This window comes from Podarcis raffonei, chromosome 7 (assembly GCF_027172205.1).
Source record: "Podarcis raffonei isolate rPodRaf1 chromosome 7, rPodRaf1.pri, whole genome shotgun sequence".
Lineage (NCBI taxonomy): Eukaryota > Metazoa > Chordata > Lepidosauria > Squamata > Lacertidae > Podarcis > Podarcis raffonei.
This window is the reverse complement of record NC_070608.1, coordinates 83,796,050-83,901,302: the sequence shown is the minus strand read 5'-3', so window position 1 is coordinate 83,901,302 and position 105,253 is coordinate 83,796,050. Positions and strand designations below refer to the sequence as shown.

The 105,253-nt window shown below is 45.5% G+C and overlaps 1 protein-coding gene across 1 annotated transcript; it reads right to left on the bottom strand.

Moving 5' to 3' along the window:
- Positions 1 to 11,728: 11,728 nt before the first annotated feature.
- ADAMTS16 (ADAM metallopeptidase with thrombospondin type 1 motif 16) lies at positions 11,729 to 101,644 on the bottom strand. The gene is made up of 23 exons (XM_053397234.1): positions 101,100 to 101,644; positions 100,710 to 100,806; positions 95,927 to 96,252; positions 86,535 to 86,811; positions 84,788 to 84,987; positions 81,618 to 81,701; positions 78,374 to 78,533; positions 76,546 to 76,651; positions 75,890 to 76,027; positions 65,297 to 65,450; positions 63,770 to 63,865; positions 53,258 to 53,406; positions 49,764 to 49,936; positions 49,065 to 49,195; positions 46,325 to 46,448; positions 44,849 to 45,093; positions 42,278 to 42,416; positions 32,158 to 32,284; positions 23,864 to 24,065; positions 22,026 to 22,220; positions 18,527 to 18,745; positions 14,610 to 14,757; positions 11,729 to 13,564 (listed from the first exon to the last, which is right to left on the bottom strand). The coding sequence occupies exons 1-23, from the start codon at positions 101,157 to 101,159 to the stop codon at positions 13,449 to 13,451; spliced, it is 3,666 nt and encodes a 1,221-aa protein (XP_053253209.1). The 5' UTR covers positions 101,160 to 101,644; the 3' UTR covers positions 11,729 to 13,448.
- Between the last annotated feature and the right edge of the window lie 3,609 nt (positions 101,645 to 105,253).

The window sequence follows — 105,253 nt, the reverse complement described above, 5'->3', positions numbered from 1 at the left end:
ACTTTACTGTGGTAGAAACTTTCATGGATAGCTGCCACTTAATATTTAAAGAGTCGCAAGATTCTTCTTTATATTCCTACTCTCTTTCTTCCCACTGCTTCCACCCTCTTACTGAGCACACTGCAAGCCTAAATGATTAATAAGTGGAAGCAACATCACAGAAGTGATGATTAAGATATCTTGAAAAGGTAATAGATTGGCTTTTAATAACCCACCGTATTTTACTCCTGCTGAGAAGTGGAATGTCTGCAGCTGAATTTATGAGTCTGGATGTATAATAAAATGCCTTGATTGAAACAAATAAATTACAGGACGTTTCAGTTACTGCTGGGCAAAGAATAACAGTTGAGCTCTGTGTTGTAAAGTTTATTCTTTTTGTGGCCAAAGCTCTAAAGTGAAGAGGTGACAGTAGAATTCGCAAAATTCTGCTGAAGCTAAGAGGTGGCTGCTTTTGTTGTTTTTGCAGAATTCCTTGCTGTAATTTTTTTTCCCTTTGGAGCAAAACAGTTTCCTATCCAAGACACATAAAAAGTTGGCAATTGTGCAATTGTGTATGTAAAGTTGCACTAAACCAGTACCCTAACTGATAACACAGTTCTGCGAACTGAAAGCATAACCTTCCTTTTGACAATGAATTTTAGCCAGGCATACAGTTATCAGGGTGGGCCCTAGGTAGCTGTATAGCACCCCTGTGAAGCTTCTCCCTGGTCCTTCAATCTGTTCAGCCTATGGTGGGATCACATTTTGTTACAGCAGGCAGAAAGAAGCGAAGCAGTTGGGCAGATCTTCATCTCTCATTGCACTTAGGGATTTAAAAAATGTAACAGATCTCCGGGTTGCAGTATGACAAAACTGGCCAAACGAGAATGCAGATTTAGAAACACATGGCTAAATTATTGAGGTCAGAAGTGACCAGCAGTGCAGTGCAGATGAGTCTGGATTGTTCTTTCGGCTTCCTAACAACATGGATCACTGCCCCTTACCAAGTGGCCATTTTTGAATCTAAGGTGCATTGCTAGGTCTTTGCTTGCTGCTGTATGGAAACACACATGAATCTGACCTTTGAAGAGTATGGCTCTGCCCTCTTTATATTCACCTTGAGCAGACTGGAGTGAGGCCTGCTCACGCAGGGTCCTCTTGACTGGCCTCGCCTCCACCAAAGCCACTGACTGGATTATTTGAACTGGGGTTTGGCAGGAACCCCCAATGACTGTGACCTACAGGACCCGGGGCCTTGGCATGCAAGGGAGTGTGAATACTGGTGGGAGGGTTTAGAGTTGGATTTGGATATGTATGGGTAGTGGTAGGGTGATAGGATAGGGTTGGCATCATTATTAGTCACTGTTTTGTAGAAACCAAAGTAACAACTAAGCTAGGACGTAACTGAAACCATGTGCTTCCATGTGCTGAGTGCCTTTGGTTACTTCTGTTAATATTTCAAAATTGTCCCAGCCATGCATGCCTACAGTAGAGGTTAGGAATCATTCAGTAACGTGGTATCTGTGGTGGCAGCAGAAATAAGGTTAGTTTTAAACACCAGGCAAAAACCCACCTCAGAGCTGTGTGAAAGTGAAAGAAAAGTGGTGGCACAGGGGAGTTGAGGTAGATAAGAAGAAGAGGAAGAAGAAGAAGAGTTTGGATTTGTTCTCCCGCTTTATCACTGCCCTAAGGAGTCTCAAAGCGGCTAACATTCTCCTTTCCCTTCCTCCCCACAACAAACACTCTGTGAGGTGAGTGGGGCTGAGAGACTTCAAAGAAGTGTGACTAGCCCAAGGTCACCCAGCAGCTGCACGTGGAGGAGCAGAGACCTGAACCCGGTTCACCACATTACGAGTCTATCGCTCTTAACCACTACACCACACTGGCTCTCGGTGTGAGCGTTCATTTCAAGAGACGTGTGGTCTCTTTCTATGCTAAGGGGAATTGGGAAACTTTGGAGGAAACGTAGAAGGGCATAGTTTAAATGTCTGACAGCCTGTATATCCGCGCTTTACTTTGCTGCATATTTTGTGATTTTAAATCTCTGCTGGAGCTCTCTCACCAAAGAATACCTGCCCCAAGCTTGGATTTTGTCATCCAGGGAATTATCCTTCTATTCTTCTTCAACCGAAGTACCAAAAACCTACAGAAAGCTGCAGCAGCCCTTCTACACGGCTGTCAACCTTCAAAGGGACAATTTGCATCTTCTTGCCCCAGCATTTCCCACAATGCATGCCAAATACCCTTCTCATACGGGGGGGGGGCACGAGGTATCTAGAGACTGGCTACTGCATGGGCTGGCAAACTAAGGTCCGCGGGCCGGATCAGGCCCAATTGCCTTCTAGTTTTGGCCCATGGACGGTTTGGGAATCATCACGTGGATCGCCAGTGCATGGATCGCCAACATTTGCATTGTTTCCCTCTCAATCTGTTATGTATTAGGCTTATGTTACAAGGCGCATTCTACCCAATCGTATAAGCGTTGGTAGACGAACGTTCTAATGGCAAGTAAGCGCATGCACTTTCAACTGTCAACTGTCAACGGTCAGTTCATGCTTGGCATTATTATTGTGTTGTCCAGTCAGTTCGGTTCTTGTTTTTCTATGAGTGAGCTGTTGTTAAATATTAAATAAATGTTAAATTAAATGTGTTAAGTTGTGGGTGAACATACCAGACGACACAGCGATTCTTCAAACAGCTCTTGTTTATTCAGAGGCCAGAACAGAACTGAACTGAAGGGTTCAGCCAGCCTGCTTATATAGAGCTCCAGTACAATGTAACTGTAACAATTTTCTAAAACTATCCAATCACTGAACGTCACTTTCGATCCCTTATTTGCATAACTATCTACAGTATCCCCCTGCTGGCCCAGGGTGAGAACTTCAGTACATAACAAAATGTTAAATAAACGTAGTTGAGGAACTTATACTGCCTTGGGATTCTGACTTTTTGCGAACATTTAACACCCTCCCTCTCCCTCACATGGCTGCACTTTTCTCCTCAGAGACGGAGCAATCTTGTCCCACGCCGGGTGTCGCCGATGGCGGAAGTCAGCTTGCCCCCCCCCCGCCTCAGCAGGGTGGCGCTGTGATGGGGCATGTGACGCCAGCTGCCGACTGCTGCTGCATTTTCCTCCTGCTCCTCCTCCCTCTCCCTCAGTCCGTCCTTCCTTCCTTTTCCTCATCCCTTTTCTGCGCCACTTCCTCGCGCACTTTCTTCGCCACCGCCTGCCTCCCTCCCTCCTTCATTCCTCCCATGGCGTTCAGGTGGGTTGTTGCAGTGGCCACTGTCTTCTTCTCTGCGGTGTCTCTCAGGAAGCAGCAGAAGCAGGTGGTGGGTAAAACTCCTGCAACTGCCCGGTTCCCCTACCTCTGTCCGCAGCTCCTTCGCCACGGCTACTGGTTCTGTCTTTGCCAGTCAATGCAGCCTCCTACCCTGTCACGGCACCTGGCTGGCTGGAGAAGCCCAACTGCAGCTATTGGGACGACAACTGGGACAGGTAAAGTGAAGCACCTTTGGGCCTCTTTGTGGGCAGACGAAAATTGTTCACCCCCCCATATAGTCCAGCCCCCCACAAGGTCTGAGGGACAGTGGACCGGCTGAAAGAGTTTGCCGACCCCTGGATCAGAATCCAGATTCAGCAGTACAGTGGTACCTCGGGTTAAGTACTTAATTCGTACCAGAGGTCCATTCTTAACCTGAAACTGTTCTTAACCTGAAGCACCACTTTAGCTAATGGGGCCTCCCGCTCCCACTGGGCTGCAGCCACGCGATTTCTGTTCTCATCCTGAAGTAAAGTTCTTAACCTGAGGTATTATTTCTGGCTTAGTGGAGTCTGTAACCTGAAGCGACTGTAACCCGTGGTACCACTGTATTAGAGTTTGCTGGTGGGAATGGGGGAAGGCTGCCCTGTTGCTTGCCTCTTGGCTGGAGGGAGGGGTGGCTCACAGAGCTAGGAGGAGGAGAATGCCCCAGATAAAACAGTGAGTAGTAACTCTGAGAGGGATCAGGCTTGCAGGTCAGAACAGTTTCTAGTTGCTACTAAAGACCTGAGTGCTTCACATTGGCCAGAGGCAACTTTGAGAGCTATTAGACCTCCCAAACATATGTCAATGGGTTTGGGGGCTTCCTAGGAACGGGTAGCTTTTTTACAGGAACTTGATGGGACCCTTCTATGACTTGGAGATTGCACTGTATCAGTGTCATGGAGCAGGGGTCCTCATTGCACCTGCAGATATTTCCCAGAACAAAACAGGATAGCACCTGACTACAGGCGGAGTTCAGACATTAGGTAAAATCAAGCTGATGGCATGTGGGGTGATTCTTGTGCCAGCCTGCTATTTGTGTTGGCTTTTTACGGAGTTGGATTTGATTAATTCCACGATTTTCTCCAACCCCCAAGTTCTTTGAAATGAGGTCTACCGTTTCATATGACGTGTCTTTGTAACCTGACAAGGGCCCAATGGCAATATAAAATATATATCTAGGAGGATGAAGAGTGAGGGATTAGAAGCAATTTAATGGAAACACAAACCTGTTTGTCAGATAGAAGACAGCTTATTATTGTTCAAAATCTGGAATTTAAGCCGCCTGACTGTCAGGAGCTGGAAGAAAATGCTGTTCCTACAGAGAATAGCACCAGGCCTGTTCTCCTTCATGTGTCAGCTTTTACCACCTGGAATGATCTAAAGCAATCACTATTCACAAAGCAAAGAAACAGGTGTGGGGCTAGGGAGAAAAAACAGAGAAAGAACACTTCGAATCCTCTAGGTATAAGTAACCAGCTATAATTCCAACAATGAGTGTCACTCATCTCTTATTTTATCAGTGACATGGTATTGCAGAGCAGTCCTAGACCTATATTAGGCCAGAACTAGACCATAAAGAAGGCTCATCGCTGAAGAATTGATGCTTTTGAATTATGGTGTTGGAGGAGACTCTTGAGAGTCCCATGGACTGCAAGAAGATCAAACAGATCCATTCTGAAGGAAATCAGCCCTGAGTGCTCACTGGAAGGACAGATCCTGAAGCTGAGGCTCCAATACTTTGGCCACCTCATGAGAAGAGAAGACTCCCTGGAAAAGACCCTGATGTTGGGAAAGATGGAGGGCACAAGGAGAAGGGGACAACAGAGGACGAGATGGTTGGACAGTGTTCTTGAAGCTACCAGCATGAGTTTGACCAAACTGCGGGAGGCAGTGGAAGACAGGAGCGTCTGGCGTGCTCTGGTCCATGGGGTCACGAAGAGTCGGACACGACTAAACGACTAAACAACAACAACAACAGATACATTGCTGCCATGCTGGTGGAACATCATATGCAATGTGTGCTCAGCCGGTGTGTGGTGTGGTGGGAGAGAAAACACACAATTGGATTATACAAAAACTGCAGGAAAATGATAGATAATGCCCATCCCCATTTATAAGAAGTGGATGGAAAAGGAGCAGGGAGGAAGAATAAAAGAAACTGACAGGGACGGGGAAGGTACAAGTACAGTGTGAAAGGAGAAGTGGAGAAGAAATGTCAGGAGATGAGTAAAAATACTTTGAGAAGCACAAGGAAGGAAAATTTGCAGTAAAAAACCCTTTGAGCAAATTGTGCCTAGAATTGTGCTGACCTTTAAAGCCCTAAACAGCCTTGGTCCTATATACCTGAAGGAGTGTCTTCACCCCCATCATTCTGCCCGGACACTGAGGTCCAGCGCTGAGGGCCTTCTGGCGGTTCCCTTGCTGCGAGAAGCCAAGTTACAGGGAACCAGCCAGAGGGCCTTCTCAGTAGGGGCACCCGCCCTGTGGAACACCTTCCTTCAGATGTCAAAGAGAAGAACAATTACCAGACTTTTAGAAGACATCTGAAATTAGCCCTGTTTAGGGAAGCTTATAATGTTTAACAGACCACTGAATTTTAATATTTTGTTGGAAGCCGCCCAGAGTGGCTGGGGAAACCCAGCCAGATGGGCGTATAAATAAATTATTATTATTATTATAGAATGAGGACACCAAGGACCCAGCTATACAGCTGCAAATATAACATTTTAAGTGCATTATATTATTAAAGTGCATTATATTAAGTGCAATACTCCAACTAATCAGAATCCTACTGTTTATTAATTTCTAGGGTTTGGGGTGTGTGTGTTCCCCAAATCTATAACAATACTGACCTTCCTAAAGATCTGTTGTAATGATTCATGAGTATGTGAAGTGCTTTGAACCTGTATAGAAGTTTACAACCTACGGTATATAAGATATATCATCAGCTTCATATTTATTCTACCTCAGTGGGTTAATGAAATGCAAGATTCTCTGTGTGTGTATGTGTGTTGAAGGAATCTGAGGAAAGCAATGCATGTGGTGGAAATCAGACTTTCTCTTCCGAAGCAGAATTTACCTTGACTGCAAAAGAGTGAATGTTTCCAGGCTGACTCACGCTTAATATTTGCTTCTGCATTAAAGATAGTACTAAATGGACTGTGAACAAAATGACAGGGCATAATTTCTGTCTGGCTGTGGCCTGGAATTAAATTATAGCTTGGAGCAGTTGGGGGCGGAGAGAGAGAGAGACTGTGATGGCATTCATGGCTATCATATAGTTACAACTGGAGTCAGAGTCACGGCTGGATGTTTCTCAGACAGAGAGTAGTATGTGCCCCCAGGCTCACCAAGTGTGTGTGTGTGTGTGTGTGTGTGTAATGCTATATATCTTGAATGGTGTGGAAGATGACCAAGAGGGTCCGTCTGAATGTCTTCCAAGACGAAAGAAGATCTTCCCGTAGCTCAAGTCTGACAGAAGTCATGTGGTCTGTCTCACGTAACCGTCTGGGAGAGGAAAAAAAGAAAGTGAGATGGCTAGGGTTTCTACTGCAAAATAGGCCAAACCTACACTAATAATGGGACGTGGGTGGTACTGTGGTCTAAACCGCAGAGCCTAGGGCTTGCCGATCAGAAGGTCAGTGGTTCGAATCCCCACCATGGGTGAGCTCCGTTGTTCAGTCCCTGCTCCTGCCAACCTAGCAGTTCAAAAGCACGTCAAAGTGCAAGTAGATAAATAGGTACCACTCTGGCGGGAAGGTAAACGGCGTTTCCGTGCACTGCTCTGGTTCACCAGAAGCAGCTTAGTCATGCTGGCCACATGACCCGGAAGCTGTTTGCGGACAAATGCTGGCTCCCTCAGCAAGTAAAGCGAGATGAGTGTGCAACCCCAGAGTCGTCTGCGACTGGACTTAACGGTCAGGGGTCCCTTTACCTTTACCTTACACTATATATATATATATATATATATATATATATGTATGTATATATATATATATATATAATGTATAACCTTGCTCTAATGAAGCAGCATAACTCACGGCCCTCACTCCTGAATTTTATAGACTAGACAGACGAGGAGCTATTTTCATAGCTGAGCTATTCACCACAGGGATCATCCTGACCACCAGCTTAATGGAAGGCAACTCAGGAGTCAGGGTCATCACTCTCCGCGATTCCCTGTTCCCACTAGCAGACAGCATTGACATCCGTTGTGGATGGGGAACCTTGCCCAATGGAATGACCACAACTCATGTGGCACATTGGGCTTGATGCTACAATCTGAGAATTAGGAACAGCCCCACTTGGAGTAGGGATGCGGGTGGCGCTGTGGGTTAAACCACTGAGCTTAGGGCTTGCCGATTGGAAGGTTGGCGGTTCGAATCCCCACGATGGGGTGAGCTCCCGTTGCTCAGTCCCTGCTCCTGCCAACCTAGCAGTTTGAAAGCACCTCAAAGTGCAAGTAGATAAATAGGTACCGCTCCAGCGGGAAGGTAAATGGTGTTTCCGTGAGCTGCTCTGGTTCGCCAGAAGCGGCTTAGTCATGCTGGCCACATGACCCGGAAGCTGTACGCCGGCTCCCTCGGCCAGTAAAGCGAGATGAGCGCCGCAACCCCAGAGTCAGTCATGACTGGACCTAATGGTCAGGGGTCCCTTTACCTTTACCTTTACCCTGATGCTTAAAATGTTGAGGCACCGTATTTTTCGCCCCATAAGATGCATCTGACCATAAGACGCACCTAGTTTTCAGAGGAGGAAAACAGGGGAAAAAATATTCTGAATCAAATGTTGTACTAAACTATTTAATAAACTACTGGCATACCGAGAGGGACAGGAGCTGTATGTTTGTTTAGTGTGTATGCTCCAGGAGCCAGCAGATCAGCTGAGACACTGGGGGATTTGCGTAATTTTTTCTCTCCCTCATCCCATACCCTCCCTTCCACAGCAGCCTTCCTATTTTACTTACTGGTTTTCACTGCACTCATGGCTCAGAGCTCGAGGTTGTGGGTTTTTTTTTTGCTGCTGGTTGCTTAAATTTTATCCTTCCTGATAAAATTTCTTCATTGTTTTATCTTTTTGTAAACAGCTTTGAGGCAGTTTTCGCTCCCCTCCCCCAATCAAGCAGTGTATAAAAGTTTTATTAGTATCAACATTCCCACTTCAGATAAATTCATGAGTGTAGGTACCGTATTTTTCGCTGTATAAGACGCACCAGACCACAAGATGCACCTAGTTTTTGGAGGAGGAAAACAAGAAAAAAAATATTCTGAATCTCAGAAGCCAGAACAGCAAGAGGGACCGCTGTGCAGTGAAAGCAGCAATCCCTTTTGCTGTTCTGGCTTCTGGGATAGCTGCGCAGCCTGCATTCGCTCCATAAGACGCACACACATTTCCCCTTACTTTTTAGGAGGGAAAAAGTGAGTCTTATAGAGGGGAAAAAACACAGTAATTTTTCCAGAGGAAAAGGTGAGACTAGCTGCAATCTGCCTCTTTCAGTGGCCCAAGGTCAGAGTATGCCAGCCTCATAATCCTGCCAGATTTGGCTATCAGTCAATGAAGAAAACATTCAAACATTTGGAAAATTGAGCCACCCTCATGATAGGTCTGTAAGATAGATCTGGCCTGCCTTCAAATGTTTCTTCATGGTCTCTTTAAATCAACACCAGACCCCATGTGCATCCTGACTACAGCAAAATATTTTTATTCTTTGATTGCAAAGAAACTAGATTCATGGAAATGGGTAATGTTTTGTCTCTGTCTTTGGAAACAAGTGGAAATATTTGTTCAGTACAGACAATGGGACGAGTAAGTTGATGCTTTCTTCTTTTCCCTCTGAACCCAGCCATCACCAGCATGGCTATTACGCAATGGCAACATTTCCAAAAGTTAATAATTTGGGACGGGACCTGAAGTGACCACAAAACGATGAGAACAGCAGAATTCTTCAGCTGCGGAAAGGTCGACGCTGCCAAGCCCTGACACTTGGAGTGGATGAGTCAGAGGTTTACATAGGAACAAATTCAGAATCTTGCTTCCAATAAATTACCTGTGACTGTGTCTGGATTAGCTGGGACTAAGTCCGAGTCTTTACCGTTAAGTCAATTTGAATGTCACAACACCTGCTGCTGCAGTAGTACCCAAAGACTTTCCCAAAGATGTCCAGCAGGCAGCATTCAAAATACACACTGGGGCATACAAGCCCTGTTAAGCTTGGCTTGGCTTGCAGATCAACAGACAGAAGAATGGCGTTGAAAGAATTATTTGTTAAATATAAAGCAGAGGAAGCTGGAAAAGCAGAAATGACTTCTACTTAAAGATGTATGTTCCCTATCAGTTCTTTGGCTGGATTTTACCCTCCCCACAATAACTGTGGAAACATTTCATTGACATGGTTGAACCAGCATAAAAAACAGGTATTATATGTAGTTTTTAGCATGTCCATGTGGCAAAATAAATACATGGGACTTCTATGATATGGACTTTAACTCCCCCTACACCATAAAGTGGGATGAGTTTGATCAGAGCAGCTGCTTTAGAGAGAGGTCCATGGTAAGCTAAATTCTGCATTGAGGTTTGCTGGATTCTGCTACTGATATGCATTATGCCTGGACCATATAACACCAGTCCTAAAGGATCTTCACTGGCTCTCAGTACGTTTCCAAGCACAATCCAAAGTGTTGGTGATGACCTTTAAAGCCCCAAAAGGCATCAGGCCAGTATACCCGAAGGAGCGTCTCCACCTCCATCGTTCAGCCCGGACACTGAGGTCCTCCTTCGAGGGTCTTCTGCTGGTTCCCTCACTGCGAGAAGCGAAGTTACAGGGAAACGAGGCAGAAGGCCTTCTCGGTAGTGGTGCCCTCCCTGTGGAACGCCTTCCTTCAGATGTCAAGGAGATAAAGAATTACACAACTTTTAGAAGACATCTGAATGCAGCCCTGTATCGGGAAGTTGTTAATGCTTGATGTTTTAAGACATGCTGTAAGCTGGCCAGAGTGACTGGGGAAACCCAGGCAGTTGGGCAGGGTATAAATAAAGTAGCAGCAATAGTAGTAGTAGTTCTTCTTCTTCTTGTTTTGCATGATTTATTTTGGGGTTTTCTCTGTAAGATTTATTCTGTTTCTGTTGGTTATGGGGCAGGGCAAGTGTTGAAGTTCTGCTTTCTGGAAATTCTATTCAGTAACTCTTCCTAACACTGCCCATTTACTTTCTAGAATTATATTTGCAACCATTAGGCCTTAGAGACCTGCTCTTCTTCTTATTTAATCCAGTTTGAGATCCTTGAAAAGTTACCGTATTTTTCGCTCTATAGGACGCACCAGATGACAGGAAGCACCTAGTTTGGGGGGGAGGAAATAAGGGGGAAAAAATCTGAATCTCAGAAGCCAGAACAGAAAGAGGGATCTGGCTTCTGGGATAGCTGGTCTAGCTTTCCGCGAAGCCTCCACGGGGCATGGAGAGCCTTCATCCCCCATTCTGGAACAGCCCGTGAAGCCTCCGCAGGGTAGCGGGATGAAGGCACCCCGCTGCCCTGCGGAGGCTTTGCGCCGCTAACCCCGAAGCTAGAACAGCGAGATGGAGCGCTGCACAGCGCTCCGTCTTGCTGTTCTGGTTTCTGGGGCAGCCCGTGAAGCCTCCGGAGGGCAGCGGGGTGCCTTCATCCCGCTACCCTCTGGAGGCTTTGCACAGCAAAGCCCGAAGCTAGAACAGCGAGACAGAGCGCTGCAAGGCACTCCCTCTCCCTGTTTTGCCTTCTGGCGCAGCCTGCATTCACTCCATAAGACGCGCACACATTTCCCCTTACTTTTTAGAAGGGAAAAAGTGTGTCTTATAGAGCGAAAAATACGGTAAATCCTGCAGCCAGTAACACAGGCTATAGTTATTTCCCATTCAGTAGGAGGAGAAAAGCATAGGAAAGGATCACTAAGCCTTCCTATTCAAAAGGAAGAACTTCTGTAATACGGATAATATGAGAGACGTCCAACCAGTCTGAAGCAAAGTCATTCAGACACTCTCTAAATAATGTTGAGGTTTGATGTAACATGTGGTCAGACTTGGAAGATTTATCTTGTTTTTGTTGTTGTTTTAATAAAGGAGATTTTCACATCCATTCTTGAAATGTTTGGCAAACTTAGTCATATATAATGCTCACCACAATCTGTGCATTGGTCCAACGGGAGCTGACAAGAGATCTCTATAAAATGTCATTGTCAGCCCATCATCTCAGTAAATGCTTCTTAAAGCATATGCATGTCTTTTTGCTGAGTCTGAAAACAGGTTTGAAAAACTCATGCCCAAATTTTCTTTTCTTTAAAAAACGTATTGGCCGTGGGACTGCTAGCTGCTAACTGATTTAATAAATGCAGCAAGAAATGGATACAATAAAAGTTTACAATGGACTGGACATCGGAAGCAGGATCTGAAATTACTTTTGAGACGAGACATTAAAGAAACAAATAATTTTTTTATTAAACTTCAGATAACATAAATATTCAGATTTCCATTTGGAGTGACAGCACCAGAAAATCTTGAGGAAGCAACAATGCTGTAATTGCAGTTTGCATTTTGCTCAGGGCTGCGCACACTCTGCATTTCCAACAGTGAAAAATTCAGCACCAAAAAAGTCAAATTCTGTGTTCTCCATCAATTTTGCAAACTATACAAACATTTTGCAAAATTTATTCTGCTTTTGCAACTGAAGCCCTATCACAAAAGCAGAAATGTTGTCGAGCAATTGTTCTGAAATCTGACGCTTTGGCAAGCATTGCCCTCACACATTTAAGGGTGCAAACTTATATAAACTTACCTGGGCATAAGCCTCATTGGGCTCATTAGAATTTGCTTTCAAGTAGACATACAAATGATTGCACTGCAATGTATCTTGGCAGCCATGAGAGCTAAAAACTTGTTTAATGAAATCCAAGATACTCTGGAATTGGCATTCCATCCTCAGTAACATATATATATGCATTTCTGATCTGTGGAATTGCAGAATATACACAGCTCTGATGTCAGCATTCCGTGCAGCTTCTAAACTTGCAAAACATGTTCCAGTTGCCCTGAATAGTATTACATTGCAAAAAAGAAAAAAAAGAAAAACAATTTCCTAGGCTTAATATGTTACTATGGTGCTGGAATCTAACATGGTAGTAGTACCTTATGTTTAAATGCAAACATAGTTTTGGTATAATCAGCCATTTAAGTAACACTGATGGCAGAACACTCTTTTTACACTTAGCAGTACAGCATAAAACAAGGACATTTAAATAAGATCGCTCATTTGAAAACAACAAATATAAAGGATCTTATTATCTGGCAAATGTCGAGGGAAAGGGCACCCCCTGAGGCTTGTCCTTGCCTGCCCTCCCCCTCAGACTCTATCATCCATTAAAAGCTACAGATCTAACTAAAGCAGTTCAGGTTTATTTATTGGCCAAAGAGCCTCAAGTATGTTTCAACTGCTGTAATCAGTTACAGTCTTCATTTAAATAGGGCGTTTATAGATTCAGCCACTAGGGCATGAGGCACAAAGCTGCAGGTGAACAGCGACACTCAGCTGGGAGTTCTCCTACACAAGGTCCCGTGGAGTTGGCCGGGAGCTGTGCAAGAACACTGGTAAAATGCAATAAATATCTTGGACGCAATCCAGTGCAAAGCTGTCCCCTCACAATAAGCCCCGTGGAAATGCTTCTGGGCTCTTTGCACAGCCGCACAGAGGGGTGGTAAAAAGAACCAAAGTCCTCCCTCAGGCCGGACTTCTCTCTCTGTTGCCGGCTTCAGATGTCCATGCTCCAGGCAACTCTTCGGTGTCGCCTCAAAAGAAGATGCCAGCTTCTGAAGGACCAATTCAAATGCAGAAAACGTCCCTGTTGATTAAAACCCCTTCCCTCCATTCATCTTAAGAACAGGATGCTTATCCCAAAACAGTAGTGGGGTGGGGGGTCACTTCAGAATACAGTACTGAAAAATATTTGAGACACCTCACTCATCCAGGTAGCTATTGACTACATTTTGTGTCCAGGCTCATTGAATAATTAAAGGCTTCAGAGCAAATTGAAGTCACTCTTGAGAAACAATGTGTTCGACAATCACAGTTCAGGGTTTGAAGGCGCAGCAAGGTTTGCGCTCAAAAGCTACGCTTTTTGCCTGAGGAGCAAGTCTCCCTTACAAATTTGAGTTTACACAAGACCTGCAGCATTGCTTCCCGTAGAAACTATGGTTGCAAACGCCGTGCTGGGGAACCAAGTGGCACCAGTTAAAGTAATCCTTACAGAAGGTATCTGAAACGAGAAGTGTCAAGAGAGAGAGAGAAGACTTTAGACAATACGCCACTACTAGTGGTTGAAAGAAACAGGGTGAACCCAGACATGTACAGTGGCACCTTGGGTTACATACGCTTCAGGTTACATATGCTTCAGGTTACAGAAATATTACCTCAGGTTAAGAACTTTGCCTCAGGATGAGAACAGAAATCGTGTGTGGGGGGGCCACTAGGGGCGCATTGGAAGATGGCCGACAATACCATCTCTCTGGCTCACACGAGGTAATTGAGAGGCTGATATGGGAGTATGCAGCCTCCCTTGTTACCCCAAGGGAATGGGGAACACTGCCTTGCCTGCTGTGGCCATAAATCACCCCTGGATTCGAAAGAAGGGGGTGAGGGCACTAGGCACAAAGCCCTTGTGTGGGTCCGGCTCTCGCTGATGCTGTCTCTGATCGCACACCAGTTGCAGGAGCTCAAAATAAACAATTAGAAAGAAGCAAATGCACATACTTTGAGTGAAGATCGGGAGTAAGGACTGCTAATTAAAGGGATCTCTGGGAAGTGGAGCGACGGACTGGACTCAACAATAAATCAAGAAGAAGACTCATCAAAGGATCGGTATGTCGGAGCGAGACTGAAAAGGGGGGGGGAAATGGCATGACCTCCGGTGACATCAGGGGAGAGCTTATAGTTGTATTTGCATCAACAGGCTCCCCCGACTGGTGGTTAACCCCTCTTCAGACTCACCCCTCTCCGAGTGGGTGGAGTCTATTGTCAGTGGTCCAATGCCTAAGCCAATACCTTCTCACATGCTGTAATCAATAAAGTTGTGGCCTTTTTTTGCCCATTAACCTAATATACTGTGTCCTTGTGTCTTCATTCCCCAAGCGGGGATCGGGTCCTCGAACCACAAGACTTGGCTGCAGGATGCAGGAAAGGTGTGGATTTGTCAGTCCCTTACCTCACAACCCCTTAACCTCAGGTGGTCTGTTCAGTGAGTCCAAACCTTAAATGCAAAAGTGGAAGTTGGGAAAAACAGCAACGAAAGAAACAGAATTTACCTTTCTTTTCAGGAAGAGGGCAGAAGTTGGTGTTACAGGCCTGCGAGGTGACCGGCTTCTGGTGCAGCAGACATCCACTGGCTGACCTTCCATTGGCTAGACACTGAACTGACCTGACTTGCATGCCTCCTCCACAGGTTGTTGTGCACTGTAAGGGAAAGCGGAGCCCAGCCGCAAGTTTAATAGAATGCAAACCTTTTGAAAATGTAAACAGAGTAGTAAAGACAAGAGCGTAATCGCTGCAAATTTTAGCAATGCTGCTCCAGTAAGAGATCTCTGCAGTATTCCAGCTACCTGTTTACTTTGGATTATTACTATCAGATATGCAGTTAGGCCCTTTCACATGCTGCCCAACCCTATACCTGTTAATATAGACATAAAGCAAAGGGCATAGGATCGAACGTTCAGCTGCTTTATCTGGTCCCTTGTGATGTATGTCCTTGTTGGGCTACAGTTCCAACCATCCCTGAACCTGGAGGGCCAGAGCTACATTTTGGAAATCACAGGGAACTCTGGGAAGGAGGGTTGACTGTCAAATCGTTCTGGGAATAGTATCTCTGGGAGGGGAACAGGGGTCTCCTAACAACTGTCAGCCCCCGTAGCAAATTACAGCTCCCAGATTTTTTTGAGGGGGAAGCCATGCCTGTTTAAAGTGGTATAAAGGTAAAGGGACCCCTGACCATTAGGTCCAGCCGTGACCGACTCTGGGGTTGCGACGCTCATCTCGCTTTACTGGCCGAGGGAGTCGGCATACAGCTTCCGGGTCATGTGGCGAACCAGAGCCGTTTACCTTCTCGCCGGAGCGGTACATATTTATCTACTTGCACTTTGACGTGCTTTTGAACTGCTAGGTTGGCAGGAGCAGGGACCGAGCAACAGGAGCTCACCCCGTCGTGGGGAGTCAAACTGCCGACCTTCTGATCGGCAAGTCCTAGGCTCTGCGTCCCTTAAAGTGGTATAAGAGTGCTTTAAATTATGCAAGGAATGTGTTGCCAAATCAAATGAAGATTCCCTGTTTTCAAGAAAACTATTAAAAAAACAAAAAGGGTTTTTAATTGATTTGTCTAACCAACCAATGATCCCCAAAACACTTATTTGGGTGTAGATCAATGAGCTCAGTGGGGCTTAGGTTAAGATGAATAGGGTTTCAAGATGTACAATAGTTCATAATGCAAATTTCCAGACAGAACTTGGAAATTCATTCATCGGCCTCAAAAACCGGTAGTGCAAGTTTCCCAGGAACCTACATGCTTTCCCTTCTATTTTCTCAGGAACGCTATGGGCTTATCCACACCTCTGTTTGCCCCACTGCTTTCCCCCAGGGAAACCTGCTCTTTAGCACTGAATCGGAACAAACTGCATTTGGGTTTTCTGTGGTTTGCTGTTTGTTCTGATTTAGTGCTAAAGAGTGGGTTTTCCGGAGGAAAGTGGCAGGGAAAAGGCAAAACCGCTCAGATGGTTTCAGCAAGTTACTTGCGGTTTCCAATCTTAAGTCTGGATCACTCTATTTTTGAATCAGTTTGTGATTCCCCCCTCCCCCCAAAAAAAAGTATGTATGAAAAAATTGAACATAGCTATGTGTACATAATCCTCAATACAGTGGTGCCCCGCAAGACGAAAATAATCCGTTCTGCGGGAGCCTTCGTCTTGCAGGGATTTTCGTCTTGCGGAGCTCCGCTATTAGCAGATCAGCTGATAAGCGGTAAAACAGCTGATAAACGGCTTAGCGGCTTTTAGTGCTTAGCGGATTAGCGGATAAGCGGCAATTTAGAGATAAGGAGCTTAGCGCCTTTCAGAAAAGGCAAAAAAAAAGGGAGACCACGGAAAAAAATTCGTTTTGCGAGTAAGCCCCATAGAAAAAAAGTCTTGCGAAGCAGAAAAAATGTCGGAAAGCCCTTTTGTCTTGCGGGTTTTTCGTTTAGCGGGGCATTCGTCTAGCGGGGTACCACTGTATATGCATTTTTATATGCAATTTTGTCTAATGTGTGCATTTTTCCAATTTTATTTAACACATGTCATTTTCATTCATGTGCAATTTTTTTGTGCTGTTTCCCCTTAAAACTTTGTCTGAGGGGTATGGTCTGAAAGGACATGAGGCTACCGCCTTCCTGATGGTGGTCAGTGCCTGGGTGGATGACTGCCTGGGAATTAGATATATACTACCTTAAGTTCCATGAAAGAAAAAAGGCAGGATATAAATGTAATAAAACAACAACAACAACAGGAAGCTTCTTTAGTCAACTATTTGGACAGCAACCTGCAAAATGTTTAAGGCTAGCTGCATTTCAGTTTGCATATTGGTTCAAGAAGTGTGAATGAGGTCAATCTGCATTAAAACGTGAACGGGGTTATTTCCGTTCTCTTCCACTGCTTGTTTTGCTCCAGAGAGCTAAGTGGAAGTCCACAAATCTATGTGCCGGTTCCTATACAACGCCCCTGCTGGACTTCATTTCATGGTCATTCCAGAATGCAACAAAGAGACAGAACCCAGGAGCAAAATATGATATATGTTACTGTTGCTACTGTTTGCAATGTTATAGTCATTTCCTCCAAACCAAATGTTTGTTTTTTTTAGTACCATCCTTCCCATGAAATGTAACTTCCATAAACTTAAACTGCCAGCTCAAAAACGGATGTCCAAATGGAACAGCCAATCCAAGAATAAACCTCCATGGGCATCAAGCCATTGTATCTTTACAGTCCTCTCAAGTGCTTAGCATGGCTTATGGTGTGAAAATGCTTACAAGCAACTGAGCACCAGCAAGCCATTAATAGGTAACCTAAAACTGTGCTAAGTGCAGGGGACTTGCTGGTTTCTATGTCATAAACACATAGACGCTTCCCTGATAATTGCTAGGTATAATGATCTGCAACAATATGCTACTTATTTCTACAGGACATGGACTCACCCAAACTTTTAGCTTTGTATAATGGTGGTCCCACTTCAATGTTCTTTTCTGAATATGTCACTAAAATAATTGGACACCTTAATAAGCGGCTGGTATGAGACAGCCCAAAGTGCTTCGTAAAGCAAATAAAATGCATTCTCTTCCATAATTTCCTGATGAATATCTCTTCCCTTCAGAATTACGGTTTTCATGTTTACTGTCCACATATCTTAGATGTCTGCTAAAACATTTTTGTTTTGGTGAGCCTTTTTGGACAAGTGAACAAGGGATACATACAGATTTTAAACTTTGCAGATTTTATTTGTATATTGATAATTTGTTTTAAATTGTTCGGGTGGCACTGTGGGTTAAACCACAGAGCCTAGGACTTGCCTATCAGAAGGTCGGCGGTTCGAATCCCCGCAACGGGGTGAGCTCCCATTGCTCGGTCCCTGCTCCTGCCAACCTAGTAGTTCGAAAGCATGTCAAAGTGCAAGTAGATAAATAGATACCACTCCAGCGGGAAGGTAAACAGCGTTTCCGTGCATTGCTCTGGTTCGCCAGAAGCAGCTTAGTCTTGCTGGCCACATGACCCGGAAGCTGTACGCTGGCTCCCTTGGCCAATCAAGCGAGATGAGCGCCGCAACCCCAGAGTCGGCCACGACTGGACCTAATGGTCAGGGGTCCCTTTACCTTTACCTTACTCTATATAGCTTCTAAATAAATAAGGGGTACAGAATATTCACATATTAGAATGAACAATATTTATATTGCACTTGAGGGAGGGGTTCAAAGCCCTTTTGCTATATGCCCTTTCTTTCATCTGCCTTGACTGCCAATCAATCAATTTCCCGCACATTTGTAGTCTTTATACTACACAAGCCAGCTCTCTCCATAGACCAGACCTGGAAGTAAGAGACCATGCCAGCAGCATAAACACAGGGCAAAAGAGACACTGTTTGAAAGAAACATGATGGATGAGGTCTAATGTGAAATATAAAACGGGTTCAAAGTTAGTGGCATCCTTACCTGAGACCAAGAAGAGGAAAACCAGCTGCCTTGACTTACTGGTGAATAAGCAGAGTGCCTGGGACATGGGTTTAGGATGCAGGCTTTTTCCAGGTCTATGTTGGGTTTCTGAAGGTGGGAACACTTCTTAGGCGCAAGTTCTCTGTATTTTCCAGAAACGTATTTTTCTGCACAGTTCAGTGTCCTCCTCTGCACTCCCTTTCCACATGTCACAGAGCACTAGAAAAGGAGGTGCAGGGAAGAGAATACAGTGACAACGCATTAGTATTTAAATTTTCGGTCCCCTATCTCTCTTACAGGGATGCAGGTGGCACTGTGGGTTAAACCACAGAGCCTAGGACTTGCTGATCAGAAGGTCGGCGATTCAAATCCCCGCGACAGGGTGAGCTCCCGTTGTTCGGTCCCTGCTCCTGCCAACCTAGCAGTTTGAAAGCACGTCAAAGTGCAAGTAGATAAATAGGTACCGCTCCGGCGGGAAGGTAAACGGCGTTTCCATGTGCTGCTCTGGTTCACCAGAAGCGGCTTAGTCATGCTGGCCACATGACCCGGAAGCTGTACGCCGGCTCCCTCGGCCAATAAAGTGAGATGAGCGCCGCAACCCCAGAGTCGGTCACGACTGGACCTAATGGTCAGGGGTCCCTTTACCCTTTACATTATCTCTCTTACACCTTCGCCAGAACACTATAAATATGGCTTAACTGTGCTTTTGTTCTGATCAGCACCTCTGCAGTCAGCACAAGAATATTTCCACATTGGTTGCTCAATAATTATTAATGCTTCTGATCAGCATTCAAGCAAGTTAGCTTCTATTCCTCCCCCTCCCCAGTTTTTTTTTAATTTTTATTTTCAAACTGACACTCCACATTCTATGGCATAATCAGGGGCGGCCAAGACATTGGCACCTGGCAGGGCGGTGGGGATCTGCAAGGATTCCTCCTTAAGGAGAAAGATTCCTTAAGGAGTCTTTGCAAAGACTCACTACCCCTCTGGGGTGAAACACTGTGCATTGGAATGGCTCACTGTCGCCAAGATTCATTCAATCATTTGTACGCCACTTTTACACACACACCCCAAACTCAAAGTGACTTACAGCAAAGAAGCAGGGATGCATTTCAAACACACATTACAAAAACCATTTTGTGATATTATATACCGTATTTTCCCGTGTATAAGACCATGTTGTTGTTTTTTTAACCAAAAAATAGGTTTGAAATTGGGGCTCGTCTTATACATGGGTAGTGCTGAGGGGTGTTTTCTTAATTTGGAGGCCCCAAAATAGGGGGTGTCTTATACATGGGGCATAGCTGTCAACTTTTCCCTTTTCTTGTGAGGAATCCTATTTGGAATAAGGGGATTTCCCTTAAAAAAAGGGAAACGTTGACAGCTGTGACATGGGGGCATCTTATACATGGAAAAATACGGTCATATTTCTTAATAAGATAGCAAAACAAAAATAACAGCACAACACAACAGCATGCCAAAACCCACTTTTCAATACAGTGGTACCTCGGGTTAAGAACTTAATTCGTTCTGGAGGTCCGTTCTTAACCTGAAACTGTTCTTAACCTGAAGCAACACTTTAGCTAATGGGGCCTCCTGCTGCCGCTGTGCCGCCAGAGCACGATTTCTGTTCTTATCCTGAAGCAAAGTTCTTAACCCGAGGTACTATTTCTGGATTAGCAGAGTCTGTAACCTGAAGTGTATGTAACTTGAAGCGTATGTAACCCAAGGTACCACTGTAGTATAAACCTACAAGATTACTTAAACAACATGCAGTACCCAATAGCAAAAGACTGACAGGGGAGCTTCATAGTTTCACCTTAGTCCTAGAGACGCCCCTCGCAAGATGCTGATCCCAGTCCTCCTACAGCAGCTTCTTATCAGACTTCTCATAAGATTCAGGGAGAAGGGGGGAATTCCATAGGCTTTGGTGCAGATCTCTCTTTGCCCCAGGGGTGGGGGAGAGCAGCAAGCAGTGCTGCATCACTCTGCCACCTCCCTTACCTGGTTTGCTTCTCTGGCAGGGGTGGAATCAGCGGGGTGGACAGGGGCACCGCCTCTTGCGCTTCTGCTGCCTGAGGCGGTTGCTTCACCCCACCTCATGGGTGGGCCGGCTCTGGGCATAATTAACTGCCTTGCACTCACCACTTTTGGTCACTGCTGGAGGGAGTTGCAATGTACAGTGCACTGCTGCCGCTACATGGATTATAATGACGCATTTATTTATATCCCGCCTTTTCCCCTGAAAGGGACTCAAGGCAACTTTCAGATAAAACAGTAATTTGCCTTTGCAACTTGCTTCTGGTTGGCTAATGGACCTTGGGTCTGATCCAGGTTCACATTGTTTACATAGTAATCCTGTTGGTCGCAGGCATGTGAATGGCAGGAGAGCCAGTGTGGTGTAGTGGTTAAGAGCGGTAGTCTCGTAATCTGGTGAACTGGGTTTGTGTCTCCGCTTCTCCACATGCAGCTGCTGGGTGACCTTGGGCCAGTCACACTTCTTTGAAGTCTCTCAGCCCCACTCACCTCACAGAGTGTTTGTTGTGGGGGAGGAAGGGAAAGGAGATTGTTAGCCGCTTTGAGACTCCTGAAGGGGAGTGCAGGCGGGATATCAAGTCCAAACTCTTCTTCTTCTATATCCTTAAACATGTGTCTACATGTGTCTTATTAAAGCTCCCTGCCTGACGCACACTAACCAGTTTGTGGAAGGGCATGCACTTGCCATGCACAATTTGGGCATTTGCTGAAGGAGACAAACGATTAATACCGCAAGCACATCTGCGCCATGCGGAACCGCTACTCGATGAACAGTCAAAGCTTGGCTCTTCCACAGTGTTATGAGGGACAAGGTATTGTTTTTATTTCTAGTAGCAGTTTCTCCTTGGATAAGATCTGCGGAAATCCCATTGCGAACCCCTGACGAGATAGCATTTTTAAAAAATCGCTTGTTTTCCGCATAAGTTATAATTGTGTGTGTGTGTGAGAAATGTGCTTACCCGTGTGCTCTATAGAGCACATACTGTATTTTTCGCCCTATAGGGCGCACCGGCTCATAGGGCGCACCTAGTTTTTTTCGGGGGCAAAATAAAGAAATTTTTTTTATTTCCCCCCCAGGTGCGGGGCTGGGGCGGGGGCAGCCCAGAACAGGCTGCTATCCGCAAGCCTTGGGAGTCCGGCGGGAACTCCCGCCGGTCTCCCCAGGCTTGCAGATAGCTGCCCGAAGCCCGGGGCACGCTGCTCTGTGCTCCCCAGGCTTCGGGATGCAGGCTGCCATCCGTAAGCCTAGGAAGCACGGCGGGAACTCTTGCTCTCCAGGCTTCAGCGAAAGCCTGCATTCGCCCCATAGGACGCACACACATTTCCCCTTCATTTTTGGAGGGGAAAAAGTGCGTCCTATAGGGCGAAAAATATGGTATTTAGAAATAAATTCTGCGCAGGTTTGAAATTCCGTTTAAGGTAGAAGTTGTAATGAATAGAAATGCATTCTCCATTTGCTCACCTCGGTCCACGTGGACACAAACCACTGGATCTTCTTGTGTTTGTGGCATCGCTTCAGGAGGCAGGCTTCCTGCATCTTTGGTTTCAGTTCTGAGGTACAGGCAGCATCAGACAGAACCTGAGCCCAGGGAGTAGAACTGGAGCTTTTGCACAAAACCATTCTTTTCCTCCAGCCTTTCCCACAAGTTCGAGAGCACTGAGAAAGTGGAACGGAATACAAGCATTTAGGGGTTGATGTTTTCCAGAAGTTGCAGGTGGGTGGGAGGAAATCAAGACATAATGAATGATGCTAGTAGGATAATTTTTTTAAAAAATCAGTTCAATAAAAAAACAACCCACTGCTAAATTTACTGCATGTTAGAAAAATATTTTAAGAAAAAATATTCTTACAAATGTGTCAGATTTAGAACATTAGGACCACCATGTGAATGAAGTCAAAGGTCTACAAGCAAATCATCAGGGCAGCTGCCATTCTACACACTCCACCCTGATTAATTTATACTTGGAGGCATATTACTGGACTGCAAGGGACGCGGGTGGTGCTGTGGTCTAAACCACTGAGCCTCTTGGGCTTGCCGATCGGAAGGTCGGTGGTTCGAATCCCTGTGATAGGGTGAACTCCCATTGCTCTGTCTCAGCTCTTGCCAACCTAGCAGTTCGAAAGCACACTAGTGCAAGTAGATAAATAGGTACCGATGTGGTGGGAAGGTAAACAGCATTTCCTTGTGCTCTGGCTTCTGTCACAGTGTTCTGTTGTGCCAGAAGCAGTTTAGTCATGCTGGCCACATGACCCAGAAAGCTGTCTGTGGACAAACACCACCTCCCTCAGCCTGAAAGCGAGATGAGCACCGCAACCTCATAGTCGCCTTTGACTGGACTTAACTGTCCAGGGATCCTTTACCTTACCTATCAGACTGCACATGGAGACAGGAAGTCTGGAGCACATGAGTGAATAGTGGGAGCTCTTTGTGCTGGGGCTCAGCCAGGGCACCTTAAATATCCTGGGAGTGTATGTATATTTCACATTGATTAGCCCAACAAACCAGGTGAAATCATGTGGGTTTTTGTTTTTTTTTTAGGTCTTGAATTTGAATGTTTATTCTTCTCATGTATTTTCCCACTTCACAGAACTATTTGCGAGTTGCATTCCAGGAAGTAAACAGTGGCTGTACAGGGAAAACCTTGCTCATGAGACCACAGAAGATGTGTGTCGGCTTTGTGCTGAGAAGTTTAAAGTGGATATATTAAAGCGTAATATTGTTTACTTTAACTCACCTGTGGAAACAACTCAGAGGCTATTAAAGAAAGAAGGATAATAACAAGAAGATTGAAAGATGGGACTGGTGAATACTAAAAGCAGCAGAAATGTGAGATGATTGGACCCTACTGAACTCCAAGCATGGGAACCCCCAACAAAAAATTTATAATTTGGCAAAATATTTGGACTTTATGATATGTATTTGTATAATTTGGAATAATTAATGTGATTTGATTGGATTGTTAAAATGGAAAACTTAATAAAAATTATTATATATATAAAAAAATATCCTGGGAGTGGACCTGCCCCTTCAAGCCCACCCAACTAGGAGAGTCCTGCCTCCAAACCTGCCTGCCATTGGTCAGTTTGTAGGCAGGCTTGGATCCAAACACCCAGCTGGTAAAGGGGAGCTCTAAGCTTGTTCCAGCCGGTAAAGGGGAGCCTCCATCATCTGTAGCCCCCACGCCGGATCCCGTGATACAAGGCATTGCCGGCCCGCAACGCCGCTGTACCTAAAAGGGTAAGTGGACTTGTCGGAGCAGCTCCAATATTTGACGGAAACTCCTGTGAATTTTGTTTACCTCAGACCAGGACCCAGCACTCCAGGTCGGTGGGCAGTTTTGTTTGTTGCAGAGTTCCCTGTTGGCTGGGGCCGGGAATTGACAAAGAGAATCCGTAACCCATTCTGGCTTGTAGTGAACTCTCTGCATGCAACGAACGTAGCGGTACCTCTCGCCTGCTCCACACGTCAAGCTGCACTCGCTCCAGTTGCCGACAGACCAGCTAGACGAGGAGGAAGAAGGAAAGATTCAAAGAAAGGCATTTAGCATTGGGGGACGATACCAGGGGCAAGGATTCTATTTGCACCCATGTTCCCGCATGGGCAAACTTTTGAGACACGCGCCAAGTGGTGTTGGAAAAATGGGTGGCACTCTTATATTTGGAAAGCACAAGGCAGCCACCCAAAAGTCAGGCAGTTCCACACACACACACACTCATCTTTCGATCCTCAAATCCAGGCATCGCCACAGTTCAAAGGTACAATGTAGACAGGCAAATGAGCTCAAGATGGATGTGGAGCAGCAGCAGCGCAGCTCAGGGAGCACCCTGAGGGCCAGAGAGAGAACTGGAGGTCCACATTCAGTACCCAGGCCTGAGATTCTCCACCCTTGGCCTAAGCCAATGTGAATGGCATTCGACTCATTTCTATGCACTGTATTCCCATTCAGGATCTCCTCCAAAGATCTCAAAGCTATTTAATGTTATCCTCATCATAGGAGGATAAGAAGAAGAAGAGTTTGGATTTGATATCCCACTTTATCACTACTCGAAGGAGTCTCAAAGCGGCCAAGATTCTCCTTTCCCTTCCTCCCCCACAACAAACACTCTGTGAGGTGAGTGGGGCTGAGAGACTTCAGAGAAGTGTGACTGGCCCAAGGTCACCCAGCAGCTGCATGTGGAGGAGCAGGGAAGCGAACCTGGTTCCCCAGATTACGAGTCTATCACTCTTAACCACTACACCACACTGGCTCAGAACTCAGACAAGAGTCACCTAGGAAATTCAGTGGGTAGAGGAAATTTTTGGAGCATCAGGTACAGCCATAGATTCTGTTTCGAATTTGCTTGTATAATACTTACACCAGATATATTTAGGGATGGGGTGGGGAGGGGTGCAGTAAGCAATCTGGGAGGGTGGGAACACAGTCCCAAAATTGTTCTGCACTATCAATCAAGCCTCAATACTGAAAAATATTGTTTCCCACACCTGTTATTCTGACAATCTTAACTACTGAAGTGTGGGTTGTAAATTAAAAATTCTTTCCAGTTCTTGAGTTAATTGACCTCTCAGAAAAGTGGGATACAAATATTTTAATAAAACAACCACATTAAAAATAGTGGGAGTGCTATCTTTTATAGTGACCTTACGATCAAGGGAGACATACCAATTGAGGAAGGTCCGGTTTGAGAGAGAAATGGTATGTACAGTTAAGAGTATAAGCTGTGAGCCAAGGCATTCCTGCTTCAGTCTCACTTTAAGTAACCAAACAAATAAACCCCTGTGTTGCAAATAATTATCAGTAGTATCCAAGGCAACACCAAGTACAACAATGCGATGTCAATATAAACTCTTTATATAATCTATACAGAACATTGAACAGTATTAAATATGCACTCTCTGCAAAACCAAATAAACAGAAATCTTATAAATCTCTGAAAATCACAAAATATGCACTCTTGATGGATTCTCTTGAAAACATAGAACCAAATAAACGTAAGTCTTATAAGTCTCTGAAAGTCTTTGTAGACTATGCGAGTCTCTGAAAGAAGCAATGGGTCAGATTCTTATCTGGTGAAAACAAGCCATAAATCTTTGTTTTATGACGTCCAACGTTGTCGAAGTGGTCCGCAAACAGACCTAGTGAACAGTGATTCCGGATATACACTGCCATGAAATTTTTCTTCAGCACAGCAGAAGGATGCAGAAATACTTCACAAACTGCAAATGAATCATTGAAACGATGACCTGCATATGCATGGTAACTGACAATAACTCAAATTATTATAAACAGTATGCATGAATAATTTGAGTTATTGTCAAATGTTGTTCATTTGCAGTTTACGAAGCATTTCTGCATCAGTCTCACTTTAGTCATGAATTTGCTGGATGGCTCTTTGCAAATCAGTAGCAAGAAAGAGTAACACTTCCTCCTTCCTGCCTGATTCATGATATGCTTTGGGGAAAAAACCTGTCAAATGTTTTGTTTTTTATTGCACATTTCAAAATACAACATTCTAGAAGAAAGGTGCAGATTACATCATGCACCCTCCCGCATCTCAGCGCTGCTGTGAGAGAAATAATTCAGTGTGATGGGGACTCCCCCTCAATCCATCATCGCATATTGGTAAGTGTTAAATGTTCGGAAGAAGTCAAAAGCCCAAGGCAGTATAAGTTCCTCAACTACGTTTATTTAACATTTGTCAGTGACAACAGCTCACTCATAGGAAAACAAGAACCGAACTGACTAGACAACACAATAATAATGCCGAAAAAGAAATGACCATTGACAGTTGACAGTTGAAAGTGCATGCGCTTACTTGCCATTAGAACGCTCGTCTACCAATGCTTATACGATTGGGTAGAATGCGCCTTGTAACATAAAGGTAAAGGTAAAGGGACACCTGACCATTAGGTCCAGTCGTGGCTGACTCTGGGGTTGCGGCACTCATCTCGCTTTCTTCGCTGAGGGAGCTGGCGTACAGCTTCCGGGTCATGTGGCCAGCATGACTAAGCCGCTTCTGGCGAACCAGAGCAGCGCACAGAAACTCTGTTTACCTTCCCGCTGGAGCGGTACCTATTTATCTACTTGCACTTTGACGTGCTTTCAAACTGTTAGGTTGGCAGGAGCAGGGACGGAGGAACGGGAGCTCACCCCGTCGTGGGGATTCGAACCACCAACCTGATCGGCAAGTCCTAGGCTCTGTGGTTTAACCCACAGCGCCACCCGCGTCCCTGCCTTGTAACATAAAATGTGTTAAACCCAATATATAACAGTAAGCACAGCTTGTTTAGACTCCTCCAGCCTTGTTTTCTGCTGTTTTTAACAGCCACATACATGTTCCGCTTCTGCCACTGTATCTAGGAACCAGTAATGAAATGCAGACAGAAATCATAGGACACTCTGCGCTCACAATTTCCCTTGTTCTGCTGTTTGAACAGATGTTCTAGTCATTGACCTCAGGAGCGGACTTCAGGCAGCCTCGGAAATCTGCCCATGAGTTTCTCTCTTCCCCCAAGATTACTGCCCGATATCAGAACTTGGCATGGAAAAGGCCGGCAGATGATGACAGCTGATTGGCAAAGAGTGCGGAAAGAGAGAAACCTGGAGCAGTAACCCAAGTCCTCTGCAAGTGACCTAAAACATTCCCGTCAACACTTCTGGGATGTTCTACTTCACAGCTATCTCTTCCTCTCTGTCCCCGCTTTCTCTTCAAAACTTGTTGCCTAAACCAAGAATGCACAACACTTGACTCCAAGGTGAAACTGTGTGTGTACAGTGGTACCTCAGGTTAAGTACTTAATTCGTTCCGGAGGTTTGTACTTAACCTGAAACTGTTCTTAACCTGAAGCACCACTTTAGCTAATGGGGCCTCCTGCTGCCGCCGTGTCACCGGAGCACAATTTCTGTTCTCATCCTCAAGCAAAGTTCTTAACCTGAAGCACTATTTCTGGGTTAGTGGAGTCTGTAACTTGAGGCGTATGTAACCTGAAGCGTATGTAACCTGAGGTACCACTGTACTATGCTTGTGAATGTTTTGTGCTGGGCAACCCAGTCAGGTGGGCGGGGAACAAATAAGAATATTTATTATTATTATTATTATTATTATTATTATTATTATTATCTGTAAACACATATTATTCCATGAAACATGTAACACCAAACTGTTACTGGACACAAATCCTGAACTAGGACTTAGTTTCAGGGCTGCTAATTTCACCAAGTCAAAGTCAAGAGATCTTTTTTCTCTGTCTTCATCATTTATGAAAACAGCAGCAAGAAATCAAATGAAAGGGGGCTGAGCACAGAAATCGCTTTTACAGCTATCTCAGTAGCCTCCTCCCTATGTCTATGAGAAAATTCAGTTTTTCTATATGGGGGCACCTTCAAAACTGTGACCCCCAACTACCTACAGCTTCATTGGTGTAGCCTATAAACTCTGCAACCACTTGGTTCTACTTGGAGTGTTGTCCAGTCCCTTCTTTGCACTGTGCAAACCACCGCAGCTTTGCTCCTTCCTGTACCGCTCAGAGAACATTGCGTATGTTGGCGGTTCCCTCCCTGTAAGAAGTGAGGTTGCAGGGAACCAGGCAGAGGGCCTTCTTGGTGGTGGCACCCACCCTGTGGAACGTCCTCCCATCAGATGTCAAGGAAATAAACAACTACAGTCATACCTTGGGTTACGAACGCGTTTTCGGGTTGCGGATCGCGCCGATCCCAGAAGTACCAGAATGGGTTACTTCCGGGCTTTGGTGCTTGCACATGCGCAGAAACACAAAATGATGTCACTCGCATGTGCAGAAGCGCCGAATCACGTCACGCGCATGTGCAGAAGTGCCGAATCATGGCACTTCAGGCTGCGAACATGCCTCCTGCACGGATCACATTTGCAACCAGAGGTATGACTGTACCTGACTTTTAGAAGACATCTGAAGGCAGCCCTGTTTAGGGAAGTTTTTAATATTTGATGTTTTCTCGTGTTTTTAATATTCTGTTGGGAGCTGCCCAGAGTGGCTGGGGAAACCCAGCCAGATGGGCAGGGTATTTATTATTATTATTATTATTATTATTATTATTATTATTATTATTATTACTATTACTACTACTACTACTACTACTACTACTACCAGGGGAGAATGCAGTCCTTGAGCTGGTAAAGATCCCTGGCCCTGCTGTACGCACTTACTTGCAAGTAAGTCCCACGGACTCAGTGGAACTTGCTTATTAATAAGCATGCATAGGATGACTTGACCTGCAGTTTCCACAATGGGCAACAGCAGCTTGGAGAGCAGTTGCAGGATGAGCTCCTTCTATATGGTGCAGTGTGTTCTTTCTTTCTTTTTTTAAAGATTACTTTTGTTGCATGGGAAAGTACCATGCTATAAAGGGCTCTCATGCCGAAAAGGTCACATGAGAAAGGGTCCCTGTCAATCCTTTCCTGTTAAAAATTCCCTCTCATTCACTGCTATCAACTATGCCAGCTCAGGCCTAATTAATGGTCATGTCAGGGGGGACGATGGGGCCATCTCTGTCACACACCCACAGAACACCTTTGTACCTAACATTGCTGTTAGTGGCCTAGTTTGAATATCACTGTAAGGGCTTATCCACAGGTACCTTTAAGCACAGGTTGGGGCTTAAAAGCTCTCTGTCGAGGCATTTATTTTTTATTGTTTACTCCAAGCTTTCCTCATCAAAACCTGCTCTTTAGCGCTCAGTTGAAGCAAATGTCCATTCAGCTTTTTCACGGATTGTCATTTGCTCCAGTTAAACTTTAAAGAACAGGTTTTCACAGGGAAACCTACCAGGCAGAAAAAGAAAGAAGGAAGGAAGGAAGAAAAGGTAATTGGACACGGGGTTTTAACATGTGGACTGTGCTTAGAAGGAGCAGAGGAAAGCTAAGTGTGGATAAGCCCATGGTCAAATGATAGCTTACTGGTACTGTGTAAATTGCTCAGCCCCCAAACCTGGGGTTAGCCACTCCCTGCTCTACAGCTTGCCATCACTTCCTGTTAGACCAAATAAAGTGAGTGCGTTTCCTTAGAGCTGAGAAATCAAATCAATAAATAATAATGATAAATAAGGATTAAACTGGAATTAACTGGAACTGTATCATCATCTTCTATTACCCATGAGAAGAACGCTACATAAATGTTTTACGCTGCACAAGTTTTGATTATGCTCAGCAATTTAACAACCAGCTTAAGCTTTGCTCTGGTGTAAGCCTAATATTTATAGACTTCATGAGCTAGCTCAGCTGGCTTAAATGCTCAAATCTGGGACTGCAGCCAAACCCCTTCAGGGCTTGCAGCCATGAATTCTAAAATATCCCATGTAGAACCCAGAAATGATGTCTGGAAGGTTCAGACGGCAATGCGATGTCTCTTTTAACTCGAGAGAGTGCACATAAATGATGTAAGGCACTATATGTGCACGCAGAGCCATGATATAACTGCTTGCCCATTTTAACATGTGCTGTGATTAAATAACTATTTCACTACGGTGATTCAGGATCAATGAAATTAGAAGTGTCCTCAAAGTGCTGGAGTGCCTAAAAATTAAAAACAGTACGCTTCTTTCTGAAACTGCATATCTAGGTATGCACTTTTTTCCTGCAGGATATTTTATTCTGGACTGTATTACTTTTTCTTGCAGGATCCCAAATGAGAGTTTGGTTATTATATTTAATAAGAGGCATGCAAACCTGAATGTGATATCTATCTATCTCCATTATTCAACGTTTCCCCCCTCCTTCAAACTCTAACACAACTAAGATCCTGACGAGAAGTCATATTTGTCATGTGAAAAATGACCCCTGAGCATCGAAAGACACAGAGAGCAGAAAGCACAGCCCCTTGGTGATTGCTCTCTGTCAAACGTCTAGCCAGCATGGTGCTCCCCAGATATTATAGTCTACAACTCCCATGATGCCCCATGTTTCCCGGGGCTGATGGTACCTAAAGTCGGCAACACCTGGAGGGCTTATTTTATTGCTCCATAGCAGGTAATTGCATGCCTGCAAGTGTCCCGATTTAACTGGGACATCCTGCATGGACAGAAGTCACCCCAGCTTCTGATCCCATCCCGGATGTCCCATTTTAGCTCCTGTGCTCTGGCGCTTTTTTTTTTTGGTTCTGTGCTGTGGCTTGAGTCAGCTCGCTCACACCAGAGCACAGGGTCAAAAAATGGAAGGAAACTTACCTGGACCCTGCACATCACTACTCCTCTTCCTCCTCCCACCGCAGAACTTCTGGAAATATGTCTACAGTGTCGGAGGAGGCAGAGGCTGGTTTTGTGATGCTGTGTAGGCCAGTCTGCCTGTACAGCAACCTTCCCCAGGCCAGTCTGGTCTGTACAGCATCTCTTGATGCTGAAGAGCAGGAGGCAGAAGAGAGCAGACAAAGGTATTACTATTAACAAATAATAGTAATAATATTCAGCATTTCACTCTTCAATATATCGAGTCTTCGTAACTTACGAACCATCAAGCCAGGCATGGCTGACGATCCAAATTTTCAGTTTAAACGGTTTTGAGAACAGGTAAGGTAGTTTACTGTGGGACGCGGGTGGGGCTGTGGTCTAAACCACAGAGCCTAGGGCTTGGTGATCAGACGGTTGGCGGTTCGAATCCCCGCGACGGGGTGAGCTCCTGTTGCTCGGTCCCTGCTCCTGCAGTTCCTGCTCCTGCAGTTTGAACCTAGCAGTTCAAAAGCACATCCAAGTACAAGTAGATAAGTAGGTACCGCTCCGGCAGGAAGGTAAATGGCATTTCCGTGCGCTGCTCTAGTTCACCAGAAGCGGCTTGGTCATGCTGGCCACATGACCCGGAAGCTGTACACCAGCTCCCTTGGCCGGTAAAGCGAGATGAGCGCCGCAACCCCAGAGTTGTCCGCGACTGGACCTAACAGTCAGGGGTCCCTTTACCTTTACCTTTAAGGTAGTTTACTACTACAGTGGTACCTCGGTTTTTGAACTTAATCAATTCTGGAAGTTTGTTCTTAAACCGAAGCTGTTCTTAAACAAGGTGCGCTTTCCCTAATGAGGCCTCCTGCTGCCAGTGCCCTTCCACCATTCAGATTCCATTCTTAGACCAAGGTAAAGTTCTCAAACCAGAACACTACTTCCGGTTTTGCGGAGTTTGTAAACTGAAGCTTTCTTAAACCAGACTGTTCTTAAACCGAGGTACCACTGTATTATTTCCATATTGCAGGTGGTGGGTTAGGACAAGGAGAAAGAAAAAGGAGAGGAATTGGAGGCTAATAAAGGAATTCATGGCTGAAGTGATTTAAAACTGGGGACAGGGCAGCCGTACACAGGGCCAACATTTTCTGGTCCTAGCCTGGGCTGTTCCCGACAGACGGAGAAGGCAACCCTTCAAATCCCTTGGTCTCGGAACAGGTTAGGGCTTTATAATCAGTGACTAGAAACTCGGATTTTTATCCAGAAACAAACTGGAAGCCAGTGCAGATTGAACAAAACCTCAATAACATTCCCTGGAAATGCCTCGGAAACTTTTCCTCAAAAAGTTGTCTTGCAAACATTTTAAAATAAATGCATGCACCAAGAGGAAACACACAATTTGCGATGGGTTTTGTTACCTGGGAGGGCAAGCTGCCATTTTGCAAGGAACAATTCCAGGAGCTGGTTGAGTCTTGGGGTTACAGAAAGAAGGATCCACCTGTACCTGCCCGTCTTTGTAGCAACTTGCTTTTGTGACCATTTGACCTGCATACAAAAGAACACAGGTGGCTAGTACCAAGTTGCAAACAGCTGCATGCATCCGAAACCCAATCTCTTGGTTATCTCAAATCCACCCTGTACGTCTTACATAACCCAATGTAAACAGCAACCTCCTTTTTCTGATTGCCTCCTGTGGTTCGGGTGCCCAGCTCAAATAAAGAAGTCTGGTGTTTTCCTTAGGTATTTGCTAATTACATGACTGATTATTTCAGAGCAGCTCTGGTAGTCATATATAAGATTTCCCTCTAATGCTTATTCCACAGTTGTTCTCTTCCCCTTCTGCAGTCCCTTTTTCTTTCTTTCCCTCTTGTTCCCACCCATGGCTCTTCTCTTACGGATATAACCTGGATCTAAACCTAAACGGTGGTTATTTTAGTGAGGAGGTTAAGAGATTTTGTGACGTATAGCTGCATAAAACTAAGCTTTTGGGGAGAGGGTTCCAGAACACCTGGCTTCCTTTCCATTCACAGGGATGTACGTGAGCAAATTTCAATGACCAGATCAGGGAAATGCTTCGGATTTTTGCAGAAGAGAACAAGTGTTCTCTTAGAGTAGTATATTTAGGAATATTTACAAAATTCTCCTTATCCAAACTTGTCTCTGGATTTGGGGGTTCTGAAGTGGCTAATCATGCAGCAAGATTGTTTTCTTCTGCTATGGAGGGTAGGACCTGAATCAATGGTTTCAAGTTACAAGAAAGGAGATTTCTGATGGTAAGAGCTGTTCAAGAGTGGAACAGACTCCCTAAGAAGGTGGTGAACTCTCCATCATTGGAGCTTTTTAAGGAAAGACTGGATGGCCACCTGTCACTGATGCTTTAGTTGAGATTGCAGGGAGTTGGGCTAGACGACCCTAGAGAATCGTTCCAAATCTATAGTTCTATGATTCAGTCCACCAATCTTTCTTTAAAATTTTCAGACCATGTAAGCGGTTTGCTGAAGATCAGGAGTTCATATGGGCATTGATTAAATCACATGACAACAACAAATCTTCATGTAATTGCACGATCACATCAACAATACTTTTTGCACAGAGTTTTAAAATCAATGCACATATGTGCGCTGTCAACAGAATGTCAACAGAAAACTGTAGCAAAGTAAGCATGCACCAATTCCTAGATGAATTTTAAAAATTATCCAAGTTGAACCAGAAGGTAGCAGAGTGCAACAAGAGGCAAAATCAATCCACACAGAGGGACAACAGAACAGGACAGGCATCTGCTCACACTTTAGTCTTATTTGCCTACGCAGAAATGGAGCTACAGAGATCAAGAGTGCTGGGATGGTGCCTTTATAATGGGAAGGTTCTAGTTCGCACAAATAGCTGTGTGGAGGCTGCTTAGATTGCAAGTGTGTTCCACACAGTGTGTTTGATAGTCACTGCGTGCCTTTTGTGTTATGGCATCATTCCCAGAAGGTTTACTTCAGACAAAGATCTAAGTGTGCAGAGAGGCCTTCCTTAACCTTGATGCAGTAGGACTACAATCCCCATCATGGCCAGCCCACATGGCCAGCGGTCAGGGATGATGGGGTTTGTAGTCCAACATTGTATGGAGGTCAGGTTTGAGGAAGGGGCGTGTGGTCATGTATGATGGCAGAGCAGCACTGCACCCAAGCCTTCCAACGGGTACAGCTGTCCATCTCAAAGCTCAACAGTCTTACATGTGGTGGATGCAACAGGACCCATGGAAGCAATGCCTTACATTCACAGGGCTACACAGTGCAGTCATGGACATATAGTATCTGCAAAAGGAACATGCAGTTTGGCCCTGTGTGCACTGGACTTAAACATTTGCTCCATCCCCCCAATTGTTCTTCATAAGGAGGCCTTGCCCTACATCAATAGCAGCATTTCAGGCCACTATAGAGGGTGCGAAGAACACCCTGCTAACCTATGGTTGATGCTTTCCCCAATAACTCCCTTTGGCCTTGCACCTTCTTTCTCCCCTGCTGTCACGGACACTTATCTGTGGGGGGTTGGCAAGGTGGCAGTGCCTCTCAAGCATAAGCTTCCAAGCGTCCCTTATTTGGCGGGACAGTCCCTTATCCCAGTGCCATGTCCCACTGGTGTCCCTTATTGATGATATCCCTTAAATAAGCTACTGAAGGTAATGGGGCCCTTTCTATGTCCAGCTGTCCTTTGTCAACAACAAATTGTTGCTGTTTTTTTGTGTTGAATATATGCTATATGGTAATTTATGGACCTAATAGGTATCTAAAGCCATTTGCATGCAACAAAATATGCATTTTATCAAATTAATTGTTGATCCCTTATTTTGGCTGCTGATCCCTTATTTTCGAGGCTGCTGCTCCCTTATTTTCAAATCTGTAAGTTGACAGCTATGCTCTCAAGGTTTATTTAATAACTCAAGAACACGCCACACGTTGCTTGCTCAGACACACAATGGGGAATCCTCTACGAAAGGCAAAGTCCCATGAACACAGCGAAGGAAATGTTTCAAAGAGTCACCTGTAGACAAGCAGAGATCAACTCCTTTCCTACTGTATCTTTCCCCCACTTCCCCTCACAGATCTGCTTGCCAGAATACTTTTGTTACCTCACAGCACTTTGCATGAACTTGCTTTCTCCCGACACAAAGAAAACAGAACGTAAATTCCTTTCAAAATGACCAATCAAAGGCGGCGTGTGAGGCGACTTAACCCTTCACCCAGTGTTGGAAGGATTCTATCCCACAATTTATTCCCCTTCTATTATCAGGCCTCCCTGCCTCCGCAGTCTGCCTCATGTGCTGAGCTCGGCTATTTTTGTTTGTTACACAATGTGTGGCTTGCTGCGCCTCCAGACAAACTGGTCATGCATTTTATAGACTTGCCCGTCACATGCTGTCTGCACAATTAATGAGCAAGAAGTTCAGAGGCTTAAATGATAACAGTGACAGAACAGGATAGTTCCAGCGAGAGAGAATTACTCCAAATTGTTTTGAGAAACAAGCGTTGGGAGGGAAGGCAACCACAGCCTTTTCATCTGCACAGATAAAACAGATGCCTGTCTTCCCGACATTTCCTTACTCGTTAATTCTCATGTTTTATGCGATCTTTCACATGATGTACAATCCACTTCTTGAAATTTAGTGGCACCTAGCAGAAACTTACAACTCATTTCCATGTTGTTTCCAGGAAAAAGAAAACCCATTTGCAACTCAGTTGACTTAGAAAATCACAGGAATTTTGCATTTTCATTTGTCATGACCATGCCACCACTGTCCACTTTATGGAATTTGGGGTGGAATTTCTCCTCTATTTTTTTTTTATAATCTTTTTATTGAATTCTTGAAAACAACATCAAAGAGCACAAAGACATTAAAAAAGTAATAGATAAAAGAGAAAAAATAGTGTCAACAGAGAAGAAAAACTGAAGTAACACATATAGACATAAAACAAACAAACCTACAAACATCACTCAATTGACTTCCTTCCATCTCAGTTTAGGCTAGGTAAACTCGTAACCTTTCTGCAGTTGTATTATATCAGCTCTATACATCGCAGGTTTTAAATTCCGCCCACTGTGATTTTAGTAATACCCAAATTAACTTCAATGTAACTTAAAAATTTATTCCAATCATTCATGAGCTTTACATTTTTTTGATGCCTGATCTTTTGTGTCATTCTCGCTAATTCTATATACTCGAATAGTTTCATTTGCCATTCTCTGACGGTGGGGATGTTAGAGGTTTTCCAGTTTTGCGCTAATAAAATCCTGGCGGCCACCATTGCGTATTGAAAGAATGTTTGGTCTTCATTTTTGATTTCCTCTCCGATCATACATAAAAGGAACGCTTCAGGTTTTTTGGGGAAGGTATATTTCAGTATTTTTTTTTAATTCATCATAAATTTGTCCCCAAAATCTTTTCACTTCGTCACAGGTCCACCACATGTGGAAGAAATTACCCTCTTTAATTTTACATTTCCAGCGTGTGCTGTCTCTGGTCTTGTACATCTTCCCCAGTTTTGCCGGGGTGATGTACCAACGATACATCATTTTCTCCATATTTTCTCGGAGAGCAGCACACGCTGTGAACTTCATACCTTTCTTCCAAAGTTTTACCCATCTGTCATACTCCAGGTTATATCCAAGGTCTCTGGCCCATTTGACCATGACTCCTTTCACCTCTTCGTCTTTAGTTTCCCAGTCTAACAGTTGGTTATACATTTTGGATAGAAGTTTAGTATTACTTTCTAAGATTTCCACCTGGTACCTGGACTTTTTTTCACTCATCCCTGTTTTTTTATGATCGTACCATAACGCATTAATTTGGTGAAATTGTATCCATCCAGTTAATTTGTCCTTTAACTCTTCATACGGTCTAATTTTGGGGTGGAATTTCTCCTCTAAAACACTTCAGAACACCAGCTTCAAGCATCAGCATATAAACATTTATACATGGCATTTCTCTCCAAATTGCCAGACATGTTTTTTTGGCCTCTTTGTATTGCTATTATGGCCCCATCCTCTTAGCTCAGGGGTCAGCAAACTTGTTCAGCAGGGGGCCGGTCCACTGTCCCTCAGACCTTGTGGGGGGCTGGACTAAACAGTCATACCTTGGGTTACAGACGCTTCAGGTTGCGCGTTTTCAGGTTGCGCACCACGCTGAACCCGGAAGTACCGGAATGCGTTACTTCCGGGATTTGGGGTGTGTGCATGCGCAGAAGCGCTAAATCACGCTTTGTGCATGTGCAGAAGTGCCAAATCGCGACCCACGCATGCGCAGACACAGCGCTGCAGGTTGCGAACGTGCCTCCCACATGGATCACGTTCGCAACCCGAGTGTCCACTGTATTTTGATTTTAAAAAAATTAACGAATTCCTATGCCCCACAAATAACCCAGAGATGCATTTTAAATAAAAGGACACATTCTACTTATGTAAAAACACCAGGCAGGCCCCACAAATAACCCAGAGATGCATTTTAAATAAAAGGACACATTCTACTCATGTAAAAACATGCTGATTCCTGGACCCTCTGTGGGCCAGATTGAGAAGGCGATTGGGCCGGATCCTGCCCCTGGGTCTTAGTTTGCCTACCCATGTCTTAGCTCTTCCTGTCTAGCTGGCACGGGAACAGTTAGCATTTCAGAGAAAGTTACCTTGAAGGTCCTGGGTAACCTCCTACGTAGCAACCTAAATTTAGTTTCCAGGGCCACACAACTACATTTCCTCAGGCCACAGATGCCAGCATGTTCCAAGATGACCATGGACTCCTCTCCATTCTTATTTAGATTATTTGTGTGACATCCACAAACTTTGCACCAGGCAGGCGAATCACCAGGAGGTAATCCACGCACCCTTCACAAACCCAGTGGTTTATGCCCATATAATGATCACACCCTTGCACTACGAGGATCCCTCTTGCTGCTGGGGGATACTCCACAGAAGATATCAGGTTTCTCCCACAAGGAATGGGTCTCTTCTAAAATATTGTTTCCCTTTTCCTCAGAGTGGCCCTGACCTACTCCAAGATCCTCATTTTATAGGACAGCAGGGAAGCTGTCGCCTTGGGAGTGGGACGCTGCTAGCGTATTTCAAAAGGCCTTGCCAACTGACCTCACTGGCTCTCATCTTCTCCAAAGCAGCTACCTTGGCCTCAGGAGATTGGGTTTGTTCCCTGAGGGCTAGCAGCTCATTGCACCAAGATGGTCTGAGAGGAGTTTTGCAAACTGAAACTGACACCCCTTGCAACACGCCCCCCGAAGCAGAAGAAATACAGTGGTACCTCAGCTTACATATGCTTCAGGTTGCAGACTCCACTAACCCAGAAATAGTGCTTCAGGTTAAGAACTTTGCTTCAGGATGAGAACAGAAATTGTGCTCCGGCGGTGCAGCCGCAGCAGGAGGCCCCATTAGCTAAAGTGGTGCTTCAGGTTAAGAACAGTTTCAGGTTAAGAACGGACCTCTGGAACGAATTAAGTACTTAACCTGAGGTACCACTGTACAGTGGTACCTCTGGATGCGAATGGGATCCGTTCCGGAGCCCTGTCCATATCCTGAGCAGAACGCAACCCGTGTCTGCACGTCTGCGCGTGCGTGGGTCGCAATTCGCCACTTCTCTGCATGCGTGTGATGTCATTTTGAGCGTCTGCGCATGAGCGAGCGGCGAAACCCGGAAGTAACCCATTCCGTTACTTCCGGGTCGCCGCGGAATGCAACCTGAAAATGCTCAACCTGAAGCATATTTAACCCAAGGTATGACTGTAAACCTTCAATCGCTGCTGTCAACAACAAAGTGACCCATGGGAAATTAGACAACAGCTAAATATCTGGCAACCTATACATGTCCCACCGTGGATGTGTGCACTGGCGGAGGAATGGGGGGGGCGGGGAGAATGCACCGTCGGGGAGGGGGGTACCATCGCGGCCATCCCCCAAGACACATGCCACGCACCCCCAATCATACCAGGCACTATGCCCCCAGGACGCGGGCCACACCCCTGCGGGGATGGCAAGTCATGCCCCCAGGAAGTGCGCCATGCCCCCTGGGACGCAGGCCAGCCATGCCCCCGCCTGCTTTCTGCTCCCCGGTGCTGGAGCATGCTGCTCAGCCAGTGGATGTGTGTACAGTGCAGTGAATGTCTGTGTGCTTAATGGTTTCCACTCCTTTCCCTCTGCAACCTCCCACTCCAGCTGCCTTTCTGTTCTGGATTATTTTGGCTTTTAACATTCAGAGCTCCAGCGATGAGAATAGTGGTGAATGGGCAAAGGCTTAAGCGGCTTTCTTGGCTTCTCCCCTGAAAATCCCCCTTCCTTTTCTAGCAGAGAAGCCTGGCTGTTTACTTCTGAAAACACGCAGGCTGCCGAGCGTTTAGTTCCAGTTTTAGCCATGTGAAATTCAGTAATGTATCAGTAACTAATCCTAACGATCCAGGAGATTGTAACACATATACTGTAAATGAAAAGTCGAAAAGATGAAAGGAAGGGGTTTTTTTCTTCCTGGGGAACAAACTGATCACTTAAAAATACTGTTACAGTTTGACAAGCATAGCAGCCTTAGGTCAAAGGCAAAAGTATTTGCATTAGAGTTGCTGAAACAAGGACCAGCTTCAGCTTCTGATGGATCACAGTCACTTTGACCTTTACCTTCTTGATGACATCAGCTCTTCTTTTCCCAGTGTTTTGGTCTTTTGAACCAGGTGGCAGATGTTCACAGAGAACAAGCAACAGGATTATCACCCCATATGGAGGCTGCTCAAACTCTGGCATCTTACAATTTACTCTTTGTCTGAAATCGAGCCTTGGTGTCCGGGTATCTTCTCAGATTACAAGGTAGTGTAGCTGAGAGCATCCACATCTGAGGGCAAGTGTGTATGTCTCTGTGTGTTTGCTACACATTCACACACAAAAAATGCTCATGGGGTCAACTTAGAGATAGGCAACTGGAAGCCCAAGATCCATCAGTTTTGACCCCCCCAGTTTCACCATCCAGTCCTCAGGCCTGATCCTGTTTATATATAATATAATAATAATTTATTATTTATACCCCGCCCATCTGGCTGAGTTTCCCCAGCCACTCTGGGCGGCTTCCAATACAGCATTAAATATTAAAAACTTCCCTAAACAGGGCTGCCTTCAGATGTCTTTTAAAAAGAAGATAGCTGCTTATTTCCTTCACATCTGAAGGGAGGGCGTTCCACAGGGCGGGCGCCACTACCGAGAAGGCCCTCTGCCTGGTTCCCTGTAACCTCACTTCTCGCAATGAGGGAACCGCCAGAAGGCCCTCGGCGCTGGATTTCAATGTCCGGGCTGAACGATGGGGGTGGAGACGCTCCTTCAGGTATACAGGACCGAGGCCGTTTAGGGCTTTAAAGGTCAGCACCAACACTTTGAATTGTTCTCGGAAACATACTGGGAGCCAATGCAGATCTCTGAGGACCAGGGTTATGTGGTCCCTGTGGCCACTCCCAGTCACCAGTCTAGCTGCCGCATTCTGGATTAATTGCAGTTTCCGGGTCACCTTCAAAGGTAGCCCCACGTAGAGCGCATTGCAGTAGTCCAAGCGGGAGATAACTAGAGCATGTACCACTCTGGCGAGACAGTCCACAGGCAGGTAGGGTCTCAACCTGCGTACCAGATGGAGCTGGTAGACAGCCACCCTGGACACAGAATTAACCTGCGCCTCCATGGACATCTGTGAGTCCAAAATGACTCCCAGGCTGCGCACCTGGTCCTTCAGGGGCACAGTTACCCCATTCAGGACCAGGGAGTCCCCCACCCCCACCCATCCCCTGTCCCCCAGAAACAGTACTTCAGTCTTGTCAGGATTCAACCTCAATCTGTTAGCCGCCATCCATCCTCCAACCGCGTCCAGGCACTCACACAGGACCTTCACCACCTTCACTGGTTCTGATTTAAAAGAGAGGTAGAGCTGTTTGCCTCTACCACCAACTTTTTATGAAGCATTGCCAGGAAACAAGGAACCCCTCCTTCTTTACAGAGCAATCCAAAGCCCCAGTCTACTCTGATGGAGATGCTTCGAATGGAGCAGAGGGACCTCTTTGCTCAGCTCTGCCAGCAGGGAAGCCCCAACATTGGCATGGAAGCAAGGAGGAGCTAGGAAGCAGAAGCAGAGAATGGTGGAAGCAAAGCCACTTCTGCCCTTCGGAGGAGGTGGAGTTGTGGGCTTCACAGCCCTAGCCCCTGGCAATTGGGGGGATTCTCGGCCATGTCACCTCCTGGCCAGCCAACCGGCTGGCTCTGGGGATGTGGCCTGCCTTATTTAAAGCAGGACATGGCCAGGGATTTCCCTCTTTGCTGCCTGCCAGCTGTTCCTGCTTTTCCCACCCTCCCGCCCTATAAGGTTTTCATTCCTGGACCTTGCTATGGACCTCGGTTGGTCGCCGTTGAGGGGCCTGGGAGGAATTTTTCCACTGGGCAAATTGGCACCAGCCACTTGGTTTTCACCTACCTTGTAGCAATATCGTCACAACTTTCTTGGTATTGGTGGTTAGGCATTGGTGGTTAGGCATTGGAAGAGGGGCAGTAGCGCCATCACCTGCCCCACATATTGAAGGGTAGTCCAATAAAGGATTTCGGGGGGCGTGGCCCTATCTGAAGCCTGGGGAGGTGAGGGCCTAAGGCACGCCCCCTATTGGTGACCCCGGGGAGTTCCTAGTTGATGTGCATCAGAAGGACTTCGCCTACTGGTGGTTAACCCTTCCCGGACTTCAAGCGGTCGGGCTGAAGTCGGATATAGTCGGTTAGGACCAATGCCTAAGCCAATACCGCTCATCACCTGTAACCAATAAAGTTGTGGCCTTATTTAGCCCATTAACCTTAATAATTGTGTCACGTGTCATTATTTCCACTGGGGGGGGGGGACGACTCGCCACGCAACACTGATATCTGCAGTGGAGGAGTAGGGAGGAAGGGACAGAGGAAAAGGGTCAGAGGTCTCCAGGATGGATAAATGGTAGAATGATGTTTGCTAAAGAGAAGGTTTTTGTGGGGAAAGCTCAGGGCAAAAGCAAAACAAAAAACCAACACAGGGACAAGGGAGTGTTAAAGCACAGACCTCTTGCCTGGGCCAGAAGTGCTACCATCCCACTAAAGCAGAAACAGTGGCTCTGAATTTCCAGAAAAGGAAGTCCTCTCTTTAATTGGTTGTTGCTGCTGCTCCTTCTACTTCCTGGTGTCCAGCTAATAATGTTCTTCAGAGTGACATGTGGAAATACTTGAAGTCTTAGAAGTATGATTGGTTGGTAGTGCTTCTTCTAGTGTCATGTTAAGGCAATACTTTCCTTCGCAGAGCGAAGATCAGCGTAACAAAGTATTGGGCGCCCCCCATCGCCATATTTAACATAACACGTAGGAGCCAACCTAATTATATAGCCCATAAATGAGCTTTCTATTCCTACAGGTTACATTTTCGAGGAGCCTGGAAGTGGCTAGTGAGGGCTATTCCTGGACAGGAAAGAGTCTGTGGTCTGCAATAAAACTGTATTTTTGAACATTTCAGAGATTCATTACCTCCTCCACACGAGACGGAGCATTCGGAATGGGTGACGGCCCATGTATAGTTAGGCTTCAGTGCTGTCATTTTTTCACTTTCTGCCTTGGGAAGGGAATATTCCCAGCCAATTCCTAGGTTTTTGCCTTGAGAGAGAAGCTAAGAAACAAAACAAAAGAGGGAAAGATAGCAGCATAGGCTTAGCATTTGCTGAAATTTCGAATGTGGAGTTAGCAAGAGAGTTTCCCTGAATGAGGAATCTCTGAAAAGAAAGTATGCCTTCTCATGCTTTACTATTTATTTATATACTTACTGTTAAGCTATTATTTATATATTGCTTAATATAAAAAGCAAACTCTAAAGGTTTACTACAGGGGTCGGCAACGTGCAGGCCATGGGCCAGATGCGGCCCACGAAGACTGTTTTACCGACCCCCGAGCCTCGCCCAAACTGAGCCGCCCGCTCGATGAGTCCCCCGCATGCTGTGCTAAACTGGCGCAGCGCAGCACGGGGACTCGCTGAGCAGCACCGGAAATCACACCTGTGCATGTCCAGATGCCGAAAATCGCTTCTGCGCAGGCACAATTTTCAGCGTCTGGGCGCAAAAGCGAATTCCGGTGCCGCGGACATGCACAGACACGATTTCCGGTGTCGCGCTGCGCCGGCCTGGCCCACAGACAATCTTCATGGGAGTGATCTGGCCCATGGCCGGTAAACCTTCCCGACCCCTGGTTTACTACAACAGCAACAATGGGTGGTGCTCAACTAATACATAACACTGATGGAACATGTTGATTGGATATTACCCAGTAATAGTAACTGAATTTGTCTTCATTTATTACATCTATATGCCACCTGGGACATGGGTGGCGCTGTGGGTTAAACCACAGAGCCTAGGACTTGCCGATCAGAAGGTCGGCGGTTCGAATCCCAGCGATGGGGTGAGCTCCCGTTGCTCAGCGAGATGAGTGTCGCAACCCCAGAGTCGGTCACAACTGGACCTAATGGTCAGTGGTCCCTTTACCTTTACTATATGCCACCTGGTCCTCCAAGGAGCTGAAGATGGTGTACCTAGTTCTGTCCCCCCCCCCAAGTTATCCTCACAACAACCGATTAATGTAGGTTAGGCAGAGAGCGAATGATTCAACAGTAACATGCTCTAATGTCAGGGACTGGCAGGGCAGAGGTGGGGGACCACTGGAATGACCCAAGAGAGGGGACTAGTTGTTTATGGGGTGTCATGCCACCTGCAAGTCAGGAGTCAAGGGAGGAGGGGGAGTCAGGGCAGTCTGAGGTGGAGGAAGGTGGAAAAGAGGTAGTTGAGATGAGGGACGGGTCAGTAGATTCCCCGTCTTCCCCAGCTCCACAGTCTCCTAGAAGTAGGAGGGGCTTGAAAAGAAGTAGGAGCAGCCATGACGTCCGTGCTGGAGAAGTCTCAGGTTAGGTATGAGAGGCTACCATATGTGGTGGCAATGTAAAATTATTAAGAAAGCCTGGGAAGTGATACATAAAGATTTGAAGAATATGTTGAAAATGACCTTTGTTAAAAAAAATTGAAGCTATTATTTTGGAAGGTACAGGACTTAATGGATTTATCATGCAAAAGACTTTGTCCCTACATCGGAGAACGGACACCAGGCCAAGACCAGCCCGCCTCTATAGGAGGAAGAAGCCACCGTCAAAGGAGATTGGTGAAACAAATGAATGAACTATGGTGGACACACTAGACAATTTGAAACCCTAGAAAGAAAAAGGACATTATTCTTTTTTATTTTCTCTTTAAAAAGGGAGAAATGTTCAGGCATAATTAGTAAGCTTTGTGTATTGGCTTCTACGTTAGTTGAACTTTTAAAGGTCAAATGTAATAATATGCACAAGGTTTTAAAATCAGATAGTTAAGAGTATAAGACTCAATGGACGTGTATAAAGTAAAGGTAAAGGGACCCCTGACCATTAGGTCCAGTCGTGACCGACTCTGGGGTTGCGGCGCTCAATTTGCTTTATTGGCCGCGGGAGCCGGCATACAGCTTCCGGGTCATGTGGCCAGCATGACTAACCCGCTTCTGGTGAACCAGAGCAGCGCACGGAAACGCCGTTTACCTTCCTGCCGGAGCGGTACCTATTTATCTACTTGCACTTTGACGTGCTTTCGAACTGCAAGGTTGGCAGGAGCAGGGACCGAGCAATGGGAGCTCACCCCGTTGCGGGGATTTGAACTGCCGACCTTCTGATCGGCAAGCCCTAGGCTCTGTGGTTTAGCCCACAGCACCACCCGCGTCCCTAATGAACGTGTATAAATAAGTACAAAAAATGGAACCTGGAGGGGGAGTTGGAGGGAAGTCAATTAATTAAGAAATATGATTTTGATGTTTTTGTTTTGTTTTGTTTTAGCTGTTTTTTGTTATCATAAAATTAATAAACTGTATATATAAAAAAGATAAGTCTTGGGTTGTGGGCACACAACCTGTCAGAAGAGGGCCTATAACCATCAGACGCATGCCTTCCTTATCTGGGACAGGCCATGTCATGTAACTGCACAATGTTCTCTCTACTTTTGGACCATGGAACTTAAGTATCACAACGTAACGTACCTCTATTACCACACTTTCATTTGTCGGCCCAGGAGTAGTTAATGTCTCTGGCTGGTTAGGTGGCCTTCGGTAGTCAAAAACAGACCCAGCAAACGTGTATCTCCCTGGCCAGTCAACGGTCCAGTAGCCATTGAGGTGGTATTTTTTACTGGAACTCCGAACAGCAATGTAGGAGCTGGAGGTGTTCATTTCATACACACGGATGCTTCGTGCTCCAGCAGGGATAGTAACTAAGTTGTAGTACTCTAGACAAAGGAGGAAGAGAGACTGAGTTCAGTATCCTACCCAGGACCACATGAAGGTGGGGAGCCAGAAGGGAATTATTCACTCATCAAGTTCTTGTTTAATTTTAAGGCTCTGTTGCTGCTGAGACTTCACTTGGAATCCTCATGGTGTGTAACATTAGCTTCTGTGACTGGCCGCCAGTATAAAGGTCCTGTATTAAATATTAGGAACCTCGTCTTCCGCCCCCTCACTGGTCACTCCAGCTCCTGATTTTGCAGACCTTGGGCAGGAGAGAACACACTTCAGGTAGGGATGTAGAGTATGGTGGTCCATGGATCTTGCCTGAATTGTTTTCACGTTACCCAAGTGGCGTGGTTATCACTCCTGCTACCCCCTTCCTCTATCCTCTCCTATTTGGGTTAAAAACAGGGTTTTCAAAGAGAGTTTTGGAATCTACCCAGCTCTGTTTTAACATGTGTTGGTGGTGGGTGAATGTGATGGTGAACCTGTATTATTAGGGGACAAGGGGAATTAATATACAAGGGGCAGCGTCGGAGCTAGCCGCTTGGGCACCCGGAGTGGTGTGCACCTGGGGGCGGGGTGGTCCGCCCAAAGTGGTGGGGTGATCTGCCCACAGGGGCAGGGTAACCTGCCCATGGAAGCAATCATCACGGTGGCACAATCCGCATGGGCGTCCGATGGCGGTGCAATTCTCCTGGCAGGGGTCTGATCGTGGCGCAATCCTCCTGGCAGGGGGCTGATTGCGGCGCAGCGGGGCAATTTGCTCAGGGGGGATTTTGTCACCCCCCTCTGGGATGGCACCCGGGGCAGACCGCACCCCTCTCTTCCTATGCCAAGGGGCACATCCACGCTTAACTTTGGCTGCACACTTTCTAGGCACAAGCCAGTGCTTTCCTGGTCCATGTCTGAGAACCGAAAACCCACTCCTTAACACTGATAAGGAACATACAGCAATTCAGAACAGATTCCGTTCAACTTCAAGGTACTACTGTATTTTGGGAAATTGCTTGACTATTCCATATGCATCTGGGCACCTCTTAAAGTTATAACCAAATTTTGCATAGTGGTTCCTGAGATCAGGGAGCAGGTTTTAATCTGTCTTTGGATACATTTTAGCGCCAGTTTGAATCGAGATAGCAGACTGAACCTTTCAAAACAGATTTCTTTGAACTCTTGAGCAATGCCAGCTACGAGTCTGAAGTTACTCATGCTGTTTCAACGCACACTTACGGTTCGTAGGGTGGTATTTTGTGTACTGCCCCTTATATATTATACAGCTTGAATTGTCTCCTTTGCACACTCCACAAGCATCTTCCACAGAACTGGAGCCTAGGACGTGATCACAGCCAACCACCTGCAAGGCAAGGACCACACGATCATCTGCAACGTCTGCATTTAGATCACAGTGATAAGTCAGTTGCAAAAGTTAGACTGAAACCATCAGACTTTAAAATTTTTATTTCCTAGGCATGTTTCATTTCTCCAGACAAAAAGGCTGAGTAAGCAGACATTTGGGGAAAGAAAGCCTCATTCACCTTGGGTAATTGCCAGGGTATTATTGCTCATAATATGAAACTATGTTGACATGAGGAATCTCTCTTCCTCCTCCCCTGCATTCTGTAACTCTCCACAATAGGCCCAATGGCCTCTTCATGCCCTCTGGGTGGAGCGGCAGAATAAAAGTGGAACAATAAAAAATGAGAAGGGGTCAACACCTTACTGACAATTTAAAGCAGGGACAGCCAATTTCTGCTGCTTCTTTTTTTACTAGCTCACGCCAGGGCTTCCCCAATCCATAGCTTCTCTTCTCAGCCCTGTTCCAACACTGAAAGTGGCTGGAGGAAAAGGGAAAAAAAACACAAATTCTTTGAGGGAAAACTGTCGCTGAAGTTTTTGCTGGACCTGTCTGTGGCTCACTGTAATTGTTTTCTTGTCCTGCACCATTTCTGATGTTATGCTGTATATCTTTTGAAAGCCAGCTGCAGTGCAGTCTTAACTCCGTCTACTCAGAAGTGAGTCCTACCAAATTCAGTGGGGCATTATTCCAGGTAAGTGGGGTTGGGGTTGCAGACTTTTATTATTTCAATGGAAACAGAGTATCATTGCATTCTCAAAAAGGAACAAAGAATGAGCAACTACGTTCATCTTCAAGGCCATCTTTAATTCATTTTTAGAAGGAGAGGCCATGTTTAATATTGTAACGAGAGCAGGGTTAGATCTGAATGGGTTTTTGTGGTTTCCTTCCAATCCTGTGCTTTTACAGATGTAAGTCTGGATTCTGTACAGACAGGGACTGCTAAAATGGCCAGACCAGTTTCTTTGTTAAGTAGATAGCCAGGTTTGTTAAATATCTGTTTTGTAATGTAAGCTGGGGATTAAACCACAGAGCCTAGGACTTGCCGATCAGAAGGTCGGCGGTTCGATCCCCGCGACGGGGTGAGCTCCCGTTGTTCGGTCCCTGCTCCTGCCAACCTAGCAGTTCGAAAGCACGTCAAAGTGCAAGTAGATAAATAGATACCACTCCGGCAGGAAGGTAAACGGCGTTTCCGTGCGCTGCTCTGGTTCGCCAGAAGCGGCTTAGTCATGCTGGCCACATGACCCGGAAGCTGTACGCCGGATCCCTCGGCCAATAAAGTGAGATGAGCTCTGCAACCCCAGAGTCGGCCACGACTGGACCTAATGGTCAGGGGTCCCTTTACCTAAATGTAAGCTAGGGCAATGAATCGTCACGGAAACCTGTAGTTGGAGACCCTTTTGAAAGGTGAACAGGCCTCCCCCCCCTCCCCTGGCTAATGATGATGACAGCAAGGTGTTTATGTCTGAAAGAGAACAAAGGGCTGTCAGTTTGGGGACTTGAGCTGAAACTGAGAGAGGCCTGACTCGTTCCTTGCACAGAACCAAGTGGTATGGGGTTGACCACTCCCCCACCGCCAAACCTAATGCGAGAGCAGGATCTGTGGGAGCATTAACATTATGAACTTTTCATCTTATGCTCAATTTATGAGCATAAATAAATCTCTCATACAAAATGCCAGCAACTTCTAGTAACTGTCAAGCCACGGAAACCAAACCCAAGCGATGCGCTGGGAACCCTGAAATCTCTTACTGCTCGGAGATTAAGATGCACCTAGCAATATTGCAATTCTATACTACATCAATACACTTGAACCAAAATAGCTTCAAAAGACAAAAAAAAAAAGCATGCCTGTATCAAAATTAGGCCTAATCAACTAAAGCCAGGCCCTATGCCTGTTTACTTGGAAGCAAGCCCCACTGGTTTCACCATAAAGCAGGTTTTAGAGAGCTAATCTTTGGTCTGGTCTTTACACCAAAACTGGAACACAAGTGAGGGTGTAAAACCTTTCTCCTCTTCTACCTCACTTCCCCATATCTCGTTTCTTGTTCTAAAAATTAGAGCAACACGCCATCCCTGGCTATACATGATCAGGGCAGAACACCATATGGTGCTACCTTACCATCTAGTCTGACCCTAAATGCACACAGGATTAAACAGTCATAGTCGAATGATCTATTGATTAGGACAACTGAAGCTTCCAAGCCATATTCCATTTCCTGAGACCGGAACCAGTAGTTTTGGGAAAAACACAACTGTCACCAAAACAGCGACCCTGACTTGCCTTTTCCTTTCTCTCCAGATAGCATTTCGCAATACAACATGTATACTGTGTTGTCATTCACCCTCTTACACTTCGCTTTGCTGCCTGCATCCTTTTGTATTGCTAGATGTTGACCGGAGGGTAGAAGAGAGGAAGACGAGACTGCTGGCGATGTTTTTGGCATCAGCCACATGCAACTCCTGCAATGTCTAATTCCAGCCTGACATTTTACCCCTCCCTCTTGAACAACATAAAATGAAAGGTAATCAGAGATCACACTTTGCCTTCATTGCTTATTACGGATAAGGAATGTTGAGTTAATGGCAAAATAGAGTACCTTATTTCATTATTACCTCACAAATCCCATCTATACAGACATTAGGGCTATCTTCCAAGCAGGGTGTCCCGTCTTTTACTTTGTTCGACAGAGAAAAGAAGAAATCAAAGCCTTCTGCAATACAGTACAGCTTGCACAAGTCTTGATCTGAAATGTAAACACAACCACGAACATACGTTTATTTTTGTCCATTGGACTGTTGCTTGGGATGGGGGTTGGGCACAGAGAGATTAGGGTAAAATTACCCTCATGTTATCTTAAAACAAGGTATCTGATGAAGCAGAGGTCATGTTTGCATGATTTATGAGAAAGGATCATCCACACTTCCATTTGCACCGCAATTTCTTCCGTCAATCTGCACAAAACCCGATTGACGTTTGTTCCAATTCAGTAGTAAGCAGTGGGTTTTCCTGGGGAAAGCTGCGGAACAAAAATGCAACCTCTCCGACCCGTACCTAGAAATCGTGGGACAAAGGGAAGTGTGGATGAGCCCAAAGAGAAAATAATATGTAGTCTAAAAGCCCAGCTGAATTGGCCCTGCAGATACTGTGATCCTGGACGTGAGTGGAAACCACCAAAGTCACATACGGAAGCCCCACATGTTCCTTCCATTGCACGAAATGTCCAGGCACCTTCCATTGTGTACCTGCTTTGGGTGGGGAATCATGCCCATATCTTTAAACAGCAGAATCTTAAATCACAGATTTAAATTCACCTGCTACTTGAGTGTAAGGCTTCCACTTGTAGTTCCATCCTCTGAACCGCTTGCTGTTGAATTCTGCACACTGGGCTGCTCTGAAGCCAATGCTGTTCTTTGGGCACTTCTGACTGTTGCAGAGTTTCAACATCCGAGAGGAACCCTCGCAGAACTTTCCTCCATGCGACGGTCTGCAATGTTGAGGTGGGGGAGGAAGATTACTTCAAATCAGCTGCTAACCATTTTAACAACATGTATTTGAATAAACCAACACAAAGCAGAGGATAGAGTAGCCATTTGCATAGCGACATTTTGATTCCAGCTTAGTTGAATCCATCAGCCTCAGTGCATTCAGTACAGGCTTCCTTGCAGTACAGTGGTACCTCGGGTTAAGTACTTAATTCATTCCGGAGGTCCGTTCTTCACCTGAAACTGTTCTTAACCTGAAGCACCACTTTAGCTAATGGGGCCTCCTGCTGTCGCCGCACTGCCGGAGCACGATTTCTGTTCTCATCCTGAAGCAAAGTTCTTAACCTGAAGGACTATTTCTGGGTTAGTAGAATCTGTAACCTGAAGCGTATGTAACCTGAGGTACCACTGTACTCTCAAGATGAGGTGCATTTGAGCTAACAACAGAGGCCAAACTGCACCAATAAGAACAGGATGCCCCCCTCTTCGCATTGCTATATGCTTGGGTCTCACTGGACCCTTCTTCCAGTTAAGCTAAAACCACACTAGCTCCTAACTTGCAGAAAGCTTTTGTTCCCAGGTTCATTCCCACTGTCCCCTTCAGTTGCTGAAGGCATTCTGGAAAAGCAGACTGTTTACAAGATCAAACCCTAAACAAATTAACATTTAAAAAGTCATCTGTGTCAAGGTCTGAGGTCAATGTGGAAATCCCCCATAACTATTTTAATAAAGTTGAAGGATGTGTACATTCCAAAGCTAAATATGCTCTGTGGCTTGATGGAGACTGAACTAAGGCGCTTAGAATATTCTTCTTTGTGCCAAGAGAAGGTCAAATGATAAGCCCAGGGAACTGCAATTATGCATATCATATTATATCCTAAGTTTACCCCCTAGTGAGAAGACATCCTCCAGCTACCAGGCAAATGTCTGGTAGCATATTTCTGCCACGATTACCAAGCATCTAGTTGGCACCAACAATACATTGCGTAGGTGGAACAGGTCAAGTGACACTGAGAAAGTTCCTATTCCAATCGAATACAGACGTTAGTTGGAGGAGGCAGACAAGGGCTTCTAGTTTCAGTACAGATATTCTTGAGCACTAGATCACCCTTTTTGAATCCATCTCTTCAACTTTGTCTAAGACCTGGTCTACACATTTAGCACACCGACGTGGCAGAATAGACTCTACTACATGAGGTGTACTTGACTAAGTGAATACCGGGCTCCATAAAAACAAAACAAACTTGCAGCAAATACAAAATTAGCCTACACAGAGCAGTCTGGACCACAAACTTCACCTCTGACATCCTATTTTCTTTTCATTTGTAGGGTATGTTTTAAATCAGAGAGCAGTAAAAAGAAAATACGGCACCTCCCCTCATCTGAAGTTGGGAGGAGCACAGTCAGTTCCACCATACCAGGCTTCTACTGCATTTAATTTTACACAATATAATATCCATATCTTACATCCTTAAAATTCAAGCAGACTGCAGTTTCAATATGGCCTTATATACCTTTATGTGCTCAATAACAAACATCTGTGCTTATTTTGATTGGTTAGCCAAAACTGGCCACAGTGTTTCCCTCTGCATTTTCTGAAGGTGCCTGGAACCTCTGTTACATTTTTTGGAAATCAGCCTGAACATGACCATGCCAGTTTTGCAGATACTGTGCAATGGAAATGCACTCTCAGCATCTGAATGCTAAAGGAAATTGTTAAGAAGTTGGTTTTGATCAAAGATAAGCCAAGAAAGCATCCTGAAAACATCTGGTTAAACTTTTGTGGAGCAGAAACAAATAACTACCTCCAGCATGAAGTACTGGTTATGGCTGAACATAGGCCTAGGGAGACCCAGGCTCAAATTGCTGTGGTGCCACAAAGCCCAATGCTTTGCCTTGGGCAAGTTACTGTCCCTCAGTTTAACCTGTCCCTTAGTTTAACCTGTGAAGATGAAGTAGGAGGCTATGCATAGCTCCCCAGAGAAAGGGTGTGCTTTAAAACATTTCCTTAGCTGTTTAAATGTATTTGCTGAGATTCCATGTTATGGGAAACACCCTCCCCTCAAACGTTTTTTAAACAATTGATTATTTTTATGTCTCCATAGTGCTCTTCCTCCAGGGAGTACAGCAGCAAGTCCCACTGAATTTTGCTCCTTTCAAGGAGCATGTGACACTGTCAGTGAGGTACATTAGCGGTCAGACCTTACAAATGCATGCTCTTGCTAGTTAGCGTGAGAAGTGGCTAGGTTCACAGAGCTGTACTGTTGGTAGGCAGATACTTAAACCATAGAAATACAATTGGTAGAGAGGACTCTGTGTTATGTCATTTCCCTTCCTCTCCTGGAAAGGAAGGAGCATATAATACTTCCTGTTCATCTCCCTCTCTTCCTTTGACCAACTTTGGATGCAGACATGCCTCTGCTCGCTGCATGTCTGAACCTGGTTAAACTGTAAATATAAGTATTTTGCCTGCATACTTTTTTCTGGCTACTGTTGTTGTGAACTAATGAATGATTATAAAGTAAGTAAATCTTATTTTTAAACTTGCTTTACTAGCTGTTGCCTGATTCTTTATTAAGCAGGGTAAGAAGGGACAGTCAGCTCAGAACAAAGTTTGGAAGCCTAATTCCTATGCTTTTGTTGCCAAGGATGGGATTTTGAAACTCTTCAACCCACATATGAGATAAATTATCCATTAAAACCCATCCCACAGTCAGATCACTGGTCTACTTGGCACAGAGATGTCTGATTCAACTAGCAGTAGTTCTTCATGCTCTCAGGCAGATGCCTTTCCCAACCCTGTTAAACAAGATCCTTTTAACTGAAGATCCTGGAGGCTGAAACTTAGGATCTTATGAATGCAAATTGTGTGCTGTGCTACTGAACTATGGAAAGCTGTATCACAACACGTCTCAAATGTAGGTAAACAGAAGGCTCATCCATACTTCCATTTGCCCCGCTGCTTCCCCCCAGGAAAACCCGTGGTTTGGTGCTAAATCGGAACAAATCCTAGTCAGGTTCCCCGTGGATTGTTCTGGTTTAGCGGTAAAGAGTGGGTTTTCCCGGAAGAGTGGTGGGACAAAGGTAAAACCACTTAGACCTGTGCTTTCTGGGCACAGGAGAAGCAGAAGTGTGGACAAGGCCCAGTCTTGTGTTTTGCAATGTTTGCTATAAACAAGGAGAGGCACCCAGTGAATGACATTGGTGAAGCACACTATTGTGCCCTTGCACCTTAGCTGCTGGTGCAAAGCCATGGTTATGGCTTTGCAACATCTGGCTTATTCCACCACATTTAGACTTGAAGAAAAGAAACTCGCAGTCACCTTGGATTCGTACAATTTCGCTCTCGGTGAGATATGCCTCCTCCGCAGGTTCTGGAACACGATGACCACCGGGACCACTCTGACCACTGTCCGTGAGTTGGCATGGGCCCTTCATCACCATACTTGACACACTGCCCTCCACGGCACCACTGCAACATATAACGTGTTTGCGGAGGTTTGCTCATTGCTCCATACTTTCAAGTGCAAATGATTTTGCATCAGGAGTTTGCAACACCGCATGTCTCACCAACAAAGAAGCCACCTCACTTATATCATCTATCCCACCCAACCACATAGTTTTAAACTTTGTTTAATACTTTCTGATTTCTCGAGACTGCTTTTTAGAAGCTCCCTCCTGCTTCAGTTATGGACTGAGGAATCCTGACTCAATGAACTGGAGGGAAGGGGTTAGTACTGAGTGGAGTTGTCACCCTGTTTGTAGACAAAAGCTCCACCAGAGGCGGAAAGGGACCATTTTCCAGAGAGGCTCCTGCTACACTGTGCTAAACTCTACAAGCATAGATCTACCCCCAGCAATGTGCTGAGTACATGTAGGGCAGCAGAATCCATGCACACCCTACCACCATTATATATTTTCATTGGCAATATTCATTGGTATGCAACAGACACACACAAGTTGGGAGGTGGAGCCTAGTGCCACAATGTGTCCCCACTTTGTGCATTAATTGAAACGACACAGGAGCCCCCAAAGAGGACATATGTGCAAATACAAGAGACCACCAGATAGGAACACAAATCTTAGCTGCTGAACCGCAGCCCCGATATGCAAGATTTATACATGGGTTGTATAAATTGTGAGCATTTCTTAGCTTTCAGAAGTCCTGCTAAGACTGAGATACAAGTTAAACCACAAGAATTTGGGTGTTTTGGTGAACTCCCTTGAAGATTTATGTTTTCCTTTGAGACACCTGGACAATGTAATAAAGTACTGTATGTCCAAGGTCACACTGCTTTTCCAGGAGACAAAACAACCAAGTGTGTGTTTCATTTCAGTGTCTCCTAGCCTTCACTTGGGAAGTTAACACACTTTTTGGTGTTTGACGATTTTGATGAGGAAAGTAAGCAAACCACAAGGCACCAAACTATTTATCCAGGATAAATAATGGCATTCGTTTGTTTTTTTCCTTCAACAAATGGGATGTATATACACCAGCAATCTGTGGGTAGGGATGGGGGGTAGAAATTAGATTTAAGTTCATATTCAAAGGTGGATCGACCCAATCCACACTTTCTGAAATAATCTGAGAACTGAAACTTTGCCATCCTTTAAAAGTCACATGAGAAAGGACGCGGGTGGCACTATAGTCTAAACCACAGAGCCTAGGGCTTGCCGATCAGAAGGTCGGTGGTTCAAGGCCCCATGATGGGGTGAGCTTCCATTGTTCGGTCCCAGCTCCTGCCCACCTAGCAGTTCGAAAGCACATCAAAGTGCAAGTAGATAAATAGGTTGGGAAGGTAAACGGCATTTCTGTGCACAGCTCTGGTTCACCAGAAGTGGCTTAGTCATGCTAGCCACATGACCCAGAAGCTGTCTGCGGACAAACGCTGGCTTCCTTGGCCTATAGAGTGAGATGAGCACGCAACCCCAGAGTTGTCTGTGACTGGACCTAACGGTCAGGGGTACCTTTAAAAGTCACATATCCCTGAATTTTGCAATGCAGTTCTCCAGGCAACTAATACGCCCAAAAATGCATATACTAGGATAGGTACAAGTAAAGGGATACTGGGATAAAGTGTCCACAAAAACACATAGTGAAAACAGTGTACAAAAATATATTATAATAGGGAGAATTGATCTGCAGAAATGCATAGATTAGGAAAAACTGCATATAAAGATGTGAATGTTCAGAGGTATTCACGCTAAAATGCTGATGAATTTTTTTGAGGGCTTAAGAAAGAAAATCAGAAGTTCATTTAGAAGTGAGGAGAACTGGGAAAATGAGAAATGAAATTGACACCCTGCCTAGGTTTTCGGGAGGATGTGTGTGGCTGCTCCTGCTCCTTACACATCACTCAGGTAATGTTTTGTAAAGAAATGTGGGGTGAGATGTGGTATCGCCACATTCAGCACTTTAGAATATCTGCCTGGTGGCCCAAGCAGAAGTTCTTCTTCTCATGTGATTAGAATCAGTGGAGATACACTAGAAAGGTCCACCACCTCTGCCACATGCCTTGGTGCTCAGGTTTCCTATTCTCCATGCATTGAAGGTAGAAGTCTGCATTGAAAAGCCCACGGAACTCATTGCACGATTTAGAACTCAGATTACGCACAGTTCTGAAGTGTACAGTGAGATTCCCTCATTGCATGGAGAAAAGAGATTCTGTTTTCCCTGAGTTAGGAACTGTGCAACAAGGTTATTACTGACATTTTCTTTTTCTTTCTTTCTTTCTTTCTTTCTTTCTTTCTTTCTTTCTTTCTTTCTTTCTTTCTTTCCTAAAGCCAATACATGCATCCTGCCATTTTTCAATGTAAAGAATTAGAAAGATCTACAAATGCACACTTGTTTCCCTTTGGTGTTCTGTGTCCTTGTTAACCACCAATCAAGCTGAATATTCAAGTTACTCCTGCTAAAGTATTTCTGGCTTCAGATCATGGTCTTAAAAAGGGGCTTTGCTGTCACTGTCTTGCTTCGTTGACATCTCTAATTTACGACCCTTTTTAAAAAAAGCTTAGTCAGCAATGAATCAGAGTTCAAAAGGAAAGCTAAATCTTGGAAAGGGGGTGGGCTGTCTGCAGCATTCGACTAGACCATCCTGCTCAAATTCCAGGAATAAAATAGAAGGCAACACAGTGACTGCTGATCTGAAAAAGCTCCAGAATTTGGGTGCCCTTGTCCCACTGCTCTTCAGGTCCTTTTGCCCAGCTGCAAGTTTCTCTGTTGAGTTCTCTGGCCTCATTCATCTGTTACCTGGAGTGGTGTGGCTGCTGCCATCTTTTGATTGCTCTCATGCTGCTCTTGGTAACTTCCAGTCCAGTGTGATAAGGGTGAATTGTGAGGTTTTGAATCATGCTAGCAACCTGGGCTTTTGAATTATGGTGCTGGAGAAGACTCTTGAGAGTCCCATGGACCTCAAGAAGATCAAACCTCTCCATTCTTAATGAAATCAGCCCTGAGTGCTCACTGGAAGGACAGATTGTGAAGCTGAGGCTCCAGTACTTTGGCCACCTCATGAGAAGAGAAGACTCCCTGGAGAAGACACTGATGCTGGGAAAGATGGAGGGCACAAGGAGAAGGGGGCGACAGAGGACGAGATGGTTGGATAGTGTTTTCGAGGTTACCAGCATGAGTTTGACCAAACTGCGGGAGGTAGTGGAGGACAGAGGTGCCTGGCGTGCTCTGGTCCATGGGGTCACGAAGAGTCGGACACGACTAAACGACTAAACAACAACAACAAAAGCAACCTGGGCGGGGCGCGGCTGGCGCTGTGGTTTAAACCACTGTGCCGCTTGGACTTGCCGATCGGAAGGTTGGCGGTTCGAGGCCCCATGACGGGGTGAGCTCCCATTGTTCAGTCCCAGCTCCTGCCTACCTAGCAGTTCAAAAGCACGCAGTGCAAGAAGATAAATAGGTACCGCTCCGGCGGGAAAGTAAACAGCGTTTCCGTGCGCTACTCTGGCTTCGCCAGAAGCGGCTTAGTCATGCTGGCCACATGACCCGGAAAAACTGTGGAAGCGGACAAATGCCAGCTTCCTTGGCCTGTAAAGTGAGATGAGCGCCGCAACCCTGGAGTCGTTCGTGACTGGACTTAACTGTCAGGGGTCTCTTTACCTTTACCTAGCAACCTGGGCATTGCAGGCTAGGACACAACAATGGGATTCCCCACAAACCACAAGGGTAGAGGTTATCAGGAGTAATGTAGGCACAATCCTGCCTTGGCAGATAGTCATGTCTCTCCAGGAAATGCAGAAATGAGGTCTGATTATCAGTAAACTTCCGTATAGTTCCGTATAGTAAAGGTCTGTATAGTTAAAGCTATGGTTTTCCCAGTAGTGATGTATGGAAGTGAGAGCTGGACCATAAAGAAGGCTGATCGCCGAAGAATTGATGCTTTTGAATTATGGTGCTGGAGGAGACTCTTGAGCGTCCCATGGACTGCAAGAAGATCAAACCTCTCCATTCTTAAAGAAATCAGCCCTGAGTGCTCACTGGAAGGACAGATCCTGAAGCTGAGGCTCCAATACTTTGGCCACCTCATGAGAAGAGAAGACTCCCTGGAAAAGACTCTGATGTTGGGAAAGATGGAGGGCACAAGGAGAAGGGGACGACAGAGGACGAGATGGTTGGATGGTGTTCTCGAAGCTACCAGCATGACTGGTGTTACTGTGACACAGTGTTACTGTGAAAGGTGCAAAGCATGAGTTTGACCAAACTGCGGGAGGCAGTGGAGGACAGGAGTGCCTGGCGTGCTCTGGTCCATGGGGTCACAAAGAGTCGGACACGACTAAACGACTAAACAACAACAACAACCCTAAGAGAACATCTAGCAGAGGTGCACCAGGCTATAATCTGGTTCTGGGCCTAAGGCAGAAAGAGAGAATCTGTCGCTCTCCAGATGTGGTTGACTCCTCAGCCCTAGGCAGCATGACCAATGGCCAAGGATTATGGGAGCTGTAGTCCAGTAACATTTAGAGGGCCACAGGTTCCCCATGATTGACTTTGGAAATCCCCAGAAGGGAAGCTGCCCTCACAAGCTGCTATCCAATAAGGTTTACTTCTCTTTAAAATAGTTCTGGTAGATCCAAACTTAGGCCTCACCTCAACTTCCTTCGGCACTGTGCTTTCCAGGAACAGATATGCACTTTAAAGTTCCCTGTTTTTGTCATTTGTCCCAGAGCCTTCCCTGGGAAAACTCGCTCTTTAGTGCTGAACTGGAGCAAGTGTCAGAATACTGAAAACCTGTTTGCTCTGATTCGGTGGTAAAATGTGAGTTTTCCTGGAGGAAGCGCCAGGAAACAAACACAAAAGAAAGTCTGGATGAACCCTCCATCATGCTTAGAAAAGATTCATTATAAGCAATAGGAAATAAGTTATTTGTGATCATCTGTGTAGTATTATAATATAAAATAAAAATATTTATGAGGGGAAATATCCAAGATTATTTAACATACTGCCATCACTATCTAAAAGAAGAAAGCAATAATTCTATACTATCTAACACTGCCCAAGATAGTATGGATTTAATTCACTTAGATAGAAAGCTGCTATTGATTAGCCGGCTGACTCCAATTCTCACAATTTTTAATCATTCACTTAACCTGATTATTTCCCAACATCCCAGAATCCACTCATCAATCAGTGGTAGAACTGGAGATTTCTGTATCTTTGCCATTTCAGTTGCTAATGTTGGAGAAACTACTTCCATATGTGATGTCCTTAGAATATGATAAGGATAACTAAAAAAAGTAATCCTAAAGAAATCCATTGGCAGTTGATAAAGCCACAATTTTTTAAATTATCTGAATAGTTTGGTTCCAGAACTCCTATGCAATTGCACAACGCTAGGAGCAGCAAATCAAAGTCCAGGGACGTTTGCCTCCAATTGCCTCTCCCTTCAGAAATACAATGAAAGCTATTTGCAATCCACTGCATGGAGGTTCCCTCACTCATCCACAAAACTAAGGTCCTGGCACGTGAAATCAAAAATACCCTTCCTTTCAAAGCCACAATAGGGAACTCTCTATATTGACAAACCAGTCTGCTACATTCCACACGGGAAGGCTAATGTGTTTCCACCAGAACTGAACTATTTGTCCCGGGGATAAATGTGGCTCTCCAGATATTGTCAGACTATCCCTCATTATTGGCTATGCTGGCTGGGGTTGGTGGGAGCTGGAGTCTGGCAACATCTGAAGGGCCACAGGTCCCTCATCCCTGGCACAAAATGTACATGTCTGAGGCAAAGTGGGTGACACCAAGACACAACAAGGAGATAGGTCCAGGGCAAGTTGCTTCACTTCCAGACATGGTTTGCCTTTGTTCATCAGTCATAATGTGTAACTCATGCATACACCCATACAATCCTGTATGAAGATGTAGGCCTCTCACACCACCACTTTGACTTAGCCAAAATAGGAGTGAGGAATTCAGGAGATTTTGCATCAGTCAATGTTCAGTAGTGATACTGAATGTTCAGCCTGGACACTGAGGTCCAGCTCTGAGGGCCTTCTGGTGGTTTCCTCACTGTGAGGTTACAGGGAACCAAACAGAGGGCCTTCTTGGCAGTGGCGCTTGCCCTGTGAAATGCCCTCCTTTCAGATGTCAAGGAAACAAACAACTACAGTGGTACCTCCAGTTGTGGACGGGATCTGTTCCGGAGCTCCAGTCAGATCCTGAGGTTTCTGCAACTGTAGGGACTGCTTCTGCGCATGTGCGTGCAGCGGCAGACCGCTTCTGCACATGCCCGTGGTGTGGTAAAGCACTTCTGCACATGTGCGTGAGGCAAAACACTTCTGGGTTTGCCGCTTTCGCAACCCGAAGTTTATGTTACCCAAGGGTAACATAAGCCAAGGTGCTACTGTATCTGACTTTTAGAAGACACCTGATGGCAACCCTGTTTAGGGAAGTTTTTAATGTTTGATGTTTTATCATGCTTTTAATATTCTGTTGGGAGCTGCCCAGAGTGGCTGGGCAAACCCAGGCAGAAGGGTGGGGTATAAATAATAAAATTATATCATCATCATCATCATCATTGGCCTGGTAGAGAGAGCAGGGGGAGGCGAGCCATGAATGGGAAAATGAAATCCATTGGTTTTACTCACTGTATCCAACATGCAAAACGACCTTTCTAAATTTCAGCAGGACTCACACACGTAACTGACTCTGTACTCTTCATATGTAAAATATAAGATGAAGAAAGACTGAGAAAGCTTGCTAATATAATTCTGCCGTGAATGCCTTCTGTGTAGCACATGCGCCCTGATCCAGAGATAGTAATCCATGTGCGGAAGCAGGATTCTGTGCATGGATCAGAGATGGTGAGCATGTTTCAGGTGCACAGCTGTATACAGGCATTTTCCATTATGGCCAATCTGTGCATTCCGGTTAGAGAAGTACATTAGAATGTTCATCCGTTTGAAAGTACTACGGTTCTGATATGTAACTTCTGTATTTGAATGAATGCACAAGCCTGCTTCTGTCTGTGAATTACCCTTACTGGACCAGGCACTGGTATTTAAAATCTTACATTTCAAAGCAACTATCCACAGTCACCTCATTAGATTTCTCTGTTATTGTTATGGATTAATCTCAGGCATGACCCCCTTTTGCTTTGAGAATGAGTTACGATTTACGGCAAGTGAAACTTTAGAAACTGAAAATAGGAGAATGCAGCAAGGGAAGCAAATGGACTGTACATAGTGTATCATCTGATTTATAGGTGAAGTAATCTATTGGAGATTAATTGTCCCTGCCTGTTATTCTTGGACAAAAATAAAATAAAAACTACACCCACCACTTCTCTTGGGACTGTCAGTCAGGATTACACCCAATTTAACCTAAAAGCACATGTTCACTTTGATGTGAAGATCTTAAACTGTGTCTGTCTGCATTCATCTTGACAAGCGCTTTGTGTATGATATCCTTAAAATCTAGTCTGGAGTCAAATGACTCAACAGTTCAGTTTGGAAAAAGAGACTGATATGATATTTCTTCTTCTAGGAACTGGAGCTATCCCTCCTTCGAGTCATCGCTAAAGAGATCAACTACGTTAATCTGTTTGGATTAGTGGATTATCTGGAGCCCTTTCTCACCTCTTTATGGAAACATGTAAGCCACACAAAGCCCATCAAAAATGTGAAGAGGGGAGACAAAAAAATCCCTGCATCACCAGGTCCGCATTGCTCTTCCTCTCCATAGGGGAGTGTGGCAAGAGGTGGTGGCAGTTTTGCAGCTGGGCCAAATTAAATATGGCACCATTTGTGCAATTAACACTGGCATGAATTTACACTAAAATTAGCAACTCTATGAATAGTGGCAAACCTAGACAGCATCTTAAAAAGCAGAGACATCACCTTGCCAACAAAGGTCCGTATAGTAAAAGCTATGGTTTTCCCAGTAGTGGTGCATGGAAGTGAGAGCTGGACCATAAAGAAGGCTGATTGCCAAAGAATTGATGCTTTTGAATTATGGTGCTGGAGGAGACTCTTGAGAGCCCCATGGACTGCAAGAAGGTCAAACCTATTCATTCTGAAGGAAATCAGCCCTGAGTGCTCACTGGAAGGACAGATCGTGAAGCTGAGGCTCCAATACTTTGGCCACCTCATGAGAAGAGAAGACTCCCTGGAGAAGACCCTGATGTTGGGAAAGATGGAGGGCACAAGGAGAAGGGGATGACAGAGGACGAGATGGTTGGACAGTATTCTCGAAGCTACCAGCATGAGTTTGACCAAACTGCGGGAGGCAGTGGAAGACAGGAGTGCCTGGCGTGCTCTGGTCCATGGGGTCACGAAAAGTCGGACACGACTAAACAACTAAACAACAACAAATGAATAGTGGGGTTTTTTTTAAGTGTTGAGATTATGGTGAGGGAGGGAGGTGACCTTCAACCCTTTGCTCCCTGCTCTAGACCTAGGCTGAATCGGGTCTCCCAGATTTCCTTGAATAAGAGTACAAATAGGGCACCCTTCCAGTGTAAACAGTAGTGTTTAAGCCCCCTTCCCTTCTCCATCAGGGTGCCAACCTGTATTTCACATTAACACTTAAAAAGCACAACACAATTGCTAATTAATACAGAATGAATGGGTGGGAGGCTGGTTAATTTGGAAAGAAAAACACACCCTCGGAGTTAACAGCATGGCCACCTTGTGTTACTAAAATGTAAAAGTGGCCCTCACATAATTTGAAGCTTCGACCCCTAGTGACTAAATGGTGTTACTAAATGAATAGCTTGTTAGATCATACTCTCAGGAGATTGGGAGGGTAGAGAAGAAATGAGGAGGCAGAAACAGTATAGGGTATGGAAGAGAGTTTTCCTTGTGGTGTGGCTGCCATCAAAATGGTGGCTGAATGGCTGAAGCTCCACCTGGGGTCAGGGGGATGGTCAAATGTTCCCCCCCCCAAGTGAACCCATGCAATTATATGGGAGGTACCCACACTAATGCATTATCTTTAGGACACAGTGATGCTAATGTGCTCCCCACCCCCCAGTAATCTATTGGATCCTTTTCAGAAGATAAAACATTTTCACAGTTGTGGGGAATCCTGATTTTTAATGGCAGCAACATGGCAACAATGGATATTTTAATTGGGCCTTGAAATATTAGAATTACTATTAAGTTCAAACTTGCTTTTGATATGTTGCATGGAATATGAAATGTATAGGAATATGAACCAGCTCTGCAAGAAAAGCAAGGATACCTTTGGTTTACATATGTGAAAACGGATAACCTTCTCGCTAAGATTAGTATTTCTACAGAGGAAATGGGGGTTTCCTAGTAAATTGTGAATGGAAGTTTACTCATTTAATGTACTGCAACTTGTGATGAAAAGGTATCAAAGGGCCCTTTATTTTTCTTTATTGTTACAAGTTTTGTTTTTTTAACAGGTGTATTTTGCAACATGTTATTGATGCAATAATAACATGTATATAATAATAATTGAGGGATGCGGGTGGCGCTGTGGGTAAAACCTCAGCACCTAGGGCTTGCCGATCGCATGGTGAGCTCCCGTCGTTCGGTCCCAGCTCCTGCCCACCTAGCAGTTCGAAAGCACTCTTAAGTGCAAGTAGATAAATAGGTACCGCTTTATAGCGGGAAGGTAAACGGCGTTTCCGTGTGCTGCGCTGGTGCTGGCTCGCCAGAGCAGCTTCGTCACGCTGGCCACGTGACCCGGAAGTGTCTCCGGACAGTGCTGGCTCCCGGCCTCTTAAGTGAGATGGGCGCACAACCCTAGAGTCGGACACGACTGGCCCGTACGGGCAGGGGTACCTTTACCTTTACTATTGATGCAATAACAGCGCATTCGTGTTGGATGTATACTTGACCACCCACCCGTCATTCCCCTTTACTAGCTGCTATGTGATGCTTTTGACCTAGAGGGGCACTCCTGCACTTCAACACAGCAAAAGCAAGGCAATAAAATAAACCAGTGCATTTCAGATATAAAATGTTACAGGATTTCAGCAGGCAATTACCTGCACTGACTGGAAATGAAGCAGCACGTCTTGCCTGAAACAGAATACTGTTTTCTGGCAACAACGGTGCTGACAGCGGGATTGAGGAATCCATCCCTGATACCACCATGAGCACAAATCATTAGGAGCACACTATAAAAGGGATGTCCTGAGAGGCCCACAGAGAGAACCCCCTTTACTCCAGGGATGAGAGTCTGCGACCCTCCACCATCCCCAAGTAGCATGGCCAATGGTCAGCGAGGATGGAGGTCACCTGATTTTCCATTCCTGTTCTACTCCCACAATCCCGTTCTCTTCTGTCACCATCCCCATTTCCACACCAAACCATTGCCAAACTAAAAACAAACAAAGCTTCCTTACCATGTCATATCCACACGTTGTACCTTCTGCAGCGGGCATGAATTTGGTTTCACATTTTCTGCCGATCCGATGGCACCACAATGCTTTGCAAATATCCTAAATGGGGAAAAATGGCAACAAATTGAAGTCGGCATTTAATTTCTGAATGCATCCACTGTTGCGACTAAAAATGGCTAAAGCAGAGCAAACTCATGCTGTTGATCATGCCCAATGGTCAGGTGACTCACTATATAATTTTCAGTGGGTAACACCTCCATGTGGAGGTACATTTGACCAAAATTAGGGGCTTCTGTCCAGATAATGTCACATCAAAATATCAATCTACTAGACGGCTGAAGCTTGTGCAGTGTAATGGCTAAAGTGCTGCACAATGGTCCGACAGACCAGGGTTCAAACCCCAACTAAACCATGAAGCTCACAAGGTGACCTTGGGATAGTCATTGTTGCTCAGCCCACCCTACTCACAAGGTTGTTTTGAGGATTATATCGGGAGGAGAGAACCATGTACATTACCATTTGAGCTCCTTAGAAGAAGAGTTTGGACTTGATATCCCAATTTATCACTACCCTGAGGAGTCTCAAAGCGGCTAACAATCTCCTTTCCCTTCCTCCCCTACAACAAACACTCTGTGAGATGAGTGAGGCTGAAAGACTTCAGAGAAGTGTGACTGGCCCAAGGTCACCCAGCAGCAGCATGTGGAGGAGCAGGGAAGCGAACCCGGTTCACCAGATTACGAGTCCACTGCTCTTAACCGCTACACCACACTGGCTCTTAGAGGAAAAGGTGGCAGATAAATGTAGGACATAAACAACACAGGGCAAACCATGAACCTCCTCGAGTTCCTCTGCCATTTGAGATCCAGTGGGTGGTTACTTGGGTGAGGACCTTTTCAGTTACGGCACTCCATAGCACAGGCACATTGTCCTGAGCTCCTTGGATTAAGGGTGGGATAAATTCTGCTTCTTGGGAGAAAAGCAATGACAAACCTAGACAGCATCTTAAAAAGTAGAGACATCACCTTGCCAACAAAGGTCCATATAGTTAAAGCCATGGTTTTCCCAGTAGTGATGTATGGAAGTGAGAGCTGGACCATAAAGAAGGCTGATCACCGAAGAATGGATGCTTTTGAATTATGGTGCTGGAGGAGACTCTTGAGAGTCCCATGGACTGCAAGAAGAACAAACCTATCCATTCTTAAGGAAATCAGCCCTGAGTGCTCACTGGAAGGACAGATCGTGAAGCTGAGGCTTCAATACTTTGGCCACCTTATGAGAAGAGAAGACTCTCTGGAAAAGACCCTGATGTTGGGAAAGATGGAGGGCACAAGGAGAAGGGGATGACAGAGGATGAGATGGTTGGATAGTGTTCTGGAAGCTACCAGCATGAGTCTGACCAAACTGCGGGAGGCAGTGGAAGACAGGAGAGCCTGGCGTGCTCTGGTCCATGGGGTCACGAAGAGTCGGACACAACTAAACGACTAAACAACAACAACAACAAGTATGTGGTGAAACAAAACAGGTTCTTACTTTTTTGAAGTCCATCATGCACAGCTTGGCTTTCTCACCGAACTGCCATTTGCACTGCGTGGCAGCATCATACAGCTCCCCTGGTAGCTTCTCGGGATATTTGTACTCATGCACGGGCTTAGGCTGATCAGCAAGGCACAAGGACTGAGCAGAGCTGGAAGAGACCCAAACAAGGTGTATTTGGATATGTCAAATGCAGTTTTAAAAGGGACCCTTGCTGCAGCTAGTCGGCTGTGAAACAAGGCAGTTCTAAGTCAGCTACGGAAAAGAACGAAAGGAAATAGGAATATGGGAGTGTCATACTCTGCTTGAAATGACTAGGTTTGGACTGAGATAAAAGAGGTGCAAGAGAATTGTGAGCTGCTATTTGGGTGTTAGAGAAGCTATTCCTTAAGCTTCCTTGGCTGGTCAGCTGCCTGTTCTGACTCTTGAAGGCAAAACTGCTGCCATCTTTTCATACTATTGTTTGAGCTAATATACTTTGCTGCAGCCTCTGTTCCTCAGCTGAGACCATTTACTGGAGAGGACAGCTGTGTCCTAGGGCTACTGGAAAGCACTGAAGAGACAAACAACATCCTACCAATAACATGTTAGAATTCCTGCTCCATGATTGCAGTCATGGGATTGTTGTCTTTCACATGATGGTGTATGTTTTGACTCCACAGAGTGGGAAGTGACGGAGACAGGATGTTTGTGTTACTGTGTTCTGTGAAGTGGGAATATTGTCCTTTGTTCTTTCTTTTTGCTGTTTGATGCTAGAGAGAGAGGGAGCCATGTTGCAGTGCTCCGTGTGTGTTTATATGTAAATAAAGTAGATTAGCCAAAATGCTGGGTTGCTGAGGTCTGTTACGCAAGCTGCACAAACTCTGCAGATCCCTAAGTGTGCCGGTGTCTGTTGGCATCAGTCGCTGTGATGTTTGGGCTGAAGAAAGCTTTTGAAGCTCCCAAACGAACGACTAGGAGGGAGAGAACATGCCAGTTGAGCATGTGTCTCTGCCAGGGTCCTACTCAAATGTAGGATGAGCTCCTAACATAACAACCCTCTCCTCCTGGATGTTACCCCGATATAACAGGGTGCAGAGGACATCGGTAGCACCTTCAAATACATGTATTTTCACCCTAGATTTTGGGGTTTCCTTGGACTACTACTGCTGGAAGTTTTGATGTGGTCCTTTCCTGTATCAAAGTAAATGTGTTTTTGTTACATCACAGGAAGGATTTATTTTTATTTATTTATTTATAAGCATTTCTAAACCAGTTTTTTTTTAAAAAAAGAACAAGGTATGTGAGGAAGAATTTAGGCACGGGCAGAAACTGGAGTCCCTGGTTTCCTGTGTGCAAATGAAATTGGCAAAAGGAAACCCCTAGACTGGTGGCACACTCCAGCTACTGTTGGGGTTCACTCCAATTGCCAATGGTCAGGGTTTAAGGGAATTGTAGTCCAGGAACATTCAGAAGATACCATTTTGGCTACCCCTCCTTAGACCTTTGAACTGGATGTTCTGGTTCTAGATTAATACAAGGACTACAAAACCTGGAATAGAGCTATGTTCTACTATCAGGAACTACAAATAAAACCATTCACAAATCATTCTCAAGGTTTCGAGAACACATCAAGTCTGCCGGACCTGGGTGTGTACATTGTAACTCCCTATTGTAATCAGCACTCAGATGAGCATGTTTGATATTGGGGCCAGCCCAAGACATTTTGGTGCCTGAGGCAAAGCACAAAATGGTGCCCTACCCCTGTCCCGGCCAAGGAAAAAGGGGGAGTGAAGAACAACATCAGGAACAAAGAGGGAATAGAGCTCCACATTGGGACCCACTGCCCCTGTGGATCCTGCCACCTGAGGTGGTCGCCTCACCTTGCCTAATGGGTGGGCCGGCCCCATTTGATATCTTTTATCATCAGAGCCTCAGCATATCTAATGTTACCAGATGAGAATGTGCAGAGGGCTAAACTGTGACTGGAACAGCGATGAAGTTAGCTCTCAACTCTCTGGTGTTCGACAACTCTCTGGTTCAAATCAGACCAGTAGTTTGCCTTGCATCTAGTTGTCTTCAATTCTGTGCTGTTGAAAAACAAGATGAGCACATCCTGGGGATATCAGACGCGTGAGTGGCTGAGTCTAACATTAACCCATTCTCCTAAAATAAGTTCCACCATACAGGCATCACTAAATGGGATGAGATCTTCTGCTATTAATAGTGGAAGAACGACAGAACAACGTGGTCAACGCTATTAGTGTGACTGAGAGAAATTTAGCACAGCAGGATTCTATACAGAACTTCTTAGCATTGCAACACAGCATCCATCTAACAAATGACAGAAAAGCAAGTCAACACAAAAACTTAATACAAGCTCATTCACTGAATGCTTGTGGTTTTCAGAAAGCTGAGCAGATCCCTGTTACGGGTGCATCTGTTAAGAAATGCATAGTCATCTACCAGTGCTTCACTCACATGGAAGTTGATTCCATTTTCACAACATTTTCCTGTCTGTTAATCCCCACATTATATTTGAGAATTCACACGATGTAAAAGCCACCTTTGGAACCACAGTAGAATCTAGCACAAGTTTATCACTTATTTCCTTATTAATTGCAAAAGGGTTTTTTGCGTGTTCAGACCCTGAAACCTCCCCCCTAAATAAATTCACACACGAGTCAAATTTTTGGTTTGGTTTTTGGCAGAATTTAGGCCACAACCTTATTGATTACAGAAAGTGAGTGGCTGCATAGGCTCTGGTTCAACTAGCTCCCTGCCATGCAGGTAGCGCTGACCCAGGGTTCCAGCATAGGTCAGCCAAGGGTGAACACCTGGATAAGCGGAAAGCTGGGAACGGGCTAACTCCACCACCCAATTGTCCCCCTGGACTCAGGCACGGGCACAACCCCCTCTCAGGGGTTGACCAAACCATCGAGTCCCTGGATTCCTTTAACGGAATACCCTTCACATAGGGATGGCGAGAGCGTTCTCCCATCCCTATCACCCGAACCAGAGCCTATCCGCAACCTTACAAGTTGTGACGATTTGTTACGCGGCAGGCGAAACCCAAATGACGACAGCCAATCCACCAAGTGGGGGAAATTCCTGCTGTGTCCCTGTCCCAATGACACACGACACACGACAGCATAGCAAGGTCAAGCGCAAAGCCCTAAAAGTTGGGAGAGGTGGGCGGGTGTTCCGAATGTATGTGCCAAAAGAGGAAGCTCTGGGTCACGTGCATGGGCATAAATAGGTCCCTTGAACCATTTGGACTGCGTCCCATTGGCCAGATTGTACCCAGCTTCAAGGGAGCTACCAATCGGGTGTTGAGGCTGACCAATCGTACCCACCCACAACACAGGGTGTCGGCTTTCCGGGTCTCACAGCAATACGTGCCCTCTTTAAGGGAGGACCCGATTTACCCCCTGGAAGCAAATACAGTAAGCCCACAACTTGTGTGGGGGTTATGTTCTGGGGATCATGCCTAAAGCCAAAATCACATATGGTCATAACACATTGGGTACAGTACTGAATAGGATTGCCTAAGTATTTTTTTTCCGGACGCCCGCCTCTCTCTCTCTTTCTTTCTTTCTTTCTTTCTTTCTTTCTTTCTTTCTTTCTTTCTTATTTTTGCCAAGCACGTGAAGCTGAATGCGCACAAATTAAATGCATGTAAGTTGTGGGCTTTACTGTAACATGGAAATAAGCACTAAATTTGCACCATGTTCCACTATTGTTCCAGATGTATGTTTTATATCATGTGAATACTCAAATATAAGGCAGAACGTAGCAATTAGGAAAACGGAATAAACTGCGATGTGAACGCAGCCCCAAAGTAGTGAAATTCTTTGTCGAGAGATACAGGTTCAAATCTCCACATAGCCACAAAGGTCACTAGGTGACCTTGGGACAGTCACATTCTCTCAGCCTAACCTGCTTCACAGGGTTGTTGTGAGGGAAAAATAGGAGCATGTGGAGAGAACCATGTATGGTGCCTTGAGCTCAAACCCACAGCCCTGAGATTAAGAGCATCATGTTTTGAGGAAATCCTTTAACAAGTGAAGTGTAAACCTTCTTGATTAAAAATTGTTTGGGATAAGCTTTCTGACTCTTATCTTACCTAAGCAAACACTAGTTAGTAAAATGGAGTAGAAAAGTTGAGTGGACGCCCCTTGCCACGAATCCTAGAGGAGGCAGAGCATTAAAACATATTCCTGTTTTTGGGGGACAGGAGGCGGGCACATGTGGAGGATTCCCTGGTCCTGAATGGGGCAATTGTGCCCCTGAAGGACCAGGTGCGCAGCCTGGGAGTCATTTTGGATTCACAGCTGTCCATGGAGGCGCAGGTTAATTCTGTGTCCAGGGCAGCTGTTTACCAGCTCCATCTGGTACGCAGGCTGAGGCCCTACCTGCCCGCGGACTGTCTCACCAGAGTGGTGCATGCTCTAGTTATCTCCCCGTTGGACTACTGCAATGCACTCTACGTGGGGCTACCTTTGAAGGTGACCCGGAAACTACAAGTAATCCAGAATGCGGCAGCGGCTGCCAAGACCACATAACATTGGTCTTGAATGACCTACATTGGCTCCCAGTACGTTTCCGAGCACAATTCAAAGTGTTGGTGATGACCTTTAAAGCCCTAAACGGCCTCGGTCCAGTATACCTGAAGGAGTGTCTTCACTCCCATCGTTCTACCCAGACACTGAGGTCCAGCGCCAAGGGCCTTCTGGTGGTTCCCTTGCTGCAAGAAGCCAAGTTACAGGGGCCTTCTCGGTAGTGGCACTGACCCTGTGGAACGCCCTCCCACCAGATGTCAAAGAGAAGAACAACTACCAGACTTTTAGAAGACACCTGAAGGCAGCCCTCATTAGGGAAGCTTTTAATGTTTAACAGACTACTGTATTTTAATACTTTGTTGGAAGCCACTTTGTTGGACGCGGGTGGCGCTGTGGGTAAAACCTCAGTGCCTAGGACTTGCCGATTGCATGGTCGGCGGTTCGAATCCCCGCGGCTGGGTGAGCTCTCGTCGTTCGGTCCCAGCTCCTGCCCACCTAGCAGTTCGAAAGCACCCTTAAGTGCAAGTAGATAAATAGGGACCGCTTTATAGTGGGAAGGTAAACGGCGTTTCCGTGTGCTGCATGTTAGGATATTTCCGTTCCACCTTAAAAGGGAGCAGGATGTTTGTATAACAGCCTGCGTAGTTTCCTGTCTCACAGGATGTTTATGTTGTAAGTTCCTTTCGTTTTAGGCTGTTTTGCCTGAGCAGTCGGAGCAGACGGTCATGCCTTCTTTGTTCTGACCAACGCCTAATAAATTGTAAATATGCATGTTCTGCTCTCATGCTGTGCAACTTCTGTTGTGTGAATTCTGCTGATAGAGTGTGCACAAGTCCAAGAATGTGGCTATCTTTTCTTGAGGCTTCGTGTCGCTATAATTGCTAGATACTGCGTGACTAAGGGAGGTCGATGGATCGTCCGGCACCGAGCTTGGGGGCTCAGATGGACTTTATCTCCCTGGCAGTATCCCAACAACAGGTTATGGGCCCAGATTCACGGCACTTGCAGAAGAGTAAGACAGCGACAGACTGCTGAAAGGTATGTGCTGGGAAAGTGAAAGCAGAGGCTTTTCTGTTTGCCGCGGAAGAAGTCTTTGATGTCCGGCAAAACTAATTGGCCTGGGAGCCGAGCCAGAGGCATCGTGATTTATGAGCTGCCAAGATAAGAAGTCTTTGGAGGCATAACGGCTCACGTAAAAAGCTGGAATGGAGTTTTTCCAAGCTTCAGAGGCCACTGAGTGCCCAAAGTTAAATCGGCACAATTATCAGACCTGGGCAAAATGGTGTGAGAGTTTGCTGCGTCAGTTTGGAGTCTGGCATACTATATCAGAAGCCACTCCAGTTCCTCGGACAGAGAAATGGCAGGCCCAGGATTCGAAGGCCGTGGATATTATAGTCTTATCCGTCTCTCTGGAGGAAATAAAGACGCTTGCTGGAAATCTCACGGCACGTGACATGTGGGATGCTTTGAAAAAGGCCCACCAGCCAATAATCCCAGCCCAGTGTTTGAAAGCATCGGAGGTCCTGGCTGTTTCCCAGAATGCTAGTGAATGCAGGGATGCTGAGGGCACCGGTTGCAAGCTGCAGGGGGAGCAGACTATAACGTCATCCCAGGCAGCATTCCAGCCTCCAGGGGGAGCCAAGGAGTCGGCAGCTGAGAGCTCTGTTTCTCGTGAGAACCAAGGTCAGAGCCTTTGCAGAGGCCGGAAGACCAGATGTAAACAGAGCAAGATGCTTGCAGGTGGCCAGGAGCAGGGGGGCAAGTTGCAAAAGCCCACGCCAGTGGAAAACAAGGCTATGTTTGCTGGCACAGCTCCACCAAAGGCTAAAGGCACGTCTGATGGCCAGGAGCAGGGGGGCAAGTTGCAAAAGCCCTCGCCAGTGGAAAACAAGGCTATGTTTGCTGGCACAGCTTCACCAAAGGCTAAAGGCAAGCTGCAAAAGCCCATGCCGGTGGGAAACAAGGCCAAGGCCAGGTTTGTTATTGACTCTGGGTGCTCGCACCATCTCACCAAAGACCGCCATCTGTTCATCTCCTTCACACCTCAAGATGGAGAGGTCCAGCTGGCTGATGGAAGGACTTTGCAAGCTACAGGAGTTGGGACTGTGAAACTTGCTAGTCTGCATACAACCATCAAAGATGTACTTTTTGTTCCAGGAGCTGCGGACAATTTGATTAGTGTACCACAGCTGACTGGGCGTGGTTTTGAGGTTTCCTTCAAGAGGACTGTCTGTGTCATCAGAAAAGGCAAAGAGGACATTTTGCATGCAAAGTTGGTGGATGGTTTGTTCTGTCTAACTTATGATGACAATGCTGTTATATCTAATGCTGATACTTGTTGTGTTGCACAAACTAACAAGGTTCTTCATGCAGGATGCATTCATGATGCACATCGAAGATTTTGTCACCTCTCTTGGCAAGCGCTAGCCAAGATGCCTGAGTTGGTTGAAGGTTTGGACATCAAACCTTGTAAATATCACATGAAATGTGTATCTTGTGCAGAGAACAAGGTGAAGGTTGCTCCAAAAGGCAAGGAGTCTAGCAGGCAGGCTTCCAAACCCTACCAGCTAGTTCACGCAGACCTGGTAGGTCCTCTAGCGCCCTCTTTGGGTAGAGCAAGGTACTTCATGGTTCTAATTGATTCTTTTTCCAGGTACATTCATGTGTTTGTGCTCGAGCAGAAATCGCAAGCATTTCCTAGGTTCAAGGCATTCTGTGCTTGGTTGGAGAATGCTCATGGTAAACGTATTGGGTGTCTGTTTACTGATCGGGGCGGGGAGTTCACTTCTCAGCAGTTTGAAGCTTTCCTGACTGAGAAGGGAATCCAGCATGATTTGTCAACGCCCAGATCGCCATGGATGAATGGGCTTGCGGAGAGAGCAAATCAAACGTTGCTGCAAGGCATAAAAACCTTGTTGCATGATGTCAATCTCCCTGAGAAGTTTTGGGGGGAGGCTCTGGCGAATTTTGTTTACACTTTTAATCGCAGACTGTCATCACCTATAGGCTGCACTCCCTATGAGAAGATGTTTGGTAAGAAACCTAATGTCAAGCACTTGAGAATCTTTGGTTCTGACATGTGGGTGCACACCCCACAAAGCAACAAGCTTGGGAAGCGTGGGGCACATGGTTTGTTCATGGGGTACGAAAAAGGTGCATACAGGGTATGGATGACTAACTCTAAATCCATAAAGTTCACAAGGAGTGTTGAGTACAATCCTAAGTGGGGGGAAAATGTGGGAATTTTCCAGAGTTACCCAGAGGAGGATGAAGGTGATGTGAAGAAAGCAGATCATGCTGAGAAAGCTGAGGAAACTGAGGATGAGGATGATGATGATGATAATGATGATCAGAGTTCGGATTCCAGTTCAGTGGGCGGCGCTGCTGCTGCTGTCAGTGACAGTGATGACACAGCAGACTACAAGAGCGCAAAGGCCTCAGTCAGACCATCTGATGAGTCTGACAATGAACTGGAAGAACCACTGTTCACCATTGGTCACTTTTCTCCTAAGAAGGAGGAGATGAGTCCAGAAGACTTGCGTCTGGTTTGCAGGTCTGAAAGGGCGACCAAAGGCAAACCTCCAAAGAGATTTGCTGATGAGTTTGCTAAGATGGCAACTGCTGTTCTTAGTAGCTCAGAGAAGGTGTGGGAACCTTCAAGCTTCAAAGAGGTCCAGGAGTTAACCTCTAAAGATGCTGAGCCTTGGCTTAATGCCATGAAGGCTGAAGTTGATTCCTTGAACAGGAACCAAACTTGGGAACTGGTACCGGTAGTCCCAGGGATGAGACTGGTTGGCAGCAAATGGGTCTTCAAGGCCAAGACAGACCAGAATGGCAAGGTTGTCAGACACAAAGCCAGATTGGTTGCCAGAGGTTTTTCACAGGTACCAGGGCAGGATTACCACGAGACCTACTCACCCACGGTCAAATATGAGAGCATTCGGCTGATGCTCAAGATCGCTGCGGAGGAGAAAATGCATGTTTCCCATCATGACATAAATACAGCTTTTTTGTACGGGATTTTGGGGGAGGAGCTGTACATGCTTCCACCTGACGGGATGCAGATACAGAAGGGAATGGTCTGTAAACTGCGGAAATCCTTATATGGTCTCAAGCAGAGTGCCAGGTGTTGGAACACAAAACTCACTGAAACGTTGCTTTCTCTAGGTTTTCACCAGGGCAAAGCTGATCCGTGTGTGTTTGTCAAGGAGGAGGGGCAAAACAAACTGTATTGTTTATGTTTTGTTGATGATCTTCTGATGTTTTGGAAGAATCAGGCTTTCTACCAAAGCACCCTAGCTCAGCTGAAGGAGCACTTTGACATGAAGGATCTTGGTGAGGTATCCAACTATCTTTCTCTGCAGGTGGAGAGGGACCAAGCAGGTAATTTTCTGGTACACCAAACACAGAAAATTACTGATGTATTAACCAGGTTGAATTTGGTTGATGCAAACCCAGCAGACACACCGATGGTGACAGGTTACCAGGTAGATAGTACTGCTGAAGCGTTTTCTGACACAACGCTGTACAGATGCATTCTAGGCAAGTTGAATTTCATTGCTAGATGTTCGAGACCTGACATTGCTGTAAGCACTAACCTGCTTAGCAGACATGCTAACAATCCTACTGTTCAGGATTGGAAAGCTCTGAAGCGCATAGCCCGGTATTTGAAAGGGACTATGCACTACAGGCTGAGGTTCACCAGTCAGAAGACTGGAGGTCTTGAAATCTTTGCAGATGCAAGTTTTGGAAGTGACACCACGGATGGTACAAGCACTTCTGGAGTATGCTACATGTACAACCACTGCCTGTTTGACTGGTTGTGCAAAAAGCAGACAACAGTTAGCCTAAGTTCCTGTGAAGCAGAACTCAATGCTCTGTCATTTTCACTCATGGATTGTGAATGGTTGATGCAACTGTTTAAGGACATTGGGGTTTCTGTGAAATGTCCTATACAAGTGTATCAAGACAATAGATCTTGTTTGGCTTTGCTGAACTCAGAGAGTTGCAAGCAAAGGACCAAGTACTTGCAGATTAAGCTACATCGTGCAAGAGAGTGTATTCAGAAAGGACTCATTCAGGTGTCCTACATGCCAGGAAATGAAATTCCTGCTGATCTGTTGTCTAAGGTTGTTAACAGAGAACAACTTAAGGTTTACGCACAAAGGTTGCAATTGGGTTGAACCACAGGTACTACAGGTTACACGGAAAGGGGGAGGATGTTAGGATATTTCCGTTCCACCTTAAAAGGGAGCAGGATGTTTGTATAACAGCCTGCGTAGTTTCCTGTCTCACAGGATGTTTATGTTGTAAGTTCCTTTCGTTTTAGGCTGTTTTGCCTGAGCAGTCGGAGCAGACGGTCATGCCTTCTTTGTTCTGACCAACGCCTAATAAATTGTAAATATGCATGTTCTGCTCTCATGCTGTGCAACTTCTGTTGTGTGAATTCTGCTGATAGAGTGTGCACAAGTCCAAGAATGTGGCTATCTTTTCTTGAGGCTTCGTGTCGCTATAATTGCTAGATACTGCGTGACTAAGGGAGGTCGATGGATCGTCCGGCACCGAGCTTGGGGGCTCAGATGGACTTTATCTCCCTGGCAGTATCCCAACACTGCGCTGGTGCTGGCTCGCCAGAGCAGCTTCGTCACACTGGCCACGTGACCCGGAAGTGTCTTCGGACAGTGCTGGCCCCCGGCCTCTTAAGTGAGATGGGTGGACAACCCTAGAGTCAGACACGACTGGCCCATACGGGCAGGGGTACCTTTACCTTTACCTTTGGAAGCCACCCAGAGTGGCTGGGGAAACCCAGCCAGATGGGCGGGGTATAAATAATAAATTGATATTGTTATTGTTATTATTCCCTCTAATTTTTGTTATGCTCCATATAGTGAGAAATCCACTATCCCAAGAGATCTATGAATGTTATCTATCTGCACTGGTATACTGAGCCACAGGTAAGTTAAAACATCCAGATTTCTCTTTATCAAAAGTGGGGGGGGGGGGAGGAAAGTTTTCAGTGACTCAACTCTCATTTCCATAACATGCATACCTTAGAAATTTGTAGAGATACTGACGGCTACAAGCTGACCAGGAGAAGACCCCATTGTGTCCTGCCAGTGTGGGTGACATGATGTTACCTTCAGACTTTTTGCAAATATTTCCCTCTCCATCATGGATCATGCCAAAGCTGCAGGAGTAAAAAACGATTAACTTGCATTCTCCCTATATAAATACTGCCTAATAATACCAGCACTCTGAACTGCAAATTCATAAGATAGCTTTCTCTGTTGTGCCCCATTTTTAATCCTGACAAGTTTTTAGAAAAAACTATCAATTAAGGACTCTTTTGAAAAGTATTCCCTCTGAATACTTTTACCCAATATGATGCTTCACATAGGGTGATAGTCCCAGCCATTGTTCCAGCCCCCAAAGCCATAGAATCTGAACTCTGAAATGCTGAGCAGATGAAACACGAAGGCAAACAAGCAGACCTAAATTACGATATGTTTGTTTGGAAGATCATATCACAGTTTGAATTCAAACCACAGTTTGCTCAAACAGTTATTTGGCTTGTCACCAGATATTTAACTGAAGCACAATGAATTTCTACTTCACCTGTTAGAAAGGATGCTGGAAACAAACAAACAAACAAACAAACAAACAAATATCTAGTATCTCTTTCCAAATATATGCATACAAACTTACTTGTGTCCAGACTCATGAGCAATAGTAAATGCCAGACCGAGACCAGTATCTTCATTAACTGTGCAGCTGCGATATTTACTGCACATTCCATTTATTGGAGCAAATCCTGGTAAATTAAACGTAAAGGAAGGGGAAACAGCATTCATTAGGAAATTGTCTTTGTGAATGTTAGTTTAACAAATACCAAAAAAGAAAATACAAAAGAACTTGGTCTGTTGGCTTCAAAATGCATACGCAATACTTGGGTTTTTGCAAAGTAGACTGTTGCTGCCAGCGTCACACAGCTCCCATGTTGTGATACGAATTAGAAAGGAACTGCTTTCTCTGCTTTTATGTATCTCAGTGCACAACTGGATCCCTGCTCTCTCTCTCTCTCCCACACCCACACCCTGAGCACACCACCAATTCCTGACCAGAGGTATTGGCAGAGCTATTACACTGGATAACAAAATAGAGGCATCTCTCCCCCATCACCTGAATATTGCAAAACCCATGGCAAACATCTGATAGCTTGTGATGGTTGTGTTTAATTCCAGCATTTATCACACCGATGTCCTGCCCTGAGGAATCAAATGGGTATACACTGAGAGGCGGTATGGTTTTGGACTACAGAACCCCAGTTTATTTATTTATATATTCCATTGTTCTCTGAGAAGCTCCAGGAAAACGGGGGGTGGGTGGGACAGAAGATCCCTGTTCAACATCAACCCTCAAATTCTATTCCTACAGATGCCCGTTGGTTTGCAACTATTCCACCACTGTTGGCATTTGTGGGGCATGGTGGGTAGCAATTCTCAGAGGGCAAGATAGCATAAGGTTACCAGATTTTTTTCAAAGAATCCAGGGACACTTTTTTTTCTTGAAAAGAGAAAAAAAGGTTATCTTTTAAAAAGAAAATTAAGAAGTAATATCTTCTCTTCTGTGGTCTCCTCGGTCCCACGGCCTTCCTCTTGGCCCCGGCCTCCTCTTTTGGAGCGATAGCCACCGTGGAGTAGGCTAGGGTCGGGCCTCGGCTTGGCCATGCATCCTTGCCCTCTCAGTGCTCTCCTACCTCTCTTCCTCAGCTGTGGCATGGCAAGGTCGGAGCTCCCCCTTTTTTCTCTTTCCTCTTTCTTTCTATTCCTTTTCCTCTCCCCTCCTTCTCCCTGTGTCAGCTCCAAGGTTTTCCTGGCCCCAGAGAGCTGCTGGGCAGTCGGCCGGGTGGCCAGGCACTCCCAGCTCAATTTGGGTCATGCGTGCGGGGTGTGTGTGTCAGCGGTTCCCCCAGTTGACGCGCCGAGCGTCCCTCGTTCCCCCTCGGCAGTGGCAGCGGCAGTCTCAGCAGCCCAGAGCCAGCCTGGTAGCGCAGTTGGCTCTGGCTGGCTTCAGGAGCTGCTCGCTGCTGTGACACCCGCCATTTTGATTCGCCAGAAGTCTCCATATGACGTGTCTTGTGCCGTTGAACCAATCACGCAACATTCATTCCCTACTAATAAATCTACAACACTTAAAATAAAAACCCGGGGACATTAAATGAAATCCGGGGACATTCTGGGGACGGATTTTGTCCGGGGACAGATTTGTAAATCTGGGGACTGTCCCCGGGAAACGGGGCTGTCTGGTAACCATAAGATAGGGTCTAGGAACCTTCAGTTGCTAGAGTGTACTCATGCCAGTCAGTTGTGAAATAATAGGGCCAATACGTGTTAAGTGTCAAGACTTAAACCAGACACTGGATTTTAGGTATTTAGCACCATCAGCAAAATACATTGATTTTGCCAAGGCCTTTAAGAGCAGGGGTTAATGCTTCAGCAGCGATGACCACAGTAGGTTGCCAGCAAGGACTCACCTAACGTATCACATGGCTCGTTCTTCCAGGAACATATATCTAGGCCGGTAAGCAAAATTGCATGGTCATGGCGGCTCCCATCCTTCCCCATCAGCCCGGATTGCCACTGACAAAAACTACTCAGGGTATGGTCAGCGTGGTGATTGATCACGAGCCCTGGCTGAACGGAAGAGTCAAACAGAAGAAAAAGTCCAATGGGAACCGGGAATGAGATTTAGTTTTGTAGCTGTGGGCAAGTTGATAAAAACAAGCAGGAGTTTAAAGGGAAAGACACAGTCTCGGAGCCTGGCTTGGCCTTACCACCATGTCCCTGGCCCCCTCGCTGAATGGCCGCTTGGCCACAGCTTGCTCATTCCTTGCACAGATGGTGAACAGAGGAAGGGAGGGTCCCTGGACGTTTGACAGCCTATTGATCCCTGCGCCACCACTGTGACTGCTTTCCCGCTGCCACCAACCCGTTTCTCTCAGGTACACACAGAGTCCAGACAGTTGTTAACATTAAATCAAATAAGCAAGTTTATTTTATAAGCCTTAACAAGTTTATGGTTTCAGATAATTTTTCTTGTCAGTTTCTTAATCTTAGTTTCTATACCGGCTTATACCTTTCCTAGTAACTGCTAACTGATTATCCCAACTGTCTATCTGACTCCTCCTATCAGTTTCTCTCACTCCCTCACAATACTACTCGACCAGCCCACAGACGTATCCTGCCTCTTCCTTCTCCAACTCCCAACTCTCAACTGACTTCCCAACAACTCCAACTCTAACTCTAACTCCTCCCCTTGGGTTCCCACTGGCCAATCACTTCACACTCATTTATCCCTTTCCTTATGACCCACCTAGGAGAGCAAACGCCACAGCGGGCAAGGGGTGACCCCAGTGTGGCCTGGCCTGGCACTCCTCTCTGCGGGTGTCAGGTGGATTCGTCCTCCAATTTGCCAGCTGGGCTTCTTCCTTTGTGGGCTGGCAGGAGGCACAGTGTGGCCCCACTTGGCTCCAGTGGCAAGGGCTGGTGGAGCAGGCTCCGTTCACCCTCTGCATCCTGCCCGGAGTGTGCGCACACCCTGGGCATTGGCACTACGATGCTGCTCTTTATCTCTCAATCAGAGCAAACCGCAATTTGGGTTTTCCCCCAATTGTCATTTGCTCTGACCTCTCGATCAGTGTTCTTCAGTTGTACCTTGGAAGTCGAACGGAATCCATTCTGGAAGCCCGTTCGACTTCCAAAATGTTTGGAAACCAAAGTGCAGCTTCTGATTGGCTGCAGGAAGGTCCTGCAGCCAACTGGAAGCTGCAGAAGCCCCTTTGGACGTCTGGCTTCCAAAAATAGTTTGCAAACCGGAACAGTCACTTCCAGGTTTGTGGCTTTCAGGAGCCAAAACGTTCTGGAACTAAGCTGTCCGAAAACCACAGTACGACTGTATATGCTATATGAACTGTGGTATCCAAATTTGAAATATATTGTATGTCATCATTAAACATAAGCACTGGAGGACAGTATGAATCTTAGCTCTAGGTTCCTCTTTAGAAAAAAACAACAAGGGAGAGGAATACGGGTTCCAAAATATCAGAAACAGGTTGTAAATATCATTTAAAATAAATCATAATATTGTATCTGAAGATATAATTATGTTTGTCCAATATTTCTTCCTACTTTTTACAAAATCTGTTATCTGACATAATAACAGGAACAAAGGATAAAAGTAAAGAAAATCAGCAAAGCCTGATTGGACTATGAGTACCCAATGGACAGGATTGGGTCCAAAGTGTTCACATAACCTCTACTGACCAAGAAGTAAACTCCCTTTGAATTTAACAGAATTTACTTCTGAGTAGGCAAGGTTAGAATTATGCTGTAACTAACTAAAAGCTGCCCTTATAAAATTAACAAGTACTAACTGTTCCTTTAACTCCCTTTGCTGCAAAAGAAAGGATTGTAAGCGGTGGCGCAGTAAGCAACAGATTTACAATTAAGGAGCAGCAATTTTTAAGCATAAGATGTAAAGGAAAATTATATCACAGGTGTAAGATCAAAAGATTACTCTCCTTACTCTTTTCATGTTGGACGTGGTCCAAGCACGAAAAGCTAAACATTCAATGTAATTAACCTGTCACTTAAGGAGTCCTGATCGCTCAGCACATAAAATGAAGCATTACATTGCTAGTAGAGCGTTCTGCTGCACAGGGGTTTGGAGACAACTCAAAAACAAAAAAGGAAAGAGGCAAGTAAATGAAGGGAGAGTAGGCTTTCATGTCCCTGTCAACACAATTGTAACAGCTGGAATAGTGAGGATCGAGAGCTGTTCTTGCGGGGCTCAATGTAGGAACGATACAGGGTTCTGTATCCTCACGTATGGAGTTTTTAAGTGCTCCCTTAAGTGGTTAGTTTAGAAGCGCGTTCCAAATCAAAGTGTGTCTAGTGGAGTTAGGCACACATGGTTGGGGACTGGGAGTGAGCTGAGAGTTCATATTGAACCTCCATTCTTACACACATCATTTCTCCATCATTTCTAATCATCGGTATGGGTCCTCTATACCTGAAGGAGCGTCTCCACCCCCATCGTTCAGCCCGGACACTGAGATCCAACGCCGAGGGCCTTCTGGCGGTTCCCTCATTGGGAGAAGTGAGGTTACAGGGAACCAGACAGAGGGCCTTCTCGGTAGTGGAGCCCACCCTGTGGAACACCCTCCCTTCAGATATGAAGGAAATCAGCAGCTATCCTATCTTTAAAAGACATCTGAAGGCAGCCCTGTTCAGGGAAGTTTTTAATATTTAATGCTGTATTGTTTTTAACACTTGATTGGGAGCCGCCCAGAGTGGCTGGGGAAACTCAGCCAGATGGGCGGGGTATAAATAATAAATTATTATTATTATTATTCTCGCGACATTGTGGTTAACCACGGTCCACACTAAGCATGGGTTGCTTAGAATTGAGCCAGTTAACAATGCTCACTAAAAATCAACCCCTGATTAGAACTGAGCATGGAGTTGGCACAACTCTCAGCCTTGGGGAAAACACAGGGAAATCTGAGCTTGAAAAGGAGAGGGTTGGTGGAAGATGGCGTCATGGCGGCTTGAGTCCGGGCTTCCACCAGCCAGAGTTTAGTTGCTTCACTCTTGCGAAACCATTTCTGCCATAAATCTGACAGACTAAACTTTGACAATAATGAGTGGGGGCCTCTAATAGTAAAATGATGTTTAATTATTCAGCTTCAAAGAAAACGGTGCAATATTCGCGGTTACCTGTTCTTCTTCCAAAAGTATCAAGCCAACAACTGCGATATTAATATTTCCTCCAATGGTTCTGTCTCTGAACAAAGCAGAAACCTAAGAGGAAATACCAAAAATGAAAGCTGATGAAGCCAATGCAGTACCATCATCTGCCGTGAAAAATTAATTATCTTTATTATTTGATTTATATACCGCTTATATGCCAAAATGGGGCCTAAGCAGTTTACAACTATAAAATCAACACGTAATCAAAATACAGTGGTGCCTCGCAAGACGAAATTAATTCGTTCCGCAAGTTTTTTCTTCTTGCGAGTTTTTCGTCTTGCGAAACACGGTTTCCCATAGGAATGCATTGAAAATCAATCAATGCGTTCCTATGGAGACCGTCCGGGGACAGAGGGGAAGCGCCGCGCGCCTTCCCCTCTGTCCCCGGACCTGTTTTAAAGCAAGGGGCAGCGTGCACGCCTTCCCCTCTGTCCCCGGAGATTGCGGGGTTGGCAACGGGGAGAAGCGATCTTCTCCCCGCCGCCCCTTGCTTCAAAAGAGGTCCGGGGACAGCGGGGAAGACGCGCTGCGCTTCCCCGCTATCCCCGGAGCTTGCGGGAAAGCTTCGTTTTGCGAAGCAAGCCCATAGGGAAATGCGTCTTGCGAAGCGCCTAAGAAAACGAAAAACTCCTTCGTCTAGCGAGTTTTTTGTCTTCCGTGGCGTTCGTCTTGCGGGGTACCACTGTATACAATGACAAATCCATTGAGCATTAAAACATGCTCAATAAAAATATATAATAAGGCAAAAATTTAAAAGGTTTAACACTTAAAACAGTTAAAACACCAAAACCAGAAGCTCTCTTCAGGGAACCACTTGCCTAAACAGGTATGTCTTCAGGAGCTGGTGGGAGGTCAACACTGAGGGAGCCTCTTATATTTCAGAATTAGGGCTAGAATACAATCTATTGGTATCATACAAATGCCATGTTGCTGTCTCCTGCTTATGGAAAAGTGCTTGGAAATGTGCCCATTAAACAATGACTATATCTATCTATATATATATATATATATATATATATATATATATATATATATATATATTACTCTTGTAATGTATCTGGCCTATCAATGTTTATGCCACAATATGTTTACCTTTAATGTGCCACAGGACTCTTTCTTTTTGTTGTTGTTACACGTAACATCAGATTGTTGCAATTCTTTTGGGGTTTTTTTTTTAATGCAGTGTAATTTAACCAAGGGAAACGGGTGGCACTGTGAGTTAAACCACAGAGCCTAGGACTTGCCGATCAGAAGGTCGGCGGTTCGAATCCCCGCGGCGGGGTGAGCTCCCGTTGCTCAGTCCCTGCTCCTGCCAACCTAGCAGTTCGAAAGCACGTCAAAGTGCAAGTAGATAAATAGGTACCGCTCCAGCAGGAAGGTAAACGGCGTTTCTGTGCGCTGTTCTGGTTTGCCAGAAGTGGCTTAGTCATGCTGGCCACATGACCCGGAAGCTGTACGCCGGCTCCCTTGGCCAATAAAGTGAGATGAGCACCGCAACCCCAGAGTCATCTGCGACTGCACCTAACAGGCAGGGGTCCCTTAACCTTAAATTTAACCAAAGTCAGGTACTTAAACCCTACTGATTTCAAAGGGGGAGTTATGCACAAGATTGCTCCCTGAGCAACAGAACAAAAAGGCACATTAATGGTCGAAGGTGGCCTGGGGCCATTCTTTTCTTGTTTTCATTTATAATGTCTGCCACTTCTTTACTTCCTCCTTTTTACAACTATGTCGACATCCTGGATGCCCACACCCTGATAGTGATCAGAAAGCTCTTGATATTGTTCGCTGGATGCATGGATTGTCAGCCTAGCCGATGAGCCTCCTCCAACTAGACGCTGTGGCTCTTTCCCCAAGACATTTACACAGCCAAGGGAGGTGGTGGCCCTAGAAGTTTGGCAGCCCATGTAGCTGCCTAAGCTTGCTTCTATAACTGTTAAAGAAATTGGAGTTCTTGTTGGAAATACACTAAAAAGGATATACCAAGAGCTCAGGCCACAAGTTTCAATATAAGGAATAATTCCTACTCGAGAGTTGAAAAGAAAAACGTCTATATTCTGCTAAGAATAACAGTTTGAAGCTAATAGTAAATTTAAACACAACGTGTAAGTACGATAGTTTTAAGGTAAAACGTTTAACTTCCAACAGATTTATAGTCCTCAAAAAACCGAGCTGAAGAAGGCGTTTACTCCGAAACAGGGCCCTGTCCTGGTCACCACTACTGAGTCGTACATCTGATTCACACTCCGGATACTCCTTTTCGGCCCTATTTGATTCTTTATTCTTTATTCTGATTCTATATAATATGGACTCCTTTTGACTGCCATTGAGACTTGTACAAAATAATTGTTGTGTACTGGTATTTTATGTACCTTTATACTATATCACTGCATATTTGAAACTACACTATTTCTGTACTTAAACGTTTTACCTTAAAACTATCGTACTTACACGTTGTGTTTAAATTTACTATTAGCTTCAAACTGTTATTCTTAGCAGAATATACACGTTTTTCTTTTCAACTCTCGAGTAGGAATTATTCCTTATATTGAAACTTGTGGCCTGAGCTCTTGGTATATCCTTTTTAGTGCTTCTATAACTGTGCTGCCCCCAAAAGACATGCTCAACACTTTCGCTGCAATCAATGAGTCTTAAACGTGCTCAATTTTTGCCAGATCATATCCATACTTCAAAGGAGAAAGAAACCCATACAACATGCATCAAAGCAACCTCCCTCCTGGAAAACTGGTATGTGATTTCAGGGTTGCAGGGCACAAAACAATGTGCAACAAGGGCAACATTTGTGGTTCATTAACTTTTACTTCCATGTTGCACAGATCTCATCGCTCCACTCTCAGGAAAACTAAAGATTAACTAAGTCAGACATGCCACAAAGTATTAAGGCTATATACACTTTAGCGGCTTGAAACACAGTGAGGTCGTTTCCCCACAACCTGTGTTTGAAGCAGCTGTAAGGGTCATGGAGAGGGGTTGGGATGCCTCAGTCTCACTCCAGAAAGCATCTGAAGGGGTGAAGAAAGTACAAACTAGTGGCTGAACATGCTTATAAAGTGACAATATTCATTTTGGATCTGTATTCATCACCCAACGTGTCTCAAGAAAAAGGACTATCATACCATATTGAGTATAGTCAGGACGTACGTAGTGATATTGTCATGGCCATGGTTTTGCATCATCTTTTTGTCAACCACCACCAAGGTCTCAACATTCAGCTCTTTGCTCTTGTGAGCCTTCATAAGAGATCGTTTGCTTCGCAGTAGATATCTATATTCATCTGGCAGGATATAAGTGTCTCCATCTGGAGGCTGGGGCATATCTGCAAGAAGCAAGACAGGAGATGTCCAAGTAAAACTAAAGCTGTGTTTTTCACAGTGTAACATCAAATCAAAGAGCTAAACACGTGAACAGGATTATACTAGGCTCCCCAAAAGTAACTTCCATGTAGTTGGAAAGAATTATAGCAGAGCATGGCATCCATTTATAAGGCAGGAGAACACCTTGGTGTCTCCAGTTAAAGCAGGGGTAGCTAAGCTGTAGTACTTTAGATGTAGGTGGGCTACAATATCCCAAAACTATTGGCCATGCTGGCGGGGACCAAAGGAAGTCCAGCATCGTCCTGATGGCCACACCATAGCTACCTACAAGTTAATGGATCTCCTGTAGCAATGAAAGCCTTGTGCTGAGATCTCAGAGACCCACAGTCCTGGGAAGGGTCAAGTACGTGTGCCAAGAACTTAATACATTTCCAGAGGGCAGTGTTTACTGATATTTTTAAGCAACTCAACACCACTAAGGTTCTTAACATTCTGCTCCAACCCTTTCTTTCTCATTTAGTGTTTCATGCACACAGAACATTATTAATCATTCCTGTTTGATTTCCCATATACAGGTGTCACTGGAGAAATAGAGGATGGAGACAGGAACCACACTGCTCCACTCAGGTGCAGGGAACCTTTAGTAGTTCAATGTTCAATGTTGTTGAACTACAGCTTCCATCATCTCTGACCATTGGCCATGCTTGTAGTTCAGCAACAGTTAGAGGGCGAAAGGTTCTCCTCACCTGACTCCAGTAAATGTTAGCACCAAACCTGTTAGCTTAGGCAATGTTGCCAGAGGCTGCTGTGCACTTCTACACGGCCACTAACTTTGCAAAATTGTACAAAAACATTTACTTTTTAAGTCCTATTGATTTCAAACTGGTCCATTAAGTACACACCTACGTCTCTCCTGATTAAATAAATTTATTTATTAAAAAATATACTGTTTAATATAATACAAATCTCTAAGCAGCTTACCTTAAAGAATCAAAAACAATGAGACCTAAGGCATACTTTACATTGGCTGAATTGTGCCAAAGAAGTTTAGGAAGATACTGGCAAATATTTTGATTTGCACCTAACTAAATGTAACCGTTTTGAAAGACCTTACTAAAAGTTGAAGGACAGAACAAAGAACACAGTGATATGTTCATCCAAATCACCACTCACACAGTTAGGGAACAAACACCATGGTAGAGCTTAGTACCAGTCTTTTGTGTGCTAACTTTAGGAACAAAAAAAGTCAGAAGTGAAACCAGAACATGGCAACAGGCTGGGACTACAGGACTGATCAGAGGAGACTGCTTTCACAGTTGATGTCAAAGTTGGTTGAGGCAGACATGCAACACCAACATCCAACGTTTGGGTCCAAAGTGTTCACATAACCTCACTTCCTACCTCTTACTTGCCAGTAAGTAAGTACCTCTTACTTGCGAAGGTATTTGTTTACTGGAAAGGAACAACTGAACTGCAAATGAACCATCTTAACAACAGCTAAACAGACAGTGGAATTAACTCAGGTGGGGGAAACTGTGTCCTTACATACATTTCTTGCGCCTCCCACAAAAGTGCCGTTTTTGCCGCCGCTCAGAATTGCGATGATGGTGGGTCTCTTGAAAAACATGATTGTGAGCATCCACTTCCCTTTGCCTTTCATCATTCACAGTTACCTCATTATCAAATGCCAGCTGAGGCTCAGTAGATCTCTTATACAGTACGTGAGGGCGGTGACCGTGAGGAGCAGAGAAGTTGTGTTTAAGTGCAATATTTGGAGGTAGTGGTTTCAGCAAGTAATCAGTTTCCTGCGTCCTTATCAAGCCAGACTAGAAAGACAAAACACAATTAAAAAAGAGAACAGTGGCTTCCGATTGTCCTTCAGAAGATACTCCTTCCTTTTAGATATTTCCCTTTCCCACACTAAGCTCCCTAAACAAATCTTAATTTGTACAGCAGGTTTTTTAGACAACAGAGGTCCTTTGTAAACTTAACATTGGCTCCCTACAAATCAGGATCTGAAAACTAAAAAATCATTCTAGGGAGATGCACATTCCTTTCTCTAGATCAAATCCATCCTCTCCCCGCTCTTCCAAATTTCCTTTGGAATTTTAATAATAATTTAATTAAATCTTAACATTACATATACACCGATGCTAACTGTGCTTGGCAATGCTGGAGGTTTTTTGTGTTTGTAAACCAGAAATTGGAAACAGCCTCTGGGATCGATTCTCAGTTAAGTGAGGACATTAGCCTGGAGGAAACATAATGTTGAGGGACACCTGGAGTACTGATAGACTCATACAGACCTCCCTCTTCCCCTGTTGTGCAAATATTCACCCCCCCCATTTTTAGGGCTAAATATGGGAATTGTTTATGCGGGTGGTACTGTGGTCTAAACCACAGAGCCTAGGACTTGCCGATCAGAAGGTTGGTGGTTCGAATCCCCGCGACGGGGTGAGCTCCCGTTGCTCGGTCCCTGCTCCTGCCAACCTAGCAGTTCGGAAGCACGTCAAAGTGCAAGTAGATAAATAGGTACCGCTGCAGCGGGAAGGTAAACGGCGTTTCCGTGCGCTGCTCTGGTTCTCCAGAAGCGGCTTAGTCATGCTGGCCACATGACCTGGAAAAACTGTCTGTGGACAAATGTCGGCTCCCTCAGCCAGTAAAGCGAGATGAGCGCCGCAACCCCAGAGTCTTTCGTGACTGGACTTAACTGTCAGGGGTCCTTTACTTTTACCTTTTATGGGAATTTTTTAGTGCTGAGCTGAAAATTCAGTAAAGCAAACTTCTGGCTTGATTATTTTTTGTGAGGGGGTGAAAGTACTCCGAAACCCCTGATGAAGTAGGCTTATCTCCCTCCTCCCCACTGTCTATTTATTGGTGGAGGCACCCCACAGGCGGTCACTCCCCCCCCCAGCCCCAAATCCAACTAGGGTTGGGTGTAATATATTGGGTGAACCTGTCAATTTCAGTTTCTCTGAGTTACTCATTTTCCCCATCTTAAATTTGGTTCTGCACATTTGCATATCACCATGTGGGATTCACCTAGCAGGAGGTTGGCTGATATAGTCATATTTCTTACAATAGCTGTTCTTAATGACATGTTATTGTATCTGAATGATATTCTTTGCTCTGGAATTGCATGACGGAGGCACTATATGTATGGAGGGGAGGTGCAGACCCTCTAAGTGTCCCTATTATCCAGGGATGTCCCTGATTTAGAGAAGCCTTCCTGGTTTCTGATTTGTCCCACTTTCCCTTAGGACGTTCCTATTTTCATTGGTAGAAATGTTGGAGGATATGGAGTTATCCGACCCACCAAGCTGTCTGAAGGCAATCCTGTATAGGGCATTTTTTTAAAAAAATGTTTAATTTTTAAAAATGTTTTTATATATGTTGGAAGCTGTCCAGAGTGGCTGGGGCAACCCACTAAGATGTGTGGGGCATAAATAGTAAAATTATCATTATGGAATAGGATGCCCCTATTTTCACCAGAGAAATCTTGAAGTGTATGGAGGTGTGTAGAAGAAATTTAGCAGAACAACGTGAGGCCATGGGGATAGACTGTAGTACAGGCACACACACCCCTCACACTTACACACATCCCACTTGTGTGCAACTGCAGGTCACCACAAAATAACGAAATAAATAGATTAGCCTTCTTTCACTTGGGGCTGCTGCCCAGAAGTGAGCGAGGGAAGCTGTTATGTACTGAGTTGAATAGGATCCAAAATGCAGCAGTCTGATTGGTCCTAGAACAATAGGATCCAAAATGCAGCAGTCTGATTGGTCCTAGAACAATAGGATTCAGAATGCAGCAGTCTGATTGGTCCAAGAACAATGCAGCAGTATGATTGGTCTGCAGGAGCCACCCAATCCAGCTCCAGGTGGAAGTGAATCCACAACCTGATTGGCCTACAGGATAATCCCAGAATTAGCCAATCACGTGCAGCCCATTGTGTAAATAATGTATATAAAGCAGATATAGTGGGGGAACTTCCATTCCTCCTCACCACTATGAGCTGAATAAAGAGCATGAAATCCACTCTCGACTCCGAGTATATTTCAGAAGCCATGCTGGGCAGTGGGCCTGATCAAAGGACAGCTTGGCACATGAGTGTCTCACTCTCTTTCTCTCCTCCCCCCACACCCTCCCTATTAAAGTGGGGTGCTTCTCACTTTATGCAATTTCTCTTATGCGTGCAGGGGCCCAGAATGTAACCCCCACGTAAATGGGGGGATACCAGTATATTACATGCTTGGGAGAAGCCAAGACTGGATGCAAGGCTGTTGTTGCTCCATGTATAGTTCTGTCCTAAGAGAGATTTACTATATTATTATTATTATTGCAGTGGTACCTTGGGTTAAGTACTTAATTCGTTCCGGAGGTCCGTACTTAACCTGAAACTGTTCTTAACCTGAAGCACCACTTTAGCTAATGGGGCCTCCTGCTGCTGCCATGCCGCAATGTTGAAGGGGCCTGACATGAGTCACATGTTCATGAAGTCACATGCATTACGCATCACGTGTCCCAGCTTCAGTGGGCAGCTCCTCTAGAATGTGCCGTCTCCTCCAAATGTCACACACACAATGTGCGACATGAGTAACGTCACATGCATATTGGGGGCAACCTGGTGTCTTTGCATTTAATATTAAGCACCAGGGACGCGGGTGGCGCTGTGGTCTAAACCACTGAACCTCTTGGGCTTCCTGATCAGAAGGTTGGCAGTTCGAATTCCCATGATGGGGTGAGCTCCCATTGCTTGGTCCCTGCTCCTGCCAACCTAGCAGTTCGAAAGCACAGCAAAGTGCAAGCAGATAAATAGGTACCACTCTGGCAGGAAGGTGAACAGCATTTCCGTGCGCTGCTCTGGTTCGCCAGAAGCAGCTTAGTCATGCTGGCCACATGACCCGGAAGTTGTCTGTGGACAAACGCCGGCTCCCTCAGCCAGTAAAGCGAGATGAGCACAGAAACCCCAGAGTCGTCTGCGACTGGACTTAACGGTCAGGAGGTCCCTTTACCTTTACCAGGGAAATTGTAGCAACCAATTCATACAGAGATTCTAAAATGGAATTCATCACAGCACTAGAAACCCTACCAAAGGAAACAATTTTAATTTGGCAAAGCCAGAGGCTGGGTGAGCTAATAGTCTTTCCCACCACTATGATTTTATATTTCCTACTATAAGGCCAAGGGCTCATTTGCCCTCTGGGTCAAGCATGTAGTAGTCTCCAAAGGCTACCTCTGAAGGAACACCTCCTATGTGTTATTGTGTTGTCATATCAACTTACAAAACACCGCACAAAGGATTGTAGAGTGCTGTACTTACTAGCGTTTTTTAAAAAAACTTCCCAGAATATGGTAGCATGGAGGAAACCAGGGTAAAAGTAGAAAGTTTCATATGGGGGTGGGGGAGAGAACTAAATCAGGAACACCCAACTGGTGTTTGGGCCTTAAACCCATATTTCATCTGGAACAATTTTGAGAAAGCGCACAGGGCTTCCTATATTCCCAGTGGTTCCGGAAATGACACAGCAGATGAGTAGCTGCAGACAAGGGCTTATCCACACTTTCCAGGCACAGTTAATGCTTTAAAGCTTTGCGTATGAGTGCTCTCCCTCTTTCTCTCCCCCCCTCCCAAAGCCTTCCCTGCCAAAACCTGCTCTTTACTGCTGAATTGGAGCAAATGGCAATTCGCAGAAAACTCGACTTGCCGTTTGTTGCGCTTCAGCTTTAAAAAGCAGGTTTTTGTGGGGAAAGTTCATATATATATTTATTTTTATTTATGATTTTCAGTTTTATGCATTTCAATAACTTTACAATCACTTTAACATTTGAAAACTTGACTTCCTTCCCACTCTTTCTGCGGTACCTTAAATTTATTTTTTAAAATATTTTCTGCATATCTAAATTAACTTAATTTGCTCATCTACTTTAAATATATACTCTTATAAAACTGCACGTTATTACAATAATCCTGCCAATGCTCTTTGTGGGGAAAGTTCTGGGGTGAAAAAAACCAGCACAGACCTGTGCCCAGAAAGGGTGGGGCAAAAAGTAGGTTTGAGTCAATTGAAACGAATTTACTACTGGTTTCGTCAAAGCTTTTCAGAGTGGAACCAAAGGGTTCAGCTCATCCTTGCTCACAGCAAGATGAGAGAAAATCATGAATGACTGTTGGAAGCAAATTAACCCAGATATGCAAGATAAAAAAAGATAGGTTATAGTTTGGGGAGTTGGGCATAAAGGCGGATGCCATAGCTACCTGGCCAATATAGTGCTTTATGAGCATAATAAACAGCACAACAGTATATAATTACTGCTTCTTAGAGGTCCAAGTGCTAAGTGCTGAATACATCAAGGAAGAGTGTGTTTTGCTCAGTGCTAGAGAAGATCCAAATAATTTCAAAAAAGACAGCAGCCTTCATTGCTAACAATTAATTTCCCAACTTCTCAATGCAACTTTTTTTTCTTTTCCCTGCGCAATTTGCAAGCTTGCTTAATACTTGGTAATTTTTGGAAGGTGTTACACTAGTGCTGCTATTCATTTTTTTCTCTTATGGTCCTGCACAGCTACCTATACAGTGGTACCTTGGGTTAAGTACTTAATTCGTTCTGGAGGTCCGTACTTAACCTGAAACTGTTCTTAACCTGAAGCACCACTTTAGCTAATGGGGCCTCCTGCTGCCGCCGCGCCGCCAGAGCACGATTTCTATTCTTATCCTGAAGCAAAGTTCTTAACCTGAAGCACTATTTCTGGGTTAGCAGAGTCTGTAACCTGAAGCGTATGTAACCTGAAGCATATGTAACCCGAGGTACCACTGTATATTTAGGTGGTGTGCAAAATGTGTTGACTCAAGTATCAAGCGATGGCTTGCACATATGGCTGTGCCATCAAAGGTAAAGGTAAAGGGACCCCTGACCATTAGGTCCAGTCGTGGACGACTCTGGGGTTGCGGCGCTCATCTCACTTTATTGGCCGAGGGAGGCGGCGTACAGCTTCCGGGTTATGTGGCCAGCATGACTAAGCCGCTTCTGGCGAACCAGAGCAGCACACGGAAACGCCGTTTACCTTCCCGCTGGAGTGGTACCTATTTATCTACTAGCACTTTGATGTGCTTTTTAACTGCTAGGTTGGTAGGAGCAGGAACTGAGCAATGGGAGCTCACCCCGTCGCGGGGATTCGAACCGCCAACCTTCTGATCGGCAGCCCTAGGTTCTGCGGTTTAACCCACAGCACCACCCGCGTCATCACAGGTTAGCTACTGCCAAACAGTCCTATTACTCAGACTAGGAGAAGCTCATCAACCTAGTGGCAGGAAAAGCAGGAAAGAAGACAAACTTTGCTGCCTCCATTGCATCCTCATTGTGCAGAGTCATTTACAGTCTGGCCCAGAACCAACAGCAGCTCACTGTGACTTGTTCACAAAACATTTTGAGGGGGAAAATTGCTTGTATCCACCAGGATCTTGACTCTGCTGTTACAGCCACTGAATCTCAAGGGGTGTCCAGAGGTCTACTCATGAGGTGGCAGAGGTCAAGAGGTATCCTTCTCAAGGATTGCTTGACCCACAAAACCAGTGGCCTCCACTCTTTCTGCAGCCACTGCTTCCCCATCTTCTGCCATCCAGGGATGCTCCTAACTTACCTCAGGGAGGAAGGAGACAAGAGTGCCTGCGAGTGCAGCAGAAATTAGAACTGGATCCAGCTCTTGGGCAGAGCTTTATTTTCTCCCTGAGGAGAGCATGGAGACTACATGTCACATCATCCCTAAGGGAAAGTGATGCTGTTCATATCAGTTACCGCAGATGGAGGACTGGGCTGGTGGAAATAGACAGGAATAGCATCATCTTCCCACCAGGGATGCTGTGATGTGTAGCCTGAGTGCACTCTTTGGTGGGAAAGGAAGATCTGTAGGGGAGCTGAGACAACCTCTGTCATCAATGGGGGCCCCTTCTCCTCTGGGTAAGTTGAGAGGATTGCTTGGCCGGGGGGTGGGGGAAGGTGGCAGAGACAACAAGCAGGATTTCCACTGACCATGACTGATTTATTTATTTAGCTAGTTAATTAGTTTCTTTTTTATATCCTCTCCTTCCTCCATTCCTGAGCGTAGGCCAGTTAACAGCACAAGATCACTAAATCTAACATAAAAATATAGTAAAACAGCAGTGAGAAAAATATCTACAGGGCCACATTCTGAATGCAATGCAGTTCCTGATCCAAGTGCCTGGACAAATAGGAACGTCTTCAGCCTGGGTTTTAACATGTCAAGCACAGGGACAGGACAAATGTCACCTGGAAGGGTTTTGCATTTGCTCGGTTAGAGGTTCACAAAGGATCCCTTTGAGGAAGCTCCTTCAATGTAAACGAAGGGGTGCTTGTGCATCCCTAAATCCCTCTTAGTAACTCAGTCTTATGTACTCAACTCAAGCAAGAGTAGTTTTCAGCTGACTGTTTTGCAGCTCCCAGTGATTGGAAAGCAGTGAGGTGGCCAAAGTACTGAAGCTGAGACTCCAATTGAGAGCCAGTGTGGTGTAGTGGTTAAGAGGGGTAGTCTCGTAATCTGGGGAACCGGGTTCGCGTCTCCGCTCCTCCACATGCAGCTGCTGGGTGACCTTGGGCCAGTCACACTTCTCTGAAGTCTCTCAGCCCCACTCACCTCACAGAGTGTTTGTTGTGGGGGAGGAAGGGAAAGGAGAATGTTAGCTGCTTTGAGACTTCTGAAGGGGAGTGAAAGGCGGGATATCAAATCCAAACTCCTCTTCTTCTTCTTCAATACTTTGGCCACCTCATGAGAAGAGAAGACTCCCTGGAAAAGACCCTGATGTTGGGAAAGATGGAGGGCACAAGGAGAAGGTGACGACAGAGGACGAGATGGTTGGATAGTGTTCTTGAAGCTACCAGCATGATATTGACCAAACTGCGGGAGGCAGTGGAAGACAGGAGTGCTCTGGTCCAGGGGGTCACGAAGAGTCGGACATGACTAAATGACTAAACAACAATAACAATGTGGAGATACTTTAGTCGTCCCAACTAAATTATTTGATGGTTACCTCCACAACTGCACATCCCAACATGATGTCAGCAGGCTTTAATGTAAGCTTTCAAAATGAATTATCTCCTTTAAGATAGGACCAAGGGCTGATTCCCACATGACACTGTGAGAAGGTTTTGATGATTTGCATGTGTGAACGAACCATAAGGAACTGACTTATACAGAGTCAGGTAAACAGTCCACCTGACTTAGAACTCTGACCAATAGCAATTCTCCACATGTGTATTCACGTGAACATATGATAGAGCACTTCAGTAAGTCTTTAGCTAAAACCTGAACATCTCTTAGTGGAAAAACAGATTTATGAAGTTACAGAAACCGCCTTTGGGTGGAGATGCGCCTTTAGGTCAAACAAGAGAAGATAACATCATCCCTGGCACTCTTGATGAACATCAAATTATTCAGCAGCAAAATATATTCAGTGAAATCATCTCTGCAGAAAATTAATGCCAGCTTCACTGAACTTTCAGTGTTTATGTACAGATCTCCATCCCACGTAGCGTGGGATTCACCCAACAAGACATATGCAAGGACTTTTGCTTGAGTAATGGGGCTTTTCCCCATGCGGCCCCTGCATTTGGAGAACCCCCAGAACAGTGTATGGGAGGAGAGGGTTGTTCCACCTTTAGCCAATATTCTACTCTAAGGGGCACTTCCAACATGATGGAGCAGCAAGCTTGTGTTTCAAACTGCCTGAAGACAAAGGGAGCCACAACCAATAATGGCTTCCTGGATTACCTGTTTTGATGTACATGCATATACCACATTTGCACAACTTGTGACACACCAGGCTGAACGCAGCTCACAATGGCAGAATGAGTGAAGAAGGGATGGAAAGATACTGAGAGGAAAATGGCAGTTTTAAACAACAGCAGAGGTTTGAGTGAAGCAGGGATGGAAGGCTACTGGGGAGCTGTGTTTTTTTAAGCACCTGTTTTAACGAAAAGAAATAGCAGAGCTAGGTACAACACAGAAACTAACAAGTTTTCCAAATTTCCTTTTCACTGTTCTCAAACCTTGTTTTAAATTGCCACATCCCCACCTCAGTGTCACCCCCTGCTCGCTCTACTCAAAATCTACTGTTTAAAATCCCAATTTTCACCTTCTCAGTGGTTCTCCCTCCTTGCTCCAGTTCTGTGGCCACTGCCATTTCAAAACCTGCCTTCACTTTTGCTCCCCTTCATGACCCTGGCATTATGCAAATCCAGGTTTGTGATGAGGAACTACATATCATCCACTGGGAGCTGCGCTCTGACATTCTTACAATAAACGCTCCCCGTGAACAGAGGTGGGTGGGTGGAATTATAGCTTCCGCAGAATTATGCATAATATTATATATATATATATATATATATATATATATATATATATATATATGCTTGTTTTATGTATACAGTGGTACCTCGGGTTAAGTACTTAATTCATTCCGGAGGTCCGTTCTTAACCTGAAACTGTTCTTAACCTGAAGCACCACTTTAGCTAATGGGGCCTCCTGCTGCCGCCGCACTGCCAGGGCATGATTTCTGTTCTCATCCTGAAGCAAAGTTCTTAACCTGAAGCACTATTTCTGGGTTAGCGGAGTCTGTAACCTGAAGCGTATGTAACCTGAAGCGTATGTAACCCGAGGTACCACTGTATATATTTCTCTCACACTCAGCCACACACCTATGTAGTACATGTGGCAGTAAAATGTATGTTTGCCGGTACATTCTTCTTGTGAAATGTTTCATGCATAAAAACATATTTTAAAAAGCACCACAAATTCTCCTCCTTTTGAAGCTTCCACAGATGTTTTACCTGCACACCCACCCTGAATTTCACTGTAACAATAGCTACAACATTTTGCATTTGATTTCCCCCCTCAACTTGTTGTTCCATCTTTACTCACCAAGCCTCCACATGTTGAAAGTGCTACAGATGAGTTTTTGTGCAATCGCAAGACACCTTGATAAAAGCAAAAGTCTTCTGCTGGGTATGTGTGTATTGACTTGGTTCTCCCCTTGCCCAGGGTCTGTATTGTAAATCCAGGTGCCACGAGAAAATCTGAAGTCTTCAGGTCAAGCTGGAAGTCGTGGCCAAATCCATGGAAATGGAGGTGCAGCGAGTCGGTTTCTCCCTCCGGTGCTTCTCTCTTCCTCCTTTCATGGTGTGCAACTTCATGACTTACATAAGCCCCATTTTGGTCTACTTCATATGCTGTCACAATATCATATTCTGTAAGCAGTCAAGGCATAGAGTCAGAACTTTCAGCAGCATGGATGGCGGCAGGTGCAAAAGCAAGTGTTTGCATGCATTTGTACGCACAGATTTCCTGTTGCAATCTGGCTACTGAAAATGTCCCCTGGGAGGAGGGTTTGATTGTTAAATTGCTCTGGGTAACTCTATGAAAGAAAACAGGGGTCTCCTAAGAAACTCTCAGAAGGGACGTGGGTGGCGCTGTGGCCTAATCACTGAGCCTAGGGCTTGCCGATTGGAAGGTCAGCGGTTTGAATCCCTGCAATGGGGTGAGCTCCCGTTGCTCAGTCCCTGCTCCTGCCACCCTAGCAGTTTGCAAGCACAAAGTGCAAGGAGATAAATAGGTACTGCTCTGGTGGGAAGGTAAGCGGCATTTCCGTGTGCTGCTCTGGTTCACCAGAAATGGCTTAGTCATGACCCACATGACCCGGAAGCTGTACACCGGCTCCCTTGGCCAATAAAGTGAGATGAGTGCCGCAACGCCAGAGTTGTCTGCAACTGGACCTAATGGTCAGTGGTCCCATTACCTTTACAAACTCTCAGCACCCACAACAAACAGTTAGGATTCTCTGAGGTGAGACTTGACTGTTGGTATGTTGCTGATTTAAATGTAGAGTGCAGAAGGGGCCAGAGAGACCTCAAATCAGGGGTGGGAAAACTTCTGATCAATGGGTTTCATTAAATCCATCATGAGTGCAAATTTGGCCCTTAACGCCACCCCCCCAACCATGACCAACTGCCTCCACACCTGACATCACATGTGTTGCATGCTACGGGCAGGTAAGGCTGTCGCTCCAAAGGAACAACAGGAAGGCGGTTTCTTAAGAAGGAGGCTTGCTGACTGCCCTGACAGTGCTGCTGGGTTGGGCTCCACTAGAGAGCTGCTCATTGGGAATGCAGAGTGCATTACAATCAGCTGCTCATCTTTTGCCGGCAGTGGTTTGAGTTCACTGTGACATCAAGTGATTGACAGGTGGACCTATCAAAACTGGCCCAGGGGGTTGTGGGCTGGAGCCAGTGTCCCACCCCTGCAGTAAATTGGGAGTTTTGTGGACATAGCCTTTTTGCATTCCTGCATAACAGGATCCATTAATCCATTATCACAATTTTTTTAAAGCAGATTCATTTCCCTAGCGATTACAGACCTAGCATTTACGCTGCATTTCAAGGGTAGATGATGAAAACACAAAACATATTCTAATAGCAATGAGGATGTGAGTAATCTTGTTGTGTTTAGGGCGCAGATAATCCTTACTAGATGCAACAGAGGGCAAGGGGAGTATTATATACACAATGGCTCCATCTTTGCCAGAAGCCATGTGTTTAATCCATCTAGTTCCAACCTACAAAGGATAGCAGTTTCCCCAAAGCTGTTTAAATGCTATCTTGAGAACATCTCAAATAAAAGTCCCGATAAACTTAACGAGAAAGTTCCACTTGAATTCCAAGGAGACCTTCACTGAATGTTTCAGGCTATTAATGTTCACTATTCAGCACCCCCTGGTGTTTTCCTTCTTATCTCCACCAGCACAACTTCTTTTAATACAGACTTGTAAATTGGCTCTCAAAAGCCCTGCAACATTTTTCAAAAAAGACTTGCTTGCTCGGAGTGTTTGGTGGCGGCATTGGGCTGGATGGCAAGCTCCCTGCCTCCTCGCCGATTGCTGAGACTGCAAGAAGAGGGTTTGCTCCTCATGCAGCCAGCCTAGAAGCTTAGTAGGCTGGTGATGGAGCCCCTTTGCTGCCAACCAACTACAGTCACACTAGAGAGCCAGTGTGGTGTAGTGGTTAAGAGCGGTAGTCTTGTAATCTGGGGAACCGGGTTCGCGTCTCCGCTCCTCCACATGCAGCTGCTGGGTGACCTTGGACCAGTCACACTTCTCTGAAGTCTCTCAGCCCCACTCACCTCACAGAGTGTTTGTTGTGGGGGAGGAAGGGAAAGGAGAATGTTAGCCGCTTTGAGGCTCCTGAAGGGGAGTGAAAGGCAGGATATCAAATCCAAACTCCTCCTCCTCCTCTTCTTCTTCTTCTTCTTCTTCTTCTTATCTCGGGTTACAGCTGCTTCAGGTTGCGTTTTTTCGGGTTATGGACCCGCCGAAACCCAGAAGTACTGGAACAGGTTACTTCCGGGTTTTGGCGGTTGCGCATGCGCAAAAGCGCTAAATCGCGCTTTGTGCATGTTCAGAAGCGCCAAATCGCAATCCGCGCATGCGCAGACGCACCGCTGCAGATTGTGAACGTGCATCCCGCAAGGATCATGTTTGCAACCTGAGCGTCCACTGAATATTTATGCATGGTTACCTGGGGGTAAGTCCCATTCAACTCAGTGGGACTTACATAGACAAAGGACTGTGCTGTCATTGTATGAATATAAACAGAAGCATGGTGCATGTGAATAAGCCCAAGTACCTGATTAATACCCTGATCCAGAGAGCTCAGTTGGTAGAGCATATGACTCAGGGCCATGGGTTCGAGCCCCACATTGGGCAAAAAGAAGAAGAAGAAGAAGAAGAAGAAGGAGGAGGAGGAGGAGTTTGGATTTGATATCCTGCTTTATCACTACCCTAAGGAGTCTCAAAGCGGCTCACATTCTCCTTTCCCTTCCTCCCCCACAACAAACACTCTGTGAGGTGAGTGGGGCTGAGAGACTTCAGAGAAGTGTGACTGGCCCAAGGTCACCCAGCAGCTGCATGTGGAGGAGCAGGGAATTGAACCCAGTTCACCAGATTTTGAGACTACCGCTCTGCAGGGGGTTGGACTAGATGACCCTCAGGGTCCCTTCCAATTCTATGATTCCATGTTAGGCAGGCATGAGGCCCATTTGCTCCATGTCCAGCAACAGAAAGACACCAGTCTGGCAGTTCTTTCCATCTGCTGCTGGTCCTTTTTGGTGTCTCTGCTGGATGGGAGGGAGCGACCTTTGCTTCGTGAGCATCATCCAGTATGGAAAATCCACGAGGCTGCCACAGAATGGCAATCTGTGCCTTCCCTAGGAACCTGCATGACTCCTCCATGGTGCGGGATGGGGGAGGAAGCCCTCAGCATAGTTAACAAACTGAGATGCTAAAGGGGTGTGTGTGTGTCAAGCACTGCACAACTCTGTTGTGACCTTGCTGGGTTTCTATGAAAAGACCCCCTGCCCAGAAACATAGGTGACTTGTCAGAGGAAGGGACAACCACTCCACCCATCTTCAGACAGCCTGCTCACTCCCTCACTCACCTGGGTGACCTTCCTAATCACCTATGGCAACCATGTGAATAGTTAAAAACAATTATGCTTTATTCATGTTGCTTTCTGACACTATTACAGAACAGGGTAGTTCCAGTAGGGTATTTTGCATCTGGAAGTTTTGTAAGCCTAATAAAAAAAAAGGCTGAACTTCCTCCGGTCACAATCATGGGGAAAGGGTCAGATTCTGCACCCCACAATATTTGGATTGTTAATGAGGCTCAGTTCTGAGTGGAGCAACTCAGCAATTGGGCAGACCTTTCCTTCTGGGCTCCTCTCACTATGTAGTAAGACCTCACTGAGGGCAACAGTTACTCATTAGCTTGAATGTGTGTGGATGTGATTTCCTCACCCATTAAGTTATTATTCTTAGGTCTTATGTTGCAGGGCAGCAGCCACTCCAGACGGGAAGAAAGCCAGTTACAAATATATCAGTTTAATTTAAGAAAGCCACGCTAAAATAGCATATACATTTATGTGCCTGTGGAAATCCATTAACGCCGATCCAACGCAATGCATCAAGTATAGCCCATATTTCACAATCTCTGCTATTCCAGATATCAACATATTAATCAAAGAGTTTTCATTATTCACTTATAGAAAGCAGCAGGTTTTGTTTACAGCCCAGTCGTAAGCGTATGTTTTTGGAATTAAGATGTAATTGGGAGAAAGCTCTACTGGGCTCAGTGGGGCTTATTTCTCAGTAGACCTGCATTGGACATGTAGCCTAGAACAGCCACAGAATCTAAACATTAGCAACACCTATTTCAAAACACTTCGTGATCCCAGGTGCATGCGTTATCAATCCTATTAATATGGGCAGAAGCTCAATCAACCACTCCAGATAAAACAGCATATTAAGGATACAACCCTATGCACACCTACCTAGACAAAGGTCCCATTGAACTCAATGGAGCTTACTTCATGGGAGGCATGCACAGGATTTCACCATGTGACTGCAATTCTATGCACCCTTATTCGGAAGCAAGTCTCCCTGAATACATGGAGACTCATTGACTTCTGAGTAAACAGGCATCGGGCTTTACAAGCCCCATTTCAGAAGAGCTCCTGAGCATACGCAGAGAATTATAAAGGAAGCCAAAGAGATCATTTCCATTGGACACCAGTCAACTCCCTTACAGGCTATTATCCTAATATAACCAATCACAAGGGTTAATACAATATAGGATCTACTCTGCTGACTTACCACTGTTGTCTGTGAACTTCAACAACTCCGAGTGCAAAGAGGAAAGGAGATCTGAGCTCCCAGCGGCTGCTTGAGCTGCACATGTCACAAGTGCACCCTGGAAAAGGGAGGGGTGGCAATAACAATAATAACAATAACAATAATGCTATTATTTATACCCCACCCTTCTGGATGGATATATACAAAGATTTAAGAAATATAGGCAAATGGGGAAAGGTTACAAGGAGCAGGATTTATTTATGGATTCTCTGTATTGCAAAGTCCTTCTTAATTCAATCAGCATTATTTGGGATGGTCCTGCCGAGGAGATCACCGAATACTGGCTTTACTGCAGTTTGCAAGAGAGAAAGAGAGAGGAGGCTTTCGCACATCTGTTCTGGGAGAACCTACCTGGAGCTGCGCTTGGAAGAGCAGCCAAAGCCACAGCCCCGCCAGGCTGCCGGACGGCATCCTCCTCTCCCGCCAAGCGGAGCTCCGCAAAGCACCCCTAGCGACGGAGCAGCCCGGACGCCGGGCGCCTGGCTCCTGTTTTGGAGAGGGAAGCGGAGCGCGCTGCCAGGGTGGCCGAGAGCCGCATGCCCCGGAGCGGCAGCCTAAAGCGCAGGCATGGCAGGAATGAGCGGAGCCCTCCTTCGCTTGGCTGCTGCGGGAGAGGGACGCCCAGCGGCTAAAAGGTGCCTCGTCGAGAGGGGCGGCGGCGGGCTGCGCTGGCGAGGCAGGAGGCGGCAGGTCGGGGCTGCGCGGCGCGCCAGGTGCGGCTCTCCATGGCCAGGCGCCCCAGCTGCGCTCCGGCGGCGGCGGCAGCAGCAGCCTCGGTTGGGCAGGGCGGGGAGGGGGCAGCCGGCCGGCTTCTGCCGAGGGGGCAGCTCTCCCTGTCCCGCCCAGCACCTGCTGCTACTGCCGCCCCCCTACTCCTCCCACGTCGAGGCGAGGGACGCCCCTCCGCAAAGGAGAGAGGAGAGGGGCGTGGGACTTTGCGCGCAAGCTCGCCGTCTCTGCCTTTGTCCTCGCGGAGCAAGAGGGGCGGGGGCCGGCCAAATTATGCAGACAAGTGTGTGTGTGTGTGTGTGTGTGTGTGTGTGTGTGAGAGAGAGAGAGAGAGAGAGAGAGAGAGAGAGAGAGAGAGAGAGAGCGCGAGAGCGCATAGGGAACCAGGGATTATTCGATGCCCATTTCCCCTGCAGAGATCAGCTTTGCTGCCAGGGTTTAACTTTGCAAAATAGTACTGTATATATGGAAAACAATAGGTGCAAGTGCTCCTGAGCAGGTAAAGAGTGTGCTTCTTTGCCCATCTCTCAGAGAGGGAGAGAACGAAGTTGTGAATTTCAACAGTGAAAGAATGAAGTTACATTTCTGGATGCAGGTGGAGAATATCACTGGGATTATTTTTTTTAAATAATTTTCCTCATTAAAAAAAAGCAGTAAAACTAGGACAGAGACAGATTTAGGGGAGCACAACTGATTCAGTTGTCTGGGTGTGTGGGTGGGTGTGCCACCGGGGCACAACATTGATTTACAATGGAGTGCAAGAGGCAGGGCATTGCACAGGGCGCTGCTGAAATTTGACACCAGAGGACACAGCCAAAATTGAAAATTTTAGAGGAATCCTTTAAAAAACAACAAACCCAAAAACATATAGATTGGAAATCTCCAGAGAGGTCATCTCCTGCCTGCAGGCAATTATCATGTCTGCCATCTGCCTGTCTCAGGAGTCTGTCACTTTATTCTGCTGCTGTGGTCTAAACCACAGAGCCTAGGGCTTGCCGATCAGAAGGTCGGCGGTTCAAATCCCCATGATGGGGTGAGCTCCTGTTGCTCGGTCCCTGCTCCTGCCAACCTAGCAGTTCGAAAGCACATCAAAGTGCAAATAGATAAATAGGTACTGCTCTGGCGGGAAGGTAAACGGCATTTCCGTTTACTGCTCTGGTTCACCAGAAGCGGCTTAGTCATGCTGGGCACATGACCTGGAAGCTGTCTGCGGACAAACGTCGGCTCCCTCAGCCAATAAAGCGAGATGAGTGCTGCAACCCCAGTGTCATTTGCGACTGGACCTAATGGTCAGGGGTCCCTTTACCCTTTACTTTTAGACGTAGACCAAGCCTAGCTACAGTGACGCTACATAGTGGGGACATGGTTTCTGTAACTGGTGGACTTGGGCCCCATTTCTAAATCTACCCTAATTTCTAGGATCCTCAGTAGCATTTATCTGCTCCACAGGTGAGCAAGCAGAGATTCCTGGCATGTTGCTTGTAGACTGGAGAAAAAGAGCCCATGGCTGCCTAGGAGAGGGGCCGAGCAGGATCTCTGTGGACCCCCCCCCCCCCCCGCGTGCCTTAAGTCACACACAATGAAATATAAGAGCAAAGCAGCAGTTCTCTCTTCAGATGATGATGGGACAGGAGGAAGGGAGAAATCACCCCCACAGATCCCATGTGCATCAGCAGGGGTCCTTTGCCAGCATGGGCGTAGCCACAGGGGGAAGCTGATGCCCCCCCCATCCACAAAAAGTATTGAAAAGCATTGAAAATACTCAATTGAGCTTCTGCCCACCCAGCAGAAACCTGCCCCCCTGTAATGTCCTCTTTTGGGGGGGGTTATCTGTGATCCCCCCCCAAATCCCAACAACAAAATTCCTGCCTATGCCCATGTTTGCCGGGAAGGTTGTTCCATCTATAGGGTTTGACTGGTGCGATTCAAAACTTCCCTAAACAGGGCTGCCTTCAGGTGTCTTCTAAAAGTCAGATAGTTGGTTATTACCTTGACATCTGATGGGAGGGCGCCACCACCAATAAGGCCCTCTGCCTGGTCCCCTGTAGCTTCACTTCTCGCAGTGAGGGAACCACCAGAAGGCCCTCGGAGCTGTACCTTAGTGCAAAAAGCCGGCAGAGCAATGAATGAAAAGTGTGCCTTTCTATAGAATGCTAGTTTCTTCACACAGTCACAAAACCCTTCTCTCTTTTTTTCCCATCCAGGCCATTGACCAGAGTTATCAGAGCTCAAGGGCACATTTCAGATGAGTAAACCACTCAAGGAGGGTGTGAAAGAAGGTGAGAGACGTGGGCCAGGAGGAGATATAGCCAGGAGAGAATCCCAGGACCAGGCAGAATGGCCTGGAGGTCTGATTTGGGTCTGGGCCTAAATTTCCCACCTCTGGTGTATAGGATTGCAGCCATAAGATGATAAATTTTTTAAAAATCAAAACAAGAGAGAATTTGATGCAGGCACCTAAGAATTTGATTCCCCCACTGCCAGTTCCCACTGTTGCGACTGGTTCTGACTCTGTGCAGGCATGAATAAAGAGAGTCTAGGTGCAGAAAGCCCTGGATGCTAACATGAAAATGCATACTACGAAACTCTCTGCTTGCCAGCTGGCCAAACCAAATGTATTAGCAAAATTGGCAAGCGGAGGAGAATGACACAACTTTCAGTGCTGTGACAAATTGCATGGCATTTTGCTGCCTTGTTGCGGGGGGGGGGGGGGGAGCTCATCCGGAAGAGGGAGCTGGGAATGGTTCAGGCACAAATGCTTAACTCGGTGCTTGCAGCTGTTCCCGCAGCCTGGGTTTTGCCATGCCCACACCAAAGCATCGGCGCCATGTTCTGCGTATAGGTGGAGAAATCGGAATCATTTACTCCCAGCCTTCATGCCAAAGCGACAGAACAGAGGCAAAAGCAGCTCTAAGGATAGAAGCCAAGTGACTAAGGGTAGAGTTGAACCTTTCGTAGTTGTGCGGAAAGGGGAATTTTCTCCAGGTGCAGTTTTTCTGTCTCTGAGGCTGTTTGAATTGACACCTGCCAAAAACCCTCTCTTCTAAACAGCTGTTTCCACGCAGGAAACATTTCCCTTAATATCATTTTGTTTTATTTTTTTCCAAGTGAAATGTTGGGTGTACACTGAATTTTTATATATATATATATATATAATATATATATATATATATATATATATATATATATATATATATATATAATATATATATATATATATATATATATATATATATATATATATATATATATAGAGTTGTTTTCAAGTTGATTTTGTATTGGAAATTGCAAAGGCCCTGTAGGCTAGACAATAAAACGTCGCCTCCTCTTGCTTTCTGACACAAAATATGAAATTATGATCCATCAAGTGAGTCACAAATTATGCTAGCCTGGACCACTAGGTCTACTGTGAATCACAGCCTTCTCCCTGACATGCTAAGTTTTATATGTATAGAAATTTTTTTAACAATGAGGCAGGATTTCATCACATGAGATCCCACCTGCAGTCTGAAATGATACAACCCAGATACAGATTAAGCACCTCAGTGGGAGCTAAGCCACAGCTGGTTCTCTAGGCTAGGATCCAGCCTTCAAGACTGATGTTCTTGGGCAGCGCTCCAACACCCTTGGCATCCTTAACGGTTCAAGGTCCGCAGTGACACTCACAGCTACATTAGAAACGCTGGATATTTTTACGATGAAGAGGAGAATGAAACATTTTCCTTCAAACTGATGGAATTCTAGAACTCAAAAGACATCAGACGGCAGGACAAGGA

What these genes read in the sequence shown, in the direction of transcription:
- ADAMTS16 (XM_053397234.1), bottom strand. Translation starts at nt 101,159, where the DNA reads ATGCCGTCCGGCAGCCTGGCGGGGCTGTGGCTTTGGCTGCTCTTCCAA. An exon ending in CGAAATTGTACGAATCCAAG is followed by an intron (nt 49,937 to 53,257) that starts GTGACTGCGAGT and finishes TCAACATTGCAG; the next exon opens with ACCGTCGCATGGAGGAAAGT. An exon ending in CTCCGTCTCGTGTGGAGGAG is followed by an intron (nt 32,285 to 42,277) that starts GTAATGAATCTC and finishes TTTTGTATGCAG; the next exon opens with GTCAAATGGTCACAAAAGCA.